This window comes from Heloderma suspectum, chromosome 12 (assembly GCF_057233095.1).
Source record: "Heloderma suspectum isolate Gila_16-S chromosome 12, 16-S_ref, whole genome shotgun sequence".
NCBI lineage: Eukaryota > Metazoa > Chordata > Lepidosauria > Squamata > Helodermatidae > Heloderma > Heloderma suspectum.
Window position 1 is genome coordinate 35,446,418 of NC_139469.1, and position 143,767 is coordinate 35,590,184.

General features: G+C 48.8%; 1 protein-coding gene across 2 annotated transcripts; it reads left to right on the forward strand.

Moving 5' to 3' along the window:
• The first annotated feature begins 1,380 nt into the window (after nucleotides 1–1,380).
• CACNG3 (calcium voltage-gated channel auxiliary subunit gamma 3) lies at nucleotides 1,381–115,395 on the forward strand. Of its 2 annotated transcripts, none has more exons than XM_084819086.1 (4): nucleotides 1,381–1,874; nucleotides 99,417–99,500; nucleotides 100,057–100,197; nucleotides 113,873–115,395. In XM_084819086.1, the coding sequence occupies exons 1-4, from the start codon at nucleotides 1,670–1,672 to the stop codon at nucleotides 114,385–114,387; spliced, it is 945 nt and encodes a 314-aa protein (XP_084675212.1). In that variant the 5' UTR covers nucleotides 1,381–1,669; the 3' UTR covers nucleotides 114,388–115,395. The 2 variants fall into 2 exon arrangements, with proteins under 2 accessions (XP_084675212.1, XP_084675213.1); XM_084819087.1 differs by lacking the exon at nucleotides 1,381–1,874 and adding an exon at nucleotides 90,819–91,492.
• Nucleotides 115,396–143,767: the final 28,372 nt, after the last annotated feature.

Consider the following 143,767-nt stretch of genomic DNA (forward strand, 5'->3'; position numbering starts at 1 on the left):
CCGATGACCACAGTGACTGGGCAGGTTGGTAAGGGAGGTATGTACCCAGGAGCACCAGCCGTAGTATTATGATCTTAAAAGGAGGAGAAGAAGGTGCCTATTTTTGTGTTAGTGGACATTAATTTGGTTCACAGCTTGCCTAGGCCAAGTTGACTGGTAGGGTACAACTGGAGAACATGTGAAATAATAAAGAGGACATACTAAGTGATGCTGAACATGTGCAAAGAACCTTTCTTCACCGCTGTGTGACAACAACAACCCCAAACAGAAGGCAGGACATGGAGCCGCAGCTCTTCCATTTAATTAGAAAAAGAAAATGCCTTGAGTCCTGGCTGTGTTTGTCCTCAAGCGTTGTGGTTGTGCCCGGCTGGTTCAGGGATGGTTTTGCCTCTGGACAGTCAGCTCCTCAGTCCTGCCAGCTGCTGCCTTGGAAAGCCGCTTCACTTGAGGCTGCTTAAGTTTTCCTGCTCTCCTTTGGTCCAGCCCTTCAGCGGCTCCCATAAATGGAAGGAAGAAGGGAGGAGACAGTTCGAAACAGAACTCCGTCAATACACTGAGTAAGGACCAAAGGTTCATAAGCCCAGGAGCCCCCAAATAAGCTTTCAGCTACCACAGAACCTGCCCACAGGCGCTTTTGCCTGCTCTGCCCGGATTCCCCGGACTCCTGCCCTCTCAGCTGGCCTGCGCCCCGCCTGTCGGCCCTTGGCTCTCCCCTATTCCTTCTGAGCCACCCAAATCCTGACTTGTCTCCTGACAGAACCGCATCCAGATTGCCCCAGCTTGAATGGAGGATACTGATGGCAATAACTAAGAGTGGCCCGAAGTAATTCAGGCCCTGGGGAGAGCGTGGCGTAGATGGCCTCCCCCTTTCCATGCCCATTCTGAGTCAAGCCAGGTGAGAAGCTGTCCCCAAGTTTGCGGACAGTCTCCTTAGGAACCAAAGTCCCAGCAGCTCTGCTAGTCGGGAAGCACCTGGATTTTTCCCTAGCCGAAGCAGGAGCGCACGGAGGAGTCACTCACGCGGCAGCAGGCTGCTTCACCCTTGGGAGCGTGCCTGTGGGTGCTGCGGCGGAGAGCCGTGTGTGCCTGCGCGCGCGGCGTGCGCGGGGCAGCTCGCCCCCGAGACGCGGGGCGCCTTGGTTTGCGGGGGGGAAGAGCCGCGGAGAGCCCCCATGTGAGCGGGGGGCGGCGGCGGCCCTTGCCCGCCTCAGCCCCGCGGCGGCGGCGGCGGCGGGCCGAGAGCGGCCACCCCTTCGGCGGCCGGGGCCCGGGCCTCTGCCGCCGGCCGGCCCTCTGGCGCGCGCGCAGCCCTCCTCCTCCTCCGGGCGGCGCGGGCAGGCGCGGCGGGGCGGGGCGAGGCAGGCCCGCGCGCGGCCGCCTCCCGAGCGGGGGCGCGAGGCTCGGGCCGGCGGCGAGCCTGCGGCGCCGGGCTGCGCTCCCGCCCCGCCCCGCCCCGCCCCGCGCCCGCCGAGAGAGGCGGCGACGAGCTCCCTCGAGAGGCGGGCGCGCGCCCGGGCAGCCGGCGGGACCCGCTCCGCTGCGAGGCGCGCGGGCTGCGCGTGAGGAAGGGCGGCCGCCCGCACGCTCCGGCCGCCGAGCTCCGAGGGCAGCGCGTGCCGCCGCCGCCGCCCCCCGGCTGGCCGCCACGGGACCATGACTCAGCGTGAGGATGTGTGAGCGCGGGGTCCAGATGCTGATCACCACCCTGGGCGCCTTCGCCGCCTTCAGCCTCATGACCATCGCGGTGGGCACGGACTACTGGCTGTACTCCCGCGGGGTGTGCAGGACGAAGTCCGCCGGCGACAATGACACCAGCCGGAAGAACGAGGAGGTCCTGACCCACTCGGGCTTGTGGCGGACCTGCTGCCTGGAAGGTACGTCGCCCGGCGGCCGCCCCGGCGCCCCCTCTGGGGGCGCCGGCTGGCGGACGCGGGCCGGGGCGGCGCGGCGCGGCGCGGCGCTTCCTCGGGGGAAGCTTGCCTTTGCCGGGGGGCGCGGGGCACAGCCCAGGGCTGCCCCGTGCCCGTGGGGCGGAGCCCTCTGCCGGGGCCCCCCGGGCTCCGCTCTGGCTGGGCCGGGGCGTCCTTCTGGCCAAGCGATCAGCGCCAGTCGGGAAGCCAAGCGGGAGGGTCCGATGGTGCGGCCCGCATCAGGCGGGCGAGGGGGGGCGGCGGGCGGGGGGCGCACGGCCCTGCCCCTCCTGGCCCCTCCGGGGTGGCAGGGGGGAGGCAAGGGCCGCCCCACACGCGTCGGCGACAGCGGAGATGCGATGGGAATCCATGCCGCAGGGGAGCCTGGGGAGACCGTTTCCTCTGGCCACCGGGGTTCACCTGTTGCGGACGGGTGTCTGCGTTTCACAAAAGGCTCCTCGCGAAACTGCTCCGGAAGCAACGGGCAGGCGAGCAAGCGGCGCTCTCCTCGACCGCTGCCGCTGCTCTTGTCGCTGCTGCTGCTTTACTTATGCCTTGGCGGCGGGGGCGGGATGAGTGTGCGGGGGGCCGCTGAAGCCGCGGGAAGTGATACCGGCATTCCAAGAGTGTCTCCTGTCTCCTCAATCCACGCAGACCCCCCCCCCCATCACCCTCATTACATCCATGGTGAGATGCTGGGCGACCACAGAGGGGCACCGGCACTGTGGCGGGCAGGCGGGCGGGCAGGCAGGCGCTGCCTCGCCTTCCCTTCCCTCCCTTCCCACGCCCTCCCCCGCCCAGCAGTGGCTGTGTACTTCTCCTGTTTTCAGGATAGCACCTGCATTTGTATGCTACCAGAGATACTGCTTTAAGCCACGTATGAGAGCTGCACCCTGATTTCCTCCTCCCCACAGGCAAGCGCAAAGAGCTAGGTCGGCGCTGCTGCGGGTTTTAAAATGAGCTGATTTCCCCCCAGTATGCTCTCTATTGCAAGTCACAGACAGGGAGGCTTGGTGTAGTTCCTTAGCCTGGTGGTCCTCAAGCTTCCAAAAGCCTGAAGCCAAAAGCAAGTCCTGTGTGTGTTTGTGTGTACACACACACACACACACACACACAGCTCTTAAGCTCCAGTGGAGTCATCAGGCAAGCATTCCATGTCTCTGCCCCCTAGTCTTTAACATCCCCCAGCTTATGTAGGTAGATGAATGCAAAAATCCCACTCCCTGGAGCTGCACGGGGGAACCATGCAGGAGAGGGAGGACCTCACTGCCCACAGTCTTCTCTCAGTGCCTCCTGCCTTGCACATCCCCTGTCAAGAAAAAACAGCTTATGCATGGCTGTGCTTAGTCTCCCCTCCAATCCAGCGGTCCTAGGCGATTGCCGCTCCAGGTGAGCAATGCAGAGCGGTCAGGCGATGGACTGGCTCATTTGATACCAATGAGAAACAGGCAGGCAGCTCAGACTGAGGGCGATAGGTGGGTGGTCAAGCTCAGAACAGCTGCCTGGTATAAGCCCCATGTACATCAGAACACCAAATAAGGCAAGCCCCTTTACTGACCAACGGATGCTCAAAATGCTGGGAGCAAGTTTTTGAGATGCACAGAATTCTTCAGGCCAAGGTGTCCAAAGGGGGTGGCGGGGCAGGGGGATCAATGAACAACAAAGGAAGATGATGTTACGAACATCAGCTGGTTAAATGTTTACTTAAGACAATTTGTACCCCACACTTTCTTTCTTAAAGGATACACTCAAAGCAACAATATAATCTTTTCACCTCCCTTGGTCTATACTCCTTCCAGTGCTATGTAAATACATCTTGTGCTCAAATGTTTTCATTTGAAACTGAGACAGGTCTTCATGCTCATCACACTCCACCCCATAATGTAGTGTCCCCAAGACAATACTTCACCGCTTGTATTGCATCTGTAGGTCTCGCCAGCAAGGCTCTGCTGTTCTTACATGAACTGCTGGTCCAGGATGTCGTCTTCGTAGCAGTGCTGCCCCAGGTCTCGTTTTGCTGGAGACTGGAAATTGTGGGGAAGCTGCATGCCTCTGGCCTGAGTCAGAACAGGGTGACCAGAGGGCTTAGGAGAGGCTCAGACAACCAGGCTGGGCAGCCACTTCCTGCTGATGGCAGCAGCTGTTTGTGTTGGCCTCCAGGGCCGCGTCTGCCTAACCCCTGGCCGAGAATGGCTTTCTTCATTGGCCTCCCTGTTATGCGCCTTGTGACTGGGGAATTGTCTGGCTTCGTTGATCTATGGACAGGTGTGTCTGCTTGGAGTTTGATGAATGCCTGGGAAGCCTGGGAGAGGGGATGTGTCCGCTACGCCCCCCCTCACCTCCCTTGCGTGGGCCTGGGGGGGTGCCTGGGGCGTGGGGCTTGTTGTCATCTGCAAGAGGCAGAGGGGATCCCTCCGAGTCCAATGACCTTCTGTTCAGAGACGATGCTGTGTAGTGGTGGTGCGGACCTCATCTCAGCCATGAACTGGCTTGCGACCTTAAGCTAATCACCCTTCTATCGCCCTCCCCCTCCCCATGGCAGTACAGGGCTGGTAATATGGGCTTACCTTACAAGGTTGCTGTATGGATTGCTGAGACAATGTTGGTGAAGTGCTTCGAACACTCGGAAGTGTTTGTGTAAATGACAAGCATTATTGTTTCCTTCCTGCGTTTGAGCCAAAGACACCAGGGCTCTAAGAGGTGCCAGGGAGCTCAAGGTCATTCCGGAAGCAGCAGCCTGTTGTGGTGTGTTGAATTTCTGAAACAAGAGGGGCGCACGCCTCCCTAGAAGAGAAGCCCTCCAAACTGGAATCTCTGCTCCCAGATAATGCCTTATTTGTTTATTCCAAGTTTTTATAAGCTGCTTTTTAGGGCTAAGCCCTCACAAAGTGACATACAAAGAGGAAAGATACCAGATACAATCAGATACATGTACAGTTTCTGAGGGGAAAACAGTGGTGAATCACACAATCCATTCCCTGTGAAGAGATACATTTTCAAGGCTTCATAAAAATATGAACTGAAGGGGCTAGGCATAAATCAACCAGAACAGAGTTCCAGAACTACGGGGCCACCACTGAGAAGGCTCTTTCTCTTGTAGGTTGGCTGTACGGGGCCACCACTGAGAAGGCTCTTTCTCTTGTAGGTTGGCTGTACGGGGCCACCACTGAGAAGGCTCTTTCTCTTGTAGGTTGGCTGTGGTTCCTTGGGGCTGAGGAATAGGCCTCCCTTTGCACCCTTACTGACTGAACCTATACTTAGGTGGTACCATTACGAGGGTACCTGTGGTGGCTATCAGTGATGCTCATCATGGGGCACATAGGAGGATATGAGTGCCCAGGTCTGGTGGGCCCGAGCCATTTAGGGCTTTACCCTTTCTCCTTTCCTTTCCTTTCCTTTCCTTTCCTTTCCTTTCCTTTCCTTTAAATCAGCAGCTTAAATTGTGCCCAGAAGGGAACAGGGAGCAGAGTCTTGCCACCTCCTGCTTAGGACTCAACCTCCGGCTGGGTCTGGCTAATGCCATCTGGATGAGACATTATTTACTCATTCTGCAGTACAGAAGGATCAATGTCCCCTCCAAACATTTCAGCAGATTCATATCCCCTCTCCTTCAGACCAACGAGCCTTCGAATACTCCAGCAGGATTGCCAATGTCTGGAGTTGCTGTGCCTTTAACAGATCTGAACATCTTCCACTTCTCTTTCAACAGCTGTTAAAAGCACAAAAGCAGGCTAGGCCATTTTTTTCTGGCCAGTTGGCAACCGTACCCTCCCATCAACTGCCAGTTGCCAGCAAAACAGGATTGTTGAAGGGGGCCAACTGCCTGTCACAAAAAGGTACAAGCACCCACTTGCACTTCCCCTGAGAAATGAGTTTGCTTTGTGATCTGTTAGCTGATCCGATGCTTGGAGAGTCGCATTTGCCTCCAACAAAATGTGAGCAGCAGAGCAGCAAAACTGGCTGGAGGGAGGGAGGGAGGGAGAGGCAGGCAGGCAGGCAGGCAATTCACCCTCTTCCCAGTCTGAGCTTTCCACAGTGTGGCTGGCTGGGATGACAGTGTGGACCCACACCCTCCATGGCACTCTTCAGAGTAGCTGTTGAGATAGTCCACTGCATCTGCTCTTGTGCCCAAAGGCACCTTTCAAATACGAAGGCATTTCTGCTCAAGAGAGACGTTCACTGGAGCCTTCTCTTTAAAAGGGTAACCCCGTTCATTTCAAAGAAGTATAGAATAACAAAGCTAATTAGCTAGCTAGCATAGATGGCTTTAGAAAGTGATGCAAAAATTGTACAGAGAATTGTGCAGAGAACAGGTCTAGCAACAAGCATTAGCCCTTATAGGTAGGTGGAAACGCCACATACCGATGTAGTATACCTGTGAATATCATATGCTGGAGAGAAAAATCATGTTTATCCCCTGCCTCTGTACTTCTCAGCAGCATTTTATTGGCCCAATTAGAAACTGAGCATTGATCTAATCCAATATGGATTTTCTTACATTCACATTTATTCCCATGTCAGATACTCTTAACAGTGATTTCATTGCTTGTCACCAGCACATATAAAAGCTGCACACAAAGGCATGTTCTCTCTCTCTCTCTCTCTCAGGCACACACATGTGTGCATGTGCTCACACACACACACATACGCTCACAGCCTTGCTTGCTGAAGATGCTTCTGTAGAAAGGATCACCATTCTTGGCTCTTCACATGAGTTGTATCCAGTGTCTCAGTTCTAGTGCCAGAAATGTTTAACAGCCTCAGATGTTCAGCACACTCAAAACTAGTAACCATGTGGGGGTGGTTATGCTTTCACCCTGAGGGAAAGGCACTCTGTACATGCTCAAAGTCACTAACTGTTTCACAAAGTCCCTTGCCATGCTTCCTGGCTGCAGCACAGGAAATACAATGGCAAACTGTTACAGTTAGACTGTTCCTCTTCTCTTATCATCTGTGCAAATGAAGATGGCAAACTGCTGACATGTCCAAAGGTAATGTGCCTCCATCTAAAGGACACTTCTGCCTTCTCCGGTGCATGGCTCATGAAGTGTAAACAAGGCCATTGTGGAGGTAGAATAAATGACACCAACTCAATCACTGCCTGGGAACTGTGTGGCGTCTGTCATTCCAAGAACTGCTGCTGTTTAATCAAGGGATGGAGGCGGAAGACAGAGCAGGAATAAGGTGCATTATATGTTGCTGCCACAAACACACCACCAGCTACTCCTATTAGTCTTGTAAGCATCAAGCTTGAAAAATTAAACACAGATAGACAATCTGGCTCAGAAAACAACTTAGCAGCACAATACTATGCATGTCTACTCAGAAATAACTCCCACTAGGTTCAGTGGGACTTATTCCCAAACAAGTATGTATACATTTGCAGCCTAAGACTGCAGTGATATACACACTTGTCTGGGGGAAAAGACCCATTGAACTCAATGGGGCTTACTTCTGAGCAGACGTGCATAAGATTATGCTGTAACTTTCTTACTGAAATCAATAGGGGTTCAAAGAACAACTTTGCTGGATCATGGCCATCCTGTTTTACCTTTTTGCAGGAATTGTTACACTTATATCTGTATTTGCAACAATACCTTTTTATGTCATTGCAGGAATAATTAAACCTTTTCTGTGTGTCTGTAATGAATTGCAATATTGGAATAGTTCATTCAACTTTTTATAACTATTTTTAAACATTGCACTTTGATATTGGGTCAAATAGTTTAGTTATTCCAATAAATTCTATAAAATATAGAACTAAACACAATGGGCCATCACTATGCATTTGTGTCATCATTTAGTATGAATTGATATAACCACCCAACAGAAATACAAGGTAAGAATTAAAGATGTTGGCCCATAAGGCTTCTTGACATTTGCTGGAAAAAAAATATTCTTTATACACCAAAATGTGAAGCAAAGTATATTTTAAAAGATTTATTGAAACATGGTATCTAAAATCCCTCCATGAAAAACATTAGCGTTCAAACATTCACCTTTAAAACAAAATCTTAACTTATTTAGTCATGGGGCATCTTAAATTCTATGTAAATCCAAAGTGTTATGTATTGATTTGAAGCTTGAGATGTGCTCTTTTGGATAGTTTTTGATTCATTCATACTTATTTCAAGAGACGGAGATATATAAAGGGTCACAAGACAAAAGTGGCACCATAAAAAGGAGTAGAATTTTGCAAAGTGTGATTTTGGGAGACTTTTTGTATGCTATTGAGCACATCTTCCGGAGCCTTTGGTGTAAAGATAAGCTTTTGTTGCAATTTGTTTTCAGTTAAGCATTATATTGCCTGGATGAAGAGTCCAGGAAGGCAAATTGGGGGCATGGTGCTCCTGAGTTTGATGAGTTGATGTACATGGAATGTGTTTGTTTATTACATTTCTAATCCGCCCAATAACCAATGATTTATTCAAGGAGTGGCTACCAGCTTTCCCTCATCATAATCAGGTACCTTTATGGGTGTTCCTTTAAAACTCATAAAAGCAATGACTAGAGGCTGGGAGATGGACCCCTATTATAGTAAAGTGATACGTGCCAAGTTGTAAATGTACAAGCCCCTTGGATAGGGCGAGAGATGCACATACGTGGCTGTTTCTGCCCTCCAGCTAGGGATGGCAGAGAATTTCTCCATGAATCTCTGGGAGGCCAAATGCCAACGCATTCGGCCCCCCCGAAATTAGTGGAGAAACGGTCCGCCACCCCCCGGGATGGGACTTAACTTTGGCGAATGTCCCTGGCGCTGGCGGCTCCCGGCGGCGGCCGGTCTTCCGACCGGCTGCCACCACCACCATTTCCAAGTAAAAAAAAAAAAAAAACTCAAGCAAACGTGATAGGCTACGTAAAGATTTACGTACCCTATCACGGCTAGATTTTCAAAAAACACCGTGATAGGCTACGTAAATCCTTACGTAGCCTATCACGGCTGACTTCGGGGGGGGGGGGGGAAGCGCGTACGCAAATGGCGGCGCCCATGGGCGCCGCCATTTGCGTACGTGCTTTCCCCCCCCCCAAAGTCAGCTGTGAAAGGCTACGTAAGGATTTATGTAGCCTATTATGGCTGACTGCAGGGACACAAATGGCAGCGGCTACGGCTGCCGCCATTTGCGTCCCGGCCGGCAAGGAGGATTCGCGGCCGGAGGGACGGGGCGCCTCCCCCCCGGCCAGAATTTTGGCCAGAGGGACGGGGCGCCTCCCCTCCAGCCAGAATTTCGGCGGGGAGTGATGGGGTGCCTCCCCCCTGCCAAGAATTTCAGGGGGAGGAATGGAGCGCCTCCCCCCCACCGTGACGCAAGCAGCGCAACCAGGTAAGGGACTTTCGTCCATCCCTACCTCCAGCTACACTGGGTGTGGTTTTCCCTATCACAGAGCTTCTTTGAGAGAAGCTGCGTTTTGTGGAATTTCCCTTTCTATAGAATCCTTGGGGCAAGTATAGGCTCAGTATATCAAATGGTAAATTTGTTCCCCATCTGCATCACTTTCAGCTGTGAGTGGGGAAGGCCAGACGTTGAATGTTCCCCCACACTGGAAAATAGTGACAACAACCGTGCACACAGAAAAGCATTCAGTGGAGATGGCCAGGCTAGGACTGTTCTGCCTTTTAAAATTTGCAAATATAACAGTAACAAACAAAAAACAGAAAAGAGGGGAAACCACAAAAGAGGGGAAAAGAAGGAGGAGGAAAAAAGAGCATAACATACAACATATCCATACAGAATAATCATTTTCATCAGGCTTGATAAGGAAAGAAAAAAGAGGGGAAAATAAGGATTTAACATTTTCATTTCAAATACATATGTTAATATAAGGAGACCATGTATCTAAATAAGCATCCATATGAAATTGACAGCTGTAGGAGATACCTTCAAATGTAGCAAGAGCAGTAAAGTTTTCAGTCAACTGAAAGATGAAGTGGTGGGTGTTTTTCCTTCCAAGCCTGAAGTATAAGTCTCTTTGCAACTGTAAGGGCTCTCCATATCCACTTTTGCTGTCCATCTGTTAATCCCCACGTTACAGGGATGTAATTTAAAAGCGCACGGACATCTGCTATTACAGACTTTTCAAGAACAAAATTTATGTGAGCAATGATTTTCAGTCAAAAAGAAGCCACTACAGGACATGCCCACATCATATGCCTGAGTGAGGCATTATCCTCATTATATCGCCAGCATCTGGCAGAGCCAGCCAGCTTCTTAACAAGCCTCTGGCGTCCAATATATGCAAAACATCCATTTTTGTTGAATCAGCCTCAATTTTAAATCTACAGAAATAGTACATATGGAGGCTAAGGTAACTTCCCAATAATTAGACTGTATAGAACACTCCAGTTCCTTATTCCATTCCTCTTGTGACGTTTTGAACATCTACTTTACTACATTCCAAAAGATTTTTATAAACAGCTCTTGTAGGCTTAAGTTCTTTAAAGAACCAGTTAATTTCACCTGCAGGATAGGAAGTGCTGAAGCACTCATTGCTGATGGCCCATATATAGACTCCAACAAATGCTGTAGCTGAATGTACTGCCAACAAGCACTAGCCAGTAAATGATATCTCATCCACAATACTGAAAATGGTAAAAATGCATCATCTGATCCTATTAATTCATATAAAGTATAACTTCCACTATCAGCCCAATTCCTCCACATAAAAGGCATCCATATCTCTCTGTTTCCAAAATTGGATTCTCCCATAAAGATTCTCCTTGACATATATGTGCAGAAAGGTTTTGGTTGTTTTTAATGTAAAGCATGTTGCTATATGCAGGAAGATTTTTATATGGAGTCAGTATTCAATAGGGGTGTAAACTGACCACAAGATTCGGTTCAGACTCTGACTGGAAATTTTGAAAAAAGCCTAATTCAGCTCAGGATGATTCCGAGACTGCCTAATTCAATTCAGGTCCAAATTTGAATCTTGTTTTGGAAACCTGAAGCTTCATGCCTCCCATTGAATATCATTAGAAATCAACAAATGGCTATAACCTTTCCTGTGTGTTAGAATTGGATGAAATGTGCAGGCTTATGAGGGGACTACACCTGCCAAATGTCAGACACAGAGGTGCAGGGAGTTTTGTGCCACACACATTTAAATTTTGATTATGTTTTTTTAAAAGGAACTGCCAATAACATTTTTATTTCTTAAGAGCATAAAAGCCATGCTGAATCATACCAAACATCCATTTAGTCCAGCATTCTGATCACACAATGGCCAACAAGCTGCTTGTAGGAAACCCACAAGTGGGACATGAGTGCAACATCATCCTCCAGCCTATCTTCCCCAGCAATTGGCGTACATGCTGGGCATGCTGTCTCTTATACTTGAGGTAGCGTATAGCCATCAGGATTAATAGCCTTGTCCTACATTACTTTCCCGATTTAAAGCTGTCCAAATTAATGGCCATCACTACATCCTGTGGTAGCAAATTCCATAATTCATGCACTGTGTGAGCTTCATGAGCTGAGCCCTGGCTCTGATATTATGGGAGAGGGGAAAATACTTCTTCCTATTCACTTTTGCCACATTGTGCATAACTTTTTACACCTCTATCATGCCTCCCGCTTACTCATGTTTTTTCTAAGCTAAACAGTCCCAGGCACTGCAACCATTCCTCATAGGGGAGATGCTCCACCCCTTGATCATTTTGGTTCCCCTTTTCTGCACTTTTTCCAGCAATACAATATAATTTTTTAGGTGTGGTGACCAGAACTGTACACAGTATTCCAAGTGTGGCCGCATCATAGATTTGTGAAAATGCAGTATGATATTGGCAGTTTTATTCTCAATTCCCTTTCTAATTATGTCCAACATGGAATTTGCCTTTTTCATAGCCACAGACTTGGTTCACATTTTCATCGAGCTGCCCACCACAACCCCAAGATCTCTTTCCTGGTCAGTCACCACCAGCTCAGATCCCATCAGCATATATATGGAGTTGGGGGGGGGGGTTACCCCAACTTTACACTGGCTTGTATTGAACAGCACTTTCCATTTTAATTCCCATTCTTCCAGTTTGTGGATGTCATTTTGGAGTGGCTTGCAATCCCTTTTTGTTTTAGGAAGCAATCCCATGGTCCCTAGACATGTCTGAGGGGCCATAGGATAGTGAGGGTTCCCCACTCCAAGGTTGGAGACAGCGCTCTGACCTTGGGAGGGGGAGCCGGAGATCTGACCCCCTCCCCCACCCCCTTACAGCCAGCACAGAAGGAAAATTGACCTCGGAGACCAGGAAAAGGGGACATTCTGGTGGGCAGGGAAGGGAGGAGAGCAGAGAGGCCAGAATACAAGTTATCTTGAGTTTCTTGTGGCCTATTTCCTCCCCGCTTGTGAAGCACCATCACTTGACAGGCAAAAAATCCCATCTAGCAACAAACACAATAATTGGAGGACAGGGAGGTGAAGATTGCCTCAGCTGCTCCTCCCGCCCTGGGCATGGGATACATGGAAGCTTCTGGGTTTGGAGGCTTCTGTCCCATGAGGGCACAACCCTTTGGTGTCATCAGTAAACTTGGCCACCTCGTTGCTCATTCCTAGTTCCAGATCATTTCTGAACCAGTTAAAAAGCATCAGTCCCAATACATATCTTTGTGAGACCAGGCCATTTACGTCCCTCCACTGCGAGAACCGACAATTTATTCCTACTCTCTGCTTTCTGTTCTTTAACCAGTTATCCATCCATAAGAGGACCTCTCCTCTTTTTCCATGACTACTAAGTTTGCACAGGAGTCTTTGATGGGGGGTCTTTGTCAAAAGCCTTTTGGAAGTTCAAGTAAACTATGTCTACAAGATGACTCTTGTCCACACCTTTATTGATACTATCAAAGCACTCTAAAAGGTTGGCAGAATCCATATTGCTTCTTTTTCAGCAGGACTTGTCCTTCTGTATGCTTGATGATTTTATCTTTAATCGTTCTACCAATTTACCCGGAGTACACATTAAGCTGATGAGTTTGTAATTTCCTGGATCGCTTTTTAAAAACTGGTGTTACATTTGAAACTCTCCAGTCCTGTGGTACTGAGGGACATGTTACATATTTTTCCTAGAAGATCAGTATTTTCACTTTTGAGTTCTTTAAGAACCCTCAGATGACTACCACCTGGGCCTGGCGATTTGTTAGCTTTCAGTTTGTCGATAAGCTCTAGAACTTCATCACTTGTCACCACCATTTGTCTCAGTTCCTCAGACGCCCTTCCTGAAAACATCAGTCCAGGCACAGGTATTGCCCTACATCATGTTCTTCAGTGAAGACACACAAGAGAACTAATTCAGCTTCTCTGCAATCTCCTTCTCCTCCTTTAACTCCATTGTCATCTAAACTGGCCAACTGCCTCCCTAGCCAATTTCCTGCTCCTAGTGAGTTCAAATAATTCTTTCTTGCTGGCCTTGATGTCAGGGATGTTGCGAGGTTCTTAACAGATCCGGGGCACAGGTATGCGCGCGCACCCCCCCATCTCTGTCTCTTTATGTCTGTCCGAATTAAAGGGGGGAGTCAGTGCACACCTCTAATATATATATATATATGTGTGTGTTGTGTGTGTGTGTATGCGTGCGTGCGCGCATGCGCATACAGATAAGTACATAGTACACACATACAACAGAAATGTGCACTGCCCCCCCCCTTTTCAACTCAGATCCTGATTCAGTGGCTTGGAAAACATCTCGCTTCTGCTTGAGCCAATTGGATTCAGTCTACTTCAGCTCAGTACCAAACCCAAGTCAAAGTTCAGAAGTATCTATGCTTCAAGGGAATTTTTTTAAAAAAATTTAACTGCAATTTTTTTCTCTTGGTAAGAACTGGATGATAGTTGCAGGCATAGTTGTCCCTTAGGAGAGGATTACACCTGTTCAATGTCAGAAAAATAGGTGCAGGTTTTTTGTGTGTTATGTGCCTTTATATTTTGATTTTCTTTTAAAGGGAACTGCCAATTTATTCCTTGGAAGAATGGTTGAAAATTTCAAGATCTGTTGCCCTTTCAGAAGAGATCATGTCTGCTAAATTGCAGAATGATAACCCCAGGGGTTTTTGTGTAAGGGTAATCTTGACATTTTGAGGGTCTTCAAAAGAGGACATACTTATCTCCCTATGTTCCTCGTGGACCATTGTTCTACAGACAGCCTAGAGGTGTCCCTCAGTAAGAAACCAACAAAGTTTCAGAAGGATAGGTGCAGCAGTTCATGTGGAAGGGGAGTTTTCCAGTTTTGGGGAGGGAGTGATTTGGTTTCCCTTCCCTTCACCCCCATAGTTTTTGGGTGGATTTGTATGGAAATGCTCAGGGCATTAGAGGTGTCCCCCAGACAAGAAACCTGCAGAGTTTCAGAAGGATAGGTGTTGGGACTAGGGAATTATGATGCTTGAAATCCACTTTAAGGCTGTTCCATAATTAAGTGTGCTGGCATTCGAAGAATGGCTATCACATGGTCTCATTGTTGCCCTCCCCAAAAGCACACTGATGGGAGACAATGGTAAAAATGTGTCCTAGGATTAGAGGATGGATCTGTGACTCATTGAACCACACTCCCTCCTCCTGCAGCTCTTAGCAAAACTAAAGCAAAATATGTTATTTTGAGACATAAAGACTGCCCAGTTCTTGGGCTTCAGACTTGGTTTGAACTCTTGCACATCCCTATGGGATGTGTGTGTGTGTGTGTGTGTAATTATATAATTATTGTGTGCATATATATGCATACACATTTAGAATTACTAGAATGTATTTACATTTCACCCATGTTAGCAGCAGGAGAGCATGCACTCATGTCCTGCTTGTGGATTTCCCATGGGCAGTTGGTTGGCCACTGTGTGAGCAGGACACTGGACAAGATGGACCTTGGTCTGATGCAACATGGCTCTTCTCATGTTCTTAAATATAGAGTGCCTTTGAGCATATGCAGAATGTTTTTCTTTCACCACTGAGAACTTAGAATCTCCCCCTACCAATTCGGTTCCCCCCACATACAACAATCCCTCCTCATTCTACCATCTTCCAGCAACTCTTCATAAAAACAGATATCTTCATAAAAATAGAATCATAGAATAGTAGGGTTGGAAGGGGCCTACAAGACCATTGAGTCCAACCACCTGCTCAGTGCAGGAATCCAAGTCAGAGCATCCCTGACAGATGGCTGTCCAACGTCATCTTGAATGCCTCCAGTGTGGGAGAGCCCACCACCTCCCTAGGTAATTGGTTCCACTGTTGTATTGCTCTAACAGGAAGTTTTTCCTGATGTTCAGCCAGAATCTGGCTTCCTGTCACTTGAGCCCATTCTTCCATGTCCTGCACTCTGGGATGATCGAGAAGAGATCCCGGCCTTCCTCTCTGTGACAGCTTTCCAAGTACTTGAGCACTATCGTTGTTTCATCTAGCCCACTTTGAGTTAGTTTGCTTATCAGGATATCATGGGGCACTTTGTCAAAAGCTTTGCTGAAGTCGAGGTATATTATGTCCACAACATTCCCACAGTCCACAAGGGAGGTTACCTGATCAAAAAATGAGATCAGATTTGTCTGGCAGGATTTGTACTTGACAAATCCATGTTGGCTTTGAGTGATCACTGCATGGAGAAAGCTTTTTTGTTGCTTTTAGCATCCCTCGCTAACCTCCGCTCGTTCTCAGCTTTAGCCTTCCTGACGCCATCCCTGCAATTCTGTGCTATCCACCCGTACTCTTCCTTTGTAGCTTGGCCTTCTTTCCACTTCTTATATGCGTCCTTTTTTTGTTTTCAGGTCATCTCTTAGCTTTTTGTGAAGCCACATTGGCTTCTTCTGTTGTGTTCCACCTTTTCTTGTTGGAATTGTTTGTAATTGTGCCTTGAGAATTTCCTTTTTTAAAAACTCCCACCCATCTTGGACTCCTTTTCTCGTTAGAGTCGCTTGCCATGGGGCCTTACTGATCATTGTTCTGAGTTTATTAAAATCAGCTTTCCTAAAATCCAGGGTACGCGTTTGGCTACACTCGGCTTTTGCTTCCTTTAGAACCAAGAACTCAGGTATAATATGGTCGCTTTTCCCCAGAGTTCCTGGAACTGCTACTTTATCCACTAAGTCATCTCTGTTGGTTAGGATCAAGTCAAGGACAGCCAATCCTGTAGTTCCTTCCTCTAATTCCTTTAGGAGGAAGTTATCAGCAACGCAAGTCAGGAATCTCTTGGAGGAGCCATGTTTTGCAGAAATTGTCTCCCAAAAAATATCAGGGAAATTGAAGTCCCGCATTACTACTACATCAGGCTTCCTTGAAACATTGGCTATTTGCTTCTCTTTATTTTGAAAATACTTTTTATTCTATTTTTTATCTTTATAAATGAAATAAACAGTACCAACAACCTAATCAGTAACTACAATTTCCCAACTATACAATATTCTTAGGAGGACTCAGCAATAACGAAAGAGAAGAAGAAAAAAGAAAGAAAACAGAAAACAGAAGAAGGAGAAGGAAGAAGAAAGAAGAAAGCATGGGGGGGGAGAAAAAATATTTAAAGTTATTTAAAAGGACTAAATTTAAACTCCATTACACAGAAACATCAAATCCCATTCTACTTAAAAATTATACCTATAACATTGCCAATATTACAATTCAATACAGCATAATCAACCTTACATTTCAATATCATATCATCAGTCTTATAGCAAGGAAGCAGGCCGACATTTCATTTCCAGTAACCATATATTGCCCTTCAGCTATCATGTAATAGGAAAGCTTAACAATTTAATGAGCCAAAAATCTTACAAACCAGTCTCATAATAATGATAATAATAGTAATAAAAAGGAAGGAGATTAAAAGGATAAATAATAATAATAATAACAAATCACTAATACATTTAAAAATGTTATATAATAATAAAGCTTAAAAGCAACCTTACAACAATCACTAATGTATTTTGTACTAGATATATAAATGAGTGTGCACATTTCTAAACACCCTCAAACAGTAAATTTAAGTACAGTATATCATATCCATTTTAAAAAGAAAGGATTTAAAGAAAAGAGAGAGAGAGATAAAAGAATGAGAGAAGGAAAAAAAGGACGGATATATATATGAGCAATTATCTCTGGCCTAGCCTGAATCTTACAGACTAAACATAGCCAGTTAACAAAACATGTTTGTAGATTCCAGTTCATAGGGCTGGAACAGAAATCTCATGCAATTTTCGATTTAGCCATGCCTCTGCCATTTCATGATTTAGAAACTTCTTCATCTGGCCTTCAGAAAAAAATGCGAAATGTAGCAGGATATTTTAAGTGATATTGTAAGTTTATTTGTTTTGCCAGATTTTTTGCCTTGCTAAATTGCCTTCTTTTATCAGCAACTTCTTTGGTGTAATCCAGAAATAGCATGACTTTATCTCGTTTCCAAAGAAGATTTCCTCTCTGTCTTGCCAAATGCAGGATATAATTTTTTGTGGAGATTCTTGCAAATTGGACTATAATTGTACAACCAGTCTCTTTCGCATTTGACACACGGAATGCCTGCTCAATATCAAATGAATAATCAGATGGCACAGGGAGTATCTCATGCAAAAGCTTATCTACAAAAGTAGACAAATTTACATCAGTAGGTAAATATTTAATACCAGTGATACGTACATTTGCCCTGTGCACAAAAGCCTCCAGTTGAGAAATTGTGACAGAAAAATTGTTGAAAAAAGCTTGTGACGCAGTCTTGTTCCCTGCCACCCGATCTTGCAGCTCGTTAACCTTCACCTCCATTTTTTGCCAAGAAGTGTTGATTAAATCCACAGCCCCTTGCAGGGCAGTGATGGAATTTTGCATTGTATCCAACCTCTTAGCCTGTTCAGCAAATTGTGAAGACAAAGTTTTTATCAGAGCAAGTAACTCCCCTGTATCTTCGGTTCTTGGAGCCTTTGCCAAGGGAAGTGGGGGGGGGGTAGGCGGAGATCCTTTTTTTCACCTTGATGTAGCCATCCTTCTCTTCAAACAGATCTTGCAGGTCCTCAAATATTGTTGGTATTTCTTAATCCATAAACTACAATGGAGCACGTCAGCCCTGATTTCTCCTAATTAGATAGAAGGTTCAAAACAACTTTGAGCAATGATTAATCTCTGGCAGGCTAGTCTTGGAGCCCGGCCCCCGTGCTAATTTGCACAGAGGACTATTCTTCCAAAACTTCATCCAGATGCTGCTCCTGCCTCCCCTTTTAATTCCAGGGGAGAGATGAAAAGGTTTTTCAACCTTTTAAAAAGCTATTTGAGATAGCGACAATGTGCGAGGGCGACATTGGCTCCGATCGGAAGTGGAAACATTGGCTATTTGCTTCTCAAAAGTTTCATCCTCATCTTCTCCTTGATTGGGTGGCTGGTAGTAGACTCTAACCACCATGTTCCTTTTATTCTTTGCTCCATTTGCTCTTGATGGGGCTACCAAGCTCATCCTCCTGCATTTCTGTGCAGATATATGTATTTTTCACATACAGTGCAACGCAGCCTCCCTATCTGTTCCTCCTGTTCTTTTTGAACAAGTTATGTCCTTCAATTGCTGTATTCCAGTCATGAGTCATCCCACCAAGTCTCAGTTATACCTATCAAGTCATAATATCCCTCCTGTATTAAGAGTTCAAATTCGTTCTGTTTGTTTCCCATAGATGTCTCCTCTACGTCCACCTTGTTATGCACAAGCTCTCACTGTATCTTCCTCTGCACAACTTCATTTGTGGCAAGACATCACCAGGATTCAGCCAAGGAGTCTGTTTTCAAAACTAGGGCTAAGTTATGGAGAAACTCCAAGCGTGCACTAAGTGCCTTTCCCTCACCTAGGGATGTACGAAAGTCACTTACCTTTTCGCAGGGGTGCTTCGCGGTGGGGGGGAGGCGCTTCGCTTCTCCCCCCGAAGTTCAGGCGAGGGGGGGGAGCCGTCCTGCCTCGCCCGGCCAAAATTCAGGCTGGGGAGAAGCACCCCATCTCCCCGGCCGCGAAACAAAGTCTAAAAACAAAACAAAACAAAAACACCCCGTGATAGGCTACGTAACGATTTACGTAGCCTATCACGGCTAGATTTCCAAAGTCAGCCGTGATAGGCTACGTAAATCGTTACGTAGCCTATCACGGGTGACTTTGGAAATCTAGCCGTGATAGGCTACGTAAATTGTTACGTAGCCTATCATGGGGTGTTTTTTTTTACACTTTGTAATGGCGGCGGCGGTGGCAGCCAGTCTTCCGACCGGCTGCCGCCCCCGCCCCCGACGAAAGGCCGACAAACCGCCACCGGGACCCGCCGCCAGGAGGGACATTCGCCAAAGGTAAGTCCCATCCCGGGGGGGGGGGGCGGGGGGGCGGAGAATTTCACCGCCGATTTCGGGGGGCCGAATGCGTTGGCGCTCGGCCCCCCAAAGATTCGGGGAGAAATTCTCCGCCATCCCTACCCTCACCACAGAAGCTAGAGTTCGTGCAAAATGGAAAAAAAAAAAGACAAAACATGCATAGGACTGGGCACAAGGGGTAGTCAATTCATTAGACTGAAATGGGGTGTGCAGTGTATTAAGCCTGCAGTACCATGCTCACAGCTCGGGACTTATTTCTGAGTAAACATGCAGAAGATCAGGCTGCAAACCTCCCTGCAAAAGTAACTTGTTCTGGAATCCTCTGCACATTTTCCTGAGGGTAAGCCTCATTAAACATAATGGGGCTTACTCCTAAGTAGGCATAGGATTGTATGAGAGAGCAGTATTTGTCTTCCCTCCACTTCCAAACGCCCATCCTATTTTATTAAACCTTTCTGTTCTTAGGAACATAGGAAGCTGCCTTATACTGAGTCAGAACCTTGGTCCATCTACCCCAGTATTGTCAACACTGATTGGCAGCATCCCGCCAGGGTTTCAGGCAGGATCCTTTCCTAGCCCACCCTGGAGATGCTGGGGGTTGAACCCGGGACCTTCTGCAGGCCAAGCAGGTGCTCTGCCACTGAGCTGCAGCCCTTCCTGTTGCTGGATAAGGGCAACTGACAAATAAAGCAGCCCCAGATTCATTCCTCTGTGTGTAACCACGTTTCTCGAAGACTTGGATGAGAAGGAGAAAGAGAAAAACCAACCCTCTTGTCTGTTTGTATAAAGTCAAATACAGTTCAGAACTTCTCTTGCCTACCAAAGAGAATTCTCTGGGTGAAATAAGGAAGAGATAGGAAGACCAGGATAGAGGAGAGGAGAAGAAGAAAAGAAGAATGGTGACTGGAAATGAAGTGGGGAGAGAGAGAATTCCCCAAGCCAAGTGGCTCCTTTCAGAGAGGTAGCGCTTTGGAGGAATTTAGGAGGCTGTGGAGGGTTTGTAAGGATTGCACAAATTAACTATATGAGGTGAGGTGAGGTGGCTGAGGGCTTTTTCTTGCTTTTTTAAAAGTGTAAAACCAATTTAAAAGCCCCAGCACTTCCTCAATCATGATGTCACATAGTTCTAACCCTCCTTTTGGAATAATCCTGAGGCCTGAAGCTATTTAGAAGAACTTAAAGTGAAGGGTGAGAAAGCTGTTTGTGGAGGCTGATTGACTCTTTTCCTGCGCTGAAGCTACTAAATTTCTGCAGAAGCCAACAGTTCCAGTTTGAGGCAGTAAACTCAGATGCTGCGTAAAATACCAATATTCACAAGGAACTCTTTCTGCCCGTCCCTCTCCCGCTTCAAAAAGTCATTGCAAGCAAGCTCCCAGCAGTGGGCATGTAAGAGCAGAAGAGCAGAGGGAAGAGAAAACAATGAGTTGAAGGAAAGGTGGCAGTCTCCCCTCTAGTTTGAAAGGCTGGCGCATTCAGACCACAATCCCTATTGGTCTCCTAAGGGAGCAAGTCCTAAGGCCTCCTTAGTAACTGCAAGGCTACTTTGCTCAGAGGGAAGAAGCAGACTTGTACTAAGGCAGATGGTGGCAATTGGGGCTCCTCAGAAGATCCACGGCACACCTCAGAAGATCTGGGCCCAAGTGAGGCCCCCTAACAATGCTCATGCTTGATGTTATTCGTGAAATCCTTTTTCATCTCTTATTTTATGCTTGCATTTCCTTTGTGCAAATTTGCATTCCTTTTTGTTCTCATTTGGTCAAGAGTTCCAGTTTTTGAAGGAAGCCTTCTTTTCTCTAATATCTTCCTTGACACTGCTCGTGTGTTTGTGACCTCTTGGACTTGGTGATACCTTTTCTGGACTACGGTATACATTCTAGCTCAGAGCTTCTGTTATTTTGATTCTGAGTAATCTCCAAGCATTTTGGAGAGATTTAACCCCCTTCACTCCCCTTTCCAATTTCCTTTTTAACAGTTCCCTCATTTTAGAGAAGTTTCCTCCTTTGAAGTCAAATGTGACTGTGTCAGACTTCCTCGGCAATTTTCCACTTAAATATACATTAAATTTGATAGCACTATCTTCACTGTTTCTAATTGGTTCAACAATACCCACATCACACATTATGTTCTGGGTAGCACCATCTAGGAGTCAGTTCAGGGTCACCTCTCCTCTGGTCGGTTCTACAACACAGTAATTTAGGTTATCAAGACAGTTGATCCCTTTGTTATGACTGGAACATGCATTTATCCAATCAATGTGAAGGTAATTGAAGTCACCCATTTCTACAACAAGCCCACATGAGCAGCTGATTGTGTAGACTAGGGTTGGCGGAGAATTTCTCCCCGAAACTTCGGGGGGCCGAGCGCCAACGTGTTCGGCACCCCGAACAAGTTTCGGGGAGAAATTCTCCGCACCCCCCCCCCCGGGACAGGACTTACCTTTGCCGAATGTGCCTCTTGGCGGCGGGTCCGGCCGGTGGTTCGGCGGGTCTTCATCCAGGGCGGGAGCGGCAGCCGGTCTTTTGACCGGCTGCCGCCGCCGCCATTCCAATAAAAGAAAAAAACAAACAAACACCCCCGTGATAGGCTACGTGACGATTAACGTAGCCTATCACGGCTAGATTTCCAAAGTCAGCCGTGATCGGCTACGTAAATCGTCACGTAGCCTATCACGGGTGACTTTAAAAAAAAAAAAAAAGCGCGTACGGATAATGGCGGCCCCCATAGGGAGCCGCCATTCCCGTTCCTTATTTGGTCGCTGTAGTCTACGTAAATCTTTACGTAGACTACGGCGAAAATAAGGGCAACGCTATTTGCGTTGCCTTTATTTTCGCCGTAGTCTACGTAAAGATTTACGTAGACTACAGCGACCAAATAAGGAACGCGAATGGCGGCTCCCTATGGGGGCCGCCATTTGCGTACGCGGTTTTTTTTTTTTAAGTCACCCGTGATAGGCTATGTGACGATGTACGTAGCCTATCACGGCTGACTTTGCAGATCTAGCCGTGATAGGCTACGTTAATCGTCACGAAGCCTATCACGGGGCCTTTTTTTTTTTTTTTTACTTTTTAGTTCGCGGCCGGGCGAGGCGAGGCGCTTCCTCCCCGGCCTGAATTTCGGCCGGGCGAGGCGGGAAGCCTCCCCCCCCCGGCCTGAACTTCGCGGGGGGAGCAGCGAAGCGCCTCCCCCCCACCGTGAAAAGCTTCGAGGACAGGTAAGGGACTTTCGTGCACCCCTAGTGTAGACTGCACCTTAGGGAATGTTACTCCCAACCTGCCTGTTCCACTCAAGCCCTCTTCCCTGTAAAGGCAGTCCAGATCGGAGGGAGTTTTAACTGCTTCATAGAATCATAGAACAGTAGGGTTGGAAGGGGCCTACAAGGCCATCGAGTCCAACCACCTGCTCAGTTCAGGAATCCAAGTCAGAGCATCCCTGACAGATGGCTGTCCAGCCTTGTCTTGAATGCCTCCAGTGTGGGAGAGCCCACCGCCTCCGTAGGTCATGGGTTCCATTGCCGTATTGCTTTAACAGTCAGGAAGTTTCTCCTGATGTTCAGCCGGAATCTGGCTTCCTGTCACTTGAGCCCATTATTCCGTGTCCTGCACTCTGGGATGATCGAGAAGAGATCCTAGCCTTCCTCTCTGTGACAACCTTTCAAGTACTTGAACAGCGCTATCATATCCCCCCTCCCCAGTCTTCTCTTCTCAAGGCTAAACATGCCCAGTTCTTTCAGTCTCTCTTCTTAGGGCTTTGTTTCCAGTCCCCTGATCATCTTGGTTGCCCTCCTCCAAGCCCTCACTAGCTTGTCTCCATCCTTCTTAAAGTGTGGTGCCCAGAAATGGACACAGTACTCCAGATGAGGCCTAACCAGTGCTGAGTAGAGGGGAACTAGTACTTCCCAGGATTTGGAAGCTATGCTTCTATTCATGCAGCCCAAAACAACATTTTCCTTTTTTGCAGCCACATCCCATTGTTGGCTCATATTCATTGTGATCTACAACAATTCCAAGATCCTTCTCGCTTGTAGTGTTGTTGAGCCACGTATCCCCCATCTTGTAACTGTGCCTTTGGTTTCTTTTTCCTAGGTGCAGAACTTGGCATTGATCCCTATTAAATGTCATTCTGTTGTTTTCTGCCCAGCGCTCCAGTCTATGAAGATTGCTTTGAATTTTGTTTCTGTCTTCCAAAGTATTAGCTGCCCAATTTTGTGTCATCTGCAGATTTGATCAGCATTCCCTGCACCCCCTCATCCAAGTCATTAATAAAGATGTTGAAGAGCCCTGCGGTACCCTGCTCATTGCCTCTCCCCAGTTTGAGAAGTTCCCATAGATAAGCACTCTTTGAGTCCGATTCTGTAGCCAACTGTGGATCCACCTGATCCTTGTTTCCTCTAGCCCACTTTGAGCTAGTTTGCTCATCAGGATATCATGGGGCACTTGCATCAGTGTAAAGGCATGGATCCTTCGATACCAGTATCACATCAATCTGGAAGCATGTACTGTAGGAGCTCTGATGGCTGTAACATCACTAGCCAGGCACTAGATTTTATCAAATACACAAGTAGGCTTTTGCTGTTTTATATTTATGATAGCCTTTCTCTACCACAATATTTCTGGCTACAGCCCTGTACCCTGTCAAGCCTGGCTCCCTTGCAACATCGGCAATCAGTAATGTATTGAAGAAACAGCAAAGTCTTTTATTACAGTAGGACACAAACACAGGCACTCCACCACAGTCCACAGATCTGAGTCCTTAGTAAGCCCAAGTTTTTGTAAACTCAGATAATCCAAACAGGATCCAGAGACAGGGTCTTAAAGTCCAGTGGTATAATCCAAAACAGGGTCCCAGAGCATGGGATTCAAGGTATACAATAGTTTAGGATTCAAGGTTAGTCCAAGCAAAGGAGTATCTGGGATCAGCAACATTGTACCCATAAACCTCTTTTGTCTATGTGCCAGCTTTTACACGGGGGTGGGGCAACTAGAGTTCCTCACTTGTCAATCCAGGCCTACAGGAAAACTTAGCGTGGAGTCAAAAACTGTGCCTGTCTGGTTGTTTTTCCTCTCACCTTTTCAGCTGCCAGCGTTGCCTAGGAGACAGTCTTGGGCACGCCCCCTCCGCGACTGAGTCTGCCTCCTGACCTCTTATAAAAAAATATTCCCCAGCAACTCGGCCACTTTTTCCCAGGCTAGCTCTGGCTGTAGTTGAGAGGGAGTACCTGCCTCCCCCTGTCTTCAGTCTACTGTGAAACCAGGCAGAGACGAGTTCCCAGCACTCTGGCAATCCAAACCTTGACTTGGCCCTAAATCAGATTCTTCTGTCTCTGAATTGGACTCTTCCACTGAGATTGCGGCATCCGGGGAAGGCATGATCTACATTGACCTGGTTGCTCCACTGAAGTGAATGAGGAATTCCCCATGAGCAAGAGTTCTGTATGCACCATTGATGCATATTAAAGTCTCTGGACGTTGTGACAGTGGCTTAGGGGGAAGGGGCCATAGCACAGTGCATGTCAAAGGTCCCAGGTTCAGTCCTCGTCATCTCCAGGTAGGGCAGGAAAAGCTGCCTGAAGCCCTGGAGAGCTGCTGCTATACTGGGCTAGATGGACCAATGGTCCAAGTCACTATAAGGCAGCTTCCTGCATTCATAGGAAGGAGGAATGAAGTCTTACAATTATACTGGCCCTGCCTTTACTGAAATTCTATAGCTGCCTCCCCCACCCCTTCCTGGGGTTAAAGAACTAGAGGAGGCTTTATCATCATTCTGCAGTTAAGGAGCCATTCTGCTAGATCACCCCAATAATAATAATAATTTATTTTCATTTATTTGTAAATTACTTTTCTAACTAAATATTCAAGGTGTGGTATGGTAAAACTACATCTTTTATTTTAAAAGCATGAGGTATCATATACCAGTAGCATAAAGTATCATATTCTAGCAGGAAAGCAGTTAACCAGCCTCAGACATCCCAGGAAAAGCCCTCCTAGAGACCCAATATTATCCACAGTTTGTGCTATAATGAACCACATCTTGACATGAATCCAGGCTTTGGGGGGAATGCAAGGTGCCAGCAGGAATATGGACTCCTTTGATTAAGGAGCCATCCTGCTGGGCTAAAGAACAGTGCCTGCCTGATAACTAGTGTCTTTCCCATTCCTTTGTTCATTTATATTGACAGAACTCAGCAATGGGTCAATAAAAAGTTGTCGGTCTGGTGTCTGTGAGAAGGCACAGGATCCGAGCTTTCACTACAACATTTGAAGTTCAGGTGGAACTGGAAGAGTGATGAATTGCTCTTACCTTTACAGACAATCTGAGTTCTCCTGAACCATTAACCACTTATCTGGGAGAAAGCACCATGGAACTCAGTGGGACTTACTTCTGAGTAGGGATGTATGGATTTTGTTAAATCCATTCCATTTGTGTTTCGCAGATTGTCAGGCTTCTTCTGTTCCATCATCTGCTCATTGATGGAATTGGATTATTTTTAGAGATGTACGAAAATTTTATTCCTGTTTGCAAGTGTGCATTTGCACAAATCCCCTACAAAAGGTTTTTTTGTTTTTGTTTTAATTGTCTGCAAGTCCATGGAGTCCATATGACTTGGAAAAGCCGGCCTGCTGGGGAATCCGCAGGTCAGATTCATAGAAATCCAAACTCATTTGAATCCATTGCAGATTTCGCCAACATTCCTACTTCTGAGCAGACATGTACAGGACTGCACTTTCAGATGGCCATCATCTTCATCATCACAAACCCAGATCAGGTGGTAAAGTTTGTAAGGGAAATGGGCCCACCTCTAAAGAAGGTGCCATCACAAGGCCCCTCTTCCAAGCTGGCTCTTAGGGGGTGGGGGGACTCAGCAACATTTCCCCTATAACCTTCAAAGCTCTCAGGGCTTGCTCCTGCCTCGTGTGATGGCATGCCACTGTGCCAGCAAAAGAGGTCGCATAAGTTCACACGCGCCCATGGAAGTCAGTGGAGGGCCTCATCCAGATGACTTTGTTGTTTATTCATTCAGTCGCTTCCGACTCTTCGTGACTTCATGGACCAGCCCACACCAGAGCTTCCTGTCGGCTGTCGCCACACCCAGCTCCCCCAAGGTCGAGTCCATCACCTCCAGAATATCATCCATCCATCTTGCCCTTGGTCGGCCCCTCTTCCTTTGGCCTTCCACTTTCCCTAGCATCAGCAACTTCTCCAGGGTATCCTGTCTTCTCATTATGTGGCCAAAGTACTTCAGTTTTGCCTTTAATATCATTCCCTCAAGTGAGCAGTCTGGCTTTATTTCCTGGAGCATGGACTGGTTTGATCTTCTTGCAGTCCAAGGCACTCTCAGAATTTTCCTCCAGCACCACAGTTCAAAAGCATCTATCTTCCTTCGCTCAGCCTTCCTTATGGTCCAGCTCTCGCAGCCATAGGTTACTGCGGGGAATACCATTGCTTTCACTATGCGAACCTTTGTTGTCAGCGTGATGTCTCTGCTCTTCACTATTTTATCAAGATTTGTCATTGCTGTCCTCCCAAGAAGTAAACGTCTTCTGATTTCCTGGCTGCAGTCAGCATCTGCAGTAATCTTTGTGCCTAGAAAGACAAAGTCTGTCACTGCCTCCATGTTTTCTCCCTCTATTTGCCAGTGATCCATCAAGCTGGTTGCCATAATCTTGGTTTTTTGAGGATTAACTGCAACCCAGCTTTTGCACTTTCTTTTTTCACCTTCGTCATGAGGTTCCTCAGCTCCTCCTCGCTTTCACCCATCAAAGTGGTATCGTCTGCATATCTGAGGTTGTTAATGTTTCTTCCAGGGATTTTAACTCCAGCCTTGGCTTCATCAAGCCCAGCACGTCGCATGATGTGTTCTGCGTACAGGTTGAATAGGTAGGGTGAGAGTGTACAACCCTGCCGTACTCCTTTCCCAATCTTAAACCAGTCCGTTGTTCCGTGTTCTGTTCTTACCGTTGCTACTTGGTCGTTATACAGATTCCTCAGGAGGCAGACAAGATGACTTGGTATCCCCATCCCACCAAGAACTTGCCACAATTTGTTATGATCCACACAGTCAAAGGCTTTAGAATAGTCAATAAAACAGAAATAGATGTTTTTCTGAAACTCCCTGGCTTTCTCCATTATCCAGTGGATGTTGGCAATTTGGTCTCTAGTTCCTCTGCCTTTTCTAAACCCAGCTTTTACATCTGGCAATTCTTGTTCCATGAATTGGTGGAGTCTACCTTGCAAGATCTTGAGCATTACCTTACTGGCATGTGAAATAAGTGCCACTGCTCGATAGTTTGAACATTCTTTGGTGCTTCCCTTTTTTGGTATGGGGATATAGGTTGATTTTTTCCAATCTGTTGGCCATTCTTGTGTTTTCCAAATTTGCTGGCATATGGCATGCATCACCTTGACAGCATCATCTTGCAAGATTTTAAACAGTTCAGCTGGGATACCGTCATCTCCTGCTGCCTTGTTATTAGCCATGCTTCTCAAGGCCCATTCAACCTCACTCTTCAGGATGTCTGGCTCTAGCTCACTGACCACACCGTCAAATCTATCCCCGATATTATTATCCTTCCTATACAGATCTTCCGTATATTCTTGCCACCTTTTCTTGATCTCTTCTGCTTCTGTTAGGTCCTTGCCATCTTTGTTTTTGATCATACCCATTTTTGCCTGGAATTTACCTCCGATGTTTCTGATTTTCTGGAAGAGGTCTCTTGTCCTTCCCATTCTATTCTCTTCTTCCGCTTCCGCGCATTGCTTGTTTAAAAATAATTCCTTATCTCTTCTGGCTAACCTCTGGAATTTTGCATTGAATTGGGCATATCTCCCCCTGTCACTGTTGCCTTTTGCTTTCCTTCTTTCTTGGGCTGCTTCCAGTGTCTCATCCAGATGACTGCCTCTCTCCAAACCCCTCCACCCCCACAGCCACTACGGAAGATAGGCCCCTACCGTGCTGACATTGCCAGTCATTGCATGTAAGTACAGAGGTGCCAGCGAGGGATCACAGCACACAGATACAATGGGCCTGCCTCATTCTGCCCCACATCTACAGAACAGAGCACACAAATGTGAGTTTTGGTATACTTCGTACAAAAAACAAATATCCAGCAGCCAGGGGAAACCCTCCCCAACCCCCTAAAATAAGTAAATAAAGGTCAGATGAAAAATGCTTGTGCTCTCAGACCCTTTTCAGGTACTCTGATTCAGGGCTCCAGATATACAGACTATGAGGAACCTCAACTCCAGTGCTGCAACTGGAGGTGCAAGGGCAAGGCGCCCCACACAGGTAAGCCGGGGAAGCAGAGGGTTTGCATCCCTGTCATCTCCTCTCCGCACTCTAAGCCCTCAAGAAGAGAGATGAGTGCTCGGCATGCCCGTGGCCTCCCTCAGTAGAGATAAAGGCATTGTCATCCATTAGCCCTCCATTATTTAGCAGTCTCTCCTCCATGGACTATGCATGCCCTCTGCACAAAAGGGGGGTGATGCTAGCCTCCTGGCAGGCAACAGGGAGCGCAGCCACCTCTGGGGCGACGCTGGGCCCTCTGTTCCACCTTTTGCCAGGGCTCAGAACCTGCTTATCCTAGCAGGATCACAGGCAGGGCACGTGGAGCAGAACAACCAGCGGCTGGAGACAGAGTTCCAGTGCAGCTCGCCGCGACTTGTGGGCGAGTATTGTTGCAATGACTACGGCATTTCCCTCAGTCAGTGAATCTCCAGAGGCAGGCTACCAGCAGGAGAGAGAGGAGCTGTGCTGAGGCATGTGGCATGGAAGAGCACCCGGGGGGGCAGCACCCTTCCGCCACCACTCCCTGATGGCAGTTCCTCTACTCCGACCCGTTATGCATCATCGTTACACCATGTCTCTCTGGTCTCTTCACAGGCAGCCATCCAACACACACAGAGGAAAGGTGTCCTCACTCCCAAGTGCCATGCAGACCACAAGGAAGCCATAGGAACATCGGAAGCGGCCTTCTCCTGAGTCAGCCCCTTGGTCCATCTGGCCCAGTATTGTCAGCACTGACTGGCAGCGGCGGCTCCCCAGGGTTTCAGGCAGGATTCTCTGCCAGCCCTACCTGGAGAGCTGGGGATCGAGCCTGGGCACGTCAGCCTGCCCAGCAGGGACTCCACCACTGAGCTGCAGTCCCACCCTTGCGCAAGCAGCCCACAGGAGCGGCAGCAGCGGCAGCCAGTGGGAAGCCAGATGCGCCTCGGTGGGGCAGCCCCTTTTGTTCTTGCAGCACTCCTCTCTCTTCCCAGGGTCCAGGACTGACAGCTGTGCAGCTAGTGCAGGCATGCTCTGCCAAGCTGCCAGGTTGCCACACTGCAACCAGTGCTATTCAAGAAAAGCCCTGACGGTTTCAGCGGCGCCTTTGTTCCCACGATAAATAGCGGAGGCCCCCCACCCGATGCTCTCCAGCTCCCTTCCTCGTGAGACCTGTGCTGAGAGGAGGCTCCTCCCCACAGCAGAGCTGAGCGCCTGCACACTGGCCATGGTCCCGCCACGCCACTGGAGCCCCAGCAAGAGCGATGGGGCAGAACCCAAGCACTCAATTCCCTTTGGTGCTGCTGCGCAGTAAATCAACCAACAGGACTTCAAGACGTCAGACAAGGAGATTTACCACGAGGGCTGCTGAGAGGACGCAGGCGGGATGGAGAGAGCTGTGCACAGTGACAGGCATCCTGGGACTGGCTCTTGCCAGGTGAGCCAGCGGGCCATTGCGTGCCTCGCTTTGGCAGCTGCCATGCCACGCCACCTTGGGCAGCAGTGGGGAGCTGCTGTGGCTCTCCAGGTGTTGGTGGCCTCCACCGTGCAGCACCCAGTCCAACACGGCCGGGGTCTGTGATCCTGGAGCTGCAGTCCAGCGGCACCTGGAGGGCTTCCAAGGGCACCTCCTTCCCCCCACTCAGCTACCAGGAGCCTCACAGGACTGTCTTCTGCGATCCTGCCCTTGGAATGTCTCCCCCTCCTTGGTCATTGCAAACAGCTGGTGTGTTCCTTGCACAGAGACTAGTGCACACGCACCATGCGGCGTGCAGTGTGATTAGCACTGTGCTGGTGATGGGCACCCAGCAGGACTTCAGCCTGGGGAGCTTGGGGCCCATGAGATTTGTATGCAAGTTCCCTATTGCACACTAGTGACGGGAGTGCGGTTTGGATGGGGAGGGCAGGCGGCCAGCCCAGAAATTCCCAGACTTAGGCCTGGGCAAATTTGCCTCGTATTGGGGTTTTCGTCGCCACCACCATTGCCAGCCTGCCAGCCAGCCAGCCCTTGCTTCCACAGAGCCCTCGTCTTTTCTCTTTCCTTCTCCCAAACATACCTGGTTGCAGAGGCGGCGGTGGCAGCAGCAACAGGATCTGTCATAAACACACCCCTCTTTCCTCCCTCCCTCATGGGGAGTACTGCAATTCTGCATCAGAAAAAAGGGAGGGGGAGCACCAAGAAGCCGGCACAGAGGGGCAGGGCTGCAGAGCAATCCTGAGGAGAACATTCACGAGAAATAGCAAGGGTCCAATGTGTTCTGGATGAGTCCTCCTTGGGGCACTGCAACAACACTCTCCCCTAACACAAACTACTCCCTGCCGAGTGTCCTGGGCACAAAGAGTCCTGGGAGATGTCACACTCCGGGGTTTCTTGTGCTTGGGACACTTGTGCTGCAGCATTTGGGGCGTTGGGAAGGGCAGGGAGGGGGAGACCTTGCTGCCGCTGCTCCCCCTACCCCACTGCCAGGAATGTTTGGAAGCAGGGGTTGTTCATGGGTGTCCTCACATGCATATTGTCAGGGTGGACACTGAGCCCATAGAATCCCAGAGTAGTTCTGATTCTGAGGAAGAGCAGTCGCTCCTGGGAAAGAGGAGCGCGCTCCTCTCCCAGGAGCGACTGCTCTTCCTCAGAATCAGAACTACTCTGGGATTCTATGGGCTCAGTGTCCACCCTGACACATATGTGCACAAGGCCCAGGTAGACGTGTGTACCACCTGACCTGTGGCGCGGGTCTTTAGCCTAGGGTCACAGTGACTGAGGACCCGAGGTTAATTAACAAGAGGGCACACAGATCAGAGCGTCGGAAGAGGACGGGGAAGCTTTTCTGGCTGAAGATGGTCACTCGGGAAACCCTCCGGGGGTTGCATGCCAGCGGTGGGCCTTGCCGGAGCCCAAGGCGGTGTGGCCACCTGGTCTTTCACACACACCCAGCCTACCCAGCCCCACCTCCTCAGCTGATCTGTTTCCCCTTCTCAGCACTGGGCAGGAAAAAGGTCTTAACTCTGATCAGCTGCTGACTGAAGATAAGAACTGGGGGGGGGAGAGGGGCAGCGCCTGGGGAAGAAGCTGGTGGGCCAGATGAGGAGCCCCCCCCCATGCTGGAGGCCCCTCATACCTGCTTTAGCATGATCACACATGCAGTGTTATTAGGGTAGGGCAAGTGAACATGGACATGTGCGTGAGCAATATGCACACAGAATCAGCACACAACTAGTGGCTCGCCACGACTGGCCGCTGTCAGTTTGAAACTGGAGGCAGGAAGGTGGAAAGAGAGAGGGCAGCTGTGTGAGACGGAGCAGCAGAGGAGCCAATAGGGTGAGGAGGGGGGAGCTTTACTCCACAGGGCGGGTGCTGGGGAAGTGGATGGGCAGCCAAGGGGCCTCACTGCAGGCTTGAGATCAGTGACCCGGGTAGCGGCACCGGTAGACCTGACTGAGATTCGGGGAGGCAGGAGAGACAAAGCGTCTGCTTGCAGATCGTATCTAATCACAGGCAGCAGGACAGAAAGGGCTAGCCTGCAAAGAAGGGGGCCCGGGCCCCAGGGATTGTCCTGCTATGAATTGGCAGTGGGGAATTGGGGCCCAGCAGCGCCCTAGCAAGTCCCGTTCACCCTTGCAGTTGATGAGGCATTTGAGCGAAAAGCTTGGAGGGAAACAGGAGGCTGCGCTTTGCCTTGGACTAGACCGAGAACAATCCAGACCTGGATGTGGGGAAGGAGAGCTGGAGAAGGAGAGTAAGGCTGCCCCAGGTGGGGCGCTGAGTGCAACCTGAACCAGAGGCTAACCAGGTGCCTCTGGGAAGCCCACCAGGGCAATTGTAGCTCATGTTCCACAGCAACTGGCATACGGAAGCACCCCAGTACGAGAAGCAGTAGAATCATAGAATTCTGTGATTCTATGATTCTACTGCCTCTCGTACTGGGGGTGATATGTAGCTCTCATGACTAGTAGCTATTGATAGTCTCACCCCCCCGTGCCTTTGTCTAATCCTCTTTTCAAGCTGTCTAGGTTGGTGGCCATCACTGCATCTTGTGAGTAGCAACGAATTCCTCAATTTGCACACTGTTCGAAGAAGCTCTTCCTTATTGTCTGTTCTGAATCTCCTACCATTCAGCTTCATTGGATGAGCCCAGGTTCTAGTATTTTTGCAACCTTTTCCTGAAAGCTCTTGAAAAGACTCAAGGTTTTTTTTGAGGGCTCATAAGGAAAAATCACAAAAAGCAGGAATTTGCAACATCACAGCCACACACCGGCTATGGGGTTTGCTGGCCTCTGTGACTGGAGCGGCAGGCTGTCTTTCCTTGCTGACCTTGGCTTTTCCCTGGCAAAGGGTTGTTCACAGTTTGATGTTCTGCCCTCTTGTTCTGCTGTGCCTTGCTGCCTTTGGGCTGCTTGGGAGTTCTGAGAGGGGATCAGGAGGGCTTGCACTTACACCCATTCCTGCCCTCCTTTTTGCTGGGCCAGGCCGTGGCGGCCTTTGGCAAGACAGCCTGTGCACTGTGCAATGTGGACGGGGCAGGGCAACATCTCTGTGGCATTTGTGACGTTGCACATCTTGGCGGGCGCTTCCCATCTATGGTTAATGTGGGGGCAGGGCTGGTGCACAGCCTCACGATTGGTGGGTGGAGGCAGAATTGCCAGGGACACTGTGGGAGTGTTGTGTCTCTACAGCTATTCTTGCGCTTTCTGCTTTGCTGTGGGGAATGTGTAGGACTGGAACTACAGCATGCCAGAGTTAGCCCAGGCACAGCAGCTGCTGACAAAATAGGTACACAGGAAATACTGAGAAATAAATTCCATCAAAATGAGAAAGACTGCCTTCTGAATAAAGCAAGCTGATGTGGAGTAGCAGTGGCTAAGAGTGTGCACAGTAAAGGGCTGTTCACACGACACACCCACACTCAGTGGTCAAGTGTGGGTTGTTTTGAACCGTGGGTGGTTTGCTGAGCCGTGGGCTACTGTTGTCTGAATGCAACCAGGGTGACTTGTTAACCATGCAGTGTGGCTTATTTTCTTGAATACACCACCTTGAGAACCCATGGTTTGTTGTGGGGTTGTTCAGGGTGGTTAACAAGCCATATTGTGTGGTCAACTGGCTTCATTCAGACAACATGGTAACCCCCCCTGCAGAAAACGTGCTGCATTCAGACAATACATTAACCCATGGTTCAAACAAACAACCTACGGTTCAAAACAACCCTCACTCAACCACTGAGTATGGGTTAGAGTGTTGTGTGAACAGTCCCTAACAGTATCAACCCGTCATGTCGGCTGAGTTATGAGACAGTTAATATGGTCTCCCAGGCCTTGATGCTTTGTTGCAACCCCACTTCTCCTAGCTGTGAAGCCCATTGGATTAGACTGTAAACAATACTAGAATTATTACCACTTTAAAAAATAATCCACAGCAACCACTTTTCTGCAGCCATGTTTAGCAGCCTTTCCCCATGATCCAAAACACACATCCTCTTCAGGCTGAGATTCTGAAAGCCAGCACTCTGATGGGAGATTAGCCTCAACCTGATTTGGAGGAGCAACCTTGTGCAGAGGCAGCAGGCCTCACCTGCAAATTGGGCAGCTGTGGCATCACCAACTGTACGGTGCCTCGCTTCTCAACCGTGTCCCTCTCTTGCCTGAGATACTCAAAACCTCTTGGAAAGTTCAGTATGTAAGAGCTTGCCTTACGTTTGTTCTGAGGATGGATGGATGGATGGATGGATGGATGGATGGGCGGGCAATTCAATCAGATTTGCAGTTGCCTGCTGGGCTGCCTTGATAGGGAAAACAGACAAGTGGAGAAACAGAATATGAAGATTCCAAATCCTGCCTCCCTCTCCACCCCCGGCTGCCCCAGCAAGCCCATGTGAGGCTGAAGGAACCCCCTCTGGCAGTTCTGCTTATTTACGTTGATGAACAGATAGATCCTATATGTAAAGATATCGTTCCAACTCTGTTGATTCCTGCTAGGATTTTGGCTGCCAGAAACTGGAGGAGTAATGCTGTCCCCACTTTTAAAAAATGGTTGTGTAAAGTTTGGAAGGTTGTAGAGATGACTGTCAGGGTAAAAACTGAGCCGATAGAACCCCAGAGCAGTTCTGATTCTGAGTAGGATCAGCAATCCATGGGAGAGGAGCCAGCTCATCCCTCACAGGCACAGCAGCTGGCAGAGATTCCTCCTGCCGGCATTCCTGAGATAGATAGTGATCCTAGCAGTGAGAAAGTGCGGGAGGGGAGCTTGCTAGATGCTTGACGCAGACGCAGGGAGTGATGAGCGATGGAGGGCGTGGAAAGGAGGTGTAGCGCCTGTTTGGCGCGCAAGCAATGGCCGCCTCCCGTGGACCCAAGGGAAAGAGGGAGGATCTCTCCCTAGCCCATAAGTTCAGGGTCTTCAAGTGATTCTCCTTCAAACGGGGATCAACTGCCTACTCGGAGCATAGGCCACTCTGCTGCTCCTTGCTTAGTCGCTGGTGATTAGCATCTGAAAGAGTCATTAAGTTATAAAAAGATTAAAGCCTTAAAAAGAATCTTTTCGTCTGTGTCTTGAGTTGGCTATTGGAGTCTACTGAAAGAGGCCGCTAGGGCGCTCCTGACAGACTAAATCAACAGTATGACAGCAGTGAGCAAATTTTGACCCTTCAAATGTTTTGACCTACAACTCCCATCAGCCATAGTCACTACAGCAAATGGTGAGGGACAATAGGAGTTGTAGGCCAAAATGATTGGAGGGCCAAAAGTTGGCATCCTGGTGTAGGAGATGGTAGACAAAAGACAGCCTATTTTTCTAATGCCTCCCACTCTTATTGACCTCATGAGGGCTAGATACATCTTGGACATTAACAGGTATAAATGATTTTCCTTGTTACATTTCAATTCATTTAAAATGCATTTCTTTTTTATCTCTTTTTCACATTTGATTCTACACTATATGTTTATTTTATTTTATTGAAAATTATTTTTAAGCAGCATTCATGTGTGGAACCCTTGTTTGTTTTGTTTTCCCCCTTGTTTAGCCTACATGGTTTTGAATGACATTTTGTAGGAATGTCCAGTAATGCTGGCACTTGGTTGTGTGTGTGTGTTTTGCATGAATGTGAGGATCCCTATGTTATATCTCTTGACAGATTATAAGAAAACTATATAAGAAAACAGCCCTAACTAGTTCACTGTGATGGTTTGGCTTTTTCATTAATGGCCATAATGGTAAAACAAGACAAATGGGGACAGGAATCTCAGTGTAGTCTTGGATGTTGTCAACTGCGAACAGTTACAGAGTCATGACATGCTTGGCTGCCACAACCTTGTTGCATGTGAGCCACCCTCCTCTGCCATTGGCTGAGCTGCTGTGATGCCATGGAATATTTGGAAACAGTCAAATTGCTTGAGTGGGAAGGTGTAAGCCACAGACTGTTGGCAACTTCTATGATGGAATTTGGCCAGGAGAAAAGGTTGACCCAAGGCCTAGTGTCAGGAGAGTTGCATGCTATTGGTAGGTGATAGAATAAGGAGTATGTACTGAAAAGAGGTGAGGAGGTAGACTAGCTAAGGGGCATGGAGCCCTGAGGAAGCATCCTCAAGGAAAGAGTAGCAGTGGGCTGAAAAGCAAGTAATGGGGAGACAGCTGTGTGGGGGAGGGAAAGAGACAAAGAACTGAGGAGCCAAAAAGAAAGGGGAGGCTCACAGGCCCGGCCCTACCACTAGGCAGAGTGAGGCAGCTTCATGAAAGGGCAGGAAATTTTTACTTACTTCATGTTTTGCTATTGTATCTTTTGCATTCATTTGAATTTAAATATGTATGCTATTCTTATGCTGTCTTTTGAATAAATTGCTATTGTTTATGGTTCTGTATATTGTGAGATGGTTTCAGTGAAATTTTCTTGTGGAAAAGCAGCAGGCAAATTAAAATCTAATCCAAAACGAACCAGGCAAATCATCCACTGCAGTGGGGGAAGGTGGGGGCATGCAGCCTTCCCTGGTGAGTGCACCCCACACAGAACCTGCGCCAGACAAAAACAGCACCACATGCAGTCGCTTTGCTCAGCATCTCTCTGCCCACCCACAGCCTGCAACCCACCCACCCCACACACACACAGCACAGCAGACGAACCAGGCTGGGTGGGCAGCAGGGGGTGGGATGGCAGCAGCACTCAACAGACCTGAGAAATGCTGCACAAAGCAGCAGCTGCCACCACCTTCCTTGCTCCAGAATGCCCTGTGGCTGCAGCATACGCCAGGCTCCGAGGCATGCTGCAGGGACCAGGCCTAGCCACTGCTGGGCCTGCTTCGCTTGGTGCTTCTCATCAGCGCACCACGTGAAAAAATATCGAAAGGGGTGAAGGGTTGTGCCAGTCCCATCATGGGCCTTTTCTTGGGCCTTTGCATTTGCCCCACCATGCTGCCATCCTGCTCCTATCACGCAAGCTGCCAGCTGGCGTCCAAATTAGACATGACACCATTCACACTATGAGCAATTTTAGAGTAAAGAGCAGGTGTGTGTGTGAGAGACAGACAGACAGACAGACAGAGTGGGAGGCAGGGGCAGGGGCAGGTCCAGTCTGGATCAGGACCTCAGTCTGGGGGACCTAACCCTTTCCCCACTGCTACGGTTCCCATCCTGACTGGAAGGTCTGCTCTTTGCAAGGCTCTTTGCACTGGTGCCATCGGAGCACCAACCACAGGGATGAGTTGGAGTCGGGGCTCACCGGGGCTTAGTCCTGGAGGCCAGTTTCAATGGCCTGGTTCAAGCCTGGTCATCTATGAAGCAATCTGAGAGAAGAGAGTTTCCCTGATCTTTACTGATCAACAAGAAGCCAGCGTTATCTCCAGTATCTCTGGCTTTAGGACTCCCTGGACAGAAAGTATCACTTTGAGACAGAATTAAGCCCCAGCACATACTGACCATGTGTTTCTGGAACCCTGACCCTTCCAAGAACAGACGTGCCGGCCATGAAAACAGCTATTCTACACCACCATTTCTATTGGTATCTCTGGTCAAACAGCCTCATGCAGAATTTTGACCCCGTCTCTTGTGCTGCTTTGCATCCCGCTCATTCAAAAGCAACCATCTCGTGTAAACTACCGTCCTAGATGTCATGATGAGAAACCATTGCCAAAGTTATTCTTGTTTAATAGTAGCTGCTTGGATGTGGATGAAAAGTGGCCCATTGTTCCAGTCCTGTGAGCAGAGTTAAGGGCAGGGTGGCTGGAGGCACAATCATGTTCCCTTGCGTTTGTCACGGTCCTTCGGGCCTGCTGGAGTGAAGAGCACACTCCATGAGATTGCGCTGCTTGTTAGGTGGGAGCAAAACATGGCATTCGAGAGCTCCTCCGCAGTCCTATGATAAGCTTCTCCATTAAACTGGTATTTGGCACGGCCCTGTTGGTTTCTTTGAGTTTGGTTTCTGCCTCAGATCACCATGGAGAGAGAAAAGCGTCAGATCAAATGTGGTAATTTCAGCCTCTCCAAAATGGTGAGCATGATGGTGCTCCTTCTGCTCAGAGGAGGCGAGGCCCCGTGCTCCCCCCCAACCCCGGCTATCTACTGTTGCCCCATAGCAGACGTACGGTTTTTATATTACTGTTTACTGTGTTGTGGTATCTTATGGCTGTAAGCCTGTTTTGTGAACCACGCAGAGAGCTTCGGCCAATGGGTGGTACAGAAATGTAATAATCAGTAAATAAGCAACAGGGGCCACCTCTTGCCAGTTCTTTGACAACTACATTAGCTGCCAGTCTACTTCCAAGCACAGTCTGAGCTATGGGCACTGACCTTTGGTCCTAGGTGGCAAGTTGAGACCACCTGAGTATCTCAGGCACCTTCCACCTATGCCTGAGGAAACCCTCCAGCCTTCACTGGAGACCCCTGTATGTTTAATGTGTATATATAAAATATATATATGCATACGTACATACTAGGGGTGTGACTGATCACAAGGTTTGGTTTGAACCCTGAGACGGTGATTCAGAAAACTGCTTGATTTGGTTTGGACCAGTTCAAAGGCTGCCCTCTTCTAGTTAAGAAACCTGCACCTTTTCAGAAGGATACGTGCAGCATTTGTGGTGGAAGGGGAGCATTCAAATTTGGGGGAGGTAAGTGATTTACTTCCTCTTACCTTCCCCCCACCCCTGGTTTTTCTGATAATGCGTATGAAAATGGCATGTGCCAGAGAGCTGTTCCTAGGCAAGAAGCCTGTACAATTCCAGAAGGACATGCTCAGGGCTAGAGAGTATGGTGAATGAAAAACAGTTTAAGACTTGTTTGTTTTCTGCTCAGTTGGCATCAGAGTCCCAGAAAGGGCAAGTGGACAGGGCGGGCAATGGAAGTGGAGCATCAGGGGCAGCGGCAGGAGCCTTCAACATCCAGCATGTTCCAAGCAAGCACCCAATGCTAAACTCCCAGTTCCTGCAGATTCCACCAGACCTCTTTTAATATCCTTGCTCCTGGGAACGAAAACTAGGGAAGAGCACTGATTAGCCCTGCAGTATATAATTCCATTCCTTTTTTTCCCTTTTACTAGGCATGAAGGGAGGAGGCTAACACTGTCTTCTTGCATTGAAGTGCCAGTGGAAATTACCCCCCTCCCCAAGTGGCTCTTTGCTGTGGAAGAAAAGCTAGTGGCAGCTCCGGGGCGGTGGGGGGCGGTCCATTGGAACTGCAGCACAGATGCAAGCCTCCCATCCCTGTGCACCATGGCCCTTATCCTGATTTGGCTTCCCTGCAGCTCTTCTTAACCCCTCCCCCACCAGACAAACCACATGGGACTGTGCGTCTGATGAGAGCGAGGTGTGGTCTTAGCCCTCCGTGGCCCTGTGCGTGGAGCCTCAGCTTGTGCCCAAACTGGTGCCTTTCCAGCTGACTTTAACTGGGAGCTTTTATGGAATCTAGTGGTTGTATTGCTGTGCTCTGATTTCAGCATTTCTGCTGAGTTGCTCTGAGTTTTATTTTGGATGTGATACTGCTTTTTCTGATTGATGTGAGCCATCCTGGCAGTCTGGCTGATACAGATGTTTAGAGCTGTGCTTCTTCATATGTCCATGTCATGGTAAGGCATTCCTCACGGGCCTCGGCATGGTTGTGGAATATGGGGCAGTTGTGCCACCCATTACAGCTGCCGTGTTGAGCCTGTATGTGGGGTCTGTATGAAATGGCTTCCTCATGTAGAGAAGAGGGGTGGAAGTGGGGAGGGGAGAAGAGCAAGTAGCCTTTTAAGATGGCAGTTTACCCCAAGAGATGAATGGAGCTGCCTATTTCTGGTCCAGGGCAGTTTTGCATGTATTCATTCAAAGTCTCTTTTATCCCATTTCTGCAGCAACCGCATCTTTTTAACCGCATGAAAATTTGCATTATTGTAAAGTACTTCCCCCCACATTAAAGGCAAAACTGAAGTACTTTGGCCACATAATGAGAAGACAGGATACCCTGGAGAAGATGCTGATGCTAGGGAAAGTGGAAGGCAAAAGGAAGAGGGGCCAACCAAGGGCAAGGTGGATGGATGATATTCTGGAGGTGACGGACTCGACCTTGGGGGAGCTGAGGGTGGCGACGGCTGACAGGAAGCTCTGGCATGGGCTGGCCCATGAAGTCACGAAGAGTTGGAAGCGACTGAGCAAATAAACAATAACTTCCCCCCACAAAACATACATTTTTGTATGCATCGTGCTAGAGCTCTGTATGGGATTCAGCTGCATCACGAGTGTTATCGGGCTGCTTTAAGAATGATTCTGAGGCCAAGTGGGATTCCCGCCGAAGTGACCAGAACCAAACCTGGACTGTCCCAAAGCTTCACATGCAATTCAGCACTTCATAGGGCTGTGGAAAGGCAAAAATCTACTACTTTGCTTTTGCTTGGGAAAATGGCAAGGAGACTGGTGGTTCCCTTACTTTCCCTTATTTCACACATCACGATAACACTGCATTTCCCCTACTTGGCGCACTGCTCCTCCTCCTAATTGGGGGAGGCCCAGTCGGGGAAGCTGGGCGACTGACTGCTAGCTGGAGGTGGGGAGGGGAATCCCCTTGTGATCTCCCACCTGTGATCTGGTTCCACCTGCCTTCTACTCCCCTTCCCATTTGGGAGGGTGAGTGGCATGCAGGGGGAGCCCTGTGTTATCTCCAGTCATAGATCATAGATAACAAGGGGATTCTCTTAGCAGACCACTAAGTCCTTCACCCTGACCAAGGTGCAGGGTGGAGGCCTATCGAGGAAAGCGTCAGGAAGCTTTGCTGCATGCAGGCTGGCAAAGGCAGCTCACAGAAAAGCCAGATGCCCACCCAAAGTGCCGGGTGGAGAAGCTCCACCTGGTACTTCAGCTGGGGACTCAATGACATCAGAGGTCTGGTCAAGGGGTCATCTGGCACCCAAACCCAAAATAGTTGCCCATCCTTGTCTTACAGGTTTTACTTTGAATCAAGTTTTGTCTCTCTTCCCACAACAAAACCTACTTCAAGGTCACCTAGTGGAAAAGCCCCTGCACCATGATTTGGCAAGTTTCTTACCAAGGGGTAAGTCTACGGTATTGGCTGCTTTCATAGTAACTGCCCACCAAACAGTAGGAGGAGTTATGGTGTGTGTGTGTTTTTACCACCCCTAAACTGCAAGGACTCCTCTTGCACAAAACCGCTTGTACTTGCTGCACTTTGGCAGATGTTATCCCCACCGTTGGGCAACTATGCTGGTGTCACCTAATTCTGTCACCAAAGTTGTTTATAGGCACTTTCCTTTTTTAAAAACAAATTTTAAGGGAGCCTGTTATCAAAGCAGGCCCTGCACCTATTTCTGCAAAATCTGGCAGGCTTCCTCCCCTCAGAAGGGTTAACTATACCTGCAAATTTCATCCAGTTGTGTTACAAATTTTAAAGAGATAGAGCCATTTGTGGATTTCCGAGGGTAGTCAATGGGAGAAACCAATTTTCATTCCAAATCTTGTTTTGGGCTTGGACCTGAATCGAATTGGGCAGCCTCCAAATCCATCTGAGTTGAATTGGTCTGTTTTCCAAAGTACTGAATCTTGTAGTTCATGCAGCATTTTATCCTAAAATATGGTGGGGTTTCATGCTCATTTTGTCCTAAAATACGTATTTTTATATACATTTTGGTTGGGCATTTGAACAAAGAACTATACCACAAAATTCAGAGAAATGCAAAATCTAAAAGATCGCCGCATTCACCTCATTTTTATTAGCCAGGGAAGTTTGTTTCAGACAAGTTTGCTTGAAAATGGAGACTGACTGAAATCCTCAAGTGTCCCTATATACTCCAGAAGGTCTGGATCCTTGAATAATGGATGCAGGGTATGTAACATACTTTACTTGTGGTCATACAAACACTGCCCAGTTGCTGGGGATTCTCAACTTACTTACATTCATTTCTCTCCCACTACTGACAAGAAAACTGCTTGTTTTCCTCTGGATTTCCTCAAATAGAATCTTGAAATATGGAATCTCTTCAAGTGTAAAAGGTGTGCAAATGTGAAATATTTAAATTGTGACGGAGATGTGACATGAGCCAAGGGGAGGGTGAAAAATGGCTGGAGTTCAAGTGCTGCCAAATATTTTAAGTTCAAACCCTTATCCAACATATCATGCAAAAAAGGGAGGGGTAATGCTGTCTTTGCACAAAAAACATCTCCACCACTAGGGATGTGGGGAACTTTCCTAAAAAATATCTGTGTGTCTTCTCAAAACTCTTTGGGTTCATGGCCTAAGGAGGAATATTCCATTCGACTTTGAGATTGGCTTTGGGTGGAACTGTGTGGCAGTCCTCCCAGCTCCGGCTGTGGCAGAATCAGTGAACTGTACCTGGCGAAGAGCTGGTGAACAGCGGTGCCTGAGAGGCTGAGCTAAGTGTACGCACGCCTAGGGCCGCATAGGCGAGGCATCCTGCTCTCAGCCTCAGCCCCTTCTCTCAAATATGAAGGAAATAATATGGACCTACCTTGCAGGGTTATTTTAAGGATTACAAGAAGACAATGAATATGAAACATTTTGGACACTCTGAGAGTGCTAAGTACATCAAAACACCTATCAAAACTAAAACGTTGAAGAGGGTGTCCGCTTCATTGCAGTACAATTTCCCTACACTTGGACCAATGGGGTCATTCAGGAATTGACTCCCTGCGATCTGTGGAAAGAAATATCTTGCCTCCGACTCCTGCCCCCCCCCCCACACAACTGATTTTTGTTCGCCTCCTTCCTGGCTCACCCCTCTTTGTCTCGCACACAGGTGAAGTGTAGATGGTGAGCTCTTGGGGGGAGAGAGTTGCTTGTTTTCTTTTGCATTACTCTGTAAAGTATACTGAAGGGGCAGTAATAGTAATAATACATGTTTTCCCTGAGGGGAAAGACAGGAAGGAGAAGTTGCTTATAGCCAGAATGTGTACCCTGGCCAGCTATCCAATATTCAAGGTGGCTTACAGTAAAAATAAAAACAATATACAATAATACAGTAAATAAAACAATTCAACAAAAATTATGATTAAAATGAGCGAAAACCTAGCAAAAACACTCAAGGGCAGTAGCAGCATCAGTGTCTGTGGAGCAGTGGCTCCCTTCGTAAGACTCGGAGGGGGCCAGGGGCTGAAGGTGCACTTGAGGGAGGGGCCCTTCTCACTGCGTCAGGTGTCAAAGCCATCTGTCCCTCGGCGGGGGCGGGGCTAAATATACATAACATTCTTTCAAAAACAATCTATATCTGACATCAGAAGTAGTGTGTCAAGACTTCATTCTCTAAAACTGAAAGACAAAGAATTTACTACTCGCAGCGTATTCAATTCGATTTTGGACTTTCAATGTACGAGTTGCCCTCTAGCCAATGCTCTCAGGGTGACAGGCATAATAAAAAGAAACACAGTTTAAAAGCAGCAAGAATTTCAAAAGCAGAAGATGATATAATCAAAGCAGCTGTTGCCGAACCCAGAGTCAGAGAGACCACGGAGTGAAGGAAAAAGAGATTCTTTATCTAACGCGCGGGCTTAAGGCTGGAATCATTTGCAAAGAGCCAGAAGCCCCGAAATACATCAGCACATTGTTTTTATAGACATTGTGACACATATGAAACGGCTCCTCCTACCCCTCCCGCATGGGGTTGCAGTCCTCAACATTTCTTCTCCTAGCACCATTGTTTATAATACAAGAACTGGGTTATAGGGTAGCCATGATAAGGAGAGAACAGAAGAGAACAGCAGAGAACAAGATATACAGTTGTATGACCTTTGACAAGATAAGGAATTCCTGTGTCTCGTCAGCTTACAACAATATATTCAAGGGAGAAAGAGCTCAGCAAGAACATGAAGCATGAGACTGCATGAGGCTACTTAGTCTGGCCCCCGGTATGGCTGCTACACAGCTAAAAAATCTGAGCAGTTAAAATCGCAGAGAAGAACAAATGCAGCTTTAAACATACTGTAGCAGACGCCAGGCTCCTCAAAAGGCAGCTAGATCTCAACAGAGTAATGTTGACACAAATGTACCAATACAGGAAAGGGTAAGTTCAGAATTCAGATCATGAGAAGGGGAAGTCGATACATATAACAATGATGCCAGAATAAACAAGTGCTTCCAGCATTTAAATAAATCCGGTTTCAACAAACAGTGCCATAGTGAGTCTATTGCAGTCCTGTGTCTCCTCCCCCAGCCCCACTTTGGAGGGGTCCCTATAGAAAGTTCAACCCCCTAAAAGTCAGTCCTTCAGCCTCAGTCAGGCCTGACACACAGCACAGATCTCTGGTCCTTCTGTTAACAGTAACTGCTTCTCTCTTTGTCAGATCCTTTATTCTCATTCTTTATTTATTTATTTATTATTAAATTTATTAATCGCCCATCTGGCTGGTCACCCAGCCACTCTGGGCAATGTACAACATACAATAAAACAGTTTAAAACAATAAAATTCTACCATAAAAACATTTTCTAAAATATCCTAACCCACCCCAAATGCCTGCCTGAACGAACAACCACGTTTTTAATGCACGACGGAAGCTCATTAAAGAGGGGGCATGATGGAGTTCCCTAGGGGGGGGGAGTTCCACAGAGTGGGGGCCACCACAGAAAAGGCCCTCTCCCTCGTCCCCACCAGTCAAGCTGTCCTGGCTGACGGGACAGAGAGAAGGCCATCCGAGGCTGATCTTGTTAAGCGGCCTGTCTGGTGCTGCTGGAGGCACTCCTTAAGATAGGAGCTCTTAAGATAACACTCTTCTGTTGTCATGGGTGCTTATTCTCAACCTCTTTCACTGTTTCAATTCCTTCTTTGTCTCAAAGAACTTCTTTAGCTTTCCTCTCTGTCAGCCATGCCTTTTTCCTGCTCCTCCACATCAATCGCCAACCTTCATTTTCCATTGCCTGGGCAACCTGTGTTCTGTCCAGTTTGGTTCAAGGCACCCAGAGGTGCTACATACAGGCACGGATTTGGCAGGGCAGGGCAGGGCAGGTGTGACGAATCACCAGGCAAGTTAGACCAGGTAGGGTCTTCCAGGACCTTGGCCAGCTCTGAGTTAGCTGAGACTCAGACAGGGTAAGCTGTTGACTCTGGCTGTGTTTCCACCAGCGATTTACTCCAACCTGGCCATTTAGCACCAGCCCTGCATTTTAACGTGGAAAAACCACTTCTTCTGAGACTGGTTATAGTCCAACTTTTCCAGCTTAATTCAGCTCCATTACTGACCTGTTTCCACAACCGCACTGGGTTCAGTATGATAGTCCTGCCCGTGCGCCATGTAACCCAGCCTTTGTGGGTATGTCGCTCTGACCTCAGTGACCCAACCCTTCCCCCCCCACACCCGTTTTCTGGAAGTTTCATCACCATTTTGGAGCATGATGCTGAGGGACCGACATCATTGAAAATAATGTTTTAAAATATAATTTAAAATAAGCACTAGAACACAGTCCATGACTCCAGTCAAGGGGTGTTTTCTCCCATTGGGCTGAATGAGGCTTGCCCTCTCAATGACCACAGAAATAACAGAGAAACCCCTCAGTTGACATGGCACATATCAAAACTCAATTCCTTAAATGTGATTAAGCGCAATCTCGAGGCTCTGGCCTTAGGATAGAACTCCTTCACAGCTTCCATATAGAGATCCTGTGCATTAAAATGGAGGCTGGTTTCAGTCTCTTTCCCACAACAAACCCATTAATGTCTCCTCAGAAGTAACTCCCATTGCGGTCGATGAATCTTGCCTTTGAATGCCCACCTCAGAACTTACAGAGATTCCCCCTCAATTGAAATGGCACACTTTAAAGCCCAATTCCTTAAGTGTGATTAAGTGACCAAGCGGGATCTCGAGGCTCTGAATAACTGCCTTAAGAAGAAAGTACTTCACAGCTTCCTTATAGATATCCTGTGGGTTACAATGGGGACTGGTTTCCGTCTTTGTGTTTACTACTCTCTTTCCCACAACAAACCCATTGGTGTCTCCTCAGAAGTAACTCCAATTGTGCTGAATGAGGCTTGCCTTTGAATGCCCACAGCAGAACTTACAGAGATTCCCCCTCAATTGAGAAGGCACACTTTTAAGGCCAATTCCTTAAGTGCGACTAAGTGATCAAGCAGGATCTCGAGGCTCCGATCAATTGCCTGAAGAAGAAAGTACTTCACAGCTTCCTTATAGAGATTCTGCAGGTTACAATGGGGGCTGGTTTCTGTCTTTGTGTTTACTGCTCTCTTTCCTACAACAACCCATTACTGTCTTGTCAGAAGTAACCCATTGTGGTCAATGAGGTCCTCTGGGTTAAAATGGGGTCTGGTTTCCCTCTTTGTGTTCTTCACCCCCTTTCCCAGCACAAGCATATGTGTGTCTACTCAGAAGTAACTCCCATTGTGCTCAATAAGCCTTGCTCCTGAAATGCAGGTGCATCTGGACTTTCAGGGGAAAGGGGGGGGGGAGCCTCTCTTCACAGCAAAGCTGATTCCTTTTTTAAAAATCTGGTTCTCCTCCATTAGCTTCTCCTTTTGTTGTCCTGGAAACACGGCCAAGGAGGTGGGATCACAGATGAGGTAATTAGACCCAGACTCCACCCAGCCATCAAGAAAATAATTTGATAAGAGCTCAGTGGAAACCGCACAGAGCCCCAGGCTGCAGCGGTGATAAGCCGGGTCTGTAAGGGCTGTGGAAACAGGAAAAGGAGCAGATGCAATTGGGGAAGCATTGCAACAGAGTTGCAAACAAAGGGAAGCGGATCGCATGGAAACACACCCTCAGCAACCGTCAAAGGCTTTCTGAAGCCTTATAAAGGCCAGCAGCTCAAGACCTGCAGTTAGCTCCACCCCCTCTGAGAAGCAGTTTGTTTCTTAAAGGACTACTGCCTGATTTGTAGCCACTGACTTCTGCAGGGTGGGGGGTGATGAAGGCGATAATTGGGGAATGTCCGTTGCAATTGAGGAGTCAGGTAGAGGTACCTCCTCTGGTCTAGAAGCCCCATGCGTAGCGGGAGTTAGACTAGTGGAGGGAGCATCCTCGGCCTCTTCAGAGCCACAGGACAGGTCAAAGCAGGGGAATATGACACCCTGCCCCCTGCTGTACCTATCATTTCTGCTCCTTCTACATCACCCGCCCCCCCCTTCTTAATAGGATGCGCCTTCACACCCATTTGTACACTAAACAGAATAATCCTGCATCCATCCTGGACACCTACATACCTGCTGGGGTCCACCTGCAGATTTTGAATAAGGGGTATGGTTTTGCACTTGCAAATTTGTAGCTTGAGTATCTGCTGTCTGAGGCCATTGTTCTCCATCACTTTCACTATCTCTGTCTGACCATAGTGCCCACCCCACCTGCCCTGACTTGACAGCACTCTTATCTGTCAGCCAGATCTTATCTTATCTGGCTCTGTTCTAGAACTACTAGGAACAGAAGCCCTATCCAGGCATTCATTAAATGCAAAGAGGGAGAGTGCTCCAGCTCTGCCCCTCTCCTTCATAATGAGTGCTCAGGGAGTCTTGGAGAGCCCTCCGGGAAAGAGGAGGCTCCTCGCTTCAGGCAGTTGCCCTCCAGGCATTCAGTGTGATGAGAGCAACAACGGAGGGGGAGGGGCTGGGGCACTTTGCTGAATGCCCAAATGGGGCTTGCGCCTTTGGCTGCTCTGCTATGACTGCCCTGGGACTCAACGGTCCCCATAGATGTCTGTCCTGTGACTGTGATCCTTTCCCTTTGTTGAGTACAATTAAAAGGTTTCAGCTGGTTACAGTGCAGTACAAAGGTTTGTCCCCCAGCCTCAGTCTTCATATAGCAGTTCAGAAAGTTTTCTAAGGATGGTATAAGGTGCAATAAATTTCCCCAGTAAATGAAAGAGAGACACTGGCCTCTCTTTCTGACTTCAGTTCATACTCATTTGAGTTCTCCGGGTTGATATACTTGCCCAGTCACTCTGAAGTCAGTATTCCTTCTGGTTTTGTGTGTCTGCATATTGATGCCTCTTAACAGCTTGGCTTGCTGAACTTAAATATCCTTCTATCTAAGTGACATATCTGATGGATGGTTGAATTCCTCTGCCATATCAATTCCAGAAAGAAATCAATAGGAAGACAGATCGCCCTTCCAAATGAGTCTGTGTGGGGAGTATATCCTATAGATGACTGAACACTACTGCAGTATGCCATCGTAGCATAAGGCAGTATTTCATCCCCTCTTGCTGATTATCTCGTATCAGTGAGGACAACATGTTAACAAGGGTTCAGTTAAAACGTCCTACCGATCCATCTGATTGCAGATGATAGGGTGTGGTCCTAGTTTTGTGAATTTCTAAGAGCTCACATACTTATTGAAATAACTGGGATTCAAAATTCCTCACTTCCTGTGTCTGTGTGTAGAGAATGGGGAACTTCATAGTAACATACAAACCCTTCTGCAAACATTTTCGCCATGATCTGAGCCTCCTGATCCAGAAGGACATAAATTTCAGCCCATTTTGAGAAAGAGTCGACTACTTACAAGAATTTATTTATATTTGTATTTATTTCTTCAAGGAGTAATAGGCAGTAGACCTGAACTATCCATGGCTATCCTTTCTAAGGGCTGGCCAGTTCAGGTAGAGGTCATCAGAGCCTGGGATCTATGTACTGGCTTGTTTTGTGAGCCACAAACTTTGCGGGACTGGCACCAGTCTTTTATCGATCTCCTCCATCCCAACTAGACATACAGAGACTGCGCTTTATGAGTGAGCTTCTTCACTCCTACATGGACAGGCAAAGTTCCCAGAACCCTGGAAACCTCCTTTGCTGGAACCACCAGTTGAAACTGTCCAGGCTTTTCCCCAGTACTCGGTAGTCTATGCACTCGTATCCCGTCCTTTAAGATCGTTTCAGGCCAAACAGCCTAATATACATTTTTAAGGTGAGGATGACGTTGACCTTTCTCTTCCATCTGATCAGTTTTCTAACTTCAGGATCTGTCTGCTGACTCTGCTGCTGATTTGCTTCGCCCTCAACGCGCCGCGTTGCCTAGGCCACCGTTGGATAACTCCAATTTCACTAAATTAGGGTGGAATGAGAAGGCATCAGGACTCTGGTGCTGCTTTTCCTGGCTGACTGTCTTACAGTCATACTGAGCTAGCGGTTCTGGCCACTGGCCAGTTGACCTTCCAGTGGGTGAAAAATATGCAGCCATTGAAAAGAACTGTGATCTGTCCTGACTGTATTGCACCTTCGTAGAAGAAAATGCCTGAAGTATTTGGTGAAGGTCACTATAGCCAATAATTCTTTCTGAGTAGTTGAATACTTATGATCCACTTTGCTTAAAGTGTGACTTGCATGTACTGGAGGCTGGGCCCGAAGGGCAGTCTGGGGATTCTGCTCGTGTAACATCCACCCTGCTGCATGACAGATTCCCTGGCCGAGGTGCTTGAGGTGGTCTCTGTTGTGCGTGTGCAGTCCTCTAACTTGTTGGTGTTGGGGGACTTCAGTATACATTTGGAGGCCATCCTCATGGGGGCACCTCAGGACTTCATGGAGACTATGACTTCCTGGGAGCTGCACCCTATTCTAACTGGGCCCACCCATGTAACCAGTCATGCGTTAGACCTTGTGTTTGTTTCCAGAGAGGTGGGGAGTGATTTGGGAATCAGGGGTATATCCACCACCCCCTTATCATGGTCAGATCACTCCCTGGTGGGGTTGGACTTCTTGGTTCCACAACCCCTCCGCAGGGGTGGAGGAGCCATTAAGATGGTCCACCCCAGGCGTCTTATGGATCCAAATGGATTCCTGACTGCGCTTGGGGATTCTTTGGAGCATGCAACCAGCCACCTGGTAGAGACCCTGGTGGATGGCTGGAATCCTGCAATCACCAGGGCACTAGGCTGGGTGGCTCTGAAACGCCCTCTCCCCCTGGACAGAGCTCAGTCTGCACCATGGTTCACCCCACGGTTGCGAGCTCTGAAGCAGGAGGTCAGATGGCTAGAGTGCCAGTGGTGGAAATCTCACTCCAAAGACAATTGGACATGGGTTAGAGCTGCAGTTTCAGCCTACCACATGGTGATAAGAGCAGCAAAAAGGAATTTTTATGCTGTCCCAATCGCATCCGCACAGTGCTGTCCCAGGAGGCTGTTCCAAGTGGTCTAGTTGTTCTGGAACCAATGGCACATTCTAAGGCCTCCTGTGATGAGTTTCCAAAGCACTTTGCAGATAAAATTGACCGGATCAGGAGTGCTATTCCATGCACTGTGGATACAGTTAGTGAACGAGGGGCAGCCAGTGGCAGACCAGTTGTGTGGGATCGGTTCCAGCTTCTTCCTTCTGAAGAAGTGGACAAGGTGCTTTCATCTTTAAAGCCGACCACCTGCTTACTCGATCCTTGCCCATCTTGGCTCATTATGAACTGCAGGGAGAGACTTAGGGAGGGGATCAAGGCGGTGGTGAACGCCTCCCTTGAGGAGGGAGTGATGCCATCAGCCCTCAAGGAGGCAGTGATAAGACCACTGTTAAAGGAGCCCTCCTTGGATCCCCAAGACTTGAACAACTTTCGCCTGGTCTCGAATCTGCCGTTTTGGGGCAAGGTGATTGAGCGGGTGGTGGCATTGCAGTTGCAGGCACACTTGGAAGAAGCCGATTATCTGAATCCATTTCAATCGGGCTTCAGGCCTGGGCATGGGACAGAAATGGCCTTGGCCACCTTGGTGGATGATATGGGGAGGGCTCTGGATAGGGGCGAATGCCCCTGCCTTGTTCTCAATTTTTCAGCAGCTTTTGATACCGTCGACCATGGTACCCTCCTGGACCGCATGGAGGGGTTGGGCATAGGGGACACCATATTATGGTGGTTCTATTCCTTCCTCTCTGGCAGGTACCAGAGGGTGGCTCTGGGGAAGGAGACTTCAGACCCTTGGCTGCTCACTTGTGGGGTGCCACAGGGTTCTATTCTCTACCTGATGTTATTTAACATTGATGTGAAGCTGCTAGGGGCTATCAGCAGGAGGTTTGGGGTGCAGTGTCACCAATATGCAGATGATACCCAACTCTACCTCTCATTTAAATCCTCGCCAAGGTTGGCTCTAGAAACCCTGTCCAGATGTCTGGAGTCGATGAGTGGCTGGATGGAAAGGACTAAGCTGAAACTGAACTCCGACAAAACCAAAGTACATTTTGTGGGAGACAAGAAGAGGTTGGGGGAGGTCAACCTGGTGTTTAATGGGGTGAGGCTACCCCTGAAGGACCAGGTCCGCAGTCTGGGGGTCGTTTTAGACTGTCCATGGAGGCTCAGGTGTCAGTCGTGAGCCAGGCAGTGTTGTACCAACTCCATCTGATACAGCAGCTGCACCCCTATCTTCCTAACCATCTGCTCCCATCAGTAGTTCATGCCCTGGTCTCCTCTCACCTAGACTACTGTAATGCACTTTACGTGCGGTGACCCTTGAAGGCGGTTCGGAAGTAGCAGTTGGTGCAGAATGGGGCAGCCCGCCCAATTAAAGGCAACTGTCGGCATGACCACATTACTCCAGTGCTGAAGGAGCTGCACTGGTCACCAGTTGTTTTCCAGGCCCAATTCAAGGTGTTGGCATTGACCTTTAAAACCCTGTATGGTTCCAGCCCAGTCTATCTTAAGGAGTGTCTCCAACAACACCAGGGATGCCACTCAACAAGATCAGCCTTGGTAGGCCTTCTGTCTGTCCCATCAGCCAGGACAGCATTGAGGACTACGGAGAGGGCCTTTTCTGTGGTGGCCCCTACTCTGTGGAATTCCCTCCCTAGTGACCTCCGCCATGCCCCCTCTTTGATGAGCTTCTGCCAGGCTTTAAAAACGTGGCTGTTCAGGTGGGCATTTGGGGTGGGTTAGGGTTTTTTAGAGCAGTGTTGTTTGGTTATGTTGTTTTGTTCAGTTGATTATGTAAATTCATCATATTTAGTGTTGTTATTAGCATTGTACACCACCTAGAGTGGCCAGGTAGCCGGCCAGATGGGCACCTAATAAATCTAATAAATAAATAAATAAATAACCTTTCCCCTGCCATTTTCCACTTATGACAAAACAGCTCCAAAACCCAAGTCACTGGCATCTGTGTCTAGGAAAAACAGAAAAAGTGGATTTGGATAAGCAAAAAGAAGAGCTGATATCAAGAGTTGTTTTAGTTCCTGAAAGGCCTTCTGAAACACTTCTATCCCCAGAAATCTCACCTTATTGGACAATGTATACAAAAGGCTAGCAATAGCAGCAAATCTACTGCAATAATAATACGCTAAACTGAGGAAACTACACACTTCTGTCAAACTTTGAGGTAGTGGCCAATTTTGTACGGACTCTACTTTCTCAGGATCTGGGCCTACTCCATCTGTGGAAATTACATGACCCAAATATTTCACATGTGTACAGAAAAGTTAGCAATTGGCTCGCTTAACTTCTGATGTTTCATCAACCCTTGCAATACTGCTGACAAGTTTTGAAGATGCTCTTTAAAAGTTTGCCCTTTAACAATGACATCATCCAAATATATGAAACAGGATGAACCTTAGAAATCTGCCAAAACACTATCCATGTGTCTTTGAAAGACATTATTAAGCTGGCAATAGTCGATGCAAACCCTAATTCCACCTCCTTTCTTCTGGGCCAGAATGACAGGAGCTGCCCTTGGATTACTCCTCTCACCTCTATCTTCTGCAGCTGTTGCTCAAATTCTCTCTGAAAGTAAATAGGTCCCTCCAAGGATCCTGCTTATTGGTTGGCATCTCCAGTACTGATTTTGTGTTGAGTTAAACTAGTGTGGCATATGTCATGGTAATCACAGCTGAGGGAGCAATCCTATGCCCCCTAGACAGTGTCTGTGGGGCCTTAGGATAGTTCAGATTCCCCAATCCGATGTCGGAGACTTCTAATTTTGTTAAATTCCATTTATTGTCAGCCTCTATCTTTCTCCCTGATGAATTCAGCATGTTGACATTTACTGAATTCTTTAAGCCCAACTTGTCCTGTCAGACAGACACCCTTGATTCAAACGTTCCAATTATTGTCCCCTCATACAGGATCTGAGGCTCTGTCAACACATTAGCTATAAGGACTAGAATTTCATCTTCCTTACTCCTTACATCGCCGATCCCATAAGGCAAGTTAAATTGCTTGCATGATTGGGTTCAAACAATCCATCCTGATCCTTCCAGTTTCTACTTCTCAATCGACCTGGGATAACCACATTACGCCTAGGCAATATGACAATATTTCTCTTCACTTGAGCTTCACACACCTCCATTCAGGCATTCGTAGTGTACAAGGGAAACTGTCTTCCAAGCAATCTCCAAAATGTATGGTAACTTGATATTTCTTCAAAGTGTCAAACACTGAGTGGCTTCCCTTGCCAGAAACTCACAGGGCAGCTGTAGTCATCGAAGGCTGGGGATTGCATCCCACACTCCCAAAATGGAAAGGTTTGCTCCATTAGCCACCCTGACTGTGAGATCCACAAACACTGCTTTTCTTGGCTTCCCTGTTCTGAATGTTTCCTTCAAATCAGTCTCCTTGGCTTCATGAGCAGGCACCCTAGTTTCAACTGCCTGAAAAATCCTACTTTCAGATTTTCTAGTAATTTCCATTTCTGTGGCCAATGTAATGGCATCATCCAGGAGCAATTATTCAGCCACCTGCTGGGCAGAGAGGAAGGGGGGGCTGCCCACTTTGGGCTCTGCACCTGCCATCGCCGGCATGAAGCCCTCAACAGGGTACTATGAGGGAATGTTGCCCTGAACATAAAAATATTGCCTAGCCGTGCTATAGTGCTACACCAAATGTTCAGGAGCTTTGGCTTTCAATGAGAAAGTTCCCATTGCAGGGGCATACATTATTTTTCAAGCTGTGCTATGGAGGTTTTTTTGAAGAGCAGAAATAACCCTGTTTGTAGTCATTGTCTCTCCCTCAGATTGCTGCTTTCTTCCTTTACATAGAATCATAGAATAGTAGGGTTGGAAGGGGCTTATAAGACCATTGAGTCCAACCCCCTGCTCAATGCAGGAATCCAAGTCAGAGCATCCCTGACAGATGGCTGTCCAGCTTCACCTTGAATGCCTCCAGCATGGGAGAGCCCACCACCTCCCCAGGTAATGGGTTCCATTGTCGTATTGCTCTAACAGTCAGGAAGTTTTCCCTGATGTTCAGCCGGAATCTGGCTTCCTGTCACTTGAGCCCATTATTCCGTGTCCTGCTCTCTGGGATGATCGAGAAGAGATTCTGGCCTTCCTCTCTGTGACAACCTTTCAAGTACTTGAACAGCGCTATCATATCCCCCCTCCCCAGTCTTCTCTTCTCAAGGCTAAACATGCCCAGTTCTTTCAGTCTCTCTTCATAGGGCTTTGTTTCCAGTCCCCTGATCATCTTTGTTGCCCTCCTCTGAACCCTGTCCAGTTTGTCTGCATCCTTCTTAAAGTGTGGTGCCCAGAACTGGACACAGTACTCCAGATGAGGCCTAACCATTGCTGAGTAGAGGGGAACTAGAACTTCCTGGGATTTGGAAGCTATGCTTCTATGAATGCAGCCCAAAATAGCATTTGCCTTTTTTGCAGCCACATCACATTGTTGGCTCATCTTCAGCTTGTGATCAACAACAATTCCAAGATTCTTCTCACTTGTCATGTTGTTGAGCCATGTATCCCCCATCTTGTAATTGTGCATTTGGTTTCTTTTTCCTAGGTGCAGAACTTGGCATTGATCCCTATTAAATGTCATTCTGTTGTTTTCATAGAATCATAGAATAGTGGGGTTGGAAGGGGCCTAGAAGGCCATCGAGTCCAACCGCCTGCTCAATGCAGGAATCCAAGTCAGAGCATCCCTGACAGATGGCTGTCCAGCCTTGTCTTGAACACCTCCAGTGTGGGAGAGCCCACCACCTCCCTAGGTAATTGGTTCCATTGTCGTATTGCTCTAACATTCAGGAAGGTTTTCCTGATGTTCAGCCGGAATCCGGCTTCCTGTAACTTGAGCCCATTATTCCGTGTCCTGCACTCTGGGATGATCAAGAAGAGATCCTGGCCTTCCTCTCTCTGACAACCTTACAAGTACTTGAACAGCGCTATCAAATCCCCCCCCCCCAGTCTTCTCTTCTCAAGGCTAAACATGCCCAGTTCTTTCAGTCTCTCTTCATAGGGCTTTGTTTCCAGTTCCCTGATCATCTTTGTTGCCCTCCTCTGAACCCTCTCCAATTTGTCTGCATCCTTCTTAAGATGTGGTGCCCAGAACTGGACACAGTACTCCAGATGAGGCCTAACCAGTGCTGAATAGAGGGGAACTAGTACTTCCCGGGATTTGGAAGTTATGCTTCTATTAATGCAGCCCAAAAGAGCATGTGCCTTTTTTGCAGCCACATCACATTGTTGGCTCATATTCAGCTTCTGATCGACAACAATTCCAAGAACCTTCTCACTTGTCGCGTTGTTGAGCCACGTATCCCCCATCTTGTAACTGTGCCTTTTGTTTCTTTTTCCTAGGTGCATAACTTGGCATTGATCCCTATTAAATGCCATTCTGTTGTTTTCTGCCCAGCGCTCCAGTCTATCCAGATCACTTTGAATTTTGTTTCTGTCTTCCAAAGTATTAGCTATCCCACCCCATTTTGTGTCATCTGCAAATTTGATCAGCATTCCCTGCACCTCCTCCTCCAAGTCATTAATGCAAATGTTGAAGAGCACTGGGCCCAGGACTGAGCCCTGTGGTACCCCACTTGTTACCTCTCCCCAGTTGGAGAAGGTCCCATTGAGAAGCACTCTTTGAGTCCGATTCTGTAGCCAACTGTGGATCCACCAGATCGTTGTTTCATCTAGCCCACTTTGAGCTAGTTTGCTCATCAGGAGATCATGGGGCACTTTGTCAAAAGCTTTGCTGAAGTCGAGGTATATGGTGTCTACAGCATTCCTGCGGTCCACAAGGGAAGTTACTTGATCAAAAAATGAGATCAGATTCGTCTGGCGGGACTTGTTTTTGACAAATCCATGTTGGCTTCAAGTAATCACTGCATTGTTGTCAAGGTACTTACAGATGGATTGCTTTATCATCTGCTCCAGAATTTTCCCAGGATTGATGTCAGACTGACTGGTCTGTAGTTCCCAGGTTCCTCCTTTTTACCCTTTTTGAAGATAGGGACAACGTTAGCCCTCCTCCAGTCATCTGGCACTTCCCCCGCCCTCCATGATTTCTCAAAGAGAATAGACAGTGGTTCTGAGAGTTCTTCTGCCAGTTCCTTTATGACTCTAGGATGCAGTTCATCTGGCCCTGGAGATTTGAACTCATTCAAAGTAATGAGGTGTTCCTTGACCATATGCCTATCGATCTCAAGCTGCAGTCCTGCCCCTTCAGCCTGTACTTCGCCTTTGCCAGGGGGGTCATAGACCCTCTTCTGGGAGAAGACTAAGCCAAAGTAGGAATTGAGCACCTCTGCCTTTTCTTTGTCATCTGTTATCTTTTTTGCCATCCTTATTTAATAGCTGAACCACCATTTCTTTCCTCTGCCTTTTACTAGGCACATAGCTGAAGAAAGCCTTTTTGTTGCTTTTAGCATCCCTCGCTAACCTCAGCTCGTTCTCAGCTTTAGCCTTCCTGACACCATCCTTGCAATTCTGTGCTACCTGCCTGTACTCTTCTTTTGTTACATGGCCTTCTTTCCACTTCCTATATGTGTCCTTTTTTGTTTTCAGGTCATCCCTAAGCTTTTTGTGAAGCCACATTGGCTTCTTCTGTTGTCTTCCACCATCCCTTCTTGTTGGAATTGTTTGTAATTGTGCCTTGAGAATTTCCTTTTTTAAAAGCTCCCACCCATCTTGGACTCCTTTTCTCGTTAGCGTTGCTTGCCATGGGACCTTCCTGATCATTGTTCTGAGTTTATTAAAATCAGCTTTCCTAAAATCCAGGGTACGCGTTTGACTACACTCGGATTTTCCTTCCCTTAGAACCAAGAACTCAAGTGCAACATGGTCGCTTTCCTCCAGAGTTCCTGTAACTGCTACTTTATCCACTAGGTGATCTCTGTTGGTCAGGATCAAGTCAAGGATAGCCGATCCTCTAGTTCCTTCCTCTACTTTCTGTAGGAGGAAGTTATCTGCCACACAAGTCAGGAATTTCCTGGAGGGGCCATGTTTTTGCAGAATTTGTCTCCCAACAAATATCGGGGAAATTGAACTCCCCCATTACTTCTACATCATGCTTCCTTGAAACATTGGCTATTTGCTTTTCAAAAGTTTCATCCTCGTTTTCTTTCTCCTTGATTGTGTGGCCGGTAGCAGACTCTGACCACCAGGTTCCTTTTATTCTTTGCTCCATTTATTTTGACCAGATGCTCTCGATGGGGCTATTAAGCTCATTGTCCTGTATTTCTGTGCAGAGATATGTATTTTTCACATATAGTGCAACCCCACCTCCCTTTCTGTTCCTCTTGTTCTTTTTCAACAAGTTATATCCTTCAATTGCTGTATTCCAGTCATGAGAGTCATCCCACCAAGTCTCAGTTATACCTATCAAGTCATAATTTCCCTCCTGTATTAAGAGTTCAAGTTCGTTCTGTTTGTTTCCCATACTCTGGGTTTTCTGCCCAGCACTCCAGTCTATCCAGATCACTTCGAATTTTGTTTCTGTCTTCCAAAGTATTAGCTATCCCACCCCATTTTGTGTCATCTGCAAATTTGATCAGCATTCCCTGCACTTCCTCCTCCAAGACATTAATACAAATGTTGAAGAGCACTGGGCCCAGGACTGAGCCCTGCGGTACCCCACTCATTACCTCCCCCCAGTTTGAGAAGGTCCCATTGATAAGCACTCTTTGAGTCCAGTTCTGTAGCCAATTTATCCCTATTAAATTTCATTCTGTTGTTTTCTGCCCAGTGCTCCAACCTATCAAGATCACTTTGAATACTGTTTCTTTCTTCCAGGGCATTAGCTATCTGGCCCAATGAAAGGGCTTCTTCAGCACATGATTCCAGCAAATAAGAATTTACAGAGTAAACACAATGTTATGGTGCTACATGATGATGCCATTAAGGACAAATGAAGCACTCTTGTTCTGAGTGGGGGAAAGGGTTCATGCATCCATGTTGCCCAAGAAACTGGTCTAACTGTTCCTATCTTGCCTTGATGCTACATTGATGGTTTCTTTGCCTCCAGTGCTGTGAATCCCAGTGACCCAGCTCTGTTTGTGCACAGTTACACAGGCATAGAGATGCAGCATATGGATGGGGGTGTGCATTCAGATGCCTATGCAAATGTGCATCACTTTGGAATTAGTGCAGTATGGATAGATGACATCCATATCTAGATACTCATCCAGATAAAGACACTGCCCATCCTGGCTACATTAATTCCACTGGGATGCACATTTGACTCCATATCTGAATGCGCACCCCCATCTTCATTTTGACACACTGTGTGCAAGTGGCTCAGGGTGAGGGAGTGTGGTCTTCCTTCTTCCCTAGGCACTGCCACCTTGTGAATAGTTCTGCACCTTTTGCAAGGACTGCAAAAAAACAAAAAGTGACGCACATCTCACTAGGTGTGCTATGTTCACAAAATACCCCCTCCCTATTGGCTGCATAGTATAATACTTTTCTTTGCTTCACAACTTTCTGCATCCAGATTATATCCTTTTTCTTTCTTGGCTGTTGAGAACCTGTCTACATGCTTCTCATAATACCCCCCTGGAAACTTAGGAGTGCCTCTTGGCAACCTCTGAGTCTTGCTGAAAACCTGGCAGGATCATTTTCGTGGCAGATGACATGAAGTTATCCATAGTTTCACGTTATCCACAGCTCAATGTTTTTGAGCTCACAGTTATCCACAGCTCGGTGTTTTTGTTGCTCCTTTGAAAAAGGGAGACTCAAAGATATCTTGTATTGGACCAGTGTAGGGCCATGTAAGAGGCTGCAAGCCCTCCCTAGCGCAATTGTGCTTCAGCTGGTCTCAGCTGGCTAGGAGGAGGACAAGTGACCTTGTTGCTGCCAGGGGTCAAGGTCAGTGGGCTGCCAGGGAGAGATACAGATTGGCTCCTTCTGGGCTGGCTGACATTGGGGCATTGATGCTGTGCCAGCCCATGATTGGTGGGCACTGGCAGTGTGCCTGCCATGGTTGCTCAAATTCTGTGCTTTTTCTAGTGGTTTGTTTTTCTCCTCAACTTAGGCTGAATCTACACATAGCAGTGATACTGTTATCAAGCCGTTATCATAACTATTGGTACACATGACACCAGTGGGCATCAATAGTCATGATAACGGTATGATAACAGTATAACTGTTATGTGTAGATTCAGCCTTTTATGCTGGGTACAATATAGGTTACACCAGTCTGTTGACATACTGGGACTATGGGACTGCTCTGCTCAGGATATTGGCAGCAACAACAAAAACTGGGACGGACACATCTTTGTGGAATGTTGAAGCAGCTGAGGCAGTGCAGAGTTAGAAACACACACACAAGTAAAGGAATGAGATGGCTGTTGTTGGGGGACAGCTGGATGCATGAATATACACTTGACAGTGCAAGTATCAAAAGCAAGGTCAAAAACAAAGAAGAAATTTCTGTTGACAAAGATTGTTGCATAGGTGGGCAGGTGCACAGTTTTTGTTTTTTAAGTTTTAACAGCAGAGAAATGGCAAGACAATACTTAAAATCAGGGTAATTGAGAGCAGATTCTGCTTACACACACTCCTTTAACAAAAACACACTGGTGGAAATTTTCAGGAACAACAAAACAGCTGCAGAAATGCAGGAAAACAATAGCAGCAGCTGTGAAAGAAAATATAATATCATTTATTCGAAACCCATTTTCCATAAACTATTTTTCACTGGTGATTGTTCTATAAAGTAGAGCAGCCAGATCTGCTCACCCTTTCAATACGCATGGCCAAAAAGCTTCTTCCCCTAGTCTGTTTCAGACATAAGGAGAGCCATGCTGGATCAGACCAAAGGCCTCTAGTCCAGGACTCTGTTCCTACCCTGGCCAAGCAGATATCCCGATGGGGAGCCCACAGGTAGGATACGAGTGCAACAGCCCCCTCCCACTCATAGGCCCCAGCAACTGGCATACTAAGGCATACTGCCCTTGACACTGGAGGTAGCATATAATCATCATGACTAGCAGCCCTTGATAGCCTTTTCCTCCATGAAATTGTCCAATACCCTTTTAAAGCCATCCAAGTTGGCAGCCATCACTACATTCAGTGGTGGCACAGTATGAAGAAGTTCTTCCTTTCATCTGACCCGAATCTCCCACCAATCATCCTCACTGGATAACCCCAGGTTCTAGTATTATGAGAAAGAGAGAGAGAAAAAACTCTCCCTCTCCACTGTTCCCACACCATACATAATTTTGTACACCTCTGTCATGGTCCCCTTACTCACCATTTTTCTAATCTTAACAGCCCTAAAACATTGTAACCTTCCCTCGCAGTGGAGATGCTCCAGCCCCTTGATCATCTTGGTTGTCCTCTTCCGCACCTTTCCTGGCTCTACAATGTCCTTTTTGAGATGTGATGCCCAGAACTGTACCTGTTATTCCAAGTATGGTCTCACCATAGATCTATAAAAAGGCATTGTGATACTGGCAGTTTTATTTTCGGGTCCCTTTCCTTAGGACACCCAGCATGACGCTCCTCTTTTTCACAGCTGTCGCACATTGGGTTGACGATGGTTTAGTTGGACTGTCCACCGTGACCACACGATCCCTGCCCTGGCCAGTCACTACAGCTCAGTCTGCACCAGTGTAAATGTGAAGTCAGGATACTTTTGCCACAACAGGCATCATTTTACACTTACCTACATTGATCTGCATTTGCCATTGTATTAACCATTCTCCCATTTTCAAGATATTGTTTTGACTGCGCTCTGATTGCCCCTTTGGTTTTTACCACCGGAACAATTTGGTGGCAAAAGCAAACCTGGCCAATTCATTGTTCACCCCTTCGTTGTTGTTCAGTCATTCAGTCGTGTCTGACACTTCGTGACCCCATGGATCATAGCACGCCAGGCCTTCCTGTCCTCTGCTCTCTCCCGGAGTGTGCTCAAGTTCATATTCATTGCATCGGTGATGCTATCTAGCCATCTCGTCCTCTGCCGTCCCCTTCTCCTTTTGCCTTCAATCTTTCCCAGCATCAGGGTCTTTTCCAGGGAGTTTTCTCTTTGCATTAGGTGGCCAAAATATTTGAGCTTCAGCTTCAGTATCTGCCCTTCCAGTGAGCAGTCAGGGTTGATTTCCTTTAGGATTGACTGATTTGACCTCCTTGCAGTCCAGGGGACTCATAAGAGTCTTCTCCAGCACCACAGTTTGAAGGCATCAATTCTTTGGCGCTCAGTCTTCCTTCTAGTCCAGCTCTCACAGCCATACGTTGCTACTGGGAAAACCATAACTTTGATTAGACGGACCTTTGTCAGCAAGGTGATGTCTCTGCTTCTTACTATGCTGTCTAGGTTTGCCATAGCTTACTGCAGATAATTTATAGGCAAGTTAAAAAGTACCATTCCCAGTACAGATCCTTGGGGGATCCCACTTCTCAGCTCCAATTGTGAGAATTGCCCAGTTCTGCTTCCTGTTCCTAATATCTCCAGTGCCGCCCTTGCTGCCATTGAGCACGGCCCTCTCTTCCACACTGCTCAGCTGTCGCACACACCCCTCCCCCGGTCACCTGAGCTTTGTGGGGCTATTATCTGAGCAGGGAGGTTGAGCTTTTCCTCCCTGCAATCTAGCTGAAGTTCTCTGTCGAGGCTGCAAGGAAGCTTCTTCCCGAATGTAATAGGAGTGTGGGGCACTGGAGGGATGGTCTTCAGGATTGTAGAGTGAGGGAAGGGTTAATGGGGGGGTGTAAAAGAGAAAGAGAGAGGGAAGGAGGGAGGGAGAGGGGGAGGGGGGGTTCCTCCCCACCACAAATCCTCCCCCCCCCGAGAGAACGCAGCCCTCAACTTTGAAAAGGTTTTTCACCCCTGACCAGATGAAGAGGTGAAATACCACTTAAATAAATGGATGTTTTAGCACTATGGATCTATAATTATACACACACACACACACACACACACATATTGATGAGGGAGGAACCATTTCCAGTCACCACCATTTTAGCAAGGTGGTTAATGGAACAGGTGACAGAAAGATATTTTAAATGATTTTTAAATTAGCATTGTAGGAGTATAGTTATTCCACTTTAACACTATTTTAGAGCGTGAATGTTATAGCATTATAGAGGTATAGCAGGATAATGCTGATTAAAATGCCATTCTAAAAATCCTGTACCATCACCTCCATTTAGCAGTCGCCTTGCTAAAATGGAACTGACTGGAAAGATAGTCTTTGTTTGTTTTCAGGGGGGTTGGGGGGGATTACAGTGATATAGTGTTAGCACCCTTATAATGCTTCTCTAGAGGAAAAGTATTGTAGCATTATGGAGGTACAGGGCTATATCCCTATCATGCAATTTAAAAAAAACAAAAACTGTTCCATCACCTCTTCCATTAACCACCTTGCTAAAATGGCAGTGATTGGGAAAAGGCTTTTTCCTTATCATTTTTAAGTTTATATATTGCATTACAGCATTGTGGGGGAATAGTGCTCTATTTTGTGGTTTTCATTGTTGTGAACCGCCCAGAGGGCTCCAGCCCTTGGGCATGATATAAATGAAATAGATAGATGATAGATAGATAGATAGATAGATAGATAGATAGATAGATAAAATAGTGCTATAACATGTAGGACACAATCCAATGGGGATTGTCAGAAGCCTCTGAACTTGAAGGCAACTGACTATCCAATGCAGGGCAGGTGGAGCGCGGATGGGTTCCTCTTCTCCATGCTTCGGCCACTCTGCATTTGTGGCTAGATGGCTGATTTCAGCTGTCTAGCCGTGGCACCTCGGAGCGGGAGGCGAGGCCAGATGGCGCATAGTAAGCGTAATAACGGCACTTCCGCCCTCCCCTCCCTGCCCCCAGGAATGCTCCCTTTCCCCCTGCTGTGCAGTGCTCTTATGAGCGTGGAGCTGGGGATGAACCATGCCACCTATGAGCTGGAGGGGGCGGGGGCAAGGGGTTGTTTTCTGGCAACCGACCTTGGCGCGCTGGCTCTGAGCTCAGTTCCCAGAAACCAAAAAATCTGATGGCTGTCTAGCCGCTGTCTAGTGGCCACAGGATTGTGCCCTTAAGTGATCTTTCACGATTAGTGTGATCAATTAAAATGGGTGATTAAAAAAAGGAGGCACCCACTGCAAGGAGTTTCGTGAACGTGTGCTGCTGAGCTGCGATAGTTTCAGCTGCCTGGTAAGTCACCACCCACAGCAAAACCCTTAAAAAGACAGAGGAGCAGCATCGAGGGGGAGTAGCCAGCTGGTCCCTCCGGTGGGCAGCCCAGGCCTCCTGGCCCAGTATGGGTGCGGCCAACCCCACCAGCAGCAACATGTGTACAGCCCCCACCCCTCACGTTGCAGCACTTCTGGGGGCACGTACCAAAACAAGCGGAGATGCTCGTTTGCGGAAGGGGCAGGCCGCACTCCATCCCAGAAATGAGCGTTTCTGCTCGTTTCACACTTGGCCCTGGAAGTGCCAGGGGTAGGGGGGCTCATGTGCCCCGGGGCTAGCAGGCCTGGGCTGCCCACACACGGGAACAACTGGACACTGCCCAGGGCACTGGTGTGGGCAGAACATCGTGGGTTGTACACACAAAATATGCACACTCTCCTCAGGTAGTGTGGAAGGCCAGTTGCAATTCTGCTTGTAGCTTATGGTGGAAACACAATGACTGGATAGCGCTGGGAGCCATGTCTCAGGAAGCATCTCCTGCCCTAGAGGGCAGGACCAGGCCAATAGGGCTGATGTTGCCAGGGGGCAGGTTCTGGTGGAAAGTTAGCAGAAATGGTAAGACCAGTTCAGCCATGAAACCAATGGCCTCAGTTTGGGTGGGTGAACCTCCCTCACCAAAGATCACGAAGCAGCAGCTGGACAGCCACCTGCTGGAGTCGCTGTGGTTCTAGAACTTCTGCATGTAGCAGGAGGTTGGGCTAGAAGCCCTTCAAGGCCCCCTCCAACTCTAGGATTCTATCTTGCACAAGCCCCCCTTCCAAAAATGACTTAAAAATCCTCCCTCCTGAAAATTGCCAAAGTGCCCCCCCATTTTTCTGCCTTCAGATGGAGAGCAGCTCTCACCCCATGTTCACCCATGAAGTGTGACCCTTGCGCAGTCGCTCTTTCTCATGCACCCAATTCCTTTCAAGCTCAAAGAAGCTAAGCTGCAAGCGCTGGAAATCACCCATCACTTACTGCCTCTTGTTTGGCTCCTTCTTATTCCAGATTGTTTTTGGCTTTTCTAAACTACCTTGTGTAGGTTGTAATTATCCCACAGATTTCAGGATGGGAGCATGATTCATTGTTGCAATGTAGACTCCTACACACATGAGCTCTACACATACACTTTAGTCAGAATAAGAAGAGTTCCCTCTGACACACTCACAGCCCTACAGCCTAAATTCCAAATCAGTGTTAGAATCATCCTTCCCAGGGCATTCCTCCATGAACTCTAGCACTTGGGCGGGTTTCTCACTGGCTGCTGCTTTCCGCACTCCCCTGCTGCCTCTTCCTCTTCCTTTCAAATATACTTGTAGGCTGAGAACTCTGCACATGCCTAAAAGTAAATCCCGTGCCCCACATGTTGCATGTGGACAGGACAGGGTGCAAGTAGAAGAGCTGAGCTGGGGCTTAAGCTTAGCCAAGGGCTGCCAGATCAGCAGCTTGGAGTCCCTTTTCTCTTCTAAACCAGCTGATGTGCTTGAAAGGCAAAAGGCAGCAGCATCCTTCATGGCGATGGCCCAGCCTCTCCCTGGGTATATCACTTCTCCACGGCCACCAGGAAAGATTGGTTGCTGCTCAATGTACCACTTGTTTGCATCTATGTACATGGTGCCTCACAAACTAGAAGACAGGTAGCCGCCCAGAGGAGTTTACAATCTATCATTAAACCAAGAGAAGGCAACAGAGGGAGGGGAGGGGAGGGGAGTAGGGGCATTAGGTAAACAGGGAAGGGATGTGTGATTGTTTCAGTAGCACATGGTGCCTCGTGCTTCACCTCACCAGCTGTGTCAGCCAATTCAGTAGCAAAAAGGTTCTCTGAGGTGCCAGTCTGTCAGTCTAGGCGTAGTACAGCGCTTATCGTCTCTGGAGACTTCCCCCCAGGTGCCAGGAAGGACACGCCCTGTGCGCCGCCCAGGGAGCTTCAGCTGTGGGTGTACAGAAATGAAATGAAATGAAGCATGTGGCAGCAGGTGGCCACTGTGGGCTTCTCAGGGCCAGATTAATAAGCCTGCTGAGTTGGCTGCAGGGTGGGGCCCTGATCACAGGAACACAGAACAGTTGGCTGGAGGGGCCTCCAAGACCATCGCGTCCACCCCACTGCTCAGTGCAGGGAGCCAAGGCAGAGTATCCCCAACGGGCTGTCCAGCCTAGTCTCCAACACCTCCGGGGGGGGGGGGAGCCCAGCACCTGGCATTCTGCGGTTGTCTGGGAACTGGGCCCCAAGAGCCTTCCAAGCGCGCACGCTCTTGATGTGCACTGCGACTGCAACAAAGTGGCCCTCAGTTGGCTTCCGTTGCCATCAGCAAAGTGACGTGGGGGATGACTCTGTCCAAGCCGTCCCTCTGGTCGTTCACCACAGCAGAGGCCCCAAGCTTGAGTCCAGCCTGAGGTGCCCAAATTATTCTTCCTTGTACCAGGATATCCTGTCCTGGACTTGGAGGCAGGCCAGAGTTCCAAAACATCGGACAGCTTGGCCAGGGATGTGCCCCTTCCATCACTGGGGCCGGACTAAAGCCCTTGACTCCTACAGGACCAGATCATCCTCGCAGCCTCTGCCCCTTCCCGAGGGCTGGAAGGCTGCCCCGGCCTCTCCTCTGGCCTGGAACTGCCCATGCCGCCGCCTCTCCGCTAGCTCCCTACGGGTCTGCTGCTCGGCCGGCAGGTGCGCACGTGTGCTGCAGAGGGTGCCGGTCAGAGCGGCTGCCTCTGGAGGTCCCTGGCACAGGGGGCCCCTTGCTGACAGGTGCAGGCTCTGCCTCAGGCCCAGGTGCAATGTTGGACCAGGGTGGGGATCTAGGGCCTCGGCCTCCAGTGCCAGGGGGCGTGAGGGGGGTGTCCAGCTGGCCTGGCCGGTCCGTCTTCATCTAGGCAGGTGTCCAGGGTGCTTCCACATTAGACTTCTCTGTCGCCATGCCTCATTCACAGGATTTGGGGTGGGGGTGGGCAGTCGTCTACCACTTGTAACCCTCTGATGTTTTTCTGCTGCTGTTTCCGTCTTTCTTTTTCTTACCACAAACATCCCACTCAGGAGGGAAAGGCGGAATCCCTCACCAAGCCTTTAGGCTCGTAGTGCCTGGAGCCATCACCTGGAAGCCCTCTGCGTCCGAGCTGTGGCTTAGGGGCTGAGACATAAGGCCAGCGGCCCCACCCAGCCCAGCACACCGCCAGGCACGGGTGACGCGGCTGGAAAGAGAAGTGTGCCGAACTAGCCACTGGGCTGACTGGGCCTGTTAGAATCAGCTGTCCTCTCAGGGAGAGCTCAGGGGCACGTTGCAACCCCCCTCCCCCCCAGCAGCACTGTTCATATGGGGAAGAGATTTTTTCCAGAATGCTTCCCTCAGGCAGTCAAGCTCTTGGTTTTTATTCTCTCGCATGCTGCTGGCTGGGAATTCAAGGGCTGCAGATGCTGCAGAAAGCCATTAGACTTTGACAAGGGTTTCCCAGGCTGGAAAAGAAAGAGATGCAACATTCTGCAACATTCACAGTGCTAATAGGAATTTGAACTTCCAGTCCAGGAAGGACGACGTGGTCCTAAGCCGTGTGGAGCACTCCCACGTGCACAGGAAGAGCAGCCTTCCCGCTCCCCTTCCCAGATGCCATCTGGAGATCTTTGTTTGGTTCACGCCAAAACCCACTGTGGGCAATGTAGTCCCATGCTGCATGCCTTGATTCAGGTTCCATGGTTGAGCCTTTGAAGCGCTGGATTTGGTATTGGACATTGTTGGACCCTTGCAGAGTGACCTTGAGCCAGGGAGCTTCGGCTATTGGGTGGTATAGAAGTGTAATACATTAGTAAATAATATAAGATGATGATGATCGATGAATGGGCATAGCACCGTCAGCATACAGGCTGCTTTCCAGAGGAGCCAACAGTTGAAAAAATGGCACAGAGGAAGGGGAAGGAACAGAACAAAGGGCAAACAGGGAAGCAGTAAGTGGCTGTTCATGTTCAGATTACTGCAGCGCACCCTCCGTGGGGCTGCCCTTGCGCGTGGTCCGGAAGCTGCAGCTGGTGCAGAACGCAAAGGCCAGGACACGGAGTGAGGCAGTCACCGGGAGAAGAGGCAGCCACCCCCTTGCTCAGGCGATGTCATGCCACTCCCTCCACCCCCACTGTCACATCTGCTCTCAGGGCTGAGGAGTGGACCCTTCCTGGACTTGGCTCCCCCCCGCCTACACCCCCCCTTCACGTGTGCTCCCTCGAACGAGACCTTGCCGCTTGGCTTGGCCTGGCCCGAGTCCTCCTCCGCTTCCCCCGAGGGTTTTTTCTCAAGGCCCCCACCCGCCCCGCCCTCCTTGGTGCCAGTCCTCCGCCGTGACCGCTGGCTGCAGTGGTGCACGGAGGGAGAAGCGCGTGCCCAGCCGTCCAGGCCAACGAGGGTGATGCCGTGAGCTCCTCATCACGCCACTGCAAGTGGGATCACGGCCGTGCCAGGAGTGTTGGGGAGAAGGGCAGCAGGGCCAGGACCCCTCTCCCCTCACCCTGGGGCCAGACCCGGCCTGCTCCAATGCCGCTCCTGGCCCTCCTTGAATCTGGCTTCTGGTTCCTGCACTCCATGGAAAAATCCCTGCCAGCCTTCTCAGTACGACCCCTGAAGGTCTCTCTTGGTCAGGGCTGAGCCGTCCACAGAGGTCTGAGACGAGGCAGGATTGTGCCGGGGGTCCGAGTCAGGGCCTGCCAGCAAGCCAGGGCTGAAGGAGGCAAGACTGGGTGGGAGGAAGAGAGGTCAGAACAGATGGTTCCAATGTTGGCATTGCAGAAAGAGGCAAGAGAGGGAGGAGTGGGGAGGGCTGAGGGGAGCGTCAGAGGAAGAGAAGAGCCCCCCGGCTCCCCAGCGTCGGTGCGGATCAGAGAAGTGCGGGAAAAGGTGGCAGGCAAGGCGGAGCAGGAGTGGGCAGTGGGCCGAGCCAGCCCGCTCTTTTGCTCTCCTCCGGAGGCGCCCAGCTGCACGGCAGCCTCTGCTCAGGGCCCCAGCTACACGGGGCTCTTACTCCGGTTCCCCGCTGGCCCCAAGGTGATCGCGTCAGATGACGCGTGCCCTCCCATAGCTAGCCCGGAGCTTCTTCCCCTAAATCTGGGGCTTTTTTCAAACTCATTCTGTGATGGATTTTCCTATCACAGCGGCTTCAGCGCAGTGTGGGAGTCTGTGTGACCTCAGCTGGCTTCGGCGCGGGCTGGTGGAAGTGGCGTGACTGGTGGAAGGGAAAGTAGCGGGGGGCGGGGGGAGCAGAGGGCTAAACTTGTCTACCCAGAAATAACTCCTTGCCTTCAGTTGCGCTCTGCCAGCGCAGGAGCAGCGGGGCTGGGAGAATTCCCTGGTGCTTTGAAACTGTGCAGTTGTGCAACGGAGGAGTTGGGAGAATGGAGGGGAGCCCGCCCTGATGCTCTGAAACTGCGGTTCTGGAGCGGAGGAAGCGTGAAGGAACGCAGAGCCGCACTGATTTTAAAAGCTTCACTGAGTGTGTGTGTGTGTGGGGGGGGGACACAGAGAGCAAGCCTCCGCTCGTTCACTCCACCCACCCAACCCCTGAACTAATGCAGTCTCAGGTGCCGTTTGACCCATGCAAGTGGTGTTTTTTTTTAATGAATACACTACATTACTAGCTATCATTTGCCCTGGGAGGAGCTAACGCGATTTCCTGAAAATCCGTATTTAAATGGAGTCACCTCAAAAAAAGTCTCCGTGTAGATTTGGCCCTGGAGATCTCACAGCCCCTGAATCTGCTGAACTCTGAATTGTCAGAGGAAAACCCCATCAGAGGAGACAATTGGGGAAGGTGGGGGGGCTGAGCAGAACGCTGACAGATCAGGGAATGGGCTACAGTGCCCCATATAGTTCCTTGAACTTTCCCACGACGAGCTGAAGCAACAATCAATTATAGAAAAGAAGCTGTGACCCACACATTGGCTTTAAATAGGTCGCAGAATCCAGCTTATCTTGGCACAGAATTTGAGTTGTGTGAGGGCCAGAGCTCTGATTTAAAGCAGCCCAGTAGGACAGAGCAAGATGGTGTAACTCTTGTGTCCGTTTCACCACCCTCAACGTTTCCCGTTGGCCAGTGCGCCCCGCTCCAGAATAGAAACAGGGAGAAGGCGTCTCCTTGCCCTGTTTGTGAAGGATGCAGCTTCCCATTTGCAATGTACTAAGAATAAACTTGTGGGGAAAATTTGGATAGCTGCAGTTATAGGAGAGTCATCCAACTGGGTTGCACAACCAGATCATTGTGAGGGCCAGGCAGCCGCCACAGAGTAGCTCCACGGGCTCAGCAAGCTGTGGCTGCAGGCAGCGCCCCGGGCTCTGTGCAGGCAGCGCGCCACTGCTGTGGCGCTCCCCCGGCTCCCCCACCATCGTCAGCAAGGCTGCCTTGAGCCACCTTAGACTTGGCCACTTCCTGCCATGGCCCCCCCTTTGCCTGCACTGCCTGGAGAGCTGCAGTCTGAAAAAGTGTAGCTGCTTTTAAAAAGCCATTTTGTAAAAAGGGGAGGAAAAACTGTGAAAAATTAGCGTATATAGAAGCAAAACTGTAATCACCATGGAGGGGCTGACTGGCAGATCCAGAGGGAATGTGCCTTCTCTCAGGCAGATGTAAATGTAGAGAAATGACAGTGAGGCGAGCAGAGGTTTTTGGCTGATGCCTGCAGGAGCACAGAAATGTGACCGCCGTGCATGTGCAGCGAGAGAGACAGAGAGCGCGATGCTAGCAAGCGAGGGGGGGGGGCTTTGTCAATGTGAGGCATTTTCGCAGAGCTTGCCTTCATTTGGCTGATCCAAATTGTAATTTGTGGAAACAGATCAAGGGTGCTTCTAGATGAGGCTTCTATGGTGCAATTGCCCTGCCTCAGTCATGGAATTTTACCAGGCGGAGGGGTTCCAGATGACAACATTGTCCACTTGTAACCCTCTCTTGTTTCCCCACTGTTTCTCCTATCTTTTTATCTTTCCACAAAAAAATCTGTTAAGGTGGGAAAGACAGAACAGCTTTGCAATGTCTTTTGACTGGCAGCACCAGAAGCCCTCCACCTATAAGCAGCCCAGGACGCATCCTGGCAACAAGGCCAAGTGGACAGGTCTGGGTGATGTTCCAGCCGTCCTGGTTTCCTGGAGCCTGTCCTGGAAAAATTGCTACCCCTAGTTTGCCATTTGGGGAGGGAGATGTTTTGAAGGGCCCCTCTTTTAAGAACGTGTTGGCACGCACACTCATGCTGTCTTTTAGCTCTCCAAGTGTGTGAGGAGCCAGGAGCCAGTTGCGATGCCTCTGCCTCTGCCTAGTGCACGTGGAAAGACACCAAGCCCCGGCCCCCCCTGCCGCCCCCCCAACCCAGATACGTGTTTGTGCTGTAGCTGTTCCGGAAGTGCAACATAATTCACCGTAAGAGCAAACCTTCTGTGAAACACTGCCTTTTTAAGATGGAGAATTGCTGCTATGATCAGCTTACTAACACAACTTCCTTTGGGAGCCAGCGAAGGATAAGTTACTACAGGATACATGAAGATAGCCTGCAGCAGGCAAAGAAAAGCCTTCCAGAAGAGGGTGCATCTGAGGAAGTGATTCTTGGTATTAGGACATGAGCATGTCAGAGCAAGCACACAAGAAGGGCATCCTTATTTTCCGTGGAACCCTGGAGGGTATGCTGTTTTACTACAAGGACAGGCTACTGCTCCCATGACCCCAATAGCCTTTGGTGCCTGCCTAAAAGAGAGCAGTGATGATGCCAGGCAGACCTCTCAAGGGAAGCTATTCTGAAACCTGGGCACCACAGCCCAGAGTAGGAGAACCAGGAGATGGGCCCCTGAAGTCCCCCATTACTACTACATCATGCTTCCTTGAAACATTGGCTATTTGCTTTTCAAAAGTTTCATCCTCGTTTTCTTTCTCCTTGATTGTGTGGCCAGTAGCAGACTCTGACCACCAGGTTCCTTTTATTCTTTGCTCCATTTATTTTGATCCAGATGCTCTCGGTGGGGCTACCAAGCTCATCGTCCTGTATTTCTGTGCAGAGATATGTATTTTTCACATATAGTGCAACCCCACCTCCCTTTCTGTTCCTCTTGTTCTTTTTCAACAAGTTATATCCTTCAATTGCTGTATTCCAGTCATGAGAGTCATCCCACCAAGTCTCAGTTATACCTATCAAGTCATAATTTCCCTCCTGTATTAAGAGTTCAAGTTCGTTCTGTTTGTTTCCCATACTCTGGGCATTAGTATATAGACATCGAAGACCATGTGCTTCATAGTCTGGCTTTCTTCCTACATGTTTCTGAAGACTATTATTGGGCACTATTAGAGCTGTTCCCTCCGTTGCCGTGCATGAGCCTTTGTCCATTGTTACCCCCAACTTTACATCTCCCTTCCCCGTAGGATTCCGTTTAAAGCCCTCCTGATGAAGTTCTTCATGCTGTGGCCAAACGCATTCTTCCCAGCCTTTGTGAGGTGCAACCTGTCCCTTGCCAACAGCCCATCTTCCAGGAAGTATAGCCCCTGGTCCCAGAATCCGAATCTCTCATGCCGGCACCACCTTCGTAGCCAGTCATTAACCCAGAGTATTTTTCTTTCCCTTTCTATCCCTCTTCTGACTACTGGAAGGATGGATGAGAAAACTATCTGGGCCCCAAAGTTCTCAAGTTTCCTTCCCAAAGCTTCAAAGTCTGACGTGATTTCTTGGTAGCTCCGCTTGGCGGTATCATTTGTTCCCACATGGATGAGAAGAAAGGGATACCTGTCAGTGGGCTTTATGAGTGCAGGCAACCCTTCAGTCACTTACTGGGAAGGGGAAGTTTGAAAGAAAGAAGGGGGGACTCTTAAGGAGGCAAGAGAGCCTTAAGGGGCTGCTCAGGTGGTCCCGTTCATAAGGGGAACTCTGACACCAAGAAGGGTCAGTTCTTAGCGTCTCCTGGGAGTCACATGGCAATTGCTCACTCACTCACAAATCTGAATTGCATTTTCAAAACCAGACTTTATTTTAAAGGTGATCATAGCTTGGAAGTCCCCTGATTTGCATTAGGAAAAAACTAAGATTTGGTGAGGTCTGATGTGGTTGCAGCTCATCTGCATCCTCTACCAGCAGCCTCAGCTTACGGTAAGCATAGAGGCAAGCATTAAAGACTGCGACTGGGCTGTCACAGGAGAAATTGGGGGAGTTGTGGGGGTGCCTAGCAACCCCCACAGTAAAACAGTGGGAGAACCAGTGAAGAATATCCAAAGCTTTCAATGCACAGAGTATGGGGAAATAAACTAGGTGAGCTTGAACTCCTAACAATCATGGGTAGGATTTGTGTTATAAAAATAGTAGCAATGCAAAAATTATTTTTTCCAAACATTTCCCATAAAAATCAACTCAAAAGTTTTGGCAGAGTGACTACACAAAAAATCACAAATTTTATCTATCAAGGTAAAATGTTTGCAAACACTTGAGGTCCAAGCAACTACATCCCAGGGGTTAAAGAGAGCCAAGTATCAATAAATGTTATGATACAAATCAATTAAGAAATGTGGCATCATATCTGGAGGGATCCTCAGTGAAGTTATGGGTAAGTATGGAAACAACGGGGAACGTTCATAACTAATTAAGGGCGCAATCCTATGGGGTAGGCAGCCACCTCTGAACTCGGAGGCGACCGCTTACCCAATGAAGGGCAGGAGAACCACAGAGGGGATCATTCCTGCCACACTTCTCCTGCCCTGCATTTGCGGCTGGACAGCCAATTTCAGCTGTCTAGCCACAGGAAGGCAGAGCAGGGGAGGAGGCTCCAGACGATACATGGGATGTGTCGTACCAGCATTTCCGCCTTCCCTGCCCCAGAACGCCCTGTGGAATGCCCCGTTTTGGCCGCTCTGCACTGCTCTTTCAAGTGTGGCGTGCAGGGCCATTCCGCGCTGCCTGTGAGGCAGCACAGAAGGGCGGGAAGGTCCGTTCTCCAGGAACCGACCTCGGAGAGCAGGCTCCGAGATCGGGTCCCGGAAAACCACATATCCTATGGCCGTCTAGCCACAGACTAGCGGCCATAGGATCGCTCCCTCCACCGGTTGTATTTGGAGGGAAAAAATAGGTGATCTGAAATGGGTAGCCAAACCCTTTTTATATACTACATACAAAATTGGAAAAAATGGAAAAATAAATTAATTCCAAAAATATCCCCATTGCTTCCATTCTTGCTGCACCCAAATTTTGCCCATGGAGATAAACAAGAGCAATATGGAAATAAAAAGGGCTGTACAGAATGAGAGATTCCTGTGAAAATAAAACCCCTCTCAATGTAACAAAATTAAAGGAAAGTTTCAGGGAAAACAAATGAATTGGATTCTCCTTCACTAAATGCATTATCTTATTATGAATCCTATAGTAAAACAAAGTATGACTAGATTTATGATGAAATTTGAATGCATTTTATTGAAACATAAGATTAATACAAACAGATTAGTATCTAACATTTATTCATATTTTATTGAAGTAGATACAAGTATGTCAGATGGATTGAAAATATTATGGGAAGACATTAGGATAAGAATAGAGCAAAATGTACAGATAAATTATAGGTGAATCAGTCAAAGAAAACTGTATCAACAATCCTTAGGGGGAATTTTTTTTTGTTATATTGATGGTATATTACGCTGGTGCTTCTGACAGGGACAGCAAACACAAATGATGCAAAATGTTGGAGTAACTGTAATTTGCATGGTTCATATATACATATGTGGTGGTCATGTCCTATTGTGTTACAGTTGGGAACATGATATTTTCAGAAATGGAGATATCACACACCAAATTATATCTGTCACACATCATTGGCTCTATTAACAATATGGGAAGAGCAAAATGCAAAAGTGACTTCTAAGGAATTAATGGTTTTCATGGAGATGGCAGCTCAGAGAGCAACGGCTCACAGTTTGAAAACTGCAGAACATTTCACACTGAAGCCTTGGTATGTGGACTGTGGCAAAGAACCATGGCAGAAAAATGGATGCATCAACTTAAATTAGCTAAAGGCAAAGTTAAAATATCTGATTTTTATATAATACAGCATAATTTTATTTTTTCCTCTTTATTGTTGTTGTTGTTGTTGTTGTTGTTCAGTCGTTCAGTCGTGTCCGACTCTTCGTGACCCCATGGACCATAGCACGCCAGGCCTTCCTGTCCTGCACTCTCTCCCGGAGCGTGCTCAAGTTCATATTCATTGCATCCGTGATGCTATCTAGCCATCTCATCCTCTGTATATTTTATATAGAAGTCAGAGACATATGCAGCCACATCTATCAAAGCCTTTCCTCAGGTTATAGAAAAGAGACTAAATACAATTTGCTAATATGAAGAACTATAAAGAAAATCTCCAAGCAGCCAATGGACTCAGATTTTTTCTTGTAAAGTAAAGGTGGAGCAGAGGGTATGTTAAATGTACTGCCACACTGTCAACAGCTAGACTTAAACTTGATATAATTTTCTTTTCTGTTTTGTTTGTTTGTCTTTGTCTTTGTATTTGGAAACCTAATGAAATCTTTTTAAAAAGTAAAAAGAACTCCTGGCATAGGAAGGTCATTATTATTTGACAGGTATAAACTGCGATTTGGTGGGATAACTCCTGTAATTGGAATGTAGCAACTGAAGGATATAGCTTGTTTAAAAAGACCAGATGTAACAGAAAGGGAGGGGGAGTAGCATTTTATGTCAAAAATATGTACACCTGCACAGAAATTCAAGGAAGTGAACAAGGCAGCCTGGTGGAGAACAAGTGGGTAAAAAAAGAAAAGGAAAAGGAAAAAGAAATAAAGACACATTTGTGGTCAAGAGTTTGCTAGAGATTGCCATCTAAGAAGTAGATGATGCTTTTGTGAAACAAATTCCAGATGTTTCAGGGAAGCAAAAATTAGTTGTAATGGGGGACTTCAACAACCCTGAAATCTGCTGGGAGACAAACTCTATGAAGAGGGGAATCTCCAACAACTTAAGTACATAAGAAGAGCCCTGCTGGATCAGACCAAAGGTCCATCTAGTCCAGCATTCTGTTCACACAGTGGTCAGCCAGCTATCAACCAGGAAACCACAAGCAGGGCATGAGTGCAAGAGCACCCTCCTGCCCATGTTCCCCAGCAACTGGTATACATAGGCATACCGCCTCAGGTACTGGAGGTAGCCTAGAGCCATCGGGACTAGTAGCCATTGAAAGCCTTCTCCTCCAGGAATTTGTCTAACCCCCTTTTAAAGCCATCCATGTTGGTGGCCATCCATAGTTTAACTGTGTGCTGTGTGAAGAAGTACTTCCTTTTATCTGTCCTGAATGTCCCACCAATCAGCTTCATAGGATGACCCCATTGGGTTCTAGTAGAGGGAAAAAAATGTCTCCCTATCCACATTCTCCACACCATGCATAATTTTGTACACCTCTATCATGTCTCCCCTCACCCTCCTTTTTTGCAAGCTAAACTATCGCAGCTGTTGTAACCTTCCCTCATAGGGGAGATGCTCCAGCCCCTTGAGCATTTTAGTTGCCCTTTTCTGCACTTTTTCCAGCTCTACAATCTCATTTTTTAGGTGTGGTGTCCAGAACTGTACACAGTATTCCAAGTGTGGTTCCACCATAGATTTGTATAAGGACAGTATGAAACTGGCAGTTTTATTCTCAATTCCTTTTCTAATTATACCTAACATGGAGTTTGCCTTTTTTACAGCAGCCGCACACTGGGTTGACATTTTCATTAAGCTGTCCACCACAACCCCAAGATCTCTTTCTTGGTTGGTCACTGCTAGCTCAGATCCCATCAGCTTATACTTGAAGTTGGGATTTTTTGCCCCAATGTGCATCACTTTACAGTTGCTTACATTGAAACACATTTGCCGTTTTGATGCCCATTCTCTCACTTTTCGAGCTCCTCACAATTCCGGTTTTGTTTTAACCACCTTAAATAATTTGGTGTCATCAGCAAACTTGACCACTTCACTGCTCACTCCTAATTCCAGATCATTTATGAACAGGTTGAAAAGCATTAGTGGGGTCCCACAGGGATCTGTATTATTTACTTCCCTCCACTGGGAGAATTCACCATTTATTTCTACTCTCTGCTTTCTGTTCTTTAACCAGTTACTGATCCATAAGAGGACCTGTCCTCTTATTCCAGGACTGCTAAGTTTGCTCAGGAGTCTTTGGTAAGGGGCTTTGTCAAAAGCCTTTTCGAAGTCCAAGTAGACAATGTCTACCAGATCACCTCTGTCTACATGTCTATTAACACTCTCAAAGAGTGGCACACTGACAAACAGCCTGATCCTGTGAGTACTTACCTAGTAAAGTTAAGAAGTGGTTCTGATTCTACAAGTGACTGTAATGATCCTGTGGGATAACAAGGACCAATAAAGTGTATAGTGGCTATATGCAAGGGGTCAAGTTGATTTTTTAGAAGGAAGTTATGGGAAACCCCCAGAGGGAGGAAACACACTTTGTGACACTTGGTCAGAAAATTCCCAGCTACCTTAAGTGAGGGATGGGAGTTCACTGAATGCAGGAAGCAGCTCAGTGACGTCAAGTTAAAAAAGAAGTGAAGCACTTACACAACTTAAGCACCCATGACAATTTAGTGACAGCAAGAAGCCCAGAACAGTCAACAATTCCCTGCTTTCTACTAGTAAATAACTTTGACCCTGTCTCCACAACAACGGAAGGAGAAGCAAAGGGAGGCTTACCAGGATTTTTTCAAGGAATTGGCTTTGGTGCACTTTGTTCCATGCAGGGCTCCACAAGCGAGTGCACTGCTCCAGTATAAGTTGCTTTACAGAGCATACTTCTGGATGGGGTGGGGGGGTTGGAATGAACATCATCAGACTGGCAGGGGCTGTTCAGCCAATAAGAAAGCCTCCCCGCCCTTGTCCACGCTCTCTTTTTTCCTTCCCCTGATACTCCCATAAAGCGATGGATCAAAGCTTAGCCTCATTGACCACAATGGGAGTTACTTCTGAGGAGACCCGCTCCCCAACCTATGCCTGATTCCGCCAATTGTTTTTTATTTCTCCCCCTCTAAAACCACTCACTTTGTCACTATAGCGCTAATGGTGAGAGATAGGGGGCAAAGCTGTTGCTGAACAAATGCATGATAGTGACCTAGTGACATTGAAAACCCCTTTGTAGGTGTGATTTTTGAACTTCTTCCTTTCTGGATGAGTGACTTCTTTCACGTCTCTATAGGGGGGAGGTGCAGGTACTGCCAATAAAAGTGCTATTTTGGTTTAACACTTTTGTATTTTAAAAGAAGTTAAAGGCTGCCTGGAGCACACCTATGCTTTGAGGGGATGGCCACCAGAGTTTAATGGTAGAGAAGGTAAAGTAAATGCCATGAGGTAGCGCAGAACTCCAACAGCCAGCCCTGAAATGGTAGAAACAGCGGGGAAACACAGACGGGTAAAACAATGGGGAAAACCCCTTGACTGGGGACAGCTAAGTGAAAGACACACCCCTGGGCAGGGCTATCATGCCAGAGTAAATGCGGAGGGTGGTGCACACCACAACGGAAGCACAGACAAGCTGAATTAAGGAAAACAATCAGACTAAAAGTAGTCTCCAAAGATCCGTTTTTTGGTCATGAAACTCCAGACTGGCTATGAGATGGCCACAACATCACGTATCCCAAATGACATCCAAACACAGCCAGCCTGGAGTAAGTCGCTCGTGGAGACACTCCCTTAGTCTTTTAGGTAAACAAACTGAATGATAACAATACAAAAGCCAGGTAGGATGGTGGAAAGCTAGCAGGGGTGTCGGGTATCAAATGCACAACTTCGGCTTACTGGACAGATGTTTGTGGGTGTGCCATCTGTGCAGTGAGCTCCTGGCCCTCACGGAACACATTCATTCCTTTGAAGCCAAAGTTGCTGACCTAAAAAGCTGAGCGCAGCAGAGAGGGTGGTGGACAGGACCTTCAGCGCCATCGCTCCCAGGCTGACAACTCCCCTACAGTCAAAAAGAACAAGGGTCTCAGGGAAGGAGTGTGTCACTCTGAGGAAGAGGGAAATGATCCCTTAGAAAGGATCCTCTCATGCCAAAGATATAACTCTATGGAGTAGGGGCTCCAGGTAGAAGATTAGATTATTAGAGAAATAGACAGCAAGGTTTGTGATGAAAGTGTGGATCGCACAGTTAATTGCCTACCTGATGTCAAGGCTCACATGTCACATAGTTAGCCTGGTAGATACTGCTGGGGTGGACTCAATGGTTGTGGTGCATGTCAGCACCAATGCTGTGGGGAAACAAAGTTGTGAGATCTGGAAGCCAAATTTAGGTTGCCAGAGTCTCCAAGATGGCTTTCTCTGAAATCCTACCTGTTGCACATGCAGGGCCAGCTAGAGAGGTGAAGGTGAGGGTTCTAAATGGATTAATGAGATGGTAGTGTAGGAAGGAGGGGGCTGGATTCGTTAGGCCCTGGGAAAACATTTCTGGACAAGCTGAGCCTGTACAAAAGGAAGTGGCTCCTCCTGATCCAGAATGGAATCGGACTGCTGACACTTCAGATCAAAGATGTGGCAATGCAGCTTTTAAACTGATCCCAGGAGGAAAGCCAACAGGAGACTGGGAGCTTCCAGTTCAGATTAAATCATCCCTAGGGCATGAAGAAGGAAATGCTTCTGACTGCGGAGCATACAGCAAAACATGACAGTCAGAGCGACCAAAGGGCTATAGGGCAAAATGCAGATGCCAGGGACGTCTGGGGAAGGCCACTGTGTACAGGTGTTTCTATGCTAATGGTAGAAGCCTCCAAGCCAAGATGGGAGAGTTGGAGTGCCTGGTTTTAAAGGAGAACCTAGATCTAGTGAGCATAATGGAAATAGAACCAGTGGGATATGGTCACCTCTGGATATAAACACTACAGGAAGGACAGGGAAGGGCATATTGGAGGTGGTGTCACTCTGTGTGTCAAAGAGGGCATAGCATCAAGCAGACTAGAAACCTAAAAAAAAGGGCAGACTCTTCCACATAACTGCTTTGGTGACAATGCCAGGACTCAAACGTAATTTAGTCCTGGGGACATGCTATCATCCCCCTGGCCAAAATGCCCAGGGTGATCTTGAGATGGAGAATGAAATCAGGGAGACATCCAAAGGAGAAAGTGTTTTAATAACAGATAACTTTAATTACCCTTACATACACTGGATAAACTCATGTTCCAGTCACAACAAAGAGGTAAAATTTTTCAATAACCTGAACAACTCTGCCCTAGAATCATTGGTCATGGAACTGACCAGAGGGGAGATGACCCTAGGCTTAATCCTAAGTGGTGCCCAGGGTCTGGTGTGAGATGTGTCATTGAACTGCCTGGAAACAGTGACCACAGTGCTATCAAATTTAGTTTATATGCAAGAGGAAAACTGCCAAGGAAATCCAACATAGGAACATTGACTTCAAAAGAGGAAACTTCTGTAAAATGAGGGGGCTGGTAAAAAGGAAGGTGAAAGGAAAACTCAAGAGAGTCAAATCTCTCCAAACTGCTCAGCTGAGCTAGAATGTATACCCACCAGAATGGTTACCAGAATGGTTAACAAGAACTTTCAAGGAAACTATTAGAGATGAGAAGGCCTTCAGAAAATGAGAACAAAAAGGAACACAAACCTGCACGAAGGAAATGCAAGCTGACAATGAGGGATGCAAAAAAGGATTTTGAGGAGCATATCACTAGTGACACTAAGATCAACAATAAAAACAATTATTTTAATACATCTGTCCCAGGAGGCTGTTCCAAGTGGTCTGGAGCCTGGTCGGTCCTGTGGCTCCGGAACCACTGGAGCATTCTAAGGCCGCCTGTGAGGCCTTGGCAAGCCACTTTGCAGATAAAATTGATCAGATTAGGTGTGTTACTCTGCACGCTGTGGATACAGTTAGTGAGCAAGAGGCGGCCTGTGGCAAACCGGTTTTGTGGGATCAGTTCCAGCTTCCTCCTCCTGAGGAAGTGGACAAGATGCTTTCATCTGTACGGCCGACCACCTGCTTACTTGATCCTTGCCCATCTTGGCTCATTATGGGCTGCAGAGAGAGACTGGGTGAGGGGATCAGGGCGGTGGTGAACGCCTCCCTTCAGGAGGGAGTGATGCCATCAGCCCTCAAGGAGGCAGTGATAAGACCACTCTTAAAGAAGCCCTCCTTGGATCCTCAAGTTCTGAACAACTTTCGCCCAGTCCCAAATCTGCCATTTTTGGGCAACGTGATTTAGCGGGTGCTGGCGGTGCAGTTGAAGGCACACTTGGAAGAAATTGATTATCTAGACCCATTTCAGTCAGGCTTCAGGCTTGGGCATGGAACAGAAACGGCCTTGGTCGCCTTGGTAGATGATATGAGGAGGGCTCTGGATAGGGGTGAATGCTCCTTCCTTGTTCTCCTTGACCTCTCAGCGGCTTTTGATACCGTTGACCACGGTATCCTGGACCGCCTGGAGGGGTTGGGCATTGGAGACACCGAATTGCGGTGGTTCCGGTCCTTCCTCTATGGCAGGTACCAGAGGGTAGCACTGGGAGAGGAAGTTTCGGACCCGTGGCCACTTACTTGTGGGGTGCCACAGGGTTCCATCCTCTCCCTGATGCTATTTAACATCTATGTGAAGCCGCTGGGGGCTATCATCAGGAGGTTTGGGGTGCGGTGTCATCAATATGCGGATGACACGCAGCTCTACCTCTCATTCAAATCTTCACCAAGGTTGGCCGTAGAATCCCTGTCCAAATGTCTGGAGACGGTGAGTGGCTGGATGGGGAGGAATAAGCTGAAGCTGAACCCTGACAAGACTGAGGTACTTTTGGTGGGAGACAAGAGGAGGCTAGGGGATGTTGACCTGGTGTTGAATGGGGTACGGCTACCCTTGAAAGACCAGGTCCGCAGCCTGGGGGTCATTTTGGACTCCCAGCTGTCCATGGAGGCTCAGGTGTCAGCTGTGAGCCGGACAGCGGTGTATCAACTCCCATCTGATACAGCGGCTGCGCCCCTTCCTTCCCGACCATCTGCTCCCATCGGTACTACATGCCCTGGTCTCCTCTCGTTTAGACTACTGTAATGCGCTCTACGTGGGGTTACCCTTGAAGACGGTTTGGAAACTGCAGCTGGTACAGAACACAGCGGCTCGCCTGATTAAAGGCAGCCGCCAGCGAGATCACATCACTCCAGTGCTGAAGGAGTTGCACTGGTTACCCGTTGTTTTCCGGGCCAAATTCAAGGTGTTGGTTTTGACCTTTAAAACCCTATATGGTTCCAGCCCAGCCTATCTTAAGGAGCACCTCCAGCAGCACCAGACAGGCCGCTTAACAAGATCAGCCTCGGATGGCCTTCTCTCTGTCCCATCAACCAGGACAGCTAGACTGGTGGGGACGAGGGAGACAGCCTTTTCTGTGGTGGCCCCCACTCTGTGGAACTCCCTCCCTAAGAAACTCCGTCATGCCCCCTCTTCAATGAGCTTCCACCGTGCATTAAAAATGTGGTTGTTCAGGCAGGCATTTGGGGTGGGTTAGGGTATTTTAGAAAATGTTTTTATTGTAGAATTTTGTTTTAAACTGTATTATTATATGTTGTACATCGCCCAGAGTGGCTGGGTGACCAGCCAGATGGGCGATTAATAAATTTAATAATAAATAAATCTGAAGTAGGAAACCAGCTAGGTGGGCAGCTGGCATTGTTGGATGACAAAGGAGTTAAAGGAGTACTAAAGGAGGACAAGGAGATTGCAGAGAAGCTGAATGAATTCTCTGTTTCTGTCTTCACTGCAGAAGATTTAGGGCAGATGCCAGTGCCTGAACTGATATTTTCAGGAAGGGAGTCCGAGGAAGTGAGGGTAAAGCCAGGGCAGGGCCCACAGAATCCTCATTGCTTCTCCACTGGAGCAGTTTTAGCCTTGAATTTGGAGAGATTTCCGGAAAACAGAGAACAGTCCTGCTGATAAGAGTCCTCAAAATTTGCCCCAGCACTGGCTCATAGGAACTGGCAGGGTTTTAATGCCAGGCCAAGAGGGTCCTTTGAGAGCTCTACCTCCTCAAATGCTGCATCTGCTTTTTTAAAGGGACCAGTGCCCTTTCCCACAATCGCTGGCTTCGTCTGGGTGGTGAGGGTTTGGGGAGTGAAGAGCTGTTTGGGGGATGTTCCCCAGGACCTCAGTACTCACTGGATGAGTCTGAGATCCACTCCTCAGAATCAGAAGGCAGCGGTGCCTCATGAGGATGGAAAGGACAGGGTGGAGGGATCCAAGGTGGAGGAGCTCAGTTGTGAAGGGCCAGGTGCATGTTTGGACTCCCCCTCAGAGTTGCTGTCACTAGAAACTTCAGTCATAGAGGGCTCTTGGCCCCAGGCCGTCACAGTGATTAGTAGATCGCATGAAATTGTCAAGAAATTGCCTGATAGACTAATTGTTGTTGTTGTTGGGTTACTAGCTTAGTGAATTGGAAGGATGCTGTAGATATATCTTGATTTCGTCAAGGCAACAGATGAAGCTCCCCATAATATTTTGATATCATTTTATTGTCAGGGGGATTCACAGTTGGTTGAAAAAGAGTGCTCACTAATTGGTTACTTATCAAACTGGAGAGAGCTTCCGAGTGAAGTGGCCTAGGGATCTATCCTAGGCTGAGTACTCTTCAACATGTGTATCAATCAATTTGATGAGATTGGCAGATAACACAAAGCTTGGAGTGATCACGAATACCTCTGAAGGAAGGAATACAATCCAAAACAACCTTGAAAGAATGGGAAATTGGTCTGAAACTATGAAATTCAGCAGAGACAAATGCAAAGTTCTGCATTCCTGTGTCTCTCCACGACATTGTGGCCATTCAGCACCAGCCCCGCATTTTAACGTGGAAAAACCGCTTCTTCTGAGACTAGTTATAGTCTGACTTTTCCAGCTTACTCCAGCTCCATTACTGACCTGTTTCCACAACTGCACTGGATCCGGTATCATAGTCCTGCCCATGGGGCATGTAGCCCGGCCTTTGTGGGTGTGTCGCTCTGACCTCAGTGACCCAACCCTTTCCCTCCCTGTTTTCCGGAAGTTTCATCACTGTTTTAGAGCAGGATGCCGAGGGACGAACTTTTAAAACATCATTGAAATTAAGCACTAGAACACAGCCCATGACCCCAGTCAAGGGGTGTTTTCTCCCATTGTGTTGAATGAGGCTGGCCCTCTCAGTGACCACAGAAATAACAGATAAGTCCCTCAGTTGACACGGCACATAACAAAGCCCTCAAGCCCGATGTCGAGGCTCCGGTCCATTGCCTTAGGACGGAACTCCTCCACAGCTTCCATATAGTGATCCTGTGCATTAAAATGAAGGCTGGTTTCAGTCTCTTTCCCACAAAAAACCCATTAGTGTCTCCTCAGGTCGATGAGGTTTGCCTTTGAATGCCCACATCAGAACTTACAGAGATCCCCCCTCAAGTGAAATGGCACACTTTAAAGCCCAATTCCTTAAGTGTGATTAAGCGGCCAAGTGGGATCTCGAGGCTCCAATGAATTGCCTGAGGAAGAAAGTACTTCACAGCTTCCTTATAGAGGTCCTGCAGGTTACAATGGGGGCTGGTTCCTGTTGTGTTTACTGCTCTCGTTCCCACATCAAACCCATTACTATCTTGCCAGAAGTAACTCCCATTGTGGTCAATGAGGTCCTCTGGGTTAAAATGGGGGCTGGTTTCCCTCTTTGTGTTCTCCACCCCCCTTTCCCAGCACAAGCATATGTGTGTCTACTAAGAAGTCACTCCCATTGTGCTCAATGAGGCTTGCTCCTGAAATGCAGGTGCATCTGGACTTTCAGGGGAAAGGAGTAAGGGGGGGAGAGGGGGGAAGCCTCTCTTCACAGCAAAGCTGATTCCTTTTAAAAAATCCAGTACTCCTCCATTAGCTTCTCCTTCCGTTGTCCTGGAAACATGGGTGAGGAAGCAGGAACACGGATGAAGTAATCAGACCCAACCCAGACTCCACCCAGCCATCAAGAAAATAATTTGATTAGAGCTCAGTGGAAACATCACAGAGCCCCAGGCTACAGTGATGATAAGCCAGGTCTTTAAGGGCTGTGGAAACAGGAAAAGGAGCAGATGCCATTGGGGAAACATCGCAACGAAGTTGCAAACAAAGTGAAGCTGATGGCATGGAAACATGCCCAGGGTGGCATTTTTCAAATCCCTGGGGGCTGCCATAGAGAAGAGGGGAGACACTCTCTGGTACCCCAGAGGGCAAGACTGCATCAAATGGCTTTACTCAGGGAGCAATCCTATGGCCACTAGTCAGCGGCTAGATGGTGATAGAATACATGGTTTTCTGGGAACCGACCTCAGAGCCGGCGCTCTGAGGTCGGTTCCTGGAGAACCGACCTTCCCCCCCATTCCGTGCTGCCTCGCAGGCAGCGCAGAATGGACCCGTGCTCTGTGCTCAGAAGAGGAGCGTGGAGTGGCCAAAACCGGGCATTCCAGGGTGGGTAAGGCGGACATGATAGTATAACACATCCTATGTGTCATCCGGCAGCCTCCTCCCCAGCTCCACCTTCCGAAATCGGCTGTCTAGCCTCAAATGCAGGGCAGGGGAAGTGTGGAGGGAACAATCCTCTCCGTGCTTCTCCTGCCCTGCATTGGAGAGGCCATTGCCTCTGAGTTCGGAGGCGGCCGCCTATCCCCATAGGATTGAGCCCTTAACATTTTTAGGGTGCAATCCTATGCAGCTTTAGACAGGAAAAAAAGTCCTACAACTCCCAGCATGCCCCAGTTAGCTATGCTGGCTGGAACATGCTGGGAGTTGTAGTATATTTTTCTGTCTAAACATGCATAGGATTGCACCCTTAATTTGATTGTATTTTGTTACTGGGCAGCATATAAATGCCATTAAATAAATGAATGTAATGAAGGCCAGTTTGACAATGGGACCAGTTTCCAGGAGGGATGGGGGAGCCAATTTTAATAAACTCAGAACAATGATAAGTAAGGTCCCATGGCAAGCGACTCTAATGAGAAAAGGAGTTCAAGATGGGTGGGAGCTTTTAAAAAAGGAAATTCTCAAGACACAATCACAAAGAATTCCAACAAGAAAAAAAGGAGGAGGACAAAAGAAGAAGCCAATGTGGCTTCACAAAAAGCTTAGAGATGACCTGAAAACAAAAAAGGACACATATAGGAAGTGGAAGAAAGGCCAAGCTACAAAGGAAGCGTACAGGTAGGTAGCACAGAATTGCAGGGATGGTGTCAGGAAGGCTAAAGCTGAGAACTAGCTGAGGTTAGCGAGGGATGCTAAAAGCAACAAAAAGGCTTTCTTCAGCTACGTACAAAGACAGAGGAAGGAAATGGTGGTTCAGCTATTAAATAAGGATGGCAAAATGATAACAGATGACAAAGAAAAGGCAGAAGTGCTCAATTCCTACTTTGGCTCAGTCATCTCCTGAAAGAGGGTCAACGACCCCCCTGGCAAAGGCGAAAGTCAGGCTGAAGGGGCAGGATTGCAACTTGAGATTGATAGGCATATGGTCAAGGAACATCTAATTGCTTTGAACGAGTTCAAATCTCCAGGGCCAGATGAACTGCATCCTAGAGTAATGAAGGAACTGGCAGAAGAGCTCTCAGAACCACTTTGGGAAATCATGGAGGGTGGATGAAGTGCCAGATGACTGGAGGAGGGCTAATGTTGTCCCTATCTTCAAAAAGGGCAAAAAGGAGGAACCTGGGAACTACAGACCAGTCAGTTTGACATCAATCCCTGGGAAAATTCTGGAGCAGATTACAAAACAATCAATCTGTTAGCACCTTGAAAACAATGCAGTGATTACTCTAAGCCAACATGGATTTGTCAAGAACAAATCCTGCCAGATGAACCTGATCTCATGTTTTGATCAGGTAACCTCCCTTGTGGACTGTGGGAATGCTGTGGACATAATATACCTCGATTTCAGCAAAACTTTTGATGAAGTGCCCCATGATATCCTGATGAGCAAACTAGCTCAAAGTGGGCTAGATGAAACAACGATCTGGTGGATCCACAGTTGGCTACAGAATCGGACTCAAAGAGTGCTTATCCAATGGATCTCCTCAAACTGGGAAGAGGTAATGAGCGGGGTACTGCAGGGCTCAGCCCTGGGCCCAGTGCTCTTCAACCTTTTTATTAATGACTTGGAAGAGGAGGTGCAGGGAATGCTGATCAAATTTGCAGATGACACAAAATCGGGCAGGATAGCTAATGCTTTGGAAGACAGAACCAAAATTCAAAGGGATCTTGATAGACTGGAGTACTGGGCAGAAAACAACAGAATGACATTTAATAGGGATCAATGCCAAGTTCTGCCCCTAGGAAAAAGAAACCAAAGGCACAGTTACAAGATGGGGGATACGTGGCTCAACAGCACTACAAGCAAGGAGGATCTTGGAATTGTTGTAGATCACAAACTAAATATCAGCCATGAATGTGGTGTGGCTGCAAAAAAGACAAATGGTATTTTGGGCTACATTAATAGAAATATAGCTTCCAAAACCTGTGAAGTACTAGTTCCCCTCTACTCAGCACTGGCTAAGCCTCATTTGGAGTACTGTGTCCAGTTCTGGGCACCACACTTTAAAAAGGATGCAGACAAGCTGGAGAGGGTTCAGAGGAGGGCGACCAAGATGATCAGGGGACTGGAAACAAAGCCCTATGAGGAGAGACTGAAAGAGCTGGGCACGTTTAGCCTTGAGAAGAGAAGACTGAGGGGAGATAGGATAGCTCTCTTCAAGTACTTGAAAGGTTGTCACAGAGAGGAAGGCCAGGATCTCTTCTCGATCATTCCAGAGTGCAGGTCACAGAATATTGGGCTCAAGTGACAGAAAACCAGATTCCGGCTGAACATCAGGAAAAACTTCCTGACTGTTACAGCAATATGACAATGGAACCCATTCCCTAGCAAGGTAGTGGGCTCTCCCACGCTGGAGGCATTCAAGGTGAAGCTGGACAGCCATCTGTCAGGGATACTCTGACTTGGTGTCCTGCATTGAGCAGGGGGTTGGACTCGATGGTCTTACAGGCCCCTTTCAACTCTACTATTCTATGATTCTTTGAGAGGCTCACCCTCCTCACAGGTGCTCAAGCAGCACCTGGCAGCCTTCTGCCAGAGATGCTGCAGCTCTGGACTTCCTGCCTTTGGACTAGACTGTCCTACAAGACCCTTCCAGTTCCATGGTGGATGGTGTGAAAGGTTGGTTCAATAGTCCAAAACTCTTTCCAAACACAAAGCATGGCAGAGAAATATGTGCCTTTGGTCCCCTCAGCCCTGCCTGCCCTGAAGTCCACACTCTCTGTTTTGAAGGCCACTCGAGGTGGAGATCTTTTCTTGGTTCTCTGCCAATTTGCCAGCCAAAGACCTTCCTGTCTCAGGTGTTCTTGGGAGTGGGCTTTCTTTTCTTTCTTTCTCTTTCTTTCCAGCCATGGTGGTTTCGGCATGGTGCTGGGCAAAAGGGGCTCTTCCTCCATAGCTGTGACCAACTGTGAGAGCTGACACAGGAAGGCAACTCCGCTTTCCACAGTGCTCCCATCTGGGTAGAAAGGCAGCTGACACCACCTCAAAAAGGCCTTTTCCTTCTTCTCCAGTGCTCTTCCAACTCCCCCGCAAAGGGGTCAGCCAGACTGACCTTCTCCAGTTGGTGGATCTGCTCATAGCAGCTCTGCACAACATCCCTCCCCAACACTCAGCCTGGAGCTGGCAGCATCCTCGGCCTCTCGTTCCTTGAAGGTTTCCATTGTGAGAAAAAACTTGGGTCTGTCAACCTCTGGATGTTGACAGACCCAAGTCTTTTCTCACAATGAAAAGGCTGTCAATGGATGTCTCTCCTTCTGGGTTCAATCTGCTAGAAATTGGTGTTGCTCTCCTACGGGGCTCAGGGATCACCACTGGGAGCTTACCTACATTATCTGGTGCTCCTGAGGATGTCATTTGGATGTGCCCAAGTGCTCTCCTCACCTCATTGTCTGAACAAAGCTGTTCTGAGGGAAGTGGGCCTGTGAGACTTTACTGTGGAGCCTCACAGTGGGAATGAGCATTACCAATGAGAGTGAGGCAACGCTGGCCAATACCCACATGCAGATGTGCTCCCCCATCTCCACATCACTTGCGCAACAGTTTATGCATCCAGCTGCTGATTATTTTCCCCTCAGTAGAAATTATATCAGATAGAATCAGACACAAGGGAGGCTTGGGATGACTGTCCACCAGTGCAGCAGCAATGTCTGTGTCAAAAATTTGGCAGCCCTTCCTGCTTCCCTGTTCCTTGAGTTTTGCTGAAGCTCAGTCACCTTTCGAGCTGCTTGGTAAGTCTAGCTGCATGTGAAGGCAGTGAATGGCCAGACTGAGACAGAAGGAAGCTGCCAAAGGGACAGAGAGAGCAGTAGCTTGGAACACTTGACAGCGGGCTGTCAGGGACAAGCAAGTGCTTTGCAGAATCTTCCAACATAATTACTGCCAGACACCTTTGGGGCAACTGCAACAGAATGTGGCAGCCCAGGGTGACAAGCCTCCTTGCCCCACTTTCTGGGAGGGAGAGAGGGGACCGACGTGGTGACCGTGAACCTGGTCATGCTCCTCGGGCTCAGCCCTCAAGGGAAATCAGACTCCACGCGCACACGGCATTTCTCCGTCTAGCCCGTTCTCCAGAATGCGCCGCTCTTTTGCCTGGCCTTCCGCAGCAGCCCAGCAGAGAGAAGGGGGACTTGGGGCGCTGTCCCCACCTCTTCAACACCCTTCCAGGAAAAGTTCCTTCTGGGCCACTGCTCTGTGTCAGGCGGCTGCTATGGCTAGGCAGTTCGAGGATCTATGCGCCACCTCTCCACGACTGTGCTCAGGTTAGCTCAAGGCCGGCTGCGAGGCTCCACGCGCGCGCCAGCCCACGCACGCGCGCACCGCCCAGCAGCCCTCGGTCCTGCGGCCCACGGCGGGCCGAGGCCCGCTTCCCCTGCGGCCCCCGAGCAAGCGGCAGGGCCGGCTGCTCTTTCTGGCAGGGAGGGGCCGGGAGGCCCCCGCAGCTGCTCCATCGGCGGCGGGCCCCGGGCTGCTCCTGCCGCGCCCTGGGGTTCCTCCTGGCCCCTGGCCGGCGGCAGAGGCCGGAGGGCGCAGCTCCGCCGCCTGGCCAGCGCGAAGGCACAGCGCGCGCGGGCCGGGCAGCCGCGTCCAGCCTCCCTTCTGAGGCAGCTCCGCGCACAGGGCGCCCGGCCCAGCGAGCCCCGCGCGCCTCCCCGCGGCCGGCGCCCGGCCCTGCCGCCCGCTGCTGCCCCCGGCCGCCTCCTTCGCGGGCGGGCGGCGTCCATCCCGAGCAGGGCCCGGCGCTGGAGGGGCGCGCGCAGCCGCACGCACGCGCGGGGGCAGCTTCTAAGGCGCAAGCGAGCAGGCACGTGGCGCGAGGGCGCCCCGGAGGTACCGCGCGCAGAGCTTGGCTTCGGGTGCAGCCCCGGGCCGGGCCGGGCCCCGCGCACGACGCTGCCTCACCGCCCCCGCTCAGCCTGAGGTGTCCAGAAGGCCGCAGGGCTGAGTCGGGGGGCGCGCGGGTACCTGCGCAGGCGGGGTGAAGCGGGGCCCGTAGCGGCCACCCGCGGAAGCCTCGCGGCGCGGCTTCCTCGGGGCGCCTGAAGAGAAGCGGCCTCGCGCGCGCCAGTTCAGTCGGAGCAGACGGTGCGCTCGGAATGGAGTGGAGTGCCTGACTTCTCCGGGTGCCAAACCCTGGTGACTCCAGCACAAAATCTGGATTTGTTTGCTGGTGTGTCTGTTCGGCAGAGAGCCTCCCCGGTTCCGCCCAAGGCCGGTTCTGGCAAAAGGGACCATGGCCCTGGCCTCGGGGGTGGTCCGGGGGGAAGTAAGGCATCTTCCCCAAGAAGGCCAGAGAAGGACGCAAAGGAGCCGCCGGGCGGGGCGCGGCGCGGCGCGTCCTTGCTGAGTCGGGGGGGGGGGGGGTCCAGAATCTTTTCCCTTTGCTTGAATATTATTTTACCGTGTTTCCTCCAAAGTCCGAGAATATTTCTGGATGGTTGCCTGGGTGGTTGCCATGGGAACTATTTTAGAGCTGTAATGAAAAGAGTGGAGGTTTTTTTTACATCCAAGATAAATGTCAGAGGATAAAATAGATTGGTGCTGGCACGGAACCTCCTGATGGGCCGCGAGATGCCCCCCCCGCCCCACTGTCATCACGGTCAGGATGAGATGCGGCCACCGCCGGCCTCGCTCTTCCTCCGCGCCCCCCCCCAATCACCGGCCCGGCCCGGCCCGTCTCCTCTCTCGGAGGGTTAGAGGTCGGGGCGGGAGAGGCAGGGGCGGCCTCCCAACCCGCGCGGCACCCCGCCTTCCTGCCCGAGGGGTGCCTGTCACAGCCCCCCCGTGCCAGCCGCACCTGCCTCCCCCCCCCCCTCGGTCGGAGTTCGGATTGCAGGCCGCTCCGGGCAGCGTTCCGCCTGGTGCCGCGGGCGCGCCCGTGCGAAGCAGGCTGCCGACGGGGCGGAAAGAGCCCCCCCCCCCCCCCGCACGCCGTTCTCGGCGATGGGCGCGGTGCAGCGCGCCCGGCTCTCCGGGGGCGCGTCCGAAGCAGCCCCCGTCTGGGGCAGCGCTTCGGCGTGGCTTGTCCCGCGGGCCCTGCGCTGCTCGGGACCCGCTTCCTTCCCGCGGGCCTTTCCTGTCTCAGGCTCGACGGGCACCCGCAGGCTCCCGGGCGTTCTTCTGCCGCCTCTGAGTGGGAGGCGTGGGGGGGGGGGGACACGGAGAGGCTGCTCGGCCCAGGAGCCACCGGGCACGCGCCTTGCGCGCGGAAGGGCCCAACTCAGCCTCGGGCCTCTCCGGGCCGCGGGAGGGGCACAGGCGCTCTCCGCCCACGAGGAACAGCTGCCAAGCAGAGCCCAGCAGGACTCAGTGGACAAATGCCCGAGGCTCTGGGCCCCCCCGTCGCTTCCCAGCTCAAAAGCGGCCTTTTCCCCTGCAGGGGGGAATATAGGGGAGCCCGGCATCGTTGCCCCTGCAAGTGCAACAGCCGCTGGGGGGAGAGTGATTCTGAGCTGGAAAATGACTGGAGGGAGGCACATTTAGCTGCCCCTCCCTTCTCCCGCGGGCTGCTTTGGATTAAGAGAATAACAGCTGTGGCGGGGGCTCCGTTGTCTGAGTCTCGGAATCATGGGCTATGTTTTGAGTCGAACTTTCAGGGATGAAAGAAAGAACGCCAGCCACTAAATCTGCACACAAACCACTAAAGATGAGGATACCAGATGAGCCCCACTGGATCAGACCCAGGGTCTACCCAGCCCAGCATTCTGTTCACACGGTGGCCCATCAGCTGTCTGCAGGAAACCCCCCGAGTAGGGCAGCACTCCCGCTGTGCTCCCCAGCAAATGGGATCCAGGGACACACTGCTTCTGATACTGGAGGTAATGATAGAGCTTTCATGACTAGTAGCCATCGGTAGCCCCATCCTCCCTGGGGCTAATCTAATCCCCGTTTAAATCCATCCAAATTAGTGGCCGTCACGACATCTCGTGGTGCCGATGTGAGTGACCCCACCAGGGCTGCCTCCTGTGGCAGTGGCGCTGCGGTGCTCCACATGGAACTATCCATGGAAATGGTTGGGAGGCTTTCGTGGGTGCCGAACACAGGCCCCAGTTGATTAACGGGCTGACTTCAGACAAGGCATTGCGCCTGTGTTCGCTTACTTGCCCTGGCGCCCAGGCCCAGCTCTAGGCAGCTGGGCCCAGGGCACCTGTGGCTGTATCTCCTCCCACCCCCATATGAGCCTGTTCCTGGAGAGCTGCTCAGGCTCCCCTCATTGCACACTGTAAAACCCAGCATATGGCGCTTGGAGCAGGGCTTTCTCCGTGCTGGCACTCTTGCTTTGGAACCGGCTGCCAAGGAGGGCTGTCTGGCCACTGCACTGTTAGAATGTGGGCGCAAAGTGAAAACATTATTATCCTTCATTAAATTTTAGAGAAACTGTTGGTTACTGCTGCTCGCCTTCTGCTTGCTAGTGTTTTATTTGTACACTGTGTAGATCTTATAATACATAACCTAGATCTTCCAATGGATCTTATGTAACTCATAACACTGGGTACTTTTTAGGGCGAATGGCAATGGATAGATAAATAACAGCAGAGGAGGCTACAGAACAGTGAAGTAGCCAGAGCTGCCCAGGGTCGGGAGGGACTGTAGCTCAGTGGCAGAGCAACTGCTTTGCACATGGAAGGCCCCTGCTTTGGTCAGCGGCATCTCCTGTTAAAAGCACCTTAAGGAGCGTGGCTGGGAAAGGATTCTGACTGGGATCGTGGAAAGTTGCTGCCCGTCAGAGATGGTTGGTCGGAGTGTAAGGCAGCTTCACACATTCATGATGAAGTACAAAACTTCATCTTAAGTAGCACCAGCTGGTGCAGGGTATGGGATGAGGTGTGGGCTGCACAAGCTCTGCGCAGACTTTTGGAATATGAACAAGTGCTGTCCTAAATTCCAAGTTAGACCAAGGGTCTGATTTTACAGTGAATCTCTACCTTTCTGCCTCCTGCTACTTGCTCATCTTTAAAGAGCACCCACCGCCCAGGTTTCTAAGCAACTCGCAGATCAGGGCTGCTTCTGTCTCTCTGTAGCCCCACTGTGAGTGGGAGTCTCCTGACTGATTCCCCTCGCTTCTCTTCTCAGTGTAGGAAGGCAGAGTGGGAGGGAAAGAGGCAAATTTCCCCCAGACACATTCATACCCTCCCATCTGTGTCCCTTATTCCATCAGACATGGGCACAGCCGGCGATCCAATGCAAGGGTTGGATCCTGAAGGCAGAAGTGAAGGGGAACCCCATCCGTTAATTGTGGAAGGAGAGAGGAAAGGCCAGAACAGAGCCAGCCCCCCCTTCCTTGTTATTCCAACCTACACGCGCACACACAGCATTTAAAACTGGGTGGGAGGAGTGTTTCCTACTAAGTTAATGCCCTCATAGGAGAGTGCAAAGTGGGTGACTGCAGCAAGGACTTCAAACTGTGATTTCCAGTTCCACGAGAAACCTGCAGGGAGGGATTTGGCTCCTGGCTCAAATCCACGTGTGAGAGTCACACATGCACACGCAGCGCGAGAGAGGCCTGCGGTGTCCCCCTGACTCAGCCATCCACCTCCCACACCCCCTGCCTGGGCTCAGCCTCCAGGTCCTCTTGTCCCTTGCCCTTCCCATGGGGCTGACAGAAATGCAGTAAGTGGGGCTGACTTCTGGGGCTGACAGTTTCCTCCCAGAGAAGAAATATCACATCACCAAAAAATGCAGGGTTGGGGAGAAGGAGGGGGCTTGCCTGCTTTTATTCTGTGGTTGCCCAGATATAGGGATGTGAGAACCCACCCCAGTTCAGGTGCTCCAGGTGCCTGCGGAAGCGCAGCCCCCACTCACCCCCCCCATACCTGTGCTCAGGCCGCCCATGAGCTCAGCGAGTTGCCTGGACTCACCGCGATCCCATCCGGTGGTCACCTGCCATTTTCCCACCTTTGTTGTCTGCACAAAAAGGAAGTTTAAAATGCGCATATTTAGATATGCGCAGTTTGGAGCCAGGAAAGCTTAATGTGCACGATATTAGAGGCATTATACCTGTAATATTGCGCACATTAAGCTTTCCTGGCCCCAGACTGCGCATATCTAAATACGCGCATTTTTAAAAAACTTCCTTTTTGCACAGTCAACAAAGGCAGGAAAATGGTGGGCGACCACTAGAGGAGATTGCAGTGAAACTGGGAGGGCGCGAGCGGGGGGCGAGCGAGGACAGCGTCTCGGTGGGTGCAGTCCGGGGGTTGCGGGTGGGGCGTGTGTGTGATGGACTCTTGGACCCAGTCAGGCACCCACGACATCCCTACTCAGATAGTTTTTATCCTATCCTTATGTATGCCTGACCAGAAAATGGGTTTATTGGGGGGGTTGTGTGTTCTGCCATCCTGTATGTCTTGATTCTGCGTCTGGCGCTGAGGTTTCCAAAGGAATGGAGAGTCCTTAGGAGTCAGCCATTGTCTCTGGGATGTCTTTCCAATAAACGTGTTGCACCATCCTGGGGCCCATCTACACGGAGATGGTTTCTGAGGCGATTCTGTTTAAATCCGTTTTTTCATATTTGCATTTACATATTTACATATATGCAAAATGAAGAGCTGTTAAAACAGTTCATGTTACTTCAGAATGCTCGTGGGAGGTCTTCCAATTTTCTGAATGGTCCCCTTTACCACCTCATTCTGTCACATGTGTAGGTCACTAGCCAAAGAGTTGCTGGCAGATTTGGGAAGCCTTTGTAAATTGCAAGCACACGCCTGCCTGCCTGCCTGCCTTCCTTCCTTCCTTCCTTCTTTTAACCTTCTTCCCCCATCCACTCCAGGGCAGTGTGTGAAGGGCAGCAGGTAGAAATCTGTGTGAACTGGTGTGGGCTTCTTTGCAAGACTGATGCGGGGAGCACCGTGGGCTGGGCGCCTTCTGTCATCTCCTGGCAGCTCACTCTCGGCTGTGAGACGAGCGCTCCAGGACACATGCTGGGTCCTGCCCAGGCTTTCAGATGTGCAGCTATTATTTATTAAGGCACAGGCGGCTGGTGGGCCGCTACGTGAACAGAATGTTGGGCGAGACGGACCCCTGGCCTGATCCCACAGGGCTCTTCTGATGTCCTGATGATCTTAGCTACTTTAGATACCTGATAACCCACCCTTCAGTACAAAGATTCCCAGAGCTATTACAACGCAGAATTAAAAACAAGAAACAAATGAAATCACAAAAACAAAAGTGGATGCAGAATTAGACCACTTAAAAAGGGAAGGCACATTCTCCAAAGTGATGCAGAGTGAATTGTCCCAGTTATAAGAAAGGCGAGGCAGTCTCTGTCAAAACTTGGAGGTTACTGTAAGCCCTGTCCTGAAGACGGAAAGGCACCCTGTACCATGAATGACCGACATGCTTGCAACACCATCTGGAGGGAAACAGTTCAGAAAGGTCACTTGGTCACTGGCCTTGAAGGTGGAAGTAGATTTTATTTATTTTTATTTTATATATATATTTGAAAATACTTTTTATTCTATTTTTTATCTTTATAAATGAAATAAACAATACCAACAACCTAGTCATTATCTACAGTTTCCAACAATACAGTATTCTTAAGATGACACAGCAGTAACGAAAAAGAAAAAAAAGAACAGAAGAAGGAAGAGGAAGAAGAAAGCAAGGAAGAAAAAAATATTAAAAAGTAACTTAAAAGGATTAAATTTAAATTGCATTACACACAAACTTCAAGTATCATTCTACGTAAAAGTTATACCTATAACACTGCCAATATTACAATTCAGTACAGCACAGATAATCAACCTTACATTTCAATATCGTATCTTCAGTCTTATAGCAAGGAAGCAGGCCTACAATTCATTTCCAATAACCATATATTGCCCTTCAGTTAACATACAGTAGTAAAGCTTAACAATTTAACCAGCCAAAAATATTACTAATCAAAGTCTCATAATAATGATGATGATAATAATAATAATAATGGAAGGAAATTAAAAAGCAAAAATAATAACTTTATGTTATCTATATTATAGATAGTGTCATTTCTAAATCTATATATGAATGTATATATATCTATACACACACAAACAGGAATTTTACTATAAGTATATCATGTCTAATGTAAAAAACGAGGAAGTAAGAAAAAGAGAGAGAGAAACAAGAGAATATATGTAAACAATCCTCTGGACTGGCATACTGCCCAGACCTTATAACCCAAATAAATCCAAAGAAGAAGAAGAATTGAAAAGTTCCCAGCTCATGAGGCTGGGGAAGATGTCTCCCGTGCCTTACTTTGAACGCCAGCTAGCCAAGCCTCCACCATTTCATGATTTAAAAACTTTTTCATCTGGCCTTCAAAAAGAATGCAAAATATAGCAGGATATTTGATAATGATATTGCAGATTCATTTGTCTTGCCTGATTTCTTGCCTTGGTAAATTGCCTTCTTTTGTCAGCGATTTCTTTAGTGTAATCCGGAAATAACATAACTTTGTCTTGTGTCAGCCCCCCCAAAAGTTCTCCGACTTCCCTTGCCAAGCGCAAAATATGATTTTTTGTGGAAACTCTTCAAATTGAACTATAACAGTATAGGCAGTCCCTTTGGTGCCATAAACTGGACCTGGAACACGGTATGCATGCTCAATATCAAGTAAATAATCAGATGGCAGAGCGAGTAGGTCATGCAGAAATTTATCCAAGAATTTAAACAGACTTATATCAGCAGGCAGATCTTTGATACCAATGATACACAAATTCACTCTACGAGTATATGCCTCCAGTTGGGAAACTCTCGCAGAAAGGATATTATGGGAGGCATGCATAGCGGTCTCTTGCGCAGACACCTGGTCTTGGAGAGCATTAACCTTCAATTCTGTCTTTTGCAAGGAACTATTAATTCCTTGAAGGCTGGTAATAGAATCTTGGATTGTATCCAACCTCTTAGCCTGTTCTGTTAATTGAGAAGTCAAAGTTTTTATCAGAGCCAGCAACTCCTGTACATCTCCGGCATCCCTAGAAACCTTTGCCAAGGAGGTGTTGGGGGAGTTGGCAGTGGTCCCGCAGCTTTTTTCCTTCCCCTTGATGCTGTCATCCTCCTCTTCCATAAAGAAAGAAAGAAAGTATAATTACAAACAAACAGTTACTTCAACAGATTTTGCAGGTCCTCAGATATTGTTGGTATTTTTCATCCATAAATACTTTTGGAACTCGTCAGTCCTGAAGTCTCTTAATTACATAGGAGTTTCAAAACAGCTTTGAGTAGATGATGCTCTGGAAAACTGACCTTAGAGTCCAGCTCTTCTGCTGCTCCGCAAAAGGAATTGTTCTTCCAAGATCTTATCCACATGGTACTCTAGCTTCCCCTTTTAATTCCAGGGGAAGATGAAAAGGTTTTTCAACCTTTTAAAAGCTGTTTGAGGAGGTGACCTGCGGAGCCTCCGCAGGACACTTGCCAGGGTGACATGGTTCCTACCGGAAGTCCTATTTTATATATTTCTTAGCCACTTTTCAAGAACATGATCTTCCCAAGGTGGCTTACCTTATGAAAACAGTACAGTTCAGTATCAAGCCAATGCTAAAGCATCTTACATTTAAACAACTTCAAAATAAGCCAGTCAAAGTAAAAAAACAATTTCAAATACCTAACAGTGGCAAATACACAAGTTTCAATTAAAAGCCAGAGAGAACAAATGTATTTTAAAGCCCTATTAAAAGCAGCCGCAGATGGAGGCAGCCAGATATCTCGTAGGCCTTAGTGGGAGATTCCAAGGCATAGCTCACCATCAACAATACAAAAAGTCTGCATCAGTATGACAGACTAGTGTATATTATTATTATTATTATTATTATTATTATTATTATTATTATTATTATTATTATTTCTTTTCTATACTGCCCCAAAGCTGAAGCTCTCTGTCATCTAAAGGGCCCACAACCCTCCATGTGTGAGCAATCTCAACAGCAGGATATAAACCCCATGTGAAGAAGCTCTTTATCCTGCTATTAATCATAGAATCATAGAATAGTAGGGCTGGAGGGGGCCTACAAGGCCATCGAGTCCAACCCCCTGCTCAGTGCGGGAATCAAGGTCAGAGCATCCCCGACAGATGGCTGTCCAGCCTCGTCTTAAACGCCTCCAGGGTGGGAGAGCCCACTGCCTCCCTGGGTAATGCCAGACGCTTCATTTGGCCATGCTCAGAACAGCCCTGGGCTCACTGCACCTGCTGATTCATAACAGGGGTGCTTGGAGGAACAGGGCCCTTCGGCGATGGTGCCACACATGTTCAGTGGTCTCCCTTGAGAAGCCTCCCCTTTTACAGCCGAGGAGGAGGAACGTAATGGTGGTGCCTGGTCAGCAAGATGGGCAGCTCTCGTTGCTCAGACAACCAAGCAGTCCTGAATCAGCCTCCTTCATCAGGGCCCTGCATGCAGGATCACCTGCCCTGGCCTGGCCTGCCAGAGCCAGGGGGCCGCCGTGACTGGTTCTCCTGCCCTGCCCTCCTTTAGCTGGAGCTGAGTGGTACAACCCGGGCTGGATCCCTGGGGCTAAGACTCCGCAAGTGATCAGGTCAAGACCTACTCGGACTCGAGGCGTCATGTTCTTCTGAATGGTTGCATTAAAATGTGCCTCTCCAGGTAAAACTGATGCTGCTGCTGCTGCTGCTGCATCATGTTTTATTATTGGTAATATTTTTTAACATTGGGGGTGATCATTTTATTGTTATGCTGGTTTTTAAAATTCTTTTCTGTATTAATGTGGAGGAGGAGGAGAAGGAGGAGGATGTAAATCAACTCAAACGCTTGATGGTGAGGCACTTCATAAAGGGTTCAAATAAATCTTTTGCTCTCCTTCCCTCTTACCCTCTATTGTGTGTGTGGCGGGCGTGGGGGAGAGTATTACAGTGTTAACAAGTGATCTTGCAGCAACAAAATATTGATTAATTATGGGGGGCTTCTACTTAATTTGATTGTTTTTATAAGACGAGCAATTTATTGTTTTTGAACTTCTGAGGATTCATTTTTAGACACATTCAAGAAACTAGAATTGGACATTGAGACCCAAGTGGATTCTGAGTTCTGGATCATTGGCCTCATCCAACTGCAGTTGTGGGCAACTCATTGCATATCAGAACTGGTGATTTGGATGCACCTACCAAAAAGCATCAAGAGATGCATCCAGCCAGTTCAAATGAGCATCGCAGTGCATCTGGGTGTGCATTTCTATGGCTGGTTCTGGGTGACTATGATCTTTGTTGGTATTGTTGTTTTAAAATGTGCTCCTGTTGAAACATTGAAAAGTCCTTACAATCAGGGGCACATGCTGTGAATCTCCACACCTCCAGTTCACATTCTGGATGGCTGGTAGCAGGGGTGGGGAGGGCCCTTATGGGAATGATGGCACCCCACATGGTAAATGCATCTGAACGCTGTGGCCGTTGCATGGAGAACTCACAGTGGAGAGGCTGTGTTTGGCAGCATCACTGTGGCAAGAGCCCTGGTTACATATCAGGGATTGCAGGGTGGCAGTGGGCCAGTGAAGACACCACATTGACCCTTAATAGAAATGGCGGAGTGGATGTCCTAGAGTTTAGCTGCTTCCATATTTTCTCCTTCCTTTGCTCACAGAATGTACAAACCTCTCCACCAGGTGGAAGGACTAGGCCACCTTGGCTTACATGCTCTTTCTATGTCTTTCAGAGTGTCTGGTTGGCCACTGTGGGAAACGTGATGGTGGATTAGATGGACCCCATCCAGCAGCAGGGCTCTTCTGATGTTCTGATGTTTCTTTTGTTTTGTTCCTCAGGGACATTCCGAGGAATCTGTAAGCAAATCAATCATTTTCCAGAAGATGCCGACTATGAACAGGATGCAGCTGAATACCTCCTACGTAGGTTTATAACTCCTGGGCAGTTGAGGGTTGTGTGCACACACACAGCATGGGGGGCACATGGGGGGACACCAGAAATGGGTGCAAATAACAAAATTTATAGGAAAATCATTGTCAGAGTTCATGTGAGTGTCTAAATCCCATTTTTAAATGGGTCTTTGCTGCGCATCAGGGTCATTTTTAATGCAGTACATTAACTCAAGGCTGCCTTATTTCCTGCATTTCTGACAGCATACTTCACACCCTTGGGACAACATTATCAAAATATCACATCTCCTGTTTTCCATACATCTTTCAAAATCCAGTCATCTGTGATGTGGTGAGACATGCTGGGGGTTTAGTCCTCAAAAATGTACCCAGTAATTTGAACGTGTCATGTTATCAATAGGCAATGTCCAGGTAACGGCCACCTGGACTGGTGGGTTGTAGGAAGTAGCACAGATGCAACCAATATTCCCATCAATCTTAAGAACTGACCCATCTTGACATGTTCTTTGGCTGTGGAGCCAAGACAGCAGTAACCCTCCTAACGAGCCCTGTTCTACTCCTCCCCCAGGTGCAGTGAGAGCATCAAGCATCTTCCCCATCCTGAGTGTGGGTCTTCTGTTCTTTGGAGGCCTGTGTGTGGCAGCCAGTGAGTTTTACAAGAGCAAACTCAATGTCATCTTGAGTGCAGGGATCTTTTTTGTATCAGCAGGTGAGTTCCAAGTCACTTCTTAACTGCAGATTACTAAAGCTACTTGTACTAAGCCTGAAAGCAGCCTGAATCTGGGACACTAAAATATGCATTGTGTCATTGAAACATTTGTTCCCAAGAACTTATAACCTATAACTGCTTTCCTATACAAGGATAATCAAAGTGGTTCACAGCAGAATTGAAAAAATGTCAAAGACAATGTTAAACAACACACTGAATAAAATACATAAATTACAGAAAAAATAATATAAGAAAGATCAAAACATGACTCAAACAATACAAACATCAGAACATCAGACACAAGCCCTCAAAGACCATTGGAACTGCCATGTTTGTGCTGTTTGCAGAGACAGAGGTCCTTCCAGATGAGGCTTCTAAAGCACCATCGCTGTGCCCCATTCACATAATTTTACAGGGGCTCCATAGAATGAAATCTTCTATTCATAACCCCCCCCCCAAGTTTTCCCACTCATCGCTTCTTCCGTCTTTCTTCTTCTTATGGAAAATCCATTAAGGGAAAAAAGACAGGACAGCTGCCCAAGGCCTCCTAGGAGCTCCCACCTCCTCTTCCTGCGTGCGCCATCTGAAGTACCCAGGGCCAGAAGGGGACTTCATGGCGGGGCAGCATAACCTCAGTGCTGCGATTGTCCCTTGTACCAACCCGCTGCTGCACCTCCCATGATAGTGGCATATGGGGCAGGACTTCCAGGGTTGATTTCAGCATGCGGGTAGCTCCACGGGAGGCAGTGGTTCTGCACATACCTGGGTTCCAGGCTATTTAGGATGTTAACGACCAAGACCAGCACTTTGAACTGGAGCTGGAAACACACTGGTAACCAAGGAAGATGACATAATGCCAAAGTTAAATGCTCCCATTTGCAAACTCCAGTTAACTCTTCAGTAGTCACTGTTTTCCAAAGGCAACTCCACGTAGGAAGGGAGTTAGGGTAATCCAATCTGGATATGACTCAGGCGTGAATGGCAGTGGCAGGTCTGATGTCTCCAGCAAAGGGTGCAGCTGGTACACCAGCCAAAGCTTATAAAAGGTCAGATGAACATCTGAGGTTAAAATCCGGCCTTGGAGTGCCCCCAGGCTGCAAACCCGATTCTTAAGGGGGCAGGCAACCCTGTCCAAAATCACCAGGGTGTCCAATCAACAGAACTTTTTTTGTGTGCTGGTGGGCGCATTTGGAATTTTGAGAAAATGTTGTGATTGCTGTCACAACATGGTAACCATTGGAGCATGTCCATTCAGGAAATGGCTGCCATGGGTGGGGTATGTGTGTGACTAGTCACAAAACACTCATATCTGAGAAGTCAACCTGGTGAGGCAAAATGTAACTTGCCCATGGAACTGAGTACAAGGCAGAGGTGGGAGGTTGTGCCACAACTCACAGAACTCTTCATTTCACAGAAGGCCAGTGCTCTCTCTCTGCCTCCATCCGTGCAAGCTGACTTGCCCCCAGTCCCTCTTTCGCTCTCCCTCTTCCAGCCAACTCCGCCCCCCATCTCTCTCTCTCCCCCCCCCCGCCCCAGATTACCACCTAAACACACACACACACACTTTCTCTCAGGATCTTTCCCCCAACCCATCCCCACACTACCCCCTCTCTCTTTCTTTCCCATACACATGCAATTCCTACCACATCATCCCTCTGTTTACACAAATACAGACATGCACCCCATTCATCAATCATGAATACATACAAGTTTGCAGGCATGTATGCACATCCCCCCTCCCTCCTCCTCTTCCTCCCTCCACATCAACTCAATCCTCACACTGTCCCCAGTTTACCCCACTGTCATCCTAGCTCCACAACCTTTGCTCCCTTCCCCACCCCATAGATTCTCACTCCCACCCCATGCCATTCCTCCCTTCCCAGTAGCTTATCAGGTTGGGCAGGAAGCCCCCCCCCCCCGCCCACTACAAGGCAGCTGGGCACATTGCACAGCACCCTGCCAGACAGCCTGCCAGCACCACCTCTGAGATCCTGAAGGATATAACTTGTTCAACTTGTTCAAAAAGAACAGGAGGAACAGAAAGGGAGGTGGGGTTGCTACATACATATCTCTGCACAGAAATACAGGAGGATGAGCTTGGTAGACCCATCGAGGGCATCTGGGTTAAAATAAATGGAGCAAAGAATACAAGGAACATGGTGGTCAGAGTCTACTACCAGCCACCCAATCAAGGAGAAGACGAGGATGAAACTTTTGAAAAGCAAATAGCCAATGTTTCAAGCAAGCATGATGGGGGACTTCAGTTTTCCTGATATTATTTGGGAGACAAATTCTGCAAAACATGGCCCCTCCAGGAAATTCCTGACTTGTGTGGCAGATAACTTCCTCCTACAGAAAGTAGAGGAAGGGACTAGAGGATCAGCTATCCTTGACTTGATCCTAACCAACAGAGATGACTTAGTGGATAAAGTAGCAGTTACGGGAACTCTGGGGGAAAGCGACCATGTTATACTTAAGTTCTTGGGTTCTAAAGGAAGCAAAAGCCGAGTGTAGCCAAACGCGTACCCTGGATTTTAGGAAAGCCGATTTTAATAAACTCAGAACAATGATAAGCAAGGTCTCACGGCAAGCGATTCTAATGAGAAAAGGAGTCCTAGATGGGGAGGAGGGGAGTTTTTTAAAAAAGGAAATTCTCAAGGCACAATTACAAACAATTCCAACAAGAAGAAAAGGCGGAAGACAACAGAAGAAGCCAATGTGGCTTCACAAAAAGCTTAGAGATGACCTGAAAACAAAAAAGGACACATATGGGAAGTGGAAAGAAGGCCAAGTAACAAAGGAAGAGTACAGGCAGGTAGCACAGAATTGCAGGGATGGTGTCAGGAAGGCTAAAGCTGAGAACGAGCTGAGGTTAGCAAGGGATGCTAACAGCAACAAAAGAGCTTTCTTCAGGTACGTGCATAGTAAAAGACAGGAAAGAAATGGTAGTTCAACTATTAAATAAGGATGGCAAAACGATAACAGATGACAAAGAAAAGGCAGAGGTGCTCAATTCCTACTTTGGCTCAGTCTTCTCCCAGAAGAGGGTCTATGAGCCCCCTGGCAAGGGTGAAGTACAGGCTGAAGGGGCAGGATTGCAGCTTGAGATCGATAGGCATATGGTCAAGGAACACCTAATTACTTTGAATGAGTTCAAACCTCCAGGGCCAGATGAACTGCATCCTAGAGTAATAAAGGAACTGGCAGAAGAACTCTCAGAACCACTCTCTTATAATCTTTGAGAAATCATGGAGGATGGGTGAAGTGCCAGATGACTGGAGGAGGGCTACTGTTGTCCCTATCTTCAAAAAGAGCAAAAAGGAGGGACCTGGGAACTACGGTCCAGTCAGTCTGACATCAATCCCTGGGAAAATTCTGCAGCAAATTCTAAAGCGATAAGTATGTAAGCACCTTGAAAACAATGCAGTGATTACTCAAAGCCAACATGGATTTGTCAAAAACAAGTCCTGCCAGATGAATCTGATCTCATGTTTTGATCAGGTAATCTCCCTTGTGGACTGTGGGAATGCTGTGGACATGATATACCTCCATTTCAGCAAAGCTTTCGACAAAGTGCCCCATGATCTCCTGATGAGCAAACTAGCTCAAAGTGGGCTAGATGAAACAACGATCTGGTGGATCCACAGTTGGCTACAGAATCGGACTCAAAGAGTGCTTATCATTGGGACCTTCTCCAACTGGGGAGAGGTAACGAGTGGGGTACCGCAGGGCTCAGTCCTGGGCCCAGTGCTCTTCAACATTTGTATTAATGACTTGGAGGAGGTGGAGGGAATGCTGATCAGATTTGCAGATGACACAAAATTGGGCAGGATAGCTAATACTTTGGAAGAAAGAAACAAAATTCAAAGTGATCTGGATAGACTGGAGCGCTGGGCAGAAAACAACAGAATGAAATTTAATAGGGATCAATGCCAAGTTCTGCACCTAGGAAAAAGAAACCAAAGGCACAGTTACAAGATGGGGGATACTTGGCTCAACAATACTACAAGCGAGACGGATCTTGGAATTGTTGTCGATCACAAGCTGAATATGAGCCAACAATGGGATGTGACTGCAAAAAAGGCAAATAGTATTTTGGGCTGCATTAATAGAAGCATAGCTTCCAAATCCTGGGAAGCACTAGTTCCCCTCTACTCAGCACTGGTTAGGCCTCATCTGGAGTACTGTGTCAAGCTCTGGGCACCACACTTTAAAAAGGATGCAGACAAGCTGGAGAGGGTTCAGAGGAGGGCAACAAAGATGATCAGGGGACTGGAAACAAACCCCTATGCGGAGAGACTGAAAGAACTGGACATGTTTAGCCTTGAGAAGAGAAGACTGAGGGGAGATAGGATAGCGCTGTTCAAGTACTTGAAAGGTTGTCACAGAGAGGAAGGCCAGGATCTCTTCTGTATCATCCCAGAGTGCAGGACACGGAATCATGGGCTCAAGGGACAGGAAGCCAGATTCTGGCTGAACATCAGAAAAAACATTCTGACTGTTACAGCAATGTGACAATGGGACCAATGACCTAGGGAGGTGATGGGCTCTCCCACACTGGAGGCGTTCAAGACGAGGCTGGACAGCCATCTGTCAGGGATGCTCTGACCTGGATTCCTGCACTGAGCAGGCGGTTGGACTCGATGGTCTTGTAGGCCCCTTCCAACCCTACTATTCTATGATTCTATGATCTCCCCCCCAGGAGTGAGTGAAGCCACTGCAGTACACTGCCCTAACAGTGTGGCCCAGACAATACCATGGTTCATGGTATCACCTGCCACTGAAAGGTCCACGGGAATCTATAGGGCCACCTTCCCCCAGCCCCTCACCCAATATAGGTCATTTAGTGGAAGACAGCTTGGAAAGAATCCAAACAATCCAGAGCCAGCTGGTCCCCAGCAAGCATCCAGCACTTTCAGATACTAATCACTAGCAACTAAGCAAGGAACAGCACTGGGGAAAGATAGCAGCGTAGCCCTAGCTCCAGGTAAGGCAGTTGGTCCCCGTTTGAAGGAGAACCACAGGAAGACTCTGAACTTATGGGCTATGGAGAGTCAATAAAGTAAAGGGAGAGCAGTTTCCAAGGTCCTGAGGGGGTAGGCAGGGGGTGAAGCAAGCCTGTGGGCTTGCCTGAGGGGGCCTTCGCCCGCTGGCAGGTTGGGCAGGAGGCAACATAGGTCTTGATGTCCCGACACACACAAGGCCACCAAAAATCCCGCGTCACTCCGTGCAGGGACTTGGTGAAGCCAAAATGCTCAGCAATGGAGGAGTCGTGGCACTGATGGAGGACTTTCTTGTGGAGGGGTCTAGAAGGCACATAGACCCGGCTGGAATGGTAAAGTGGGCCACCTCACAAAGAGAAGGGGGTAGAGTGGGGGGGGCAGAGGCTAGCCCCAATTCCTCCACTTTTGTGCGGACAAAAGCATCCTGAGCCTGTTCAGAGTGAATAAGCTCCTCCCAAGAGTGAGGCACCACAGCTGCCGCCAGGCTCTGGGGGGGAAGAATCAGAGGGGGGGGATTTCCCTCACCCCTTGGCTGGAGGTCTGGCTTATGAGAAAGAGCATCTGCTTGTAGGTTGTCAGAGGCCTTCACATGGCAAATCTTAAGGTGGAACCGGGGGGGAAAAAGCGACCACTTAATCTGCCACTGGTTTAAGGCACGGGCTGTCTGAAGATGGTCCAGGTTGCAATGGTCAGTTCTAACTTTGACTGGGTGCTGTGCCCCCTCCAGAAGATGACGCCAGGTCTCCAAAGCGGATGTCAGGGTGGAAAATGAGCCAATAGAGCCCTAGAGCAGTTCTGATTCTGAGGAGGAACAGCAATCCGTGGGAGTGGAGCGTGCTCATCTCTCACAAGCACAGCAGCTGGCAGAGATTCCTCCTGCCAGCATTCCTGGGATAGATAGTGACCCTGGCAGTGAGAGAGCACTGGAGGGGGGCTTGTTGGATGCTCGGCACAGACACAGGGAGCGATGACAGATGGAGGACACAGAAAGGAGGCGTAGCGCTTGTTTGGCGCGCAGACAACGGTCACGTCTCGAGGACCCAAGGGAAAGAGGGAGGATCTCTCCATAGCCCATAAGTTCAGGGTCTTCCCATGACCTTCAAATGGTGACCAACTGCCTTACCTGGAGCTTAGGCTACTCTGCTATCTTTCCCCAGTGCTGTTCCTTGCTTTGTCGCTAGTGATTAGTATTCTGAAAGAGTCATAAAGGAATAAAGTCTCAGAAAGAATTCCTCGTCATCTGTGTCCTGATTTGGCTATTGGTGGGAACTGCAAGAGGCAGCTAGGGCGCTCCTGACAGCGGACTTGATGGCCAACAGTTCCTTCTCCCAGATGGTATAATTCCTCTCAGACATGTTCAGCTTCCTGGAGTGGTAGGCACAGGGTTGCAACCCACCGCCCGCCCGAACTGGCTGAAAAAGCACCGCCCCCACCGCAAAGTCAGAGGCATCAGTTTACACTACAAAAGGCTTCCTCGGGTCAGGATGTAACAGGATCGGCTCAGAACTAAAAAGCTTCTTAAGTTCCTTGAAAGCCTGTTGGGCAGATGCCATCCAATGAAAAGGAGATTTCCTGCCCTTAAGGAGGTCCATGAGAGGAGATGTCAGCCGAGCAAAGCTGGGCAGGAACTTTCTGTAAAAATTTAAATTAGCAAACCCCAGAAAACGTTGCAATTCCTTTTTGGTGGATGGAGCCTGCCAGGAGAGGACAGCCTGGACCTTTGCAGGATCCATCCTGATACCGTCAGCTGAGATAATGTAGCCGAGATAGTCCAAAGAGGTCAGGTCAAACGCACATTTCTCCAGCTTGGCATAAAGATGGTGCTTGCGGAGGTGCTGGAGGACAACGGAGACATGGTGCTGATGGGTGTGGGGTCCTCAGAAAATATAAGTAAATCATCAAGATACACAATGAGGAAAGTGTCCAAATAGTCCTGGAAGATGGCATTCATAAAATGTGAAAATGTGGGGGGAGGGGGCAGGCGAGCCCAAACGGCATCACTAGATATTCATATGCTCTGTACTGGGTGCCGAAACAGGTCTTCCACTCATCCCCCTCCCAGATGTGAATCAGAGTGTAGGCGCCACGCAGGTTCAACGCTCTGAAGTCATGCACTGGGTGGAGTTCTCCCGATGTTTTGCACACAAACATGGTAGGGGCACAGGCGGGGGAGGAGGAGGGGCAAATGAAGCCACATCTGAGGTTTGTGTCCAAAAACTCCTGCAGAGCTCAAAGTTCCGGCTCCGACATCGAATACAGCCAGCCAGCGGGGATGGTCACCCCAGGAATGAGGTTAATGGCACAGTCAAAAGGATGGTGAGGGGGGAGCTGGTCGGCCTCCTTCTTGTTGAAAACATCCCAAAAAGCTGCATACTTCTCTGGGAGGATCATGGTAGCTGAAGAACTGCCAGAAGCAGATGAGGAGGGGGAGGAAAAGGTTAAGGCCTGGACTGGGACTGGCGCCTGGGTCGGGAGGCAATGCTCCTGGCAGTAGGGAGACGCAAACTCCACTTGCTGAAGCCCCCAAGAAATCTGAGGATTATGCGTAGAGAGCCAGGAAACAACCAGCACAATTGGGTATTGGGGAACCTTGTGAAGCCCAGTGAAACTGAATCTGCTCAACATGGGACTGGGCGCGCAGAGTGAGCGGAGCTGTAATCTGGGTCACCGCACCCAGAGAAAGAGGTCGCCCATCAACGGTCTCCACTGCCAAGGGGGCAGGAAGAGGCAGGGAATCTTGTGGAAGTGAGCGAACGTTTCATCCATGAAACTGGTCGTAGCCCCAGAGTCCACTAAAGCTAGGGCCTCCACCCCACCCCACTGGGAGGAGCAGAGATGAACATGCAATAGCAGATGGAAGGGGGGGTTGCGGAAGGCACCCACCTGGTGAGGAACTGACCCCCACACTGGAGACCCCCAACAGGCTTGGGGGGCAGCCTAGTCAGGCCTGGGGACGAGGAGGAGGAGGAGGAAGGAGAGGAGGGGGAGGCAGTGGGGCTGCAGGTCTGGTGCAGCAGGTTTTGGTGAAATGTCCCAGCTTTCCACACCGAAAGTACTGGCGCTCCGCATGCCGCCACTCTAGTTCCTCTAGTGGCAGTGGGGCTCGGGTAGCTCCCAGCTGCATCGGGCTGTCCTCCGCCCCCACCGCAGGGGTGGGGGGGGAGGTGGCAGGAAATGTGGGGAAATGGGAGGAGGGAAATCTTGGTCCCCAGCGCCCCGCCGGGTCTGCCGGCACCCCTCCAGCCGACTATCTATCTGGAGGCAGGTCTGGATGAGGTCCTTCAAAATAGGCGGGCTAGGTGTGTGTGCCAACTCATCCAAGATCTTGTTGTTCAAACCGTCCAAAAACTGAGCCACCAGCGCGGCATCATTCCACTGTAAATCCTGCATCAGCAAGCAAAAAGTTGTTGCGTAGCAGGAAACCAAGTCTTTGCCCTGCCTGAGGCGGCGAATCTCCCAAGAAGCCGTCTGCATGCGCAGGGGGTCACCAAAAAAATGGGCCATCACTGTCATGAAACCTTGATAGTCCCTGAGCAGGGGGTCATTCACGAGAAGAAGTCCCGAAGCCCATCTAGCTGCCATGCCTGAAAGTAGGTTAATGATAAAGCCCACACGAACCTGTTCTGTCAGGAAATCCTCAGGTCGTAGGCACATGTACAGCTCTGATTGGGTCCGGAAAATCTGAAAAAGGCCTTTCTCACCAGAAAACCTCTCTGGCAGAGCCACTGGGCACTTGCGGCGGGGGGGAATCTGAGGTGATGGGGGTTGAACCGCAGTTTGCAGACTCTGTACAGCAGTCGTCAGTTGAGCCACTTGATCATGAAGAGCCTGGTTCTCTTGCGTGAGAGCTTGCACCGCCGGGTCCATGGCAGCCTCCAGAGGCAGTAGGAGCAGAGAGAAAGAGAGAGAAAAAAGAGTAACGGGGACCAAGCTGTCAGGAGTGCCCTAGCTGCCTCTTGCTGTCCCTTCCAATAGCCAACTCAGGACACAGACGACGAGGATTCTTTCCAAGGCTTTATTCCTTTATTCCTTTATGACTCTTTCAGATACTATCACTAGCGACTAAGCAAGGAACAGCACTGGGGAAAGATAGCAGAGTAGCCCTAGCTCCAGGTAAGGCAGTTGGTCCCCATTTGAAGGGGAACCACGGGAAGACTCTGAACTTAGGGGCTAGGGAGAGATCCTCCCTCTTTCCCTTGGGTCCTCGGGACGCAACTGTTGTTTGAGCGCCAAACGAGCGGAGTGCCTCCTTTCGGTGCCCTCCATCTGTTGCTGCTCCCTGCATCTGCGCCAAGCATCCAGCAAACCCCCCTCCAGCGCTCTCTTACTGCCAGGGTCACTCCCTATCCCAGGAATGCTGGCAGGAGGAATCTCTGCCAGCTGCTGTGCTTGTGAGAGATGAGCACGCTCCTCTCCAACGGATTGCTGTTCCTCCTCAGAATCAGAACTGCTCTGGGGCTCTATGGGCTCAGTTTTCACCCTGACAGTAATTACCTTACTTTTTGCTTTCAACCTACTGAGATTAAAAAGTTTTCCATCTGTTCGATATATGATTTCTACACCAGTGGGAAGTTTCCCTTCAACAAGGTGTAGAATCATAGCGATGAAGATAGCAAATAAGGTTGGAGCAATGACGCATCCCTTTTTGACGCCTGATCCCACTTTGAATGGATCACTTTGAGAGCCATTGTTATCCAAGATTGTTGCTGTCATGTTGTCATGGAGGAGCCGCAAGATGTTCACAAATTTAATAGGGCATCCGGTTTTCAGAAGGATGGTCCAGAGAGCGGTACGGTTTACCTTAGTCAGATCAATAAACGCCATGTACAGGGGATGGTTTTGCTTCCTGCATTTTTCTTGGAGCTAACAGTAACATTCAAGGGTAGTTCAGAACTTTTAGTAGCACAAAGCCAAAGCAATGGTATTGGTGGATGGAGTCTGAATGGACCCAAAGACACAGGATTATAATGCAAAGGTAACATTGCATTTTCTTAAGGAAATCAAAGCTTGTTCTTGTTGTTGTTTATTTGCTCAGTCGCTTCCGACTCTTCGTGACTTCATGGACCAGCCCACACCAGAGCTTCCTGTCAGCTGTCGCCACCCCCAGCTCCCCCAAGATCGAGTCCGTCAACTCCAGAATGCCCTTGGTCGGCCCCTCTTCCTTTTGCCTTCCACTTTCCCCAGCATCAGCATCTTCTCCAGGGTATCCTGTCTTCTCATTATGTGGCCAAAGTACTTCAGTTTCGCCTTTAATATCATTCCCTCAAGTGAGCAGTCTGGCTTTATTTCCTGGAGCATGGGCTGCTTTGATCTTCTTGCAGTCCAAGGCACTCTCAGAATTTTCCTCCAGCACCACAGTTCAAAAGCATCTATCTTCCTTCGCTCAGTCTTCCTTATGGTCCAGCTCTCGCAGCCATAGGTTACTATGGGGAATACCATTGCTTTAACTATGTGGACCTTTGTTGTCAGCGTGATGTCTCTGCTCTTAACTATTTTGTCAAGATTTGTCATTACTCTCCTCCCAAGAAGTAAATGTCTTCTGATTTCCTGGCTGCAGTCAGCGTCTGCAGTAATCTTTGCGCCTAGAAAGAGAAAGTCTGTCACTGCCTCCACGTTTTCTCCCTCTATTTGCCAGTTATCAATCAAGCTGGTTGCCATAATCTTGGTTTTTTTGAGGTTGAACTGCAACCCAGCTTTTGCACTTTCTTATTTCGCCTTCGTCATGAGGTTCCTCAGCTCCTCCTCGCTTTCAGCCATCAAAGTGGATGGAGATTGGAGATTGTTAATGTTTCTTCCAGCGATTTTAACTCCAGCCTTGGCTTCATCAAGCCCAGCACGTCACATGATGTGTTCTGCGTACAGGTTGAATAGGTAGGGTGAGAGTGTACAACCCTGCCGTACTCCTTTCCCAATCTTAAACCAGTCCGTTGTTCTGTGGTCTGTTCTTACCGTTGCTACTTGGTCGCTATACAGATTTCTCAGGAGGCAGACAAGATGACTTGGTATCCCCATCCCACCAAGAACTTGCCACAATTTGTTATGATCCACAAAAGCTTATGAATCAAAGCTTATACGACATTAAAATAATGAAATAGAAAAGTCTAAACATGCAAAATGTACAAGAAGTATATCAATACAAGCTTTCTCCATCAGCAGGGCCAAGGTCTTACTTGACAAGCAAGACCCCCAACTTAGTTGCAGAAAATAATCTGTGGTTCTCACTATTTCGAAAAACGAGTACAGAACAAAAAGGCAAGAAAAACCAGGAACTTACTCCATGTTTGCAAGATCCATCCAGGCCCTCTCTGTGTGCAGAGAAAGTTCCTTTGGTTTTCCTGGGGCTGCCTGTAAATAGACAGAAGTGCTCTCCTGGGGAAGAAGGCGGGACAGACAATCCCACTTTTTTACTTGAGCCAAAGCATGACTTGAGGCATGGAGCTCTTTGGACTGGGAGAGGCAGGAAGTTGCTGGCCTTAAGGCAAATGGCACTTGTGTCTGGCCAGGCTGACAAACTAAAAATGCATCCACCCTTGGCAGCATTCCTCTTGGGCTCACTGCTTGCTGTCTGTCCCCTAAAGTGGCATTTGGGCCTTTCAAGATGGAAATCTATCACGATTCTTTTTTTATTTTAAAGGCTGTGCTACTGGCTTTTAACTGTTCTGACTTGCTGGCTTTTTATCTGCTGCTTGTTTTCCTGTTGTTTGTCTTTGATTTTGGTATGTTATATTATCTTTGTTGTTAACTGCTTTGAACATTTTAAAGGAAAGGCAGGATTACAGGTCTGATTTATCTCGGAATCCTACTCCCTGGTATAGGACAAGAGCCCCAGGGAGAAGTTCCCCATCCTCACTTTCAGGAGATTCTCGAACTGAGGGAGTCCATCCCCACGCTGCGTGTGTTACTGCCCCACTGGAAGGCTAAAGCTAATTGAGTTACTGCCCCACTGGAAACAATGGGACGGAAGTTAGTTATTACTATTATCTTCCATGGGAATTAATCATAACTTGTGATGCGTGGATCCACCAGTCCACACCAGAAATAATGTGGGTTATGTTGAATGTTCTTCAGACACTCAGTCCAGGGCAAATCAACCCAGCTTCTGTAACATGTCCAGTCCTCCCCCACTGCCAACTCCTTCCTTCGCCAAATTTACCTGGAGGGTGTCTCCATGAGGGATTTACTCCGAGCCAACTGTGTTTGGAGGTCGTTAGGGCTACATGACATCGTGGCCATCCAGCAGCCACCCCAGAGCTTATCAGGGAAAAACCAGATTTCCGGAGACTGCTTAAAGTCCAAGTCTTTTCCTGAAGTCGGGTTCTCCCCGGTATGGTTGCTGTGGGCCCCAACCCCCGCATTGACCTCGGGCATGCTAGCCCTGCCCAGGGGGGTGCCTTTTTTCCATGACCCCGGACAGGGGGTGTCTCCTGTGTGTTTCCCATCCCTGCACAAACCCATTAGTGTCTCCTCAGAAGTAACTCCCATTGTGGTGAATGAGGCTTGCCCTCTGAATGTCCACGTCATAATTTACAGAGATCCCCCTGAATTAAATACAGAGTTTAAAGCACAGATTCCCTGAAGCCTGTAAAGTGCTTTACCGAACCTCTTTGGTTTACTGCCTTGGGAAGGAACCACTTCACACCTTCGTTATAGAGATCCTGCAGTTAGAAAGGGGGCTGGTTTCCCATCTCTGTGTCCCCCCCGCCCCGTCTTTTCCAGCACAAGCATATGTGTGTCTGCTTAGAAATAACTCCCATTATGCTCAATGGGGCTTTCTCCTGGACTGCAGATGCAGCTGGAGTTCAGAGGAAAGGAGAAAGGAGAACGGGGGGAGGGGGAAGCCTCTCTTATCAGTTGAGCAGCCCCTGCCAGTCAGATGACCTTCACTCCAGCCCCCGCCCGGAAGTATGTTCTGTGAAGCGATTTTTACTGGTGCGGAGCACTTGTTCGTGGAGCCCTGCATGGACCACATCGCAGCAAAGATGATTTCTTTAAAAAAAAATCTGGAACTCCTCCATTAGCTTCTCCTTCCATTGTCATGGAGACATGGCCCTGGAGGTGGCAGGGACCCAAAAGGCTCATGAGTAGGTCTTCTGCTATGCCTTCCATTCAGCTGCAAGCATCCATGGTGGTAACAAGAGCCACCAGGAACCATGGGATCTGCGTGACTGTATTTCCCATGATTCCTGGCATCTTTTGACATTACCGCACAGGCTTGGGCCAGTGTCTACAACCTAGCAAAGATGTTTTATGGAGCTTTCCCTCAGTTGTTAGTATGGGAAAGGGAAGAAGTTCTGAGCCTGATTCTAAATGGATCCAGGAGTGGACCTTGGAAATAACACAGATACTATTTTCGGTCTATGACACATCAGTAGTGATAACTACATACAGCTGGATCAAGCCCAATTGGTGAACTGGGCAAGATGTGGGATGTAACCTTGTAGATTCACCGGTGGTCCATGAGAAGGCCATTAAACACACATACCTGCCTATTAGTCTCGCTATAAAATTATCTACAATTTCTTTGTTGTATCAGGGACTGGAGGATTGCTACCCAAAGTTGTTGCATTTGACAGGCTATTGGTTGCAGAGTCCCGTAGATCTGACCTAAATCCAAGAGCTGCTGGGTGGGTTGAACAATGTTACTTTAGCCCTGTTCTGTTTCTTCCTTTCAGGGCTAAGCAACATCATTGGGATTATAGTTTACATCTCAGCAAATGCCGGGGACCCTGGGCAGAGCGACTCCAAGAAGAGTTACTCCTACGGCTGGTCCTTCTACTTTGGCGCCTTATCCTTCATCATTGCCGAGATGGTGGGTGTCATCGCTGTCCACATGTACATTGAGAAGCACCGGCAGATCCGAGCCAAGTCTCACTCGGTGGCATTGCTGAAGAAGTCCACCTTTGCCCGCTTGCCTACCTACCGATACCGGTTCAGAAGGAGATCCAGCTCCCGTTCCACAGAGCCAAGGTCAAGGGATTTGTCCCCTATTGGCAAAGGCTTCAACACCATCCCTTCCACTGATATCTCCATGTTCACCCTCTCCAGGGATCCTTCCAAGGTGACTATTGGGACACTGCTCAACTCAGAGAGAGATCATGGGTTTTTACAGATTCACAACTCCCTCCCCAAAGAGTTCAAGGAGTCTTTGCATAATAATCCAGCCAACAGACGAACCACTCCAGTCTGAAGCCAGACATGTCCCTGGTTGGCAGAGAATTCTGGCAGTCAGAGCTGCCCTGCTGGGTGCTGTGTATAGAGGTGTATCGTTGAGACTGCATGACATGACCCACTCCCCCTGTGATGGTGTAACCAGTGGAACTTTGTTTTTAAAAAGAAACCCGAGATGGGCCCCCTGCTTTCAGGGGCAGCCTGGGTTGGATTTTTTGTTTTGTTTTGTTTTGAAATCCTACATTGCCTGTTGCTAGGCCAAGCTATTGTGGCCTGGGTTTGACTGCATTTGGGTCTCCCCAAATCCCACATCTCTCATTCTCTGACCAAGAATGGACATTGCGCTTTGCCGTGTGCGCAGTAAAAGGGGTACCCAGTGGACTGTCAAGATGGTGATTGCTTGGAGGCCCTATCAGGAAGGTGGAAAGTGACACTGGCGCTGTCCCCTCACGGTTACCTGTCCCCTGCAGAATGGCCATTTGTGCACAGTATTAACCCAGAAATAGCATTTCTGGGAAACCTCCATGCACGAAACCTGAGAGCGGATTGGAAGACTGACAGTGGCTCCTCCTTCTGTCTGGGATGTACTGAGCGATGGTGGGGGTGGGGCTCTCAGTTATTGTGTGCATGCATTAAATAGCTCGGAATCCCATTTCCTCCCACATGATTGGAAGAGGCGGCCCTTAGCCATTTCTGTGGGTTTAGGAAGGGCTCTGTATTTTCTTGCATATTCAAGACTCACGTCAAGGACTAAGGGGCGGAACCCCCCCTCCTCCATCCCTGCCATGGTGCTGGTAGTAACCCGCCACCTGTGGGTCAGCTTTTAATGTTACACATTGGATGAAGCCCCTGAAAAGAACCCTCATGCACAGAGGAAGATGTCTAGAGGACGTAACTGAGATCTTTGGCTCCGTTTCCATCTGGTCTTTCAAGGTGCGGTGGCAGCGTATAACTTGTACCAGTAGGTGATATCTGAAGTGCTTGAAAGGTTAAAGGAAGACCAATGTACCAATAAAACACATTCGGATCAGCAGTTGTGGCTGAGTGGCCCTTTGTTGTTAAGAGAAGTGCTGGGTGGGGGTGAGGGAACAGGGAACAGATTACGGGCAAATGTGCTGAAAGGGAGGAGAAGGGAGCTCTGTGCTGTGGCTGGCACTGCTGACCCAGGAATAATATTTCAAAACAGCTACAATGCTCCAGCAGCTTTGCTGAGGGGTTAACCAAAATTCCATTGCAGTCAACCTCAAGCAGACTCCACATGAACTGCAATTGCATACATTTTTCGACTTTGCCTGCATCCTACGCTGCGACTGAAGTTGCCAAGAGCAGCTGCTGTGTTCTGCCCCAAATACAACTTCATTTCGTGGGCAGGTGTAGCAGTCTTCACACAGAAAGGCAACCTGCAACAGGCGTTGAAGTTCTGGAGAACAAGGGAAAGGATCCTGCCTGATGGAGCAGTTTGTCTAGTTGCCTTGGTCTGCGCTTCAGCTCTGGACTGGCGAGCCTGGCTGACGGTCCACAGCTGGGGGTGCTGCAAGGGGTGGGGAATTCCTTCCGTATTGATTCATGGGCATCCTGCTTTGATGAGAGAAGGCCCCTGAGCCCTTCTGTCTCTCTGTGGTAAAGCTGGTTGACTTTTCCTTCTGTGCCCACACGCAGCTTCTGAAAAACTCCAGGTCCCACCCAGATGCCTTTTGACCCATGTTCCTCTTGTGGTCTGCTAGGGGCTCCATCTGCTGTTTATTGGGTAGGGGGGTCTCAAGCCTAGCAGGGCTCTTTCCCCCCAGTATGAATGACTCACAAAACAAAAGGTTTCCCTTGGTCTCTGGAGAACCAGTAAATTCCAGGCGCAACTGGCTTCTCTGACCAGACTCCTTTGGAACAGGCAGGGCTGCAGACTTTATAGTGTCTTTGTAAAATTCTTCATTTACAGCAAACTGAACCAACACGAAGGCCCCCCTGCTGTTGCTACCGTCTTTTAGCAACCGCACAGCAGGGCCAAAATCAGACAAAACGTTTCTGATCCACCTCAAGTGTTGTGTCCTATGTTTTAGCAACATTATGTTTCCTGTAGGCAACTCAAAAGGGACTCTCATGGCCATTTAGTTACACCAGATGACCCTCAACATAACCACCTGGCCTCATTCTGCTCCTGGAGGCAATTGGGACAACTCTTAGTTATGGAACTGGCAATGTGAAGCTGGAGGCAACAATATCATGTAGTGCTTGGAACGTGATGTTCTGCTTCAAAGTGATGCTTTGGGTCTGGGAAGAAATGCCTGCGTGCTCTCAGCTGAATATCTGCAGGGGAATGCCCTGCTTTAGGGTAAAAGCAAGTAGGGATGGCCATGGGGTTGAGCTGAAGCACAGATGGGATTTTTATTAGGAACGTTGTGAGAATCCCAGCCTTCACTTAACAAACTCTCAAGCACCCTGGGATGGGTTGTTTGTTTGTTTGTTTATTATATGCATAATCTATGCCTTGGTCCAAAAAAGGATTTCAGGGCGGTATACACAGAAATAAAGTATTCGATACAATAAAAACAATAGAACTTAAAACATCAATGCAGTAAAGTTGAGAAGCATAAGAAATATTTCAACCTGCAAAAAGTAAATATTTAAATTTAAAATGCCTCAGTAAATAAAAAGGTTTTCACCTGGCACCAAAAAGAGTAGAACTATGGTGCCAGGCATACATCCCATAGGAGAGTATTCCAAAGTTGGTACACTACCACAGAAAAGGTCCTCTCTTTCATGGAACTTGAGGAATCCCTCCAATGATGTTAATACGTGAGCAGATTGGTATGGGAGGAGGCGGTCCTTCAGATAGTTGGGCCCCATGCTGTTTAGGGCTTCAAAGGTACGTACCAGCACCTGGGATGGCACTTGGTAGTGGATAAGCTCTTGTTACGTTCTTATGTTGAGCACCTCGGCCCAAAAGGGGATACCTATGACTGGACAACAGTTGTTCCAGGCCAGTGAGGTTTTCTTAAGCAGCGGTCTCATGACTGCCTCTTTCAAGGGGGTTGTCCTTGTCCAGGGAGCCCTGTGTGGTTTGCTCAGGGATATCTCATTTGTATCTCAGAACAAGCCTGTGAGGTTAAGTGAGGCTGAGGCGAAGCGAGCAGCCTTAGTGGGCTGTGAGGCTAGACAGAGATTTCAGATCTCCTCACTATACCACACTCCCCTGGGTGTTTGGGCAGTCATTCTGTGGTGAAATCTCAAAATCTGGCATGGGGACTGCATGCCCAGTGTTGGAGAATGGTGTTTCAGTGGTCTGCATTGCTCCTTACCTCTGCCCATGGCTAGCAGAAGAATATACTTTTCGAAACGTGTATTCATTTATCTAACTTTTTTCTGGTACTGAATTTTTTTTTTTAAGTCCAAAGGAATTGGGCCACTGCTCAGAGGTACAGCGGGTGGCTTGGGGGCAACGGGTCTCATTCCTCACCCCCAACACACACACACACACACACACACACACACACTTTCAAAGCATCTTTGTGAGCAGGACTCGGAAAGGGCCTTTCTCTGCCCAAGACTTTGGAGAACTCCTGCCAGTCAGCAGAAACAGGATGGGGCCACATGGACCCACATCCAAGAGCCTTGGAGACCTGCTGCTCAGAATCTGTCACTATCACCCTCAGCACTTGGCATGTTCCATTCCATGCCCCCAAATGTCAAATAGCCCTCTCTTTCCAGCCTGGTTCTTCTTTACAGCCCTCCATGTCCCTGTTTTTGTCTCCACTTGACAGCCATGGGATGCTACAACTGTGCTTCATGGCTTCCCATCCCGTCTTCCTGAAGCTTTATAAAAAATGATCAAAACACCTTGGCAAAGAACAGAAGGCTTTTGGCAGTACCCAGAGCCTCCACTGTGGTGCCATTAGGGTTGCATCCTGATCAGTAACCAAAGAACTAAAACCAAGAAACACAGCATGCAGGCCAAGACAACCTTCCTGGCTGCACTGCTTCCCTTTCCCCAGACACCCACCGCCATGTTTTTAACATGATTGATCTTCAACAGGATTTGGCTGTTTGGTTAGGGTAGGGTGTTCAGCTCTAGGGATGATTAATTTGTGGGAGGACTTGCCATTTTTTGTCAAAACCACAGAAATATTCATAGCTTCCCATCATTCTTTAAAAGCATTCTGAAGATGGGTGCTAAAACTGCTAGCATACTATAGGAAGGCTGCGTACATCTCCTGGTAGTACACATTCCAAGAGCACCCATCATAGGCCCTCTGTGTCCTTGAGAAACATTTAAAATGCAAAGCTTATCAATATTACATGCAGCATTTTTGCCAGAGGCCGGTTCGTGTTCCTGACAGCGAAGCATAAAATCGGCAAACCTGGCTGCCTCCCTGCAGTCTGTAGGGAAGACTGCAGTTGTGGGGAGCTTCTCGGAGTGACCAGAATGAGCAGTGGAGCTGCTTGAGAGTGCCACACAAGTGCTGGGGTGCCATCTTACAGAAACATCAGGGCAATAATCTAACCGTTACACCCTTCTTAGGGTGTATGTCCTGCTTTGTGTTGAAATAATGGGTGCTCCAAGGGCTTGACAGTTCCTGGCCTTCAGTCCCTCTCGGAAGCTGCAAGGGTATGGACATCCCTGCCAGTGCATTTTTAGGGGGCTGGTTCTGTCCCAGTTTGGGGAAGAACTGAATAGATCCCACTGACTTAAATCCAAGAACGAGGGATTACTGATGGTGGCGGGTGGCAGGACTGGCTGTGGGATGCTGGCTTCTGATGCCAAGAGAGGACCAGATGCTTTGCGGGGTATTGTGGCTGCTGATCAAGAGAGGGGGTGGATCCGCCAGCTCATAGCGGAAGCCTTCGGAGGTATTTCTCTCCTGAATGGAACACATGGAGTTTGGGCAGCTCTGAGTGGGAGGCGGCCACTTTGAAAGGAAGGTACAGAACGCAAGCGGCAGGAAGGGCGCCTGCAAGCCCACTGGAGGAGGCCCGCAAGCTGGCTAGAGCTGAAAGGAATCCAGGAGGGCGGAAATTCTTCTAACTCAACTTTGCTTGCAAAAATCCAGTGCTATATTTTTCTTTTTTAAAACGAAGCATACTGTCAGTTATGGATGCTTTTCTAAAACCAGGGGCTGCAATGCTTGAACTGAGAAGCAGAGGGTCTGCGGGTGGAAAGCAACTTGTGTGTGTGCAGGTCCCAGAGCTCTTCAGGCACAGGAGGGAAGACGGGTGTGCAACAACGTTGGGCCCCGTGATTGGCAGGCAGTACGAAGCGCCTAGCTCGGCCAGGCCTTGTTCTCTAAATACTAAGAGCTGCCTTTGTCTGGTTGGAAGAGGATGTCCTTCTGCCTGCTGCCTCCAGCCCAGGCCATGTGCCTCAGGAATTTGAATTAGAGGAGTGCCCCCTTCATGTCTGGGCTCAGGTGTGGCTGCCCACAGCCTCATCCATGCCCTGAAGCCTGGAGCGAAAGGATTACATTTGGTAAGTTCAGAAGAAATGTGATGGCCTTAAATATGACTGTTTCTGTAAGACTTAAGATTGAGCAAAAGAGAAATAAACATTTCAAAATTCCAGATGGTCAGGAAATAACCTCATTTGTGCATGATGTACCATGAGACGGCTGTGCCTTCCCTGGCAATGCATGGCCACCTGAGATACAGCGGTTTGGTTTGCAAGAGATTGTGACCCACGTCCTGCACTGCTCTGCAAGTGGCCTTCTGATGCTGACCCCTGAGAGGGGTCGGGGGCCACTGAGCATCCCCTATGATCCCGCAGAGCCCAAGCCTGACCCAAGGACCTTGTTCCATATCTGGAGCTTACTAGTTCAGCTGTTGAGTGGTGGCCTCTAGATGCTCAGGGTGCTTCCAGGCAGAAGCCTCCTAGTGCTACCCATCAGGAGGCCTTGTGCAGCAATTCCATCTTTTTCTCCTTAATGGGTTTTCTGCAACTAAAAAAAAAAGTCAGAAGAAGCAGTAGGAACACAGGAGGGCTGGCCCAGTGTGTTGCCCGTTGAACCTCCAAGCTGCCAACCCAAGGCATTTTGCTGCCTGAAGCTGAGCCCAAACACTGGCCTTCCATAAGTGGCCAGTGCTTAACGGGTGCTTCCAGACAAGGCTTTTCTTGTGCAGTCACCCTGCCTCAAACACGGGATTTTATGGAGAAGTAGCCTCCTGAAACAGGTGTGGAAACAAAGACGCATCCATATAAGGCTTATGAAACACACGCGCACAGCCTTCAAATAGAAGTACTGGGTACATAATAAATAGAAGGGGAAAGATCAGAGGCACACAACAAGATTTGAACAAATTATTGTGGGGAAGAATATAGGATTTCTCTCATAGAGTATGGTAGATATATTGGAGAAATAAAAATGTGCATTGTCTGAAGTGGACTTTGGATATGGATAAGGAGCTAACAGAAAAGATGTTGCATATATTGGAGAAATGAGGATGGAGAGCTCATCATGCATCAGTAAAATATTCACTCAGTGGCGCCTCATTCCTCCTAGGTTCAAAAACAGCTTTAATTGAAAATGTCCCTGACATGCTGGAGATAATGGGTATGAGAAGACAAAAATAAGTTGGACCTACAAACTTATACGGATCTTTTGGATTCAGATTTTGAGTGGAATTGAGAGGTTGTGGAGTTACTGTACACCTGGATCCTGTTATTGTAGTCTGGGGCTAGTTCAACGAGCTGGCTAATTCTTGATATGATATGATATGATATGATATGATATGATATGATATGATATGATACGATACGATACGATAATGGCAGCTGTGGTACTGCATATCTAGTTTGGGACAGAAGTCACACTGATAAGACAGAGGGCTTGGTCTCTTTTAAGAAAGCTGAAACTAACCCATGTGATGCTGTACAGAAAAGGGGAAGGCTAGAGAGAAAATGTTTGAATGTTGGATTGATGTTTTCAATACTGGGAAAAGTTTCATGGTGTTAGGATTAGTAACTAGGTTACTATATTAAATGAAGATTTAGAGTGAGCTTTTCCAGAAGTATTTTGATGTAAGCTTAATAAGATTAATAAAATGATAAAGAAGTATTTTCGTGAGATCAATAAAATGATAAAGAGGTTTTATATTAGCAGTTTTAATGTTACTATTGGTGATTTGAGAACACTGAAATACATTTTTGATAATATTCAGGCTGATTTTATGATAATCTTACACTGAGACAAGGTATCTTTTTGATGCTGTAAATCAGTGTGAGATATTTGAGAGGTAGTGTATTCTTTGGGGGGGTCTCGTGTATATTTGTTTTACTTTTCTGTCATAAAATAACTTGGATTTCAGCTAAGTTTTATTTATGGGGAGAGCAATTCTCTGTCCCCCGGACAGTGTCTGGGGGACACAGGATATTTTGGTTCCCTGGCTCCAAGGCAGGAAGCTGCGCCCCGCCCCGCCCCGCCCCACCGAGAGGCATGCTGGCGGCTGCGAGTGCCTGCGACGGCCCCTCGTTGTAGGAGGTGAACGGGGGCGTTCCCGGGGGAGGGGAGGAGACCGGGGCGGCCGCATACGGCCAGTCCTGCGGCTGCCCAGCCTCCTCCCCCTCCCCCTCCCCCTCCCCAAGGCCTCTGCTGGAAATGCCCGCCTGGCTTCCATGCAGAGCGAGAGATGCGAGGTGCCGCCCGAGGGTGCCAGGAAGCCTCCAAAGTTGGAGGCTTACGAATGCCCAGGGCAGACCCCATAGGACTGTGCCTTTACTGAGAGATTTCTGTTGTGCCTTTCTAGTGCCTACACACTACTCAGGGTGTGTTAATCATAGAATCATAGAATCATAGAATAGTAGGGTTGGAAGGGGCCTACAAGGCCATCGAGTCCAACCCCCTGCTCAATGCAGGAATCCAAGTCAGAGCATCCCTGACAAATGGCTGTCCAGCCTCGTCTTGAAGGCCTCCAGTGTGGGAGAGCCCACCACCTCCCCAGGTAATTGGTTCCATTGCCGTATTGCTCTGACACTCAGGAAGTTTTTCCTGATGTTCAGTCGGAATCTGGCTTCCTGTAACTTGAGCCCATTATTCCGTGTCCTGCACACTGGGATGATCAAGAAGAGATCCTGGCCTTCTTCTCTGTGACAACCTTTCAAGTACTTGAAGAGTGCTATCATATCTCCCCTCAGTCTTCTCTTCTCAAGGCTAAACATGCCCAGTTCTTTCAGTCTCTCTTCATAGGGCTTTGTTTCCAGTCCCCTGATCATCTTTGTTGCCCTCCTTTGAACCCTCTCCAGCTTGTCTGCATCCTTCTTAAAGTGTGGTGCCCAGAACTGGACACAGTACTCCAGATGAGGCCTAACCAGTGCTGAGTAGAGGGGAACTAGTACTTCCCAGGATTTGGAAGCGATGCTTCTATGAATGCAGCCCAAAATAGCATTTGCCTTTTTTGCAGCCACATCACATTGTTGGCTCATATTCAGCTTGTGATCGACGACAATTCCAAGATCCTTCTCGCTCGTAGTGTGGTTGAGCCACGTATCCCCCATCTTGTAACTGTGCATTTGGTTTCTTTTTCCTAGGTGCAGAACTTGGCATTTGTCCCTATTAAATGCCAACAAACAGTTAGAACAGTTTATTTTACAGTCACACAATGCAACAGAACAAGTTTTAAATGCAACAGAGGCAGAGACTACAGATAAAATACGGTCTTTACATAAAACAGCAGGTACCTAGGAGGCCAAAGCTTCAGGGAGCAACGCGCTCCATCTTGTGACTTCTGTTCAGGCGCTCCCATGGTGTGGCCCACGGGAGGGCTAAGGACGGGGTTTCTCTCTCCGCCCGTGCGTCACTGTGAAGGGTTTCCCTTCTCCCCAGTCAGGGCGCCAGGAGGCCCACAGCGAGGGCCGGGCGGGGGCCTGGCGTGGGCCTGTCCTCCTGGTAGGCCCCTGGGGAGGCTCCGTCGCCAGCTTTGGCTCACGCTCAGGGTCTGGTCGGCCCCTGTTGGAGTCACGGGAAAGCTTCCCTCCCTCCAAGGGGTCAGCAATCTTGTGCTGCTTTGTGGCTTGCTTCCTTTCCCCCTTGACAGAATATAAGCCTAGTTTGCAAGAACAGATGAAGGAGGCCCATTTCCAAGTATTGCCGTGTACCCCATTTCCAAGCGGTGGGAAGTTTCAAGGGTTCCAGCACTCACAGAGCATTCCGTTTCCTGCGAAGGAGGCCTCTGGAGGCGGACGGCACTTCTGTGATAGAAGATGTATTTGCACACACGTGTGCAGGCAGAGCATTAGATGAGGGTCCACACCACTGGCACTCCAACAGATCCCTCTTCCCCCTCAGATTTGTAGGGGATCCCAGAGTGCCACAGGGTTTCCTGCACAGATCAGAGTCGTCTCTCTGCCTCCTGTTCAGACCCAATCCCAGTAGAGACTACCTTCCTGCTGCATACAGACTTCGCTGGCCCCCTCCCCTTCTCCCCGGGAGCTGGGGGAGAAAGATGAGTACTCTCCACCCATCAGCAATGCCTTCTTGGACCATCCTAGCTCCCACTGAAACATATCATCAGAATGTTAGCAGTTATCAACCAACGTTTGTTGTATCTTAAGACTGATCGCTCTTCTTAAAGACACCTTTGAGTCAAGAATTACTAAGTTGGAAGGGACACTGTGGGGTCATTTTGACCAGCCCCCAAACCCTTCACTATTACCTGAAGAGCATTAATAGAACTAAACAGAAGGAGATGGAGGTCGATCTATGGCGTTTAGTAATTATCACTAAATGGAGCTTCCACGAGCAGAGGTTGCCTACCTCTGAATCACAGTTGCTGGGCACAAACAGCAGTGGGAGGAAGCCATCACTTCTGCCCGGAGCACTCTTTAAAGTAAAGTAATTTCTAACACTCTTGCTAGTTCTGATGCATGCTTTCCCTTTGCTTGTTATAGACAGAGGAAGGATGCATCTTCACATTTCAGGCTGACTTAGCCAAAATCCTCAGTCGTTTTTGCCTTTGGCATTGTGTTCTTCCCCATTGGTTGTCTGAGGGAGGAATTCTGCTGCATGCCTTACACCCCGTGTGTGTCCATCTCGCTGAATCAGAAGCATTAGGGGTTGGGACCTGCTCCAGCTGGGGCCAAGCAGCAAGGGGGACATGCCCAGCCTGTCTCCTGCCCCGCAGCTGAGATGAGCTCAGAATTAGCCATTCCCTGAGGCAGCGACACACTTCTGGCTGGCGTTCCCGTCCTGCAAAACCTGTCTCTTCAATAGCGAAGGTCTTCTTGGTTACTTGATGTTCTCATCCTCTCTAACCAACTAATTTTTGTGACAATGTATTTGCTTTATGACAAAAAGCTGAAGAAGTCGCAGGGCTGTTTTTAATGGGGGGAGGTGGACAATTGCCTCAGGTCTCAGCCATGGAGGGGGCTCCATCAGCATTGACAGGCATGGCTGGATTGTTGTAGTGATGGGATTTTTTCCCCAGGATCCCACTGAGTGGAGCTCAGAAAACCTACCGGGGAAAATCACAAAGCAAACTCCACTACGGGGCGGCCACGTTCTCCGGCAATGAACTACCAAATTACCCCCTTGGAAACACACATCGCAGCTGGTGGCAAGGGCATCACCCATTCAGCACAACGGGCTTTGTGCTTCAGAATGGACCAGCTACTCCCCCACATCATCCACACGAGGACCCCCTGGTCCCCCCTCCCTCCCCAGGCCGGATGGATCGCCTGCGAGAGAGCGCTCCAGATCCACTCGGGCCACGTTTGGTTCTGGCCCTGCTCTGCTGGCGTTCTCCTTGGCCAGCAGTAGCAGCAGCTGCCCCTGCGTGTGAGTTCAGCTGAAGGCAGGCAGCTGAGGAGGCCGACTGATCAGTCTGCATCCAGCCTGGGTCTGGGACGCGGTGGAACCAGAAGGGAGCTGGGAGCTGGGTGGGAGCGCTGATCTGCCTCCATGATCCTCGCTGTTCTTTCCAGGGGCTGCTGCCTTGGCCACTTGAGGGCCTTTCGAGGCCATGGGAGGCCCCTCGGTCAGGGGGTGATCCTGGGTACTGGGCCTGGCCGGAGGCTCTTGGGGCCTCTTTTCCCCATCCCTCTCCACCTCACCCGAGCCAACCCTCGTCAGTCAGTCTACAAGTCACCAGGCAGGCTCACCTGGGGGTGTCTCTACAAGTGGTTTGCTCCAAGCCGGCTGTGTGCAGAGGTCGTTAGGGACAGATGACATTGTGGCCATCCAGCAGCCGCCCCGGAGCTTGAAGTCTGAGTCTTTTCCTCAAGTTGGGTTCTCCCCGGTATGGTTGCTGTGTGCCCCAACCCCCGCATTGACCTCGGGCATGCTAGCCCTGCCCAGGGGTGTGCCTTTTCCCATGATCCTGGTCATGGGGTGTCTCCTGTGTGTTTCCCATCCTTGCACAAACCAGTTAGTGGGCTCCTTCACCCGGAGCTTTTATCCTGCGATTGAGATTGCTCCTTCACTGAATTTTGCCCCATTGTGTTCCGCTTCAGTTCCCTCCATGAAAAGAGGAAATGCGGCAAGAAGAGGAGCGAGATCAATGAAAGATAATGGAAGGGTCAGATACGGGGAGAAGGAGGGGGAAGGGGGTGGGGGGAAAGGAAGCACATGAAATGCAGGAGGCGTTGTGATCCTACATTTAAAACAGAAGCAGAGAGCCCCATTTTAAATGAAGGATTTTAGGCTGGTGTAGAGATGCCCCGTGTCTCCTCAGAAGTAACTCCCATTGTGCTCAGTGAGGCTTGTTCCTGAAATGCGCAGTTCAGAAGTTTCTGAGATTCCCGTGAATTGAAATAATGCATTTAGGAGCCTTAATGTCAAAGCTTCAAAGCTTTGAAGCTTTGATTGATTGCAACAGGGCAGGGAGAACACGGTGTTCCTGTAATTATTGTTGCTTTAGGGAAGTAAGTAATGTGGGTGGGGGGAGAGAAAAGGAGATAGTTTGCAGCTTTGGCAGCTTCAACATAGGGAGAACACTGTGTTCCTGTAATGATTGTTGCTTTAAGGAAGTACTGAATGCATGGGGCAGGGGGGAGAGAGAAGGAAAGTGATTTTTGTCAAGACACAAGAGGAAACTTCCCAGGATTTTATCAAAGGAGAAAGTGTGTGGGGGAGCCTCTCTTGAGCAGCTCCTGCCAGTTAGATGATGTTCACTCCACCCCCCACCCCCCACCCCCCGGAAGTATGTTCTGTGAAGCGACTTATACTGGTGTGGCGCACTCGCTCGTGTAACCCTGCACGGGCCGAAGCACACCAAAACTGTTCTCTTGAAAAAATCCGGGTAATCCTCCATTCACTTCTCCTTCCGTTGTCATGGAGAAACTCCCCTGGTTCGTGGACTGGGGTGGATCTTTGTCTTGCCACGGAAAGAGTGCCCTGCTCAGTGCTGCAAAATTTCCCAGTGCTGGTCCACGTTGCTCTGTCTTTCCCACACATTTGATGTCCTCTCCAGTGCCTGTGCAGTGCACCAATGCAGCTAGCCGGTCGCGTTGTTCCTTGCCGCTTGGGCTCCTCCTGCAACACAGCTAGTTGGCTGATTGTTGGTGAGCAGCAGGTCTCCTGACTCCCCACCCCCAAAGCCCCCTCTGATAGCCCAGCCCACGGCTAAAGCAAAAACAGGGCCAAACTACAAAGCTCCTGCCAAGAGAGAGAGGGGCAGGTGGAAGGGCCATACTCGAAGTTACTGGGAGACACCAGAGGCCCTCAGACCTTGCAGTGAAGAACACGGATCTACCTGAATAGGCCTAAGCGTGTGCAGGATTTTTTTTGCATTGGCCCCACTCTATTTTGTAGGCACAGTATTTCCCCACACTGGCATTGGCAGGCAGCATAGTGTCCCCAGGGGCAGCTCTAGAGAGGGGCACGCGCTCCCCCAGGCAAGCAGCTCACTGGCATCCACTCATTCCCATCACTAGGCTCCAGGGGTTACTTAAACAAAAGGCGCTTTTCACATACCAAGGCTGCAATCCTATACACACTTATCTGGGAGTGAACGCCATTTAACTCAGTGTAGCTTACTTCTGAGTAGACATGTCTAGGATTGCACTGTAAGAAAGCATTTCTTTATCAGCTGTCTCTCTTGCTCTCCCTCTCTCTCAATCTCGGGCAGTGCTATGTCCGCAGCAGACTGTGATGGCACTTTCGATGGTATGATATGCTCCCTTCCAAGCCACTGATAAAGGGACGACTCTGAATGAGGAATACTGAGATAAGCCATCCAGGCAAAAGACAACAGGGATATGGGGAGAAGCTAGTGCACCTCAACCAGTTGATCTCAGTGCTCTGAAAGGACAGCACATGACTAGCCACCTCGTGCTGCATGCTTCCTGCCAGGGAAGAGGAGAGGTGCTTGCAGAAGGACCGGGATCGAGTGCCCCAATCACTCGACCAGCGTGGGACGCTCTGCACTTTGGCTGGGGGAGCGCACCGTTGGCTGCTCCGCCCCAGGATGCAAAGTGCGTTGAGCCAGCAGCCCAGTGCTGACATTCAGCTCTCCTTCATAGCTTAACAAGGTGCTCCCAAGGGAAGCCATTATTTGAGCCAACATGGCCACCTTTGTTTTTTGGGTGCTCTAGGTATCGCAGGCAGTACTCACCTGAGTACCAATGCTGGGAACGGAAAAGGCATGAGTTGCCTTAGCCCTCATGTCCCGCTTGTGGGCTAAACTTTAGGCTGCGGGAAAAAGGACGCAAGATTAGATTGGCCTTTGGTCTTATCTAGCAGCAGGGCTCTTCTTATGTTCTTATGGGAACCGTAGGGGTGAGCCAAAGCCTTCATGGAAAAGTTTATTTTGAGGAGGGATCTGAAAGGGGTAAGAGAAGGGGCATCACACAGGTGTTCTGGGAGGCAGTTCCAAGCATATGGGGCAGCAAGAGAGAAAAGACAGTTGTTTGAAACTAGGCAGATAATGAATTCCGAAGCCAATGCCTTGACTTCACAGCAGCCCAGCCAGTGTGGGATGGTGCAGGAAGAGACAGAGCAGCACCAGATACGAGCCAGCACTGAACCCTATCATGATGATAAGCTCTAAAAGAAGTGCCTGCCTGCCTGCCTGCCTGCCTGCCTGCCTGCCTGCCTGCCTGCCTGCGGCCTTCTTTCCGTATCAGCCAAGCAGTCTTCCCAAATATCCCAAGATAACAAATTGTATCTGTATGTTTAGCAGTCTGGGTGTGTGTTGTGTTGAGCTGAAGGGCCTTTGGCCTTTCTAATCTGTCAGAAGAGAGAATGGGAGAAAGGCATCCAAACTGGTCACCGTTGCTGAGGCAACACTGGGTTCCCAGAGCCTATTGCCGGCTGGAGCTGCATTATGGAAGACTGCCAGCAAACGGAGCCCCTTCGGCAACTTAGCCTAGCGATTCCATCCGGATGATCAGCGCACCAGAGCAGTCGGCCACTAATGGCCCCACTAATAAGCCTTCTAGCTCAACAGCCTCTATGCAGCACAAGGGCGCTGCAGGCTGTGCCTGTCTTGGCCCAGGCCCTGCCTGAGCGGCATCCGGAGCAGGGCGGGCACAACCTAAAAGTCCTGCAGAACTCAAATCCCTCTGGGACGCGCTCAGAGGAGGACAAGCTGGGGATGCTGGCTCAGACTGTTCAGGCGGGAGTCCGGGAGGCCTGCTCTGCCAGAGCGCCAGCTGCAGGGCTCTCTGCTCCCCCAGGGGCCCCCCATAGCCATGGCCAAAGGCGCTCCTTGAAGCCGCCCAGCAAAGCTGCAGCGCAGAACTCCAGGCCAGAACACCAGCCCACTACGCACCTGGCAACACACGTGCAGCGGATCAACTGGTCCTTCTCCGGGGAGAACAGATGGCCTTGCTGAGTTTATACTCCCCACACACACTTCCACCCGAAGTGGGGCTCAGGGCAGCCGACAGCCCCTGGCGCTGTTGAAGCGACACTGCTGCTTGCGCTACTGCCGTTGTCCGAAGCATCGCCCAGCAGGCGTTCTACTGCGCTGCGCTGATCCCACGTCTGCTGCCTTGGGAGGCTCCGCATTCTCCCCAGGGGGCCCAGCTCCACCTGGTACATGTCATGTCAATGTGTGACGTATTACAACCTCACATTTAAAACACTGATAACTGGGAGTTGGTTATTTCCCCCTTGCTTGGACTTTAGCATATGAATGATTAAATACAACATTTTAACCCCACTCTTTCCCCTTAAGAAGCTCAAGGCAACATACCTGACCAGCTCTGCTTGTCCCCACAATGAACCTGTGAGGGAGGTTACGCTGAGAGTGGCCCAAGGTCAGCCAGCCAGCTTCATGGCTGTGCAGGGATTTTTTGCTGATAACTTCCTCCTACAGAAAGTGGACGAAGGAACTAGAGGATCGGCTATCCTTGACTTGATCCTAACCAACAGAGATGACTTAGTGGATAAAGTAGCAGTTACAAGAACTCTGGGGGAAAGCAACCATGTTATACCTGAGTTCTTCGTTCTAAAGGAAGCAAATGCGTGTAGCCAAACGCGTACCCTGGATTTTAGGAAAGCCGATTTTAATAAACTCAGAACAATGATAAGTAAGGTCCCATGGCAAGTGACTCTAACAAGAAAAGGAGTAGCCAAGCAACAAAGGAAGAGTACAGACAGGTAGCACAGAATTGCAGGGATGGCATCAGGAAGGCTAAAGCTGAGAATGAGCTGAGGTTAGTGAGGGATGCTAAAAGCAACAAAAAGGCTTTCTTCAGCTATGTGCCTAGTAAAAGACAGAGGAAAGAAAGGGTGGTTCAGCTATTAAATAAGGATGGCAAAATGATAACAGATGACAAAGAAAAGGCAGAGGTGCTCAATTCCTACTTTGGCTCAGTCTTCTCCCAACGGAGGGTCTATGACCCCCCTGGCACAGGCGAAGTACAGGCTGAAGGGGCAGGATTGCAGCTTGAGATCGATAGGCATATGGTCAAGGAACACCTAATTACTTTGAATGAGTTCAAATCTACAGGGCCAGATGAACTGCATCCTAGAGTCATAAAGGAACTGGCAGAAGAGCTCTCAGAACCACTGTCTATTGTCTTTGAGAAATCATGGAGGACGGGTGAAGTGCCAGATGACTGGAGGAGGGCTAAGGTTGTCCCTATCTTCAAAAAGGGCAAAAAGGAGGAACCTGGGAACTACGGACCAGTCAGTCAGACATCAATCCCTGGAAAAATTCTGGAGCAGATGATAAAGCAATCCATCTGGAAGCACCTTGAAAACAATGCAGTGATGACCCGAAGCCAACATGGATTTGTCAAGAACAAATCCTGCCAGGCAAATCTGATCTCATGTTTTGATCAGGTAACCTCCCTTGTGGACTGTGGGAATGCTGTGGACATCATATACCTCAACTTCAGCAAAGCTTTCGACAAAGTGCCCCCATGATCTCCTGATGAGCAAACTAGCTCAAAGTGGGCTAGATGAAACAACGATCCGGTGGATCCACAGTTGGCTACAGAATCGGACTCAAACAGTGCTTATACACGGGACCTTCTCAAACTGGGGAGAGGTAATGAGTGGGCTACTGCAGGGCTCAGTCTGACAGGAAGCCAGATTCCGGCTGAATATCAGGAAAAACTTCCTGACTGTAAGAGCAATACGACAATGGAACCAATTACCTAGGGAGGTGGTGGGCTCTCCCACCCTGGAGGCCTTCAAGACGAGACTGGACAGCCATCTGTCAGGGATGCTCTGACTTGGATTCCTGCGTTGAGCAGGGGGTTGGACTCAATGGCCTTGTAGGCCTTTTCCAACCCTACTATTCTATGATTCTATGATCCTATGCTCCCTTCACTCCTCCACACCGTCTTGCCATATATAACAGCTGGAAATGCTCAACATGGACCTCTGGACTTCTGGGCATCTGCGTACATGAAGGTAGGTTGTGTCATTGTGTGTCTGCATTTATTTGTTTGTTTCTTGTGGCATCTGTGAGACCTGCCCTTGGACGGCTCCACAGATGAGGTTTCAGATGTGCAAGGTGTTCATGGGACACCAGCAGGATCTACACCAGGGCCCCTTTTGTTGCTCTGGGAGCACATGTGAGGAAATACAGTGCTGCACCCATTGCGTCTGGAGTGTGATTGAGCGCCACACACAGGTGCAACTGCAGGAGGAGGAGGTGGAGAGGCCCCGTGTGTTCCCCTGTTTGTGTTTGTAGCATTAACGCATGGCACATGCCTCCCTATACTGCTGCAATCAGTTCCCTTTTTCTTCTTCCTTTTGACTCAGATGACTTTTTGTGCACCTCTGATGGTACACAGCAATGGAAGTTTAAAAATAAATTGCAGGGTAATTCACAGCTTCATTCCTCCTCCTCCTCCATACATGGAAAAAAGGAGGAGAAGGACATGTGGGGGACAGAAGGTCAGGAGCTCATGGTGCCACTGCCATTGCTGTCCCCTCCCTCCTCTGGCAGATGCCAGCAGGGCGGATGAGCACCGCTCCCTCGCTGCCTTCCTCCTCCTCTGTGGGCTGCCTCCATGTGACTTCAGCCTCCCTCGCCTCTTCTGCTTGGACCATCTGGCATCTGGTGAGTGACCCCCATCCTGGCCATGCCCTCTCCCTTTCTCACTCGCTCTCACATGGCACCAGAGCCGGCTCGAGGATCAGCGGCGCCCTGGGCGAGGAGGGCCTTTGGTGCCCCCCTCCCACAGTCAGTTTTGCAGGGCCACACAGGGGACAGATGGGGCCTGGTGCAGGTGTGATGTCCACCGAGAATGACGTTGCTCAACACCTGGATCTGTCAGCCACTGTGCCTCAGTTTGCACAAGCCAAAGTTCGGAAAGCCACATTCTGAGCAGGGGCAGCGCACTACGCAACACAGCAGGACTATCACCGGTTTTACTTATAATATTTTCTTGCTTCGTAGCAGTTCCTATCTTTTGGTGAGCATTCTTTATTTTAGAATACCCATTATTTTTATCTGTAAAAATAATAAAGAAAAGTTACAAATAAAAAAGGTATCCAGCTTATTGGATAAATAAAAAGTATCTTCCAGCGTAGGGCTTTATATCATCATCATCTCTTTAGTGCTTGTAGTGTTTACAGTATTTGAAGTGCTCAGTGCTTGCTAACTGTTGCCTTAAAATAAATCTGTGTTCCACTGATTTTTACCTAGCACAAATGACCTCAAAGTGGAAATTGAAAGGAAACATACTTTAAGGGTGAAATCCTATGGGGATAGTCATCAGCTTCCGAACTCGGAGGCAACTGCCTATCCAGTGCAGGATGAGCAGAACGCGGAGGGGATCTTCCCCTCTGTACTCCGGCTGCCCTGCATTTGTGGCTAGACAGCCGATTTTGGCTGTCTAACCAGGGTGCCTCAAGGCAGGTGTGGAGGAGGCCAGACGGCATGGAGGAAGCGTTGTAGCAGTGCTTCTGCCATCTCCTCCCCACCCCGCACCCAGGAATGCCCCCTTCTCGGCTGCCCCTCGCTGCTCTTCCGAGCGCAGAGCCAGGAACAAGCCATGCCACCTATGAGGTGGCGGGGGAGGGATGGGGAGTGGGTTTTCTGGGAACTGACCTCGGAGTGCTGGCTCCAAGCTCAGTTCCCAGAAACCGAAAAATCCTGTGGCCATCTAGACACCGTGGAGCGGCCACAGGATTGTGCCCTTAGCTAGTGGAAGATCATTCTTGTAGTTAGGACCTGAGCAACCTGTAGAACCCTGAAAGAAAGGCTACAGACACTGGCTTTTTTGCCACCCTAGCAGACAGCATATCAAAAAAGCACAGCCGCTGAGCTCAGCTTGGCGCCCAGCTCGCCCACCCTCAAGGCCGGCCCTGCATGGCGCCGGGACACCAGCACAACAGGCCCTTGCCTGCTCTTTCGCATGGGCTCTGCTGCCCTCGCTGTCCTATCCCCGCAGTTGTTTTTTGTTTTTTCCTGCCCACAAATCCCATGAAAATCAGTGCAAGAAAAGAGCAGGAACAAAAGGAGGAAGAGGAGGAGGAAGACATGAGGGGGAGGAAGGGGGGACAGCTTTAAAGCCACTCCTATGGGTAAGTTATAATACCATTTGGTTGGAAAACACCTGTCTTTGTAGCACGTGGAAACTACAAGGACCAGAAAAACCACCATAAAAGTAGTTTTGGAAACAATGGGTTATTGAGGGAGAAATAGCCTTGGGACAGGGGCTGAGTGTGTGCCTTGTGCCCTGTGCATGGGCCAGATGTTACAATAGTGATGGGGATGCTAGTGTAGATTGGCCCACCATCACACCCCAGCTTCAAGGACTTAATTGCACATCCCTTGTCAGGGCACTATGTGGGGCAGGATGGAGAAGGCCTCCTTGCATCTATTTTAGACCACATGTGTGCATTCTGCTGGAAGCCCTCTATTTCTGGCTAACTCACTGGTTTTACACTCTTAGGGCGCAATCCTATGGGGATAGGCGGCTGCCTCCAAACTTGGAGGCAACCACGTATCCAATGTAGGGCAGGAGAAGCATGGTCCCTCTGCACTTCTCCTGCCCTGCATTTGTGGCTAGATGGCCAATTTCGGCTGTCTAGCTGCAGGAAGGCGGAGCTGAGGAGGAGGCTGCTGGACAACACATAGGATGTGTCATACCTGCATTTCCACCTTTCCTGCCCCGGAATGCCCCCTGGAACAGCCCGTTTTGGCCACTCTGCGCTCCTCTTCAGAGCACGGGGCTATTCTGCGCTGCCTGCAAGGCAGTTCCCAGTTCTCTGGGAACCGACCTCAGAGTGGGGGCTCTGAGGATGGTTCCCGGAAAACCAGATACCCTATGGCCATCTAGCCGCTGACTAGTGGCCATAGGATTGCTCCCCCCATTTGTTGTTCAGTCGTTAAGTCGTGTCCAACTCTTCATGGCCCCATGGACCATAGCACGCCAGGCCTTCCTGTCCTCCGCTCTCTCCCGGAGTGTGCTCAAGTTCATATTCATTGCATCGATGATGCTATCTAGCCATCTCGTCCTTTGCCGTCCCCTTCTCCTTTTGCCTTCCATCTTTCCCAGCATCAGGGTCTTTTCCAGAGAGTTTTCTCTTCGCATTAGGTGGCCAAAATATTTGAGCTTCAGCTTCAGTATCTGTCCTTCCAATCAGCACTCAGGGTTGATTTCCTTTAGGATGGACTGATTTGACCTCCTTGCAGTCCAGGGGACTCGTAAGAGTCTTCTCCAGCACCACAGTTGGAAAGCATCAATTCTTCGCCCTCAGCCTTCCTTATAGTCCAGCTCTCACAGCCATACGTTGCTACTGGGAAAACCATAGCTTTGATTAGACGGACCTTTGTCGGCAAAGTGATGTCTCTGCTTCTTACTATGCTGTCTAGGTTTGCCATAGCTTTCCTCCCAAGGAGCAAGCGTCTTTTCATTTCATGGCTACAGTCACCATCTGCAGTGATCTTGGAGCCCAAGAAAATGAAATCTGTCACTGCTTCCATTTCTTCCCCTTCTATATGGCAGGAAGTGATGGGGCCAGATGCCATGATCTTCGTTTTTTTAATGTTGAGTTTCAAACCAGCTTTTGCACTCTCCGCTTTCACCCTCAACAAGAGGCTCTTGAGATCCTCTTCGCTTTCTGCCATTAGGGTGGTATCGTCTGCATATCTGAGGTTGTTGATAATTCTCCCGGCAATCTTAATTCCGACCTGTGATACATCCAACCCGGTGTTTCTCATGATGTACTCTGCATATAAATTAAATAAGCAGGGCGACAATATGCAGCCTTGTCATACTCCTTTCCCAATTTTGAACCAATCGGTTGTTCCATGTCTGGTTCTTACTGTTGCTTCTTGTCCCTCGTACAGGTTTCTCAGGAGACAGGTAAGGTGGTCTGGTACTCCCATCTCTTTAAGAATTTGCCAGAGTTTGTTGTGATCCAGTGATCATGAGAGCCAGTGAGTGTAGTCTAGTGATCATGAGAGCCAGTGTAGTGTAGTGGTGAGAGTGACGGACTGGGAGCCGGGAGATCCGGGTTCTAGTCCCCACTTGGCCATGGAAGCTCACTGGGTGACTTTGGGCCAGTCACAGACTCTCAGCCCAACCTACCTCACAGGGTTGTTGTTGTGAGGATACAACGGTGAGGAGGAGGATAATGTAAGCCGCCTTGAGTTCCTTGCGAGAGGGAGAAAGGCGGGGTATAAATGCAATAAATAAATAAATAAATAAATCCACACAATCAGAGGCTTTAGCGTAGTCAATGAAACAGAAATAGACATTTCTCTGGAATTCTCTTGCTTTCTCCATGATCCAGCGAATGTTGGCGATTTGATCTCTAGTTCTTCTGCCTCTTCGAAACCCAGCTTGTACTTCCGGTAGCTCCCCCCATTACTATTGCTATAAAGTTTAAAGACTGGCATGTAGAATCATAGAACGGTAGGATTGGAAGGGGCTTACAAGACTATCGAGTCCAACCCCCAGCTCAATGCAGGAATCCATGTCAGAGCATCCCTGACAGATGGCTGTCCAGCCTCACCTTGAATGCCTTCAGTGTAGGAGAGCCCTAATTCCTCCCTAGGGAATTGGTTGCATTGTCATGTTGCTGAGGATGTTATTCCTGATGTTCAGCCGGAACCTGGCTTCCTGTCACTTGAGCCCATTATTCCGTGTCCTGCACTCTGGGATGATCAAGAAGAGATCCTGGCCTTCCTCTCTGGGACAACGTTTCAAGTACTTGAAGAGCACTATCCTATCTCCCCTCAGTCTTCTCTTCTCAAGGCTAAACATGCCCAGTTCTTTCTGTCTCTCCTCATAGGGCTTTGTTTCCAGTCCCCTGATCATGTTTGTTGCCCTCCTCTGAACCCTCTCCAGTTTGTCTGCATCCTTCTTAAAGTGTGGTGCCCAGAATGATAAAGCATTCCATCTGTAAGCACCTTGAAAACAATGCAGCGATTACTCGAAGCCAACATGGATTTGTCAAGAACAAATCCTGCCAGACGATCTGATCTCATTTTTTGATCACGTCACCTCCCTTGTGGACTGTGGAAATGCTGTGGACATCATATACCTCGACTTCAGCAGAGCTTTTTTTTGTCTTTTACTATGCACATATCTGAAGAAAGCCTTTTTGTTGCTTTTAGCATTCCTCGCTAACCTCAGCTGGTTCTCAGCTTTCGCCTTCCTGACGCCATCCCTGCAGTTCTGTGCTACCTGCCTGTACCCTTCCTTTGTTGCTTGGCCTTCTCTCCACTTCCTATATGTGTCCTTTTTTGTTTTCAGGTCATCTCTAAGCTTGTTGTGAAGCCACATTGGCTTCTTCTGTTGTCTTCTGCCTTTTTTTCTTGTTGGAATTGCTTGTAATTGTGCCTTTAGTTTCCGTGAGGGATAGAAAAGGTAGCGGTCCTCACAACAAACATCCTTCGGCAGCACTGCTCTGTTGCAAATTCATCTTGAGGGCTCAGGTAGCAGAGCCAGGAAGGACCTCAGCCTCTCCGCAGACCAGGCTGCCTGTCAGAGGAGACCATATTGGGCTAGATGGACCAGTGGGACGACTCACTAAAAGGCAGCTTCAGATGTTCAAGGACAGACCTGTAACCCTTGCTGAGAATTGCTGCTTGAAATGGCACCTCTGTTTCTTGCCCAGCCACCCTCGACAGAGGCCTCTATTGGCCAGTCTGGAGGCCAGAGAATCTCCTACCCACAGGAAGGGGGGGTGGGGGGTCTTGACCCAGAGATATCAGTGTGTGCACACCCTAGCAGGGTTCACTCGCGCATTTCTGACACTTCTAAATTGCCTTCCGAGCCAAGCTTCTCATGTGTATCCCAAAGACTCTCTGGAATCCCCCAACCCACAGTTAACTTTTGCTTGGGGGTTCTTTCCCTCCAGAGCACAATTAAAGTTTACATGGTTTTTTTAAAATAAAACAAAAACAAGCTAGATCCACTGGAAAACTGCACAGGAAAGCATGAAGAGGAGCAAGTTGCTAAGTTTATTTTGATGAAATACAATAATTATCAGGCTTAGCAGCTGTTGCTATTTAAAACAAGAAAAAAAGCAGGGCTTGCATTGAAAAATGTTTTGTAAACCAGTTGCACCAACAATCTGTTCCAGCCAAACCAGCCATTATGGAATCCGTATAATAGCAGGAGCTCATTACAGAAAAGTTAAATTGCAAATCATATTTTTTTCTCTCTCTCAAAAGCAGGGAGATGAATGCACAATTCTGCCTCAAAGAGAGACTTTCTTAATCTTGACGTGGCTGCCAAAAGATACCCCCACTTCATGCCGCAGCTGCTCTGGGAGAGTGATGGTCCATTTCAACAACAGGAAGCTTTCTGTTTCAGAAGCAGGAATTAGGAGCAAAGAATAATAGCACAAATTTTAACAGACAAAAGTGTAAAAAACTGGTCTTTTTTCCCCCAAAGACAATCTGCTCTGAGTGCTCAGGAACATACAGAAGGCAAATTGCTGCATTTTCTCATTTGCAATTTTAGGTGTCACTTCAGCCATTACAAATTTAATAAGGACATGTTACAGGCCCAGGCCCAGACTGTATGCCTGCAGTGCTTTTCCATGAGATGTGTGTGTGTGTGTGTGTGTGTGTATATATATATATATATATATATGTTTTGCAGCTGTCAGAGAGAGACTCCTTAGGCCGTGGTGGTTGACCTTTTCGGCATATGAGCCCTAAGTCAACCTCGAAAAGGCCACTCTAGTGGGCACTGCTGAAAGTATGCAGCTGGCTGAGTGCCTTGCTTTGGTTTTGCCTCTTGCTGACTGAGCCGAGGGGAGGCAGCTGTGCAGCAGGCAAGAGGCAGAGAGACGGGAATGCCTGACCCTGTACCCAGGTAGCTCACACCACATGGCCCTCTGCTCCTGTCTACTCCCAGGTACAATGATGCCTTAGGCCATGGCTCCACGACAACGGAAGGAGAAGCTAATGGAGGAGTTCTGGATTTTTAAAAAGGAATCAGCTTTGCTACGATGTGGTCCATGCAGGGCTCCACAAACGAGTGCTCCGCACCAGTAAAAATCGCTTCACAGAACATACTTCCGGGCGGGGGCTGGAGTGAAGGTCATCTGACTGGCAGGGGCTGCTCAACCGATAAGAGAGGCTTCCCCCTCCCCTCTTTCTCTTTTCCCCTGAAACTCCAGCTGCACCTGCAATCCAGGAACAAGCCCCATTGAGCACAATGGGAGTTACTTCCAAGTAGACACACATATGCTTGTGCTGGGAAAGACGGGGCGTGGGGGACACAGGGATGGGAAACCAGCCCCCTTTCTAACTGCAGGATCTCTATAACGAAGATGTGAAGTGGTTCCTTCCCAAGGCAGTAAACCAAAGAGGTTCGGTAAAGCACTTTACAGGCTTCAGGGAATCTGTGCTTTAAACTCTGTATTCAATTCAGGGGGATCTCTGTAAATTATGACGTGGACATTCAGAGGGCAAGCCTCATTCACCACAATGGGAGTTACTTCTGAGGAGACACTAATGGGTTTGTTGTGGGAAAGAGATCAGGAAACACAAAGATGGGAAACCAGCCCCCATTGTAACTGATGCTGCGCAGGATCTCTATAGCGAAGGGTCGAAGTAGTTACTTCCCAAGTCAATAAACTGAACAGCGGAGAATCGGAGCCTCGAGACCGTGTTTTAGAGCACTTAGGGAATTGGGCTTTAAACTGTGCCATGTCAATTCCAGAGGAACTCTGTAAGTTCTGATGAGGGCATTCAGAGGGCAAGCCTCACTGAGCACAATGGGAGTTACTTCTGAGGAGACACTAACCGGTTTGTGCAGGGACGGGAAACACACAGGAGACACCCCCTGACCGGGGTCACAGGGAAAGGCACCCCCCTGGGCAGGGCTAGCATGCCCAAGGTCAATGCGGGGGTTGGGGCCCACAGCAACCATACCGGGGAGAACCTGACTTGAGGAAAAGACTCGGACTTCAAGCGGTCTCCAGAAATCCGGTTTTTCCCTGATAAGTTCCGGGGCGGCTGCTGGATGGCCACAACGTCATGTATCCCTACCGACTTCCAAATGCAGCCGGCTCGGCGTAAATCGCTCATGGACATCGCCTTAGAGCATCTCTACACCAGCCCCAAATCCTACATTTAAAACAGGGCTTCTGGCTTCTCTTCTAAATGCAGGATCATGACAGACTCAGTTTGCATGTGCTTCCTTTCCCCCTCCTTCTCCCCCTTATCTGAGTCTTCCATATGTTTCATTGATCAGGCTCCTGCTCTCGCAGCTTTTTCTTTGAACATAAGTGGGGTAAGTCGATAGCCCATTATCTCCCATCCATTTAAAAACGGAATAAAGGTCCTTGAGTGCGGGAGACGGCCTGGAGGTTGACTACGTCATCTAGAGGGCCCACGAATGTCCGTGAGTGAGCAATCCCAATAGCAGGATAAAACTCCATGTGAAGATGCCCTTAGATACTTGGGCGGAAGATTGGGAGAGGGGGTACAAGAGACAAATCAACATGCCAATTCTGAACCATGTGAGTTGAGGCCTAGGCAAGCATGGCCCTCATCCTAGCCACTGGCCAGCCACCGCTCCTGAACAAGAGCCTCTTTTTAACTTTAATTTATAACTGGATTTTGCAGTAATCCTTTTCACCCATTGGGCCACGGTCTCCTCTTCCACTGGAAATGGGGGGGGGTACTTTCCTCGCGCAATCCTGCCTGCTATAGCATTGCACAAACAAGTCCCTAGTTTCATTCAAACAGCCTCCGCTATCCCGGGGGGAGGATGTTCGTGGGTACTGGCGACACAAGACGACGAAGGCCAAGACACGAGGGGGCGGGGGCGGAGGTCACACTGGAAAAGTAGTCCCCGGGTGCAAACATACAGGTCCGGCCTCACCGAGTGGAGCACACAAGGCAGAGTGCAGCTGCTGTGCCACAGAGCCAGGGCTGCTCCCGCACCCGCTTGCCCGCCTGCTCTGAGGCCACCCCCATCTCTGATCTCATCCTGCAAAGCCAGCCGCAAAAGGGATCCCTGGGGGCAGGCTGCCTTTTCTTTTGTCCTGTGGACAAAGAGGTAACGGGGGCCTGTACACATGGAGCACCAAGCCGAATGCAGCCTAGCAGCCAGGCGCCTGGCGACCCAGCTCCCTGGGCACAGTAGCCTGCTGCTTTTCCCACCTTCCTGGCTGAGACTGAAAAACCAGGGAGGTTCCTGAGCCTCTGGAAGGCATCGAGTTCCATCAGCCCCAGTGCTACTGCTGTGTTCTTCTAAGACTAAAAATATTCCTCTCCAGGACTGAGCACATAACTTATAAATACGAAAGCACTTATTATCTTTTAATCACCAGGTTTGTCCTAACCACTCTTAGCAGTTGCTCTGTGTTCCCATCAGGATGAAAATTAATTTGTCATTTCAGCTGTATTTTTAGGAAGGGTTCTCTCTCTCTCTTTCTCCCCCCCCCCGCTTCCCCACTTCAAAACAGTACATAAAAGCCCCCGCCTGCTCTCCTTGTCCTCCCCTTGCACCTGTCTTCTCTGAAGCTGTATTGGTAGGAAAACCCTCAGACGCGCTGCTTGGCCAGCCGGACCCATTCACAACCTAGACTCGGCATTTGAGGGGGGAAAGGTACAGTAATTTGGTATTAACCAGCTCTGTGGGACACCTTGATGGTGACCAAACATGGATCCCTATGAACATCCTCTGGCTGATCAGCAAAGGTTACCCCCTACCCTACAAAAAAAGTATGTACACTAAGAAAAATAAAGAAGGGAGACAAAGAAACCATGGAGATCCGAGTTCAAATATATAGCTGGGCTCTATACATTTTAAATAGGGATAGTTCGGTAGACATCAGCTGGCTTGTTGGTCTCAAAGGGCAGGGAAGATAATACAGAGCAGTTTTCTATTAGGCTAGAATACTTCCTGACACACTTCTAAACATGGTGTAACTAAACATGGTTCTGGATTTTGGTATTGTATTTGATTGTATTTTTCTATGCTATGTTTTAATCTTGGTTTATAGTTATTTATTGTATGACACCTAGAAAACTCATGCTGTGGAGTGACTAACACATATAAATGTCACCTCATAACATGAGTTTTCAAGGTGCCATACAATAAATAAAATTAAAGCAAGATTAAAACATAACATACAATAACATAATTAAATACAACACCAAAATCCAGAACCTGCATGGAGAGGAAAAGAGATAACAACCAGGGTCAAACAATTAATAGTGTAAAGAGAGCAAAAACAACCTCAGAAGGGCTAAACAACAACTGCCATTGATGCAAAGACTAATGATATTTACATTGATACTTACGCATATTAAAATAATAATATTTAAGACGATAAAATGAGATTTAAATTATCTTGAAAGGTCTAGGAACATTAAAAAAGTATTTGATGCTGAAAGGATAGGTGATAGGAGAGCCTCCTTAGGGACAGTGTTCCACAACCAGGGGGCCGCCACTGCAAAGGCCCTGTCCCTTGTGGCCACCTTCCATTCAGATTGAGGAGACACTCAGAGATGGCCTCCACTGATGGTCTTAAGGCAGGAGTAGGTGCCTATGGGAAGAGGCATTCCTTTAGATGCTGAGGTCCTAAGCCGTGGGGTACTTCCTAGGACAAGGCCAGCACTTCGAATTGGGATACACAAGACTTGGCTGCTGCCACTCATGTCCTGCGAATCTTCAGGTTAGGCTACTGGCCTATACCGCCCTCCACATGGAGTCCCATGGGAAATTGAGCTAGAAACTACAGTTGGTCCAGAATGCAACAGCAAGGGCTTTGGCCTAGGCCTGCTATAGATCATATATATGCCTCCAGTATTGTCTCAGCTCCTGCTAGCTCCCATTTCAAAGAGCTCATATTGGCCTTCAAAGCCCTATGGCAGCCTTCCCCAACCCGGTGCCCTCCAGATGTTTTGGACTACAGCTCCCATCACCCTTGACCATTGGCCATCCCATAACTGTGGGAGCTGGCACCTTGGCACAAGAAGCCCTCTCCCTAGTTGCCACCTGTTTCATTTTGGACAGAGGAGGCTCTTGGACGTGGGATGAGGAGCACAGGCAGGGTGATATTGTTGCCCAAAATGCTAGTTTCACCCCCTGGAGGCTGGTCCAATTTGCCCCAAAGAGGACAGTCAACTGCAGGCTGGGTCCAACTCGATTTTATTGTATGCAAACAGTTCGACAGAGGAGCTCACGCTCAAAGCAGAGTCGACCCTGGGCGACCCCCGCGCTGCAGTTTTGTCACCTCGGCTTGCATTCCTCAGCCGGCGTGTCACCTTGATTGGTTGCCAGCACTTTGCCTGGCTACCTTATCTTAGGGTTACTGCTCACTCATTCCAGGCATGTGCAGCTCTTACAATACCACGTGCGGCTTAAGACACGTACAATGGCTTTTAGGTTACATTTTTACTACAATATGGAGGCAGCTGCTCCTTCAGGAGGATGTCAGGGATGTTAAGAAAGCTCCTTCAAGAATGTTGTGATGCCTGAAAGCATCCCAGGCACCGACCCAAGCTGGCCCAATAACGTGTGACTGAGTAAGTGCTGGAAGTTCTCTCTTTTCTCTGTCCTGGCTGGCTGGCTCTGCGGACACAGGGTGTTCATGTTCTGTACAGCGCATTGCAGCGCATGCTGCTGAAAGTAAACGCTAACAGGGAAGAAGCCAAAATGAGGACAAGAAAGATGAGGACAAGAAAGCACTTGTGCATGCTTAAGGTGCTGTACTGGCAGCCAGGGATGACTGGAAAATTGTGAAGTCCAAATCAGCCCCCAGTGAGTAGCCACAGATGTAGACAAAACACACTCAAGTGGTGGGTTAAGAACAGGCTTTTACTGGAGGTCTAACAAACTTCCTTCTCAAGGTCAGGTGGTTGAGGGTCAGCATCCCTTGCAGGATGGTCAGCATCCCTTGCAGGAGGAAGAAGGAAGAAGAAAGCAGAGCAGAGGGAGGAGACAAGGAGAAAAGGCAGAAGGACCTCCCAGAGATCCCCTCCCACCTCACTCAGGTACGTGTTAACCCTTCAAGTTCAGGTTAAGTGACTCATGGCCCCAGTCTCGCCAGAAATAGAAGGGAAATGTGCAATGTATCGGACAGAGCTTTCCCATGAGCTGCAGAGCAAAGAAACAGTGATCAGGGAAATTACTACTGAAGTTCTCTACATGGATGGGAGAAGGTGTGCGAGCAGGCACATCCATGAATGAATGGAGTAGTGGCTCCAGCTACTCAGAGAAGGGAGTTTGGTCTGAAATGGAGTGCTTAAATGCTCCATCCTTCTCTCAGGTAAATTTCAAGCCAGTTAAGTTAGCATCAAACATGCAAAAATAAATGCAGAAGCTTAAGAGCAGCCAGCAACTTCTGAGCAAATATTGAAGCCATGGGTTCCTTTTTTATTTTTTGCAGTAAAAGCTCTTGAGCATAACAGGGGCAGATGATTACTTAATCTCCTTCTCCAGTCTTAATTAGCCTGTATTTCTTAGCCACCTTCAGTGATCTGTAGACAGCTAATTACTTTTCCTTTGTCATTTGTGGGAGAAGGGTTAGGGAGATAACAAATGGATTTTCATAACCAAGACCCCTCTGCATTTGCGCCCTTGGAGAACT

Coding starts and splice junctions, on each gene's coding strand:
- CACNG3 (XM_084819087.1), top strand. CDS start 91,273: ATGAAAGAAAGAACGCCAGCCACTAAATCTGCACACAAACCACTAAAG. Junction 99,501..100,056: donor TGCAGCTGAATACCTCCTAC/GTAGGTTTATAA, acceptor CTCCTCCCCCAG/GTGCAGTGAGAGCATCAAGC. Junction 100,198..113,872: donor GATCTTTTTTGTATCAGCAG/GTGAGTTCCAAG, acceptor TCTTCCTTTCAG/GGCTAAGCAACATCATTGGG.